General features: G+C 39.7%; 1 protein-coding gene, 1 long non-coding RNA gene and 1 pseudogene across 4 annotated transcripts; 2 read left to right on the forward strand and 1 right to left on the reverse strand.

Annotated features, from left to right (window-relative positions):
* Window positions 1–18423: 18423 nt before the first annotated feature.
* Window positions 18424–50355, reverse strand: LOC128625814 (uncharacterized). The gene is made up of 4 exons (XR_008389640.1): window positions 49723–50355; window positions 47262–47332; window positions 19882–19974; window positions 18424–19523 (listed from the first exon to the last, which is right to left on the reverse strand). It is a non-coding gene; the product is annotated as an uncharacterized LOC128625814 (long non-coding RNA).
* A 167-nt stretch (window positions 50356–50522) lies between these two features.
* On the forward strand, window positions 50523–87233 carry C1GALT1 (core 1 synthase, glycoprotein-N-acetylgalactosamine 3-beta-galactosyltransferase 1). Of its 3 annotated transcripts, none has more exons than XM_037136690.2 (4): window positions 50523–50780; window positions 69397–69633; window positions 72921–73588; window positions 76440–77233. In XM_037136690.2, exons 1-4 carry the CDS (start codon window positions 50774–50776, stop codon window positions 76545–76547), a joined length of 1020 nt encoding a protein of 339 aa, XP_036992585.1. In that variant the 5' UTR covers window positions 50523–50773; the 3' UTR covers window positions 76548–77233. The 3 variants fall into 3 exon arrangements, with proteins under 3 accessions (XP_036992585.1, XP_036992582.1, XP_036992583.1); XM_037136687.2 differs by lacking the exon at window positions 76440–77233 and adding an exon at window positions 82118–87233 and having other exon boundaries at window positions 50533–50780; XM_037136688.2 differs by lacking the exons at window positions 50523–50780; window positions 76440–77233 and adding exons at window positions 66860–67024; window positions 82118–87233.
* Window positions 87234–113386: 26153 nt separating this feature from the next.
* On the forward strand, window positions 113387–121158 carry LOC128625821 (microtubule-associated proteins 1A/1B light chain 3B-like; annotated as a pseudogene).
* The last annotated feature ends 738 nt before the right edge of the window (window positions 121159–121896 follow it).

Consider the following 121896-nt stretch of genomic DNA (forward strand, 5'->3'; position numbering starts at 1 on the left):
TCAGGTCCCCTGAAAGATTCGGTCTTTTCTCTCCCCAACCCCTAGTGCTTACCCCAGCACAACTCTCAATCAATCAGTCACCAGGTTCTGTCTATTCTGTATTTTAACTCTCAGATCTGCCCTCCTTCCCATCTCCACAGTTGCTACCTTATTCTGGGCCTTTGCTCAACAAATATTTATTGAATGCTCATCACCCTTTAGGTACAGGGTATACACTGCATTGGCAAATAAAACTGACATAGTCCCCACCCTGACGGGCTGACAGTCTAACAGGAAGAAAGGCATAAATATGTCAGTGAATGAATAAGTTTAAGAGTATACATATAAGTACTAAGAAGGAAACAGCAGAGTGCAATGCAAGAATAGTAAGGGGAGGCAGAGAGAATCTGATTAGATAGGAAGGAAAGTCTAGGAGGGTCGCATAATTTATTTCAAAACTCTCAGCCTCATTCCCCTCTTCATGACTCAGTTCCCATCCACCAACCCAGGATCCCACACCCTGGGGCTCTGATGACGCCGGGGCTCTGGCACCAGCGGGATATCCACAAGCCTCTAAACCCACTGTATACACAGACGCCCTGCCTAGAGCTCCCTTTCCACGCCCTCCCTCTGGCTTATACCCATTTATCTTTCAGGACACATCTTATGTTGCTTCCTATGATCGGCCTCATTGGACCCTTCCTAGTTGGAGGGAGGCTGCCACTTTTACCAAGTTTCAGGGCATTTCATGTTTACAGGAAGCGCAGTTCTCTGCTCTGTGATACGACTAGTTTTCCTGGTCTGCTCCTCTGATTTGAAGGTTCTTCAGGACAAGGATTGTATCTCGGTCTCTATTTCCCAGGCCCAGCACAGCGCCTGGCACATCAATACACAGCAAGTTTGACCATGTGCCTGGAAGGTCCTCTGAATGCTTTTTGGCCTCTTAGTTGGTCCTGCTAGGAATACAGGGTGACTGACTGTCTCTGTTTGCTCTTAAGTACTGAAGCCAGGAGTTAAAGCCATCTTCTGTCTTCTATGCAAAGCCCATGTGTTTTCTGCATAATGTCAAATCATATCTACACTATTTTTAAAGTCATTGACACTAAGTTGCATAGCTAACAAATACATGATTAGATTTAAAATTTTTTCCAAATATTTATTTATTTTTAGAGAGAGGGGAAGGCAGGACAAAGAGAGGGAGAGAAACATCAATGTGTGGTTGCCTTTCACATGCCCCCTACCGGGGACCTGGCCCACAACCCAGGCATGTGCCCTGACTGGGAATCGAACTGGTGACTCTCCGGTTTGCAGGCCAGCACTCAACCCAGTAAGCTACACCAGCCAAGGCTTGAAATTTTTGAAAAATACAAATAAACAAGAAGGAAAGGTTGTAACCAGGTTTAACCGTATGTGTGTAGGTATCATAGGTATTGGTCTCTCCCCTGCAGGTCCAGTGTTTTGACTGCTGTCTTTCATGCATAAGAAACTAATCCTTGCTCGGACTTCAAAAACTGTGGTTCAAACTGAGTTAGTTTTTTGTTTGTTTGTTTGTTTGTTTGTTTTTAATACTCCACTGGGTTCTTAAAACAGGACGTGTTCATTTTTGGACCATGTATTCTACACCTTTAGTTTACCCTCATGTTTTCTGAGTGCTCTCTGATGGACCAGTCTGCTGGGGTCCCCTGTCCTCCTGCTCCAAGGCCGCCCGGCAATCCTTCTGGGACTTCCCTGCTTCCTGTGCTCCCGCCTTCCTCTTTTTAAGATTACCGTCTCTTACTCAATCCTCAAGTAACTTTGTAAAAAAAAAAGGTGTGTCAAAGAAAAAAATCTAAATCCTTAACTATTCGAAAATGCCTTTTCTTTTTCTTAAATTCAATGAATAGTTTGGCTAAGCCTAGCAGTCTGGATTTAAAATGATCTCACCCAGAACTTTGAAAGCCTTGCTCTGTATTATCTCATGATGTTGACGGGAAGTTTGATGCATTTAATGGTAATCATCCTTTGCAAATCTTGTGCTTTCTCTCTCTCTCTCTCTCTCTCTCTCTCTCTCTCTCTCTCATCTTAGGTTTTAAGGTGTGTGAGCTGTGTTTATGTGTGTAATTGCTGTGCAAAAGGGAATGTATTATCTTACGGAGGTAGGCAAAATAATGCTCCCTCGCCTCCAAAGAAGTCCCTGCCCCAGTACTTATAACCTGTTAGGAATTTGCCCTTTTGCTTAGCAAAAGGGATTTGGCAGGCATGATTAAGGTCACTGACCTAGAGACGGAAGTTATCCTGGATTATCTGGGTGTGCCCAATCTAATCACGTGAGTTTTTAAACGTGGAGAACCTTTTCTGAATGAGCCCAAGTTGGGACAGAAGAAAGAGATGGAGGATGTGCAGGGGACTAGGGCTGTCATTCCCAGCTTTAAGATGGAGGGAAGTGACCAGCAGACAAAGATGGCAGGTGGACTCAAGAAGCTCCATCTACCCTCGGCTGCAAACCAGCAAGCCAGCAAGCCAATGAGGAACTCAGATTTACATCTGTGAGCAACTAAATCTGCCAACACTGGGAATAAACTGGAAACAGATTCTCCCTACAGCCTCCAGAAACGGATGCAGCACGAATGGCACTTGGATTTTAGTTCAGCGAAACCCATACTAGATCATGCCTTACAGAGTTTCAGTTAATACATTTCTCTGTGTATGTGTGTGGTCTAAACATGTGTTGTTTAAAGCCACTAAAGTTTCTAGTGATTTATTACAGCAATAACAGCAAACCAATACATTTATATTTTGACAAATGCTGCCAAAATTTCATTCCAAAAAGCTAAACTTATTTATACTTAGATCAATAGCTGTTGAGAAAACATCTCAAAGCCTTCACTAATGTAGGATATTTTCAATATCTTAATTTTTCCAAGCCGATCCTAAAAAATATTTCATTATTGTTTTCATCTGTAGTCCTCTAATATTTTAATCAAGGTTGAGCATCTTTTATATATTTGTTAAACAGGCTTTATTTTGTTTGGAATTACGCTGTCTTTTTTTATGCTTAGATTTCTAAAGTTTCAGACTGTTAATGTTATGACTATGTGTATAAAATGTATCCTGTTAGGTACTTGTTAGGTACTTTTAATTTAATGATTTGTGTCTCCTTTCTGCTCTGGAAACTCTGTTGCATATTAAACCATGTGGCAGAATTTGCTAGTAGCCTAATTCAGTATCAATATCCTCCTTCTTAGTAACAGCATCTTTTTATCTGATCATATTGCTGCCCAAAATAAAATTTCTTTTCTTTTGCAGCTAGGTTTGTCAAAAGAGATGTAAACATAATTATGAGAAAGCCACTTGAAGATAGTGGCCACAGCTTGGAAAGCCTTTTTTCCTTTTTTGGCCTTATGGCTTGACTTCATTTTTGGCCTGGGTTCAGACATAATGACTGCAGCAGCCCTCCTGGGCTATGAGGTGGCATTGAGAATGGGAACCATCTATCAGAGGATGGAGCAGGAAGGTAACTGCCTGGTTTTCCTGGAGACACACTGAAGTCATCAAACTGCCTCAGAACTACTTCCTTTATGGGAGTGAGAAACTTCAATCTTGTCAGTCTCTTATTCCTTTATGGTTTTCTGTTGTATGATGCAGGCAAATCTGACGCTAATAAAAAATTCTAGCACTGGTCTGCCATGTCTTTTTTTAAAGGTTTTATTTATTTATCTTTAGAGGGGAAGGGAAGGAGAGAGGGAGAGAAATATCAATGTATGGTTGCCTCTCATGTGTCCCCTGCTGGGAACTGGCCTGCAACCCAGGCATGTGCCCTGACTGGGATTCTAGTTCGCAGGCCTGCGCCCAATCCACTGTGGTCTGCTGTGTCTTTTATCTTTTATCTTTCCCATCCCTCTCTCTTTGTTCTATTTTCTAGGTGAGTTTCTTGATTTCATCTTTAAACCTCTCCTGGGTTTTTTTTTCAGTTATAATTTTATTTTCCAAGAGTTCTTTTTTTTTCTCACAACACACAGTTTCTTGTTTTATGTGTGCCATAGTTTTTTACATCTCAGAAGCTACTAATTGGAAAGTCCTGTTTTGAAGTATGCTTCTGTTCTGTGACTTTTTTCTTTCCATTTTTTCCTTCTTCTATTGGTTTATCTTGGGTTTTCCTTTTCATGTTAGAGACTTTCAACTGGTATCTATTGGTCCTTGGTTGCCATTTGCAGTAAGAATGAGACAATACTGAGAAAAATGAACATCATATGCAGCCTGAGAAGATCCACATGTGTTATTCTCCAAAAGCGCATGACATGAATTGAATATTGTAGAAACATTAGACAAATCCAAATGGAGTCACATTTTATAAAATAATTAAAGCATAGCCTTAAATGTCAATATCACAAAACACAAAGACTAAGGAATAGATCCCATTACAAGAGATAAAAGGAGACAAGGACACTAAATGTAACATAGTCTAGAAATTCTTTCTGCTAAAAAGAACATTTATAAAAAAACACTTGGCAAAATATGAATAAGATATACAATTAGATGCTAATGGTATATCAATACTAATTTCCTGATTTTGGTAATTTTTCTGTACTTGTGTAAGAGAATATTAAAGAAACACACTTGATGTGTTTCAGTATAATGGGGCATCATGTCTATAACTGACTCTGAAATGGTTAGAAGAAAATAAAATAATGCATATGAATATCTACCTGTCAAGAAAGAGAGAGAAAAAGAAACAAAGTAAACATGACAGGAGCCTGGGTAGAGTGTATATTGGAATTCTTTGTGCCTTTCCTCCAACATTAACATAAATCTAAAATTGTGCCCAGATAAAAAGGGTTTGTTTTGTTTATTGAAGAATATGGCAACAGAAGGGCTCCTTGGGAGCTGCAGGCACGTGGGCTGATTAATGGCGGGCTTCAGCAGGGTTCCTGCCCATGCAAAACCAGCTGTAACTCTGGGGACCTTACGTGCCAGACTATGGAGGTACCTACCCTGGGAGTATTTTCTCTAGTCGTCTGCTCTACTTCCCAGGTAGTATCTTAAGGCTGTTTAAACCCTCCAGTTTTGGGCCTGGGGCACATGGCTGTCTCCAGACTCTTTCAGTGCAGTTTCTCAGTCCCATCCGCTTCGTAATCTTCTGCTGTGTCAAAATCTAGAACGAGTCTGGGGCTCTGCCTACTACCTCATGGTGTGTTCTCAGCCACAGCTTCCTCCACTCTCATCATTAAGTAATGAGAACACTCATTAATTTGTTCTGCATCTTCCAGAAATTTGTTGAAATATCTTTTCTACCAAAGACCCCTCCCATTATTTTCATTGTGTTATTTTAGTTTTCATTCTTTACACATTTTTATTCCTAAGCATGTGCTTAATCAGCCATCTTAAACCAGACTTCTTTAGACAATATAATGTTAACTTTAATCCGTAACTTATTATTCAAGGAACACATCCGTTTTCTACCCTTCTCTTGCGTATCTGTGAATCCTTCAGCATTTCAACATTCCGGATTGTCATAAGCCTCCTCAGATCATTGTAGATCCCAATGAATTGTCAGCCCTCCGTAATTTTTGTCATACAATTTATTTGGTCGCTTTGTCAGGTCATATTATTTAATTAGTTAATATGCATTGTCTTCTATAACTTCACTTTATAGAACTGGCTTGCTAAGGCCAAACCCAACTTATTATGTTTTTGTTTACTTTTAAAAATCTTCACCTGAAGATATCTTTTTAAAATATATTTTATTAATTATACCATTACAGTTGTCCCATTTCCCCCCTTCATTCCCCTCCACCCTGCACACCCCTCCGCCACCATTCCCCCCTTTAGTTTATGACCACATGTCTCGAATTCATTAGATTCTATATTTCCCATACTATTCTTGCCCTCCCCCCTGTCTATTTTCTACCTACCATCTATGCTACTTATTTTCTGTACCTTCTCCCCCCTTCTCCTCCTCCCACTCCCCTGTTGCTAACCCTCCATGTGATCTTCATTTCTACGGTTCTGCTCCTGATCTAGCTGTCCTCTTAGTTTGCTTTAGTTTTAGGTGTGGTTCTTAATAACTGTGAGTTTGCTGTCCTTTCACTGTTCATATTTTTATCTTCTTTTTCTTAGGTAAGTCCCTTTAACATTTCATATAATAAGGGCTTGGTGATGATGAACTCCTTGAATTTGACCTTATCTGGGAAGCACTTTATCTGCCCTTCCATTCTAAATGAAAGCTTTGCTGGATAGAGCAATCTTGGATGTAGGTTCTTGCCTTTCATGACTTGAAATACTTCTTTCCAGCCCCTTCTTGTCTATAAGGTCTCTTTTGAGAAGTCCACTGACAGTCTGATGGGAACTCCTTTGTAGGTGACTGTCCCCTTATCTCTTGCTGCTTCTAGGGTTCTCTCCTTCATTTTAATCTTGGCTAATGTAATTATGATGTGCCTTGGTGTGTTCCTTCTTGGGTCCAAGTTCTTTGGGACTCTCTGAGCTTCCTGGATTTCCTGGAAGTCTATTTCCTTTGCCAGATTGGGGAAGTTCTTTATTATTTGTTCAAATAATTTTTCCACTTGTTGCTGTTCCTCTTCCCCTTCTGGTACCCCTATAATTCGGATGTTGGAATATTTAAAGATGTCCTAGAGGTTCCTAAGTCTTTCCTCATTTTTTAAAATTCTAGTTTCTTCATCCTTTTCTGTTTGGTCACTTTTTTCCTTCTTCAGTTCCACTCCTTTGATTTGAGTCCCAGTTTCCTTTCCATTACTACTGGTTTCCTGTGCATTACCATTCATTTCACTTAGTTTAGCCTTCATATGTTCCTCTAATTTGTGACTAAAATCAACCAGTTCTGTGAACATCCTGATCACCAGTGTTTTGAACTGTGCATCTGAAAGTTTGGCTATTTCTTCATTGCTTAGATTTATCGGCTCTGGGGCTCTGAGTTGTTCTTGAGCCATGTTTTGATCTGTTTGAGCCTGTTAAGTATGAGAAGCAGAGCCTTAGGTGTTCACCAGGGTGGGGCCACCCAGGTGGCTGGGTTGTGATGCTGTATGTGGGGGCGGGGTCAGAGAGGGACAATGGCGGATCCCTCTGCTGCTTCCTGCCGCTGGGGCCTGCGAGGGTCCGTCTCACTGCTAGCTCCTTCACCGGTTTATCTGTGCGCAAATGTGTGACCAAGATCAGCCCTCAGTGGGTCCGCCCGCTTCTCCACACCTGGGATTCGCCCACGGCTGCTGGCACACCTGGGTCACAAGCCTGGGTCGGTCCAGTGGATCTTTCCTGCTTCACCCCACTCTGCTGCTGGCTCTGCCCCTCTTACCAGTTTGGATGAAGGGTTCGTTGTTGTCAGACGTTCATGTAGTTCAATTTTCTGTGGTTTGCCTGCGTTTTTGTTGCTAAAACTTTGTTGTTTTTAAACTTGGTTGTGTGAGAAGGTGCAGTGCTTCCACCTGCCTCCATCTTGGCAGAAGTTCCCACCTGAAGATATCTTGATGTGAGAGAGAAACATTAACTGGTTGCCTCCCACATATATGCTGACAGGGAGCGAACCCACAAACTATTTTGGTGTCCAGGACAATGCTCCAACCAAGTAACCCATTGGTCAGAGTCAATGTTTTTGTTTTTTAGTTTATCTGAAGTGACAATACACCCAGGAGAACAGCACAGCCAAGTCCATCACATGCTACCTCTCCTTCTCCCAGCCATGGCCAGGTATCTGCCCCAATTTGGCAGGCAATTCACTGGTTGATCAGAGATGTTTAATTGATGTGGCTGGACTAGTATAGTTGATCGGGACCAATCAGGTTTCCATTGTTGTGAGTTCAAACTATAAAACACAAAGACTGTTACTAGTCACGTCAGCTCAGTGGTTGAGGCAGCCATTTGCAAGATGATGAGTAAGCAAATGAAACTGATCTTCAGAGAGATGAAAATGGTACAAATGTGAAAAGAAGCTGAGATTAAGTGAGGAGAGAATTTATCTTGGTTCTGTACAGCTTTCTAGTTTGCATGAGGCCCCAATGCACAGAATTCTGTGAAATATCAATAACACTGAACTACATCTTCCTCTGTAATAACTAAGCTGGTTTCAGTGGGTATCTATTTCTGCAACCAAAAATATAAAAAATCCTTAGCTTTAGTACGTTAATTCCTAAATTTTGTTTTTTTAAACAGAAATAACTCTTTATTAAAGAGTTATGCATAAAAATTAACATCTATATCAATCAGTACACAATTAAAATGTCAGAGAATTAGAAGCTGTCTTTTAAACAATATCCTGTGACAGAATGTAGAGCTCTCCTCACTGTTCCTTGACTGTGGTTAGTCATTTTAATCTAATTCAACCACTAGAGTAAAAATTTCTTCTGGGGAAATTCAGTTTTGTTGTTTCAAGAGCCAAATTCTCCTATAGGAGTTCCTGCCCACAACTGATGAAGGAAACCCAGTGCTTTCTCTGCTTCCTTCCTTCGCCTTTTTTTGTCTTTCTCCAGAAGCACTAGGAGAAAGACCCAATGCTTCCAATCTGTTTCCATGTTTGCTCTCGTGAAGTTGCCTTGGTGCAGGTCTATCCTTTCTGTACATGTTGGCCTGCAAAGCTAGAGTTTCTTCTTGTTTTTATATCAAATATAACATGGGCTTTGGAAAGAGTGTATAGAGTTATAAGAATATCCAAACAATATGAAGTTATTTAAACACGCTTAAATCCTAATTTTGAAAGACTTATAAAAAAAATTTCACAACAGTCCTCCAGAGTGAGTTCCCAAATACAGGGACTATGTCTTTTAATTCCTTTCTAAATTACCTCTAAAAAGGAAAAGAAAAAAGGTTCAGAGCCATGGGACTTTCAACTGCTGAATGAACACAGTTGAATTGAATCATTTCAATTACTAGAAGAAAATTTTATTAAACTTATGTGCCAAGTTTCAAAACAAATATTTTTAAAGCAAAGTTAGAAAGTGACACTAAAATTTTTGAGTTGCAAAAGTCAGCAAATAAGAGTAATTTTTCAAAGTAAACATTGCACATCTCCTGAGAATAAGCAGTTTATTTTGGCAACTGCAGAAGCTTGTCCTGGGTGGATTCATAATGACTCCAGACCATTGCTGCTCTCTTCCAGACCAGTGAGAGATTTAGTTCTGGTTCAGCTTACTAACTTATTGTTAAAGCTAACATAAATGTTTCAGATAACCTTCACACAACCTTTTTTTCCAATTTAAAACAGTTTATGTTCATATAAAAATTCTGAAAGTATGACAAAGTTGGAAAAATAAACTCTGCAGAGTTCCATCATCTAAACATATTTACTCTTAATATATTCATCTAGTTACTTTCTTCTCTAATACCAAAAAAAAAAGTTAATTGCTTTTTGCACTGGATAATAAGCTGATGCGCATGAAATGCTGGGTATGATCTAAACTTTAATGTACCATTTGTCCATGAATTCTCCCACACTGCCTTTTGCATTCTAGGTCAAAGTTGTCTTGCTGAAGAAAACTCTTTGGCCCCAATCACAGAATGTTTATGTATATGTGTGTTCAAAAAGGGGGTGAGGAAGTATTCAAAAACTGCTTCTCAAATGTGACTGTGCAGCAGAACCATCTATAAACTTGTTAAAATATAGAGTCAGCATTTGTAATAATCTCCCAGGTGATGCAGAAGTTGTTAGTTCATGAACATACTTAGTAATGAGAACCTAACATAACCTGGAACATACATCAATAAGAAAATTGATACAAGAAATTTTTGCCTTTACACATCTCTCTACTGTTAAGCCATTGCCACACCCCTGACCCATTTCTGGGAAAACAAGAGACAATTTCTCATACCTGGAAAGATTCCCACAGTCTGAGGGTGGAGTAAGAACTTATTATTGAAATGCAAGTGAAAATATTGAGCAACCCTAGTGAGTCTCTCCTCTGCACAGGAAGCCTTGCAGAGTTCACAAAGCATCGTTCATCTCTTCTCCTTTAGTAGTAATGTATGTCGTATCTGGCAACAAGCTTTCTTAGGATATTTCTCAGTCTCCCCTGCAGCTGAATGTGGCCAAGTTACCAACTTTCAGTCAATGATATCTACGCAGAAGCATGTGTAAGCCATGTTTTAAGGATGGCAATTAAATTAAAATATGTTGTTTGTCCTAGTTAGGATAAGCTACAACCCAAGTGCAGTCAGCTAAAATTTTTATGGAAAGGGCATACTCCAGAGACTAAAGTTCCAATAGAAAAAAACCCATATCCTAGTCGTGACTCAGTATTTTTGTCTCCAATAACTGGATCAACACCAGACTCTTTGCTAATGTTCTCAGTGAACATCAGAAATGGGACTTAAGGGGAAAATTAGATGGTAATTAAAGATTTTAAGAGATGAGTATGGCTAAAATCATTCAGACACTCCCCACCCTTGTACCAACACAGTAAAAGAATCCAGTGAGGCCTGTAGCCTGTACCGTTAGGAATGATGCCTGAGGCTTGATCTCTAAATGATCCTGGGTCAAGCTTTTGATTTTAGGCTGACCGATGTCCTAGATGACAGGTTCCTGCTCCTGAAATGTCATCCCTGCCTGGATTGAAATTTTCACTCCAGGTGAGAATGGAGATTAGAGAAGATTAGAATTGAGATTTCAATGAATTGAAAGAATAGACAACAGAAACTCTTCTTATGCTTACTTATAAATGTTTTGTTACTAAATGTGTGCTTTTGAGGCAGAATTTGTTCTAAGACTTGTTTTTCATTTTACCTGGTAGCAAAGTTGCAGAAGCACCTCAATCCGTTCTTTACCAAGAAGACCCTAAGACCTGTGAAAGAACTCAATTGGTTTGCATTCTTTCATAGCAAAGAGCAAGAGGGACAGGAAGAGCTGGGGTTCCTGAAGCCTATGCAGCCACCACGGAGCACTAGACGTCCCCCTTCCAGACGGGATTTTCTGTCAGAGAGAAATGCATCTCCAAGCCATGGCAGACGCTTTCCTCTTACTCTGCTGTTAGGCACTGCAGAACTTACCCTGCAGTCCTGCTCTGGGCCCTGGGGCACCTTCACAGGAAAACGGAGTCCGTGGACAACGCGATTTACTCCCCCCACCCTCCGCGGGCTTGTTCTCTATTTAGAATTCTCTCCACCACCTTGTCCCTCCACTTTCAGACACTTTGCACTCCCCATTTACTTTCCATAAGAAGGGTCATTTACGGCCTTGCTGCCTTGGTGAAGACTAAGTCAGTCCCCTTCATTTTTTCGAGAACAAGAGTTTTTAATCTTAACTATTTTCCAATGATAACTAGATCACAAGTCAGACATTTTGCCCTTAAGCTCCACATCTTAACACATATAATTTTAAAAGTAAAAAAAAAAAAGATCAATTTTGCAGGATCAACTATAACCCATAACCAAGGGTATCCAACCTATAGGCCCCCAGGCCACACGTGTCCCCGGATGGCTATGAATGTGACCCCACACAAAATCATAAATTAACTTAAAACATTATGAGATTTTTGTGTATGTGATTACATGTCTCAATGTGTTTAATGTGTGGCTCAAGACAACTCTTCTTCCAGGGTGGCCCAGAGGTGCCAAAAAGTTGGACATCTCTGTAATACGGTATGAGATCTCTTTCCATGTTTTCAGTTATTTTCTTTCTCTTACTCTTTGCATTCATTTCACAGATTTTTTTAAAGCAGTTTTTCAGGATTTCAAATGCCTCAAGACCACATAATAAACAAGATTACATGACATGGCTTTGCCGGTCAGAATGCCTTTTGGGTGTAGCGCCATCCTTTGTCCTATCTTCATGTTTTTCTTCCCACTTCAACAAATAGGAAAAACAACTAAATAAAGAGCTTCACACATCTAAGATGACTGTACATCATTCAGATTCTCTGGATATTTCCTCTTCATGCAAAACCCAGTCCATGATGAAAACAGTGGAGAACAATGATTAAGCATATTTTCCAGAGTCAAGCTGAGTTCAAATCCTGGCACTAGCAACATACTCTTACGCAAATAAGTTCACCAATCTGTGCCTCAGTTTCCTCATCTAAAAATGGGAGTAATAATAATGCCTACCTCACAAGGATTAAACAAGGGAATAAATTTTAAGAGCTTAGTATAGTAGTTGGCATGTAGCAAGCACTTAGAGCATCTTTTTATTCAACAAATAATTATTCAATGCTTGCTACAAGCAAAGGACTGCTTAACATTGTAGCAAATTGAAAATTGATAAGACTGGGTTCCTACCCTTAAAAGGAATTTGCGGTCTAGTGGGAGGGATAAATAAAGCCTGCAAAGTGGATGGCTATAATAGAAATGGATATATGTTAAGATATTCAGATAAATTATTTATTACAGTATGTTAAAGAATAACAAATTCTTTGTTATTCCTGCACTTGCGTCTAATTCCCTCCACCCCAAATGTGGGTTGGCCTTACAAACTTGCTTAACTAACAACATGATAGTAGTGATGTTCTAGGACTTCTGCCCAGGTCTCCTAGAATGTTCGCTTGGAGGGAAGCCAGCCATCATGTAGGAAGTCCAACTATCTGGACCATCATGCTGTAAGGAAGCCCAGACATCAGTCTGGTGAATCTGCAGAGACAGAGTACTAGACCTGGTTGTTCTAGCCATCCCAACCCAGGAATTAGACATGAGTACAGAAGCTGCCCTGGCAGCACCTTGACAGCCCTAGGAAATGCAACGTGGGGAAGAACTGAGAACCCAACTAACAGCCAGATTAAGGTAATGTAAGTCATCCCAGCCAACTAACTTGATATAACAAGCCATTTAAACTGTCCTTGATACAGATGACTTATTTCAAATGGGGTTATGATACTTGTCTTTCTTATGTCTCTAAGCATGCTGGAATGAAAAAATATAGCATGTGCAGAAAAGAGCTGGCATCGTAGGCCTGACAGTGCTATCCCTAGAAAGGTCTACTTGCAAGGCTGGCTGTTGGCTGGCATCTGGAAGCTTGGCTGCTAAGAAGTTCCCTACACCAATATAAACCTATCCCTAAGTGACCAGAGTGGCTCACTATGGCTAGACTGTTTGTGCAAACAGACTGGTTTATGCTGAACACTTGCTTTCCTTCTGGGACTCTGGGATTTCGGTGTGTGATAGGCAGAGGGTGTCTATTTAAACAACTCTCAATAAAAACCTTGGGCACCAAGTTGCTGATGAGCTGTCCCAGTGGACAACACTTCGCTGTGATGTCTCAACTGACTGCTGAAGTAATAAAGCCACTCCACTGTGAGAGGACCCTCAGAAGCTGCCAGCTGGTTTCCTCCAACTTTGCTCAAGCACCTTTGCCTTTTTCTGATCTTGTCATGGCAATAAATCTTAGCCATGAGTAAAAAGGGGGAAAAAGCTCAGTCCTGAGACCTTCTAGCAAGTCACTGGGCTTGGGGGAACCCTGATACACAGCATTTTAAAAATTGTAAGAGAACCGTTGGAGAGCTCTTCAACTTTCTTTTCATAAAAGAAGGAATCCCTTTTAACTTTCTCATGCTCTTTCTCTTCTCCCTTTTCCCAGGGTGTGCATGTTGAACTTCCTTCTCACCCAAGTCCAGGGTGGCACATGGACGTGAACACACTATTGGAGATGGCACTTTTAATTCTTCGGCCCTAGAGAAGAAGCTGTGTAACTGCTATCTTGTGTACAAATGCAACAGCACTTTCCTGCATTTCATTTTTGGTCCAGTTCTGTTTCTCTCGGGTGGAAGTAATGTAAAACTTTTTGTCTCACTGGACTGAAGACATCATTGAAATTTCTTTTTGAAGTATTTACCCAAAGACCAAGCTGGTGATAAAAAGTATTTTCTTTGCAATTATACAGTGAGACTTCATGAATTTATGGCTAGTTGCTAAGGAACTGGCACCACGACGCCAGCGGGAATTCATGTCTGGCATGCAGAGTTTCTGCAGGGCGCCCTGCTGTGTGGCTCATCCATCTCACACCGGGTGACGGGCATGGCTCCTTTCAGACAGTCTCCTGATAAACTTGCTGATTATATTTTGACAAGCTGAATATATATATTTTTTAAATTCCAGAGAATGACAAGAGCTTATTCGCCGTGATAAGCAAAGTCCTTGGATTTGGCTCTGGAAATCAACTAAGCACAGTATATTTTAAGAATTCACACAATAAGCCAGTAAATGACTGAATATGTGTGCTAAGCACTTTGAATATTATGTGGTAAGCATTATAAACCATGTTACAGACAGCAGACTGAGGGTTAGGAGACCAAGTTCTAACCTAGTCTATGTTCTAAAGATATGACCTTGAAAAATATTTTTTCTTCACTCGACCTCCATCACAACAGCTGTAAAAAAAGGAGTTGGGGGGGGGGGGGGGGACTTCAAGTGAAGCAGTTTTTCTATCTTGTTCTACAGTTCAGTGATAATATGAAGTAAGGGGTAAGCGCCCAATGAGAGGATACAAATGCATTTTGCAGGGTGAGAGGCTCCTGGGGGCTAACACAGGAGCAGTCAATTGGCCAGAAAAGAATGAGGCACTCCCCTTGGGGGAGGAGCTGGGCTGAAAATATAAAGCCTGATCCAATCTCAGGGATGTTAGGGAAATTCCAGTATGAAATAACAATGATAATGACAGCTAACCAGTTCAGTATTTATGTACTAAGGTAATATGTATTATCTCATTTAATTTCCATAAAAGCTCTAGTTATTATTATTCTTGTTTACAGAGGAGAAAACAGAGGGATAGAAAAATTAAGAAGTTCCATAAGGTCACACAGCCAGTGGTTAGAATCCAGATGTGGGCCGGAGCAATCTGACACCCCTGAGAATAGCTTCTAATTGTTGTTACGTCAGTCACACGTGAAAGTCAGCAATAAAATCCCCCACAGAAGCACTGTAGTTTAGATGCAATTGCCTGGAAAACCAGCATAACCAGAAAATAATAGGCCGCCAGCAAGCAGAAGAATGGCAGTCACCTTTCGCGCAGTACCATCTGTGTGCTTTTCATTTATTATCTCTAACCTTCATGGGCATTTTTGATATACCATTTACCCAGATCTTAACCCAGATTGTTAAGAAATTTGGGTTCAGCAAGTTCAACTTGTAATAGGTAGAGGGCTGTTAGGTGGGAGGGTGGGGGTTCAGTCCTGAGTTTGTCTAACTTCAAAAGTCTTTTTATTCCACTATGCCATACTGGCTTCTTGGCAAGAAAAAACTATTTGCAAATATTAAAACCAGCTGTATCCTACTGTAACTTTCATTTATATGAAATTCTAGAGCAGGGAAAATGAGCCTGCAGAGACAGAGAGGAGACCAGAGCTGCCTGGGGCAGGGGAAAGGAGGGGATTGACTGCAATGGGACACAAGGACATTTTTGGAGCTATGACAAGATTTTATATCCTGATTATGGTGTTGACTATATTTGCCAAAACTCATTGAACTGCACACTTAAAATAAGTGTATTTATTATATGCACATTATATAGTAATATAATAAGTTGATTTTTAAAAAAACTCAGCTGACTCCAGTGTTTGGTATCCTAGACAGAAGCTGGGGCCACTGTCACTGTGATCTCATATGTCTGGGACTGTCACAGTGATATAAAGCACGAGGTCTCAGCATCCATTCCAGCACCTTCTATACTACCTTCTTGTACTGCGCAGGCTAAAAAGCTGCAAGTTACGTTTCCCTGACTCCTTTACAGCTGATGTTCAGACTCTGAGTTAAATACACTGAAGGGACCTGAAAAGCAGGAGTGACACCAGAGGAGTGTTATGAGTCAGTGAGTCCAAGGATGACAGTGGCTTCATGAGCCTGACTGCCACTGTGGCCGTCATACAAGAATTCAGACAGATGATTTTCCAACACTCCTGACTTCCTGCTTTTAGGTCTGTGGCAGGGGCAATAGCTTCTCTGGCAAATCTGTTTGATAGTTATCTCCTGGGACTTATTGCTGGAAGTTCATTTAGGGACTGTTCCTCTAGCTCTCCAATTATTTTGCAGGCATCCAATGAAATCCCTTTCTACCTGTAATTGTTTGATTCATTTGCTTCGCTGGAACTATACACTGACATTGTGAAGTATGGTGTGTGGTTACATTCATAATGGTAACTAAAATAATTACTATCGTCATCAGATTAATAACAACTTTTACTGAGTACTGACTTTCTGCCAAGATAAACACAATGAGGGACATGCAGGGGGTGGCTCTATTTTTTTCTCCATCCTACACAAGCTCTGTGAGTAGATCTGCCCACCACTCCATGAGTGAAATGAGGTAGGTCTTCTAACTTTTGCAGTCACTTTGACATCATAAAAAGTCCTCCAATTCATTCAGTCCCCGAAAGGCTCCCATTTCAGTCATTAAAAGGTCCATTCCATTAGCATATAACCCAATGCTTTCATTCCATTTAAAGCTATTTACAACTCTAGCTTGAGCTTTCTTAGGGACCGAAAGCCTGTCATTCTGAGGAAGAGGAAATGATTGGCTTCTGCTCCATTTCTCTGGAGGATGTTTCTTTGTTTCCCTCCCCCTTTCCATGTCCCATCCGCCACCAGACTGCCTTAGGATCCTCTGGGTGTAGGGAGTAGTAGGGAGAAGGTGATGATAGTCTCTACAAAGAGTCTCTCAACTTGCCTGGCTATCACCTGGCACTGCAGCTCTCTGGGTATGGCAGACCCCAGCACTGATTTTTGCTCTGCTGTCCATGGGGGTGCACCTGGGCTCCTGCAGCCACTAGTCAGGCAACTTCAGCCGTAGCCTTCCACACTTAGTCTCTAAGACACGAGTCAAACATCAATTCCCACTTCCCTTGAGCTCTCAGAAGGGTCCCTGTCAGCTGACTTGAGGTGAGAGGGCAGCACTCCTCTTGCCTCCCACGAGGTGCAGGAGGAAAACTCTCTCTCAGAAAGATGCCTCTCTTTTTGGCTTTATCATGGCCTTGCCTGTGCTATCTCGAAAAGACTCATATTCTGTAGCATGTCTTACACGTGTGGGTTAGCGACTCACTTTAGAATGTGGAGGTCCTCTGCAATTACTCGCTTTGTTTTGGGTCTGTGAAGCCACGAAACGTAGTCTCTGACCCAGATTGAGACAGAATGCCGTTTCAGCATCCCAACAACACTCCAAGGTGGTGACCGGTGCTCCCATTTTAGAGACACATTGAGGTTCATTTCAGGTTCCAAGTGAGGATGAGAAACACATGAAGGGCAGGAAGGGGACTCCAGCACAAATGAGTACAATGGGGAGGCCTTTGCTGTTAACCGTTAGGACTACCCAGGCCTAAGCAGAAGTAGGTTCACAGTCATGAGTGACATGTGTTTTTTGAGTTAATAAAGCCATTGTAATGATCATAACCTGCATGTCTTTTCCATACGAACAACTGCAAAGCTACTTTTCCCCTTCCCTGTATGTGGGACACTACCAACGTTGGTGATGTGAATTACATCACCACCAACCTTGGGGGAACTACATCCCCCAAAGTTTACATATTGAAGCCCTAACCTCCAGAGCCTCAGACTGTGACCTTACTTGCAAACAGAATCTTTGCAGATGTAATCAGTTAAGATGAAATGATACTGAGGGTAGGGTAGGCCTCTACTCCAATATGACGGGTCTCCTAATAAAAAAGGAGAAAATCTGAACACAGACAGGTACACAGAGAGAAAGCTACGTAAATATGGGTGTTAAGCAGCTACAGGCCAAGGAACTACCCAAGTTAGGAGAGAGGCTTAAAATAGATCTTTCTCTAGTGTCTTCAGGGAAAGCATGGTCCTGCAGATGCCTTAATCTTGGGCTGTGAGCCTTCAGGTTATGAGACGACATATTTCTGGTTTGTAAGCCATTCAGTTTGCAGGGCTCGGTGATGGCAGCCCTAGAAAACTAATAAAACAGCTATGCTACAGCCGTGAGAGTGTGACTGAAATTCTGGCTGAAATAAGTACTGTGGGAGGGAGAGCGCCTGAGCTGCTGAGAGAAGACGAGGTGTTGCAGCAGCTGGAGTGGGGCAGGTATTTGTCCACGCTGGATGACAGAGAGCGGAGCTGGCCACTAGGAACCTTCCGGCAGGCTGTTAGGTAGAAAGCTTCCAAATGAATTTCACTTCCCTAATAATAGAGGATTACTAAATTTACTTTGAAAAACTTTAAGAAAACTAAAAACCCCTACATCAGAACTTTGCATAATTGTATTTGGGAAGGCCTAAAGCTATTAGGGTGGGTCGGACAGGAAGTTATACCTGTAACTTAACTCACAGAACTAGGAGTAAATGAAAGGGCAACATAGTATAAGCTCATCTTTAATATTGAATGTTCTTGATGGCTTTGAGAATAGGAATGCTAACATACAGGAATATTTTAATAAAATTCACTTATACATTCATAGGACCTCCAAACAAATCTCTATAAACAAGTATAGAGATTTTCAAATTGTAATTCATGTAGAATGTGGAGGCACATTTGCATATCCTAAATAAGATACACACATACACATTGTTTTAAAGATTTTAGGTTTTAATTTCCAAAACTACTGACACAAGTAGCACAGATATGCAGTGAATATTAATAAAAATATCTCCAAATCTCAGTGGCTTATCACCACATACAAGTACTTTACACCCACATCTGTCCCGTGTGAATCAGATGGCCCCCTGCAGCCTGTAGCTGTGCCATCGGGAAGGCCTGGCTCCCACTGAAGGGAAGGGAGGGACAGAAAAGGCACACTGGCTTTTAACGGGCTCAGTCCAGGAGAGCCTCACGCCACTTGCGTTCATAGATCATTGGGCAGAACAAGTTAAATGGCCCAACTTAATTGCAAGTGAGGCTGCATAATGTAGGAGAATACCTGGAATATGAGGGGAATACTAATTATCTCTACCATGCAACTATACAAGGAATAAGTGTATAAAATGCACTAAGTCCAAAAGTGAGATGTTAGTGAGAGATCCAATGAGAATTTAATCTCATTAATCTTAATGAAAGGACACTCTGGTGCCTTCCCATCTATATGCAAATTATTACAGCATGACTAATTGCTAAAGTTAAGTGGTGCTCAAGAGCCCCCCATTACTTCTGGTAGTTCCCAGCGGAGTGTCCCACATGTGACCTCTCCTACAAACCCAAGTAAAACCAAAAGGACATAGGGGTTCCAGGACTTGGAAGACAAATAAAAAGCATGAGAAGAGGGTCTCGGCGGAGGGAGGGAGGTCTAGTCTGATGGCAGCTGGCAGGAGCCCTGGGGGAAAGGTGGCTAATGATAAATACACCCCCATGTCAGGGCAGCGATAGCTAACATCCAAGTTTGCCTCATCCTCAACTCCTTCCTGAGCTGCAGTGCTGTCTTGCAGCCTAAATAATGCTAGAAGTCTGCTATCCCAGAGAAAGGGCCTGGCCTTCAGAATTAAAGAGGGTTCATCCCATATTTCACAAAAATTCACTTTTCAGACTGTGTCCCAATTTTTTTTCAAAAAATATTGTCACTGTGCAAGTTCCCTGTAGGAAAATAGAAGAGAAAGGATTTTTTTCTGGGCAAGAGGAAAAGGCCCCATAGAGGGTGGGTGACGGCAGATCTGAAAGCACGTCCAGGCAGCGTATTTTTCTCAGCTTTTGCCAGCAATGTTCTGAGAAAAGAAAAAAAAACATTTTCCATGTTTTCAGTGTATTGTATTTGCATAAATAAATCTTAAGGGTTACCGAAGGAGCTAATAAAATAGCTACTTCAGATGGGGAAAGGGGGGAATAGAGCAGAGAAGGGTAGGGGTAGGAATGAGAATGTTCACTATGTACCCTGTTATATTATTTGATTTTCAAACCATGTGAATATATTATCTATTCCAAACTGTTAAAATAATTAGGGAACAAAGTCTCCCAACCACCACAGCTTTGTGTTCAAGCTACTTTGGGAGAACAAAAGAACCTAATCAGAATCTATCAAGAGAAGCCAGGTAGAGAGTGGGCAGTACCCATAAGCAAACAAACCTGCCAGCACAATCAGGCGATGGGAGCAAGAGGCGGTGAAGGGAAGAGGGAGCCCCTGACTCGACTCCTCACTCCTTAAAGCTCCAGAGATACCTGGGGGAGAACCCAAGGAAGAGGACAGTGAGGCTGAGCTTTCTGCACGTGGAACAGGAGGTGGAATCTGAAAATCTCAACAGAAGAAGAAAGGGTGGTCCTGGAAGGATGGGAGAAGTTGGGGATATCCAGGTGACCAACACTGGGCTTAAACCACCATGATACTCAAGGCCCTTGACAATTTGACCTGATCCTTTTTGGATCCTCTTTTACTAGAGCATTTCTTCCATTGAGCAGCAGTCCAAGGGACACCATTAAGAAACTCACAGTCTGGTTGACAAAAACTGGCTTACAGACAACAAGGTGTTACTAATGCTCTGCTAGGAAAGTGCACAGTTTCAGTGGGGGCACCAGTGAAGAGTGGCCAATTAAGCCTGGGGGAGACCGGGTAATTAGGCTTCATAGTCAAGGAAAAGTGTGAACTAAGTCCTGGACAAGGAATGGATATATGGGAAAGTGGGGGAGGTGAGGAGGACATTCCTGGCAAAGCAATCTGTGCATAGGCTTAGATGACACAAAATGGGGTTTCAAATCTGTGCTGTGCAAGTGACTCCATGTGGTAAAACGATAAACAAATAAAGGAGGAGCTGAGCTAGAGAAGCAAGAAGAGAGTCTTTGCAATGGACTTCATCCTACCAGGGGTGTCCAACCTTTTGGTGTCTCTGGCCACGCTAGAAGAAGAACTGTCTTGGTCCACACATTAAATACACAAACACTAACGAAAACTGATGAGCAAAAAAAAGGTTTTAAGTACATTTACAACATTTACAACTTTGTGTTGGGCCATATTCATAGCCATCCTGGCCTGCATGCGGTCCTTGGGCTGCAGGTTGAACACCCCGGCAACAGTGGGGTTATTATAAGGGTGAGTAAAAGATCCTGTAGATATTTGATAACATGGGCTTCAGTTGTGAGAACTGATGGCATCTACTGGAGGGATGGGGGACTGGAAGTCGGTGAGACGAGTTAGAAAACCACTGCCTCAGAGAGAGGAAAGTTGGAAGGAGCCTGAAATAAGGCATTTGCATTACACATTACCATTCTGCTGTGACTCTGCTAGTTGTGAGGCCTTGGGCAAGTTGCCTAACTTCTCTGAAGCTGAGGTTATTCACCTGCCAAATTACCTGCTTTACAGGGCTAAACAAAACATATATAAAGCTCCATGCACACAGAAAATCCTTGATTAATGGAAAAACTATTATTCCTCAAAGCTAAGAATCTCAACACCCTCACTTTTTTGTGGGAAGCCCTGGGTATTTCAGTTACCTATTGCTGCATAGTAATAAATTATCCAAAAATGTAGTGGCTTAAATCAACAACCATGATTCTGTGGGTTTTCTGGGTGGTTTTTCTGCTTATCTTACTGGGGCTCCCTCATAGGGCTGCATTCAGCCAGTGGCTAGGCCGTGCTAGGAGGTCTAGCACACAGGGATGGTTGAAATGCAGGGACTTAACTTTATCCACATGATCTCTCATTATTCCATTGTCTAATCCAAGTTTTTATATATGGTGGCTGACTTCCAAGACAGTGAAAAGGGAAGTTGCAAGGCTTCTTAAGTTTCACAGATTTATTACTATGAAACAAACCATCCCCATATAACTCTACCATTTACTTGATTTACTTGCTTATGATTCTACAATTTGGGCAGGAATTGGCCATTTAACAGGAACTGATCGGGGCAGCTCAACAAAAACTACAGGATTCAGGGTGCCAGGTTTATTCACATGACACCCCAGCTGGGGTGACTAAAGTGTGGGGAGACTACCTGGATTTCTCTCTCTCTGCTCCCTGTCTTATCATTCAGTAACCTAGCCTCCAATTTTTTATGTGAGGGCCATATCCTAAAAAGTCAAAAAAGAAATTTGCAAGGCCTCTTAAAGTCTACAACTGCTTAGTCATGCTCCTAATTTTCACCTCACTCTGTTGGTCAAAGCAAGTCCCAGAGCTAGTCCAAATTCAATGTAAAGGAAATAAACACCACCTCTTGATGGGAGGATTGGAAAAATCATGTTGCAAAAGGGTGAGTGCACTGGGAGGGGTTAGCTGGCTATCTGGAAATGATCTACCCCAATAGAAACGCACTAGTTTGGAAGATCTACATACTTGGCTACAGATTCTCATTCCATCACTCATTATCCATTTGACCCCAAATTCAGTAAACTCAGATTGACCACCAAATCTCTGGACTGTCTAAGTATGTGGTATACCCCCCCCACACACACTGTGAGCACCTTAAGGGAAGGATTCTGTGGGAGTCATCCCTCTATATTCAGAATTTAGCAGGATGCCTGGCACTTACTAACAGAATAAACCACTCAGTAAGTATGTATCTTGAATTACCAAATAAGGAGGCAATAAATAAATAACAATATTAGCTATTTACTGGGCCCTTCCCACATATCAGAAACTAGTCTAAATGCTTTAGACATATTGATGATTCATCCAAGTGTTACAATACTGTGTGGTAGGCCCCATTATTCTCCATATTCAGACTAGGAATCAAGGTACAAAAGGCTAACCAGTTTGCCCCCAAATGAGTATGTTAGTATGTGGTAGCCTCACTTGGCTCCACTTGATCTGGCTCCCGAGCCTTGTCCAGAGCCATCAGGCTTTGCTGCCTTCATGAAAGTATAAATGTCTATAGTGGGAGGGGATTAAAAACTGATGAAGTACTGGACCTGGAAATGGATAATTATCCCAGACATGAATCTTCTAGAAGAATCATAGTATTCTGGTTAAGAGTACAGTGTATAGACTTCTGAGTCAGACATATTGATTTAAAGTTCAGCTCCTCCAAGTACTATTCCTTTGGATGGGACACTCTCCAAGTCTCATTTTTCTCATCTGAAAAATAAATCTAAAAATAGTACCTATTTCACAGGATTGCGGTGAGACTCAAAAGAGATATGGAAAGTACAGACCTTATCTCAGAGTTCTCACATAATGAACATTTACCATTGGTCACACATTAAGGAATATGGAAATGAAATGGAAAGGCAATGCTTAAAAGAAAAAAATTAGGGTCAGATGCAGGCATATGTATATTATACATGATAAAATTTGCCCCCAAAAAGTTTTAAAAACTTTTTCAATACAATGAAATCTAAGAAGTTGGAAAAGAAAAAACAAAATTCATTAGAAATCCAAGAAAAGTTAGAGCATTAAATATGTCATTTAAGTATTAAAAATGCCATTCTTTTATCAAGAATGCTATGTTGATCTTTTGAAAGAGGTGGGTTATATAAAAATTTTTTTAAATACTACTACAAGCAGAAGACAAATACCATATGATCTCACCTATAAGTATAACCCAACCAACAAAACAAACAAGCAAGCAAAATACAACCAGAGACATTGAAATAAACAACAAAGTGACAGCAACCAGTGGGGAGGAGGAGGAGGGATAACAGGGGAAAGAAGGGGAAGGGTCATCAAGGAACATGTATGAAGGACCCATGGACAAAGCCAAAGGGGGGCAGGATGCAGGGTAGGAGGTGGGGGAGGGTTGGGGGAAAATGGAGACAACTATACTTGAACAACAATACATTTTTTAAAAAAAGAAATAAAATGAAGGGGTGTTAGGTAAGATAGTAAAGTATTATAAATCCCAAGAGTCAAAAGGACAACTTGAAGAGCAAAACACAGAAAGTGATTGATCTTTATAAGAAAGGAAAAGAAAAAAAACCCAGCATGCTAAAAAGCTAATGTCAGTTTTCAATTTAAGGTTCAAGAACACTATAAAGAAACTCAGTATGTAAACACCAAGTGATGAAAGGACAGAAACTTATTGACACAGGTTTTATTAAAAGAAGATCATGCAATCTAAGTTCAATAAGCCTGTGATTGATATCTGATGAAAGAAAAGTCACAGACATGGTCACTGGGGTTGTCTAAATAAATTTTTTTGCACATCAATGAAACCTTTATTAGAAAATTAGCAAATAACTGCTGTGGAAATAAAAAATGATGCATCTTATTAAATTTTACTGACAAAGATGACAGTTGAGAAAATCCTCCTGTAATCTTTTCTCAGCCTGCTGTGTCTTGCCCTTCTCCTTTCCTCACCCTTATTGCCCTCCCTCAGGTGAGGGGGGGCAGCAGGAGGGATAAAAATCTGTACGGCAACTGCGGCGGGTGGGAGCTCCTGAAGTTGCTGCTTCCTTATTTCTATCATATATATAATAGCTACTATAAGGGTTTTTCCCATGTAGAAACTATATATATTTTTTACTTCAAATTATAAATACAAATTGAAGTAGAAGATTATAAGACTGCATAGGTCTTTCTTAAAAAAGGACTTTCATAAAAGAATTGGCTCTACAAGGCTCTAGGGGACTGGAGACTCTTGTACAAGGTGCACGGTGTTCCGTTTTCAGATCATATGTTTATTATACAGCTCTGTAGGCTATAAATGATGCAGCATTATAAGCACTTTTGGAAAAAAAGGCAGGAAAGGTCTTATTTATTTTAGGTATGAGAATGCAAGACTACTTCAGAAAGAGAAGATAAAGTAATATACAAGGCTACTTGGCTTTAATCTACTAAAATAATGGGATTCTCTCATTTATTCAGCAAATATTTGTGAAGTACATAATAATATGTGCCAGACACTGGGAAGACAGCAACGAACAAGACAAAATTTCCACTCTCTTGGGCCTTGTCCTCTGATGGGGGGTGAAACACACAATAAAGAGATGGATGAGTATAACACACAATTGAGTTCTATGAAGAAGGGTAAGCCAGGGTAAAGAATGGAGGGGAGAATTATGAACCTCTTTAGGTTTGTCTTCCCCATTTTTAAAGCTCTAACCCCAGACCAGGAACTTGGCATATATTAAGAACTCAATAAATCTTTGTTGAATGACTACCCAAGCCATCAGTGGTCCCTGGTCAGCATGAGTCTCCAGGGTGTTTCCTAGTGAGTGTGCCAGAGTGTTATGGTCCACAGGGACCAGTGGAATCAAAGAACCTACAAAGGAAACATAAAACCTCCGGGGTCCTCCTTTGGTTCCTGCCTGATGAAGACATCCCTCTGCTGCCTGCCATAAGTAGCTCCAGGAACACAGGGCTGGGCAGGCCTCTTCATCTGGCTACCACATGGGGCATAAAGCAATACTCATAGAAATTACTTTTATTGTGCACATATCCTGACACTTCCTGGGCCTCAACTAAATTCTAGGACACCCATCCCCTCTCCAATAGGCCCATAGGCACAAAGGATCTCCTATTTCTCTGAAAACAGAATTATACCACCTTTGAGAAAGAGCCCAGAACCTAGAAAACTGGTTTATCCTCCCTGGGCGGCTAAAATGAAGTTTAGAAACTTTCAAGGACAAAGACCTTTCATCCTTTGTCAACACTGTGTGTACATGTGTGTGTACCTACATTTCCTGGCCTGGAGTCACCTGCTCCTCTCTTCTTCAATGGGCCACCACATTGCTAATCCTGTCATTTGAACATTGGAAGAAATTAAAATGATCCTGGAAGTCAAAATGATATGACTGAATCATTTTTTTAATACAAGCAATACTGAGAGAATGAGAGGTCTCGTGACAGATCAAGTTATAAAACCAGCAAGCAGCAGTTGAGATCTGAACCCAGGCCTGCCTAATTCCAAGCCCTTGTTTATTTCATCTCATGACCCAGCTTCTTTTATGATCCCAGTGTAATAGGCCCTGGTAAGTGAGATTTGGGCAAGTGTTAAGGAAGCCTGGGTGTGAAACAGAATAAGACTGAACTTTGGGCAGGAGCCAAGGATATCAACAACAGCAACAATGATAACAATATACCAGACACTGAATCTGAATGGAGCCAAGAAAGGAAGCCCAAAATCTACCAAGAAGATGCCAACCAGCATTCCGACAAGTACTGGGCTCTTGTTGAAACTCTCCCTTTAAAAAAAACATGAAAAAGAGGGTCTTTAACTCCTGGAAAAGTAGGGTGGTGAAGATTAGACACTGGTGACACCAATTACACAAATAACCACAGGAAGTCAGGGTGGGGAACAACAGGGTCTCATCTTTCAGGTGAGATAATAGTAGTAATAATAAGGATAACAACAGTAGCAGCAAGGGCCCCTAATATTTGTTGAGACCTAACTGCCAAAAGGTGTGTTAAGCCATCTGCATATGTTATGTAATTTGATCACACTATCCCTCCATGACGGGTGCTCGATAGTCTCGTTTTACATATAAGAAAACTGAGGATTGTGGGGCAATTTGGCTGCACAGTCCTTGACCACTGCATTATAATTCTAATTTCCTGAACAAATACCCTATCCTCAGTAAGGAAATTTCTACTTTTAACACTCACTTTACTCTATTTCTCGATAAATAATACCCTAATCTTATCATGCTAAGACTGATTACACCTAAATTTCTTTTTATTCCTCCCCCCAACTATTTAAAAATGCAAGAACCATTCTTAACCCGTGGGCCATAAAAAACAGATGGTGGGCTGGAGTTTATCAACCCCTGGTTTGGAGCAAAGAGCATGCCTATTTTCACAAGTGATTCAAATCACATTTTGTGTGTATGTGACTTCCTCTTTGACATAAAACCACTCCTTTTGCTGCGTCCATATTAAAAACTATTCAGATGTTTTGTGATGGTACTCACTACTTCTGTGGCCCCTAAATGTGATGTGTGTGTTATGGGCCATTGAGTCAAACCCACCTCCTGGTGACACTATGAGTGAGCAAGGTCCTCAACCTCCTGGCAACAGCCCCGCTCAGCTCCTGTACACTCATACCTACGCCTTCCTTTATGGAGTCAGTGCACCTCATATTTGGTCTCTCTTCCTGCTGCCTTCTATTTTTCCCAGCGTTACTGTCTTTTCCAAAGAACCCTGGACTCTCATGATGTGGCCAAAGTAGGACAGCTTCAGTTTTGTCATTTTTGCCTCCAGTGATGTTTCAGGCTTAATTTGCTCTCTGACCCATTGGTCTTCTTTCTGGTGGTACAGGGTATCCGCTGAGCTTTCCTCCAAGACCAGTCTTCTTTCTATCAGCCTTCTTCACTGTCCAACTTTCACATCCATGCATAGGAATTAGAAATATGAGGGTGTACAGGGGCATAGCCTTGGTTTCTAAGGATACATCTTTACTCATGGTGATCTAATCCTTCCATTGCTGCCCTTTTAAGTCTCAGCCTTCTTTTGATTTTCTCAGCTACAGCCTCCTTTTGAGTAGATGCAATACTTACAGTAACATAGCTAACATTTGCAAAGGGATTAACACATGCCAAACTCTATATTAAAGTGATTTTTATGCATTATCTCGTGGTGTCCTTATAACAATTCTATGAGGTAAATAGTATCATTATTCTCATACTTCGGGTAAGAAAACTAAGGCTTAGAGGGAGGTAAACTAATTTTTAAAAAATTACTCAGTGTCTAGTGGCAGAGCTGGGAATAGAATCCAAGCAATTTACCACCCAAATTATTGCTATTAGTAAAATTTTAAGTTAATTCTATAACCTATCTAACACTAATCCCATAACTAGATTTGCAATATGCATTAATATTCAAACTAAATAACTCTGGTTGCTATCTATCACAAAAATGAAGGTTTTTGTTTCTTCCTGATGAGGTTTACTCAGGATTGGGTACATATTTGAAATGAGAAAACCTAAAAATCTGAAGTGTCAGCAGAAGATTTTCTAGCTGTAATGTAGTTTTTGCACCACATACGGTATTGCCATGGTCCAACAGAGTTAGGGGGCCCTGTCCTTAACAACACCTACAAGACATGGAGACAGGAGGCGCTATGTAGTAGTGCGGCGGATCGAAGAGTTCATTGCGGAACCTTCCTATCACTGCATTGGGCATTGTGTGCCCAAGACCACAAGGATTTTAAAAGTCTACAAAATGGCTTGATGCTTGAAAAAGAAAAACCTTGAGCCCACAATACATAAAAGAAGATATTGAAAAAAAAAATAGAAATTGGTTCATGTTAATTAACTATCTATAAAGGTAACATCAAATCAAGTTGGCTAACTGCAGCTAAAGTCTTCATTTGGCTACAGGCAAATATCTGCGGCGGGGAATGGCTGCCTTTTAATACGTTTCACAGGAAACATATAATGAGGTGGAGCCAACACAGGAAACCGGTCTGAAGGGTGCTCCTCTCACCCAGCCTCCAAGATGCCAGCCTTGCGCTGCTCCCTGCAGCTTCCTCAGGTTTCTCCAGCCCCAGCCATGGATAGGAGGCCTCTGCCCTAGAGCCACATTGGATTATGGCATCTCAAATATAAGCAGAGAAAATAAACTAAGGACAGACAAAAGTTACACTACATGTAAGTGACAATGAATGAACTGAAATTATAAAATGCTAAGGAAAACAAAAGGTAATAATTAAAATTTATATTTCCATTAAAATAAAATCCATTTAAACATTTTCTGTGTGATTTAGTTCTACATTTATTGATAATGAAAGATGACCATGATATATTTAGTGAAAAAGACTACAAAAAATATGACATGATTCTATTATGTTTTAAACACCAGTGTACATTTGTTCAGAGAATAAAAAAGTCTAAAGAGGTTAAGCCAAAAATGTTTATAAACATAATAGTTTTGTCTGGGATATGGGATTATAAACAAAGAGTTTTTCTCTAATATTTCTATAATAAACATAAACCGCTATTGTAAATTTGACAAAGTTAATGAAAAAAAAAGTTATGGTCCAGTCTTCAAGAAACATTTTACTATGGGATACAGAAAACAGGATTCATTTATTAAGGAGAAAAGATGAATAATGCTATTTAAGGGTTATACTTTATCAGCAAATGAGTTTTTAAAGAGAACTGCACTAAGCAGCTGAAAATCCTGGATTGACTTCCTGGCTCACCCATTGGCCATCTGTGTATCTTAGGCAAATCACTCACAGACACAGTTTGTTCATCTTTATCTAATAAAATTTCCCAGGACTAACATTCTTAGTCTTCACATCCCTAGCTCTGTGGTAACTAGTAATACAGATGACCCCTCCCTTTTCCTCCAAGGTATATACTGAAATTAAAAAATTCTTTAACTCATGTATCCATCCATATATCCATTTGTTCAACTGACATTTACCGGCATGCTGCCACATGCCTGGAACTGAGCTAAAGCACCTTCTATTTCATGGCTGTCTGAGGCTTGTTTCCTTGGTAGATTTCTCAGGGAGCACTATACCATGAGTTACTGCATGTTCATAGCTACTTGATTTCTCTATAGTTTTTATACTTAAAAACAAGTTTCAGTGTATATAAAAATCATTGTTTCACATTTCCTTTCCTTGAGTATCTTAACTATGTTGCTCTGTTGTTTTATGCTGTGGATTAATCTGATGAATATATGTTTTTATTTTTCTAAGTGACTTGGTCTTTACGCCTGGATGTCCAAAGAGTTTTTCTCTTTATTTTCCAGTTTTACTAGAATAAGTCTTGCTGTCAAAAATTCTGGGTTCACTTCCCAAGGTCAGTGGTGTGCTCTTTCAATATAGATGTTCAATTTATTTTAAGAAAATCTTCTTGCATTATAAATTTTATATTTGTTTTGTTCTATTGGTTTCATTTTCTTCTTCCCACATAAATTACACTTACATTGGATCTTCTTTTCCTGTCTCCTATGTCTCTCATTTTCCCTCAAATCCTACTTATTTATTCATTTTCCTTCTTTGCTAAACTGTATTTCTCAAGTTCTGTTTCCGACAAGTTGGGCTACCTTATTTCAGAACGATGTGATAGGTATTGAGAATTCTCTCCCTATCTGGTGTGGCTCAGTTGGTAGGAGCATTGATCCAAAACTGAATGGTTGTGGGTTTGATTCCTAGTCAGGGCACATACCTGGGTTGTGGGTTCAATCCCCAGTCCAGATACCTATGATCCCTAATCCCAGAATCCAGCATGTACAACAGGCAACCAACCGATGCTTCTCTCTCTCCCTTCCTCTCTTTTTAAAAGCAATGAAAAAATGTCCTCAGGTGAGAATAAAAAATTTTTTTCTTTAAAGAATTCTCACCCAGGCAGTAAGGATTTATGGGGACATTATCCAGAATACAAAGGGCTGAACAGCACTGCTTTCAGACTTAAGGCGTTTGCCTATTAGAGAATAGCAGCTGAAAAGATTAGAACTTTAACGCTTTTGATAGATTCATGGGGTTGGGGGGAAATTGGAGTTCAGGGACATGCAGGGAAGAGGAAATCCATAAATTTCAGTTGAGACCAAAAAGGGACACACTTTATGAGTAAGGGTAAATTGGAAAAGACCAGCCCTCCCAGTGACTGAAGACCAGTCTGAATTATCTCAGTCCCCAAACGAGTTAGTCATCTCATTGCTGAGTTTCCTAGTTCTCATATATGCTGTTCTCTTCTAGTTTCTATTGTTTTCTGAAATCCTTTTAGATAATTCTATTTTGCTATTTAGCTTTTATCTGCTTTTTAATTATGTATTTTCTGGTATGCATTAATTATTCATTGTTGTATTATTTAGTTTGTTTATAATAGTACATTTGGTGTTCGACAATATCCTTTTCTGGTGTTAATGTAGAAAAAAATTGGAATGTTCTGCGCTTTCAGAAAGTGGTTCTCTTGCAGAGATTGTGATGCAGAATAGTAGCTTTCCTAGTTTCAATGCTTGAGAGCTTTCTCCTCTACTGCTATTACGCAATAGAGAGATGATAGGTAGATAGACGGATCAATACATAGATACATATAAATGTAGACATCCTTCCTGTGTAGTCACACCTGCCTTGTGCAATCTGTATTTTCTAGAGTCCCACCTCTTCCCCACATTGCTTGACCCTTTTCTCCCCTGGGTCCTCAGAGTTCCTGTCCTGCTCAATTTTAATACTCTCCATAGTAGTGTTCTCCTTAGAAAAGGAGTTTTATCAGTGACTTCAGTTCTTTGAGGACTTAAGCCACTGCAGTGCCTTTAATCTCTCTCTCCATAGTCCCTTGGTGCGTAGCTGTGCTCTTTATGTTCCATGCATCCGCAGTTCGAGTCTGCAGCCTTTGTTTTTGCACTGTGGTTCTCACAATATTCACTCGCCGAGAATTCCATTCAAGGAAAGACATTCCCTTCTGAATATTTGTTGGTAACTGTTGTATTACTGTGCTTATTGAGCCATCAAAACTCTCTTTCTCTCCCTTCTACTACTTCTGCATAGCTACTAAACCTCAGTATGTCCTACCTATATGGGTCCCGAGTTGTCTGTGGTTTGGGTGGGGCAAACCCCAGTGGCGTTATGAGGGTCATGGGGACGCTGTGTCAGTTGGTTTTCTGGAGGATGTTGTGAGCAGAATTGTTCTATTGCTATCCTAGTTATTTAGTGTGTTTTTAGGAAGAGATTGGAGAAATTCAAAACTATGCATCATGATCTTGCCCTGACTTGGGCTTATTTTTAAATAATGAACATATCCATCAGAGTAATGCAGTCACTATTTCAGCTTTGACTACCTGCTAAGACTATAATTACTCCCAATACAGTTTCTATTCAACTTAGATAAGTTTTTCTTAGCTTCCCTACAGATATACTTTTGAAGTAGAACCAGGCTCTGTACCTGAAAGGTCCCCGCAATTCTAACATTGCTTTCATTTTCCTCACCAACTCTCTTCCCATTATAGCTTCCTTCATTAGCTAGTCTCAGAGTATGTGCATATACATTCTGAAAATTCCTTTAAAAGCAGACTTCATTTGAGAAGCTCCTTATATTAAAATTGCTGTATTTTCCTCATAGGCATGTTCCAAGTTGTTCTTTTTAGTTCAGGAGCCTCAGTCAAAATAGTTCCTTGAATGTTCAGAGGACTCACTAAATCAAAAATGGCTTTCTCAAGTTAATATTACATTAACTTTGCAGTACATTCCTTCCTAATGAAAACGGGCAGATCCATGCCTGCTATCCTCAAAGTACGACAGACCGGACACAGTTCTTTGATGAATAAAGTAAAATTATTTTTCTGCAACTTTGTAGAGTCCCCTCTATAGAAGAAGGGGGTTAGAGTGGTCTCCCTTCCTTTCTCTAAATAAATGAAATTAAGAGGGGTGGTTTTTAGTCTCCAATAATCTACTGTAGGATTCTGTGCTTGACCCTGCTTGGTTTAATTCAATCAACACTCCACCTTACCATGAGTGCCTCCTTTGTGCTAAGCTTTGTGTTGAGTGGAAAAGATAAGAAATCATCCTTTAAGGGGGCAGTACAGTTAGATGTTGACTTGAATCCTAATCCATCATTCACCAGCAGGTGACTTGAACTAGCTATTTGATTTCTCTGAGCCTTAATTTCCATATCTACATGATATATATATATAGCTATTATGAAAATTATATTTATATATACTTTTTATATTATATGTACTTAATATATACACAACTTGTTTACCTACACAAATGTATAATATGTATATGTACATACATATAAATACACATATACATATATAATTTTACAACAGCTATATCATGTAGGAATTGTATATGTAGATACATGAATAGTAGGTGGTGCTCAATGTTTGTTCCTTTAGGATAATATTACAATCTACTTGTAACTTAATAACATTTCTTTCTCTTTGACCTCTCCCACTACACAAATATGAATTTTAAACAGCCTATTGATTTTCTTACTGAATGAATTAAAATTGGTGTTTCAAGATATTTCTCCTTTCTCAAAAATTGTGTGACATTTGTGCAATGTATTGACACAAGCAGCAAGATTCTTTATCTGGGATCATAAACTCCTTAAGGGTTCAGGGAGTTCTTGAACCTGCTGAAGTAGTATGTGAATCGAGTATGTTTATGACTTAGGCCTTTTTGGAAGGAGGAAATTCATTGCCATCAACCAGACTTTTAATGGGATGGAGAAACAAACAAAAAAAGTCAGGAATCATAAAATCATAGCTGGGTTTCACAGGAGAGTGTATACTTTGGAAGTCAGGCACTGACTGTATCATTTTCTTTTTTAAAATGGTTAGCACAGCATCAGAAAGAGTTAAGAACTTAAACTTTAGAAGATAATGGAAGTAATGATAGCATTCTGTTTTCTACTAGGAGGGGCAGGTTTAAAAACAAGAGCTAAAGATGAAAAGGAAGAGATTGAAAGGAAGCAGGCCAAATACTGGGAGCAGTGAAAGAATAGGAAGCAAACAAAAAAAAGAGAAAAAATAACACCCTCTCCCATATATACACACCCCTGCCCCTAACACACACATATACACACACACACACACACACACACACACACACACAGGAAGAGGAGAGGGGAAAGGAAATCAATTGTACAAGAAATATAAATGCAAAGCATTTATATTGAAAGAGATTTAGGGAGGGAGGGAGAGAGAGAGAGAGAGAGAGATTGATTGATTACTGGACTGTGGTGGTTTGCTTCCTTCTTTCCCCTTCCCCATTAATCTTTTCAAGCTAAAGAAGTCTCCTTACAGATCCAATAAAAGAAGAAGTTTTACAGACTGAATGAAGGCACAGGAAATTCCAATTTTATCTTCATTTCATTATAATGTTTTTGGCAAGTCATTGTTTATTACCTGAATTTTCTGTATCTGCAACATTTATATGCTTAATGATAGTAAACTAGAAAAAGTCCCCTGTCTCCACATGAGCTATACTCCAAAAATTCATTTAAAGGTGATCCATTTTGAAGTATGAAGGGATTTTCCTACTGAAACAGTATTTAAAACAGAATCACATCAGTCCATAAAAGCGTATCTAATATGTAGTGGAAGAAAAGGAAACTGGCCTTTGGGTCATCAGCTGGGAGCCTGGTAAACTGGAACGTGGCGTATCTTCTCACTTCCTTTCTCACACCCTACAGAGCTTTGTACTCACCAGTGCTGATAATTTGGAGGGCAGGGTGTGTCTGTACTTTAAAGAATAAAAGGCAGTGATATCATGAATGGCTATTTGTACATGAGATCCCTATTTCTTCAAAGACTTCAATTCTTTCCTGTCCCACATGTGTGCCCTTCTTGACCCAAGTATTTCGCCACATTTTATATTGGATACAAATTCCAGTCTCCTCAGAGCACTAGAGATCTGGTTCTTCTGAACTCTGCAAGTTTCTTTCTATTATGTTGCTGAATATCATTTCACTTTTTGTCTAGATCTTTCAGGCTTCAACTATAAAGGGTTACCTCCCTGCTCATCAGCTTTCAACTTTCTACCCTCAACTCCTATCCCCTGCCATTCCCCACCATCATTTATATCCTTGATAAAAGTCTAATATATAAGGGGATAGGTAATGTTATCTTGACTGACGATGCATATATTAAATGGTTCAAGTAGAGCACAAGGAAAGATAAAATGCTATCCTACTTCTTGTGAGAAAGGAGGTCAGACTCCTCTTCTTAGGCAGGAAGTAGAAACATGGATGTAGAGACAAATATTTAGAAGGGGAGGAAAATAAAGATGGTCCTGTGTGTCTGCTAGTTTGGATCCACTCAGTAAAAAAACAAGGCAAGTGAGGTACAAAGTGGAGGTAAGGCTTGACTTTAAATAGGTTCAAAAGTATAAACAGATACCCACAACTCATTCTAGAGACAAAAGGTGAAATAGAGGGCACATGTCCAAGGGCATATCCAAAGATCTGATGTAGTTGCAGCAACTGTATCAGAAAAACTGGTCTCAGGACCAATGTTAACAGATGGCAGAGAGAAAGCAGAACTGTCTCCACTTACAGACACGGTACTAAACAATAGAATTAATTAGTATTAAGAAAAAAAATAATGAGCCATAATACACAATCAACTTAAACAGAGTTTAAGCAACTAGAAGGCTAGGACAAAGTAATGGACAGCAACTTGCATTTTTACAATAATTTAATCATTATTCACTACTTCTGGACTAACAGGTATTTTGTACAAACAATGGTATATTAGATTGAGGGTCTGAATTATCTGCAAGTAAACTATTAGTCAAGAGGACTTCGAACAAGAATTCTATTGACATGCACCCACCCTAAACAGAGAGAGACTGAAATTCCCCAAAGTTGTTGCTTCTAATTTTGGAGGGCCATCCTAGGCCACAGACTCATGAGGCTTTAACTGCTGGAAAGAAAAAAAAACAACTTGGAAATCACTTAATACAACTTCTTTACTTTAATGATAATTGCCCTTTGGATAAAAATCACTATGCACATTTCAATATAGTAATCTATATTGGGACTATCTTTATCTGCTAATCAATATTTGCTACTAGGAAACTAAAATATGGAAACAAATTAAAATATTTGTTGAAAAGACACTTCCTTTAAAATTTTTTGTCAATTCATTTACTATCATTATACTCGTTTATAAAAATATATAAATATTTTAACTATATATACTACCATTTATTGAGTACTTATAATTATGGTAGGCCTTTGTAAACATCCTCTCATTTAAGTAACATGTCGTATTTTTTGGACCATAAGACACCCCTAGGTTTTAGAGAAGGAAAATAGGAAAAAAAATTTGAAGCAAAAAATGTGAAATATTTAATAACATAAATAACATAATATTTCACTAATGTAAATGTAAACAGAACTCACAGCAGCATTAACAACCATTATTTGTCCCAAATTGGGGGGAGTGCATCTTATAGTCTGAAAAATAAGGTAGGTATCATTATCATCCTCCCATTTACAGCTGAGGACCATGAGGCTCTGAAAGCAGCTAGGATTACAACCAGCATTAGAACACATTTTAGCTAATACTTAGTATTTCATCAGGTTGAATCACCATGGAAACATTTTAAAAGATGTTAGCAAAACATGAACCTTTCCATACTTTCTCTAGTATGTGATCTTTCAAGTATCCTTAAAATATGTGTGTAAGTAGAATCTATTGAGGTTTACCCTGAGGCAAAGGTAGTCATAAAAAGGGCTGACATCGTGAAAGTATTTCAAAATTCTACCTTGGATTAAATGTGAAAAATCCAAAAGCTTCAGTCCAAATCACCATGAATGGCATGGTGAAATTATTATGAGCTCATTTGTGGGCACAGAAGAAGACTGATAGTTTGCACTGCATCTGTTTCTCTTCCTTTCTCATATGGAGCACTGATGTTAATGATGTTTAGGTAGGCAAAAGTCGCTCAAAATTATATCACCTATTGACTGTAGATACCTAAAAAGGAGGTTGAATTTCAAGGGGAATGAGATATAGCCTTCCTCTTGCTTTAGGTTGTGCCATAGGCTGGGTTTCCCAGACAACGATCTCTAAAACAGAGATCAGCATGCACAGCAATATATTAGGGAGTACTTTTGAGATTAATGCCTGAGGAAGGGAAGAGAATGACGCAGGACTTGACAAAGGCAAAGGCTGGGGGATCATCCAGTCCTAACAGAGGACTTATCCAACTAGATCAAGAACTCTGATGATGGACTGGATAATGAAGATCATTTGGCTCTGGGCAGCTGGGTTTTTATACCCTTGGGTTGATCAGTCATTGGACATGGATGCCCTTGAGCTAAAGCAGCTGTCTGCACCTGAGGCAATTCCCTGAGAGGGCTGGCAGCCTAGCATTATCAATGGCAACGTACACAACAGCTGGGGGGAAAAGTCTTACAGCCCTGAAGGGGGATCAGAGCAATGCATCACAGTATCTGCCTCAGGTATGCTGCCTTTGATAATATGTACAGTATTATTTTGTATTATTTAGGATGCATGGGGTAAGTCATCATAAAATGCCCCAGTCTGATAAAGATTAACTTTGCCTGTCAACTTTATTGGGCACTTAGGAATTTCTTTTAGACCTTCCTCAGTAGAAGAACCGAATAGTGTCTGGGAAGTTAGAACTTAAAGGGTCAGAACCCTAACCTCACACCTGTCAGAATGGCTATCATTAATAAATTAACAAAAAACAAGCACTGGTGAGGATGTGGAGGAAAGGGAACCCTAGTGCACTGTTGGTGGGAATGCAGACTGGTGTAGCCACTGTGGAAAACAGTATGGGATTTCCTCAAAAAACTAAAAATGGAACTGCCTTTTGATCCAGCAATTCCACTGTAGGGACTATATCCTAAGAATGCCAAAACACCAATTCAAAAGGACCTATGCACACTAATGTTCAGAGCAGTGTTATTTATAATAGCCAACTGCTAGAAACAGCATGAGTGCCCATCAGTAGATGAGTGGATCAAAACACTGTGGTACATTTACATAATGGAATACCACACAGTTGAAAGAAAGAAGGAACTCCTACCCTTTGTGACAGCATGGATGGAACTGGAGAATATTATGCTTAGTGAAATAAATCAGGCAGTGAAAGAAAAATACCATATGATCTCACCTATAAATGGAACCTAATGAACAAAACAAACAAATGAGCAAAATAGAGCCAAAGGCATGGAAACAAGAAACAGAATGACAATGACCAGAAGGGAGGTTGAAGGGGGTTTAGGGTAGAAAGAAGGGGAAGGTATTAGACAAGGAACATGTATAAATGACCCATGGACATGGACAAGGGTGTGGAGATTGACTGTGGGAGTAGGGGCTGGGCAGGTCAGTGGAGAGCAAAGGGGTAATAATTGGGACAACTGTAATAGAATAATCAATAAAAATAATGAAAAAAAAAGAACTTAATGGGTTGGACTGGTATTTTTCTGTGAGCAGGAAAAGAAATTACAGTAGCCAGTGAGAGAAGATGGCCAGAAAACCAAAAGTCAGAAGCCAGGTAGGAAGGAGCTCAGACCGGGTTGTGCCCACCCACCTGTGTAAGGGAGGGGTGATCCTTGCACAAGCAGATCTGGGACTAAATAAAGCTCTTTCATGGGCTGAACTTAGCCAAAAGGCTGTAGTTTGCTGGTGCCTGATTTAAAAGATTAGCATTAAAAACACTGTACAGGAACCCACTTGGTTTCATTTGCATCCAACATCACAGATTATTGTGTGACCTTGGGCAAGATTCCAAAACTTTCTGTCTCAATATCCTCATCTACTACATAGATGTAATAGTAGTACTTATCTTATAAAGATGTTAGGAGTAAGTAATAGCCCTGGCTGATGTGGCTCTGTGGATTGAGTGCCAGCCTGCAAACTGAAAGGTTGCTGGTTCAATTCCCAGTCAGGGAACATGCCTCGGTTGCCTGCCAGGTCCCAGTTGGGGGCATGCAAGAGGCAAACAATCGATGTATCTTTTGCACACAGAAGTTTGTCTCCTTCTATTTCTTTCTCCCTCACTTCCCCTCTCTCTAAGAATAAATAAATAAATAAATAAGTCTTTTTTAAAAAGAGAAGGCAATATAGTCCAAGTTAAATATTGAGTAGGTTGTCTATCACTTAGGTATTCAGCAAGCAATTTTTGGAATTATTATTGTTGTTATATTTAATATAATCAACACTAAATTAATTAAATATTTTCTGTCAAACCCACAACTATCTTCCATTTTGGAGGCAGAACAATAAGAGAATAGCTCAAGGGAATTGTTAAAATTTTAAAACAATAATCAAGGAAGAGTTTGTATAGACTTTCTTTATACTATTCTTGCAACTTTCCTATAAAACTAAATTTATTTCAAAATAAAAAATGGAAAAGAAAGAAGTAAAACTCTTTGACTTTGCTGGAATTACTCAGGATAGAAACATGCATCTAGGCACCCTGACTATTTTTTTTTCTGCTTGGTTTTATGTAATTGTGAAATCTTTACAAAAACCTTTCAACCCCTTTTTGTTGAAAACATCACTATTTCAGCCATGCTACAGAATGAGAAAAAAGTATGTTGTACATATTTGTACTAGAAAGAAGAGGGGAATACTGTATTCATGGTGCAGGGGGAAGGTGAGATTCAAGCAGGGGAAATTAAAGTGAGAAAGTTTTTAGAAGGAGGTGAAATGCAGGGGAAAAGAATACAGAAAGGCATTATTGCTACATTCTTTCTTGGTTCTCTCCTGGAGATATTTCTTTGTTAGGAATAAATAAATATTTATAAGCACCTACTGTGTGCCAGACACAGTACTAGGTGATTTCACATGATCTCATTTACTAATTACAATACTGTGGGAAATAATATTACTGCCACTTTACAATGAGAGAAATTGAGGCTCAAAGAGAATAATTCCATTTTCTAAGACCACATAGTAAAGTTATGGGGCTGGGGGGAATGTAGCAAAGATCTTGAGTCAGAAACAACTGGGTTAAATATCCATCAGCAGGTAAATGGATATACACATTGTGATAAATCCTTATGGAATTTATCTCAGCAGTAGATAAATGGAATACTGCTCCGCAGTAGAAAGGAAGGTGCCACTGATAAACTCAACAACTCGGTTTAATTTCAAAGGAATTATGCTAAGTAAAAAAGCCAGACAAAAGAGGGAATACATTATATGATTCCATTTATATAATTCTAAAAAATGCAAACTAATATACAGTGCAAAAGCAAGTAAGTCTTTGCTTGGAGATTGGGTGGGATGGGGAGTGGCATGAGAAAACTTTGGGGATTGATAAATACATTTACTGTCTTGATTGTGGTAATGGTTTCATGGGTGTACACATGACAAAATATCGTATTATACACCTTATATGTGTATAGCTAGTTATTGAATGTGAATTCTACCTTGATGAAGCAGTTTTTAAAAACCTGGGTTGAAATCCCCATTATACTACTTACAAGTGCTTAATCTCTGAGACTAGTTTCTCTATCAATTAATATGGTTGATTAACACCTACTTCAGAGGGTTGGTGTGAAGTTTAAAGTAAATCAGTGACATCAGTGTTTAGTATGGTGCCTAAAACATAATATAGTGCCTAACATATAGTAAGAAAGCAGCAGAGGTCATGTAAGGCAGCCTAGACTCTGAGTTCTTCCCTCTTAAGAGCTTTCTCCACTTTAATTAGTAGTGTTAGTCACTGTTATTTTTATTTATCGCTATAATTTACACCCATCAATCTTACTTCAAAGCCCTAGATCTTCACATTAAACTGTGACAAATTTTATGATTTGAGTTAAGGGACACCATCTCCTGATGGAGGACCAGACCTAGAGTCTTTTGCATAAAATCTATTTTGTCTAACAGCCAAGTTTGTCCAAGCTGTGGTTACTATTGTACTCTTCAGCTCCAGAATTTGTGTTTAGCTCCTTTTTATTTATCTTCTTGTCACTTTTCTCTGTACACATCTCTCTTCTCAGTTTCTCACTCCTGTGAACTTGATCCATCAATGTATTCCCCATTCTGAGTTCTGCCTCCTTGATTCAGGGAGTCAGCTACATGCTGCCTGGGAACTCGCTGAAGACATTAAGGTTGATAACAAGCTCTTCGTTTGCTTATGTCTACCTCTTTATTGATATTATCATTTTGCTCATACATTATTTTCCACATTTCCTTTAGCTCATTGCTCATGTTTTCCATTAGTATTTTGAGCATAAGACAGTTGTTTTAAAATCTTTGTCTGGTAGTGCCAATGTATGAACTTCCTCAAAGATGGTTTCTATCAATTTATTTTGTTCCTTTGAATGAGCCACATTTTCTTGTTTCTTTGTAATTTTTTAATAAAAACTGAAAATTGAATTACTATAATGTGGTAACTAAAAGTTAGATTCTTTGTATGCCTTGTAATTTTTCTTTTTTTAATTATTGATTATGTATTACAGTTATCCCATATTTTTTCTCCCCTTTATCCCTCTCTGGCCTGTACCCTACTCCCATCAATATTCCCCCACCTTAGTTCATGTCCATGGGTCATACATATAAGTTCTTTGGCTTCTCCATCTTTCATACTATCCTTAACCTCCCCTTGTCTATTTGTACCTATCCTTTATGTTTCTTATTCCCTGTACCTTTTCCATTATTCTCCCCCATTCCCCTCCCCACTGTTAACCTTCCATGTGATCTCCATTTCTGTGATTCTGCTCCCGTTCTAATTGTTTGCTTTTTTTTTTCAGGTTCAGTTGTTGAAAGTTGTGAATTTGTTGTCATTTTCCTGTTCATATTTATGATTATCTTTTTCTTAGATAAGTCCTTTTAACATTTTATATAGTAAGGGCTTGGTGAGGATGAACTCCTTTAACGTGACCTTCTCTGGGAAGCACTTTATCTGCCCTTCCATCATTTTTTTTAAATGATAGCTTTGCTAGATAGACTAATCTTGGATGTAGGACCTTGCCTTTCATCACTTGGAATATTTCTTTCTAGCTCCTTCTTGACTGCAAGGTTTCTTTTCAGAGATCAGCTACTAGTCTTATGGGAGCTCCTTTGTAGGTAACTGTCTAATCTCTCGCTGCTTCTAGGATTCTACCCTTAATTTTAATCTTGGCTAATGTAATTATGATGTGCCTTGGTGTGTGCTTCCTTTGGTCCAACTTCTTTGGGACTCTCTGAGCTTCCTGGACTTCCTGGAAGTCTATTTCCTTTGCCAGATGAGGGTAGTCCTCCTTCATTATTTTTTCAAAAAATTTTCAACTTCTTGCTCTTCCTTTTTCACCTCTGCAATCCCTATAATTTGGATGTTGGAACATTTAAAATTGTCCTTGAGGTTCCTAAGCCTCTCCACATTTTTTTGAATTCTTGTTTCTTCATTCTGTTCCAGTTGAATGTTTATTTCTTCCTTCTGTTCCAAATCATTGATTTGAGTCCTGGTTTACTTCCTGTCACTGTTGGTTCTCTGTACATTTTCCTTCATTTCACTTTCTATAGCCTTCACTTTTTCCTTTATTTTGTGACCATACTCAACCATTTCTGTGAGCATCCTGATTACCAGTGTTTTGAACTGTGCATCTGATAGGTTGGCTGTCTCTTCATTGCTTAGTTCTATTTTTTGGAGCTTTGATTTGTTCTTTCATTTGGGCCAAATTTTTTTTGTCTTGGTGTGCTTGTTACATAGTAAGGGGCAGAGCCATACGTATTCACTAGGGTGGGGCAACCCACATTGCTGCATTGTGGCACTGTATGTGGGGGAGGGTTCCAAGAGGGAACACGGCCCCTTGCTCAGCTCTCTGGTTTTCATCACTTCCTCCACTACCCACAAGTAAATTGGGCCCTTCTGGTGCTGATTCCTGGGTGGGTGGGTTTGTGTATGTTCTAGGACCCTGTGGGTCTCTCAGTGAAACCTCCTGTGAGGCTGGGAGTCTCTCCTATCACTGCAACACCGACAGGTTTTTATAGTCAGAGGTTTTGAAGCTTTATTTCCCACACTGGACCCCAGGGTTGTGCAGTGTGTCTTGCTCCCCAGTTGTCTCTCCTGGTTTATCTGCACACAAATATGGAACCACCCATTCTTCCCACTGCTGCCTTGCCATGAGTCCTCTCTGCCCCAGCTGCCCATCTCTGCCCCTCCTACCCATCTCTGCCCCTTCTACCAGTCTGAGTGAATGTTTCTTCTTTAACTCATTGGTTGTTGGACTTCCAGTTAAATTTAAATTTAAATACATACAGTTAAATTTTCTGGCAGTTCTGATTATTTTTTGTTTTTAAATTTATTGTTGTCCTTCTTTTGATTGTGTGAGGAGGCAAAGTGTATCTACCTATGCTTCCATCTTGGCCGGATTCCCATTGTGATTTTTTTCTGATAAAAACTGGACATTGGACTAATATAATGATTCTCCCCCTTTGCCAGGGTTTACTATTTTTGGGTTGTTGAAGGCTGTAGTAGTCTGTTTATTTAATTTCCTACCCAAATTATTATTGCAAAGATTGTTGTATTCCTGTCAACGTGGTCACTAAAGTCTGTGCTCCTTAGCTGTATACAGCTTACGATTTGATAGAAATTTCCTAGAATGCTGGGAACCTCCCGGTCTTTGCAAATTGGCTCCAAGCCAGGGCCCTCCTTCAATTTGCCAGGCTTGCACTGTGCCAAGGGATCAGCTCAAGGTAAAAAGCTTAGGGTCTCTTAAGATTTTTTTCTGAGAACATATTTACCCTGGGCATGCATATGGCTTTCTAAATTCCTCTATATCCATGGTTGCTTTTGAATGTCATAACTTTCTAAAGAAACCCTTTCCATCTTTTGCCTTAGACAGCATATTGTAAATTTCACTGTATTCCCTGCCCCAGCTGTCTGAGGGTTATTAATTTGGCTTGCATTGTTTTCCAGCTTTTTCACCTGAGCTCCGAGTTAGGCAAAACACAGCAGGACAATTTGCTTCAATCCTTCAGGTTGTTCCCTGTATTAATTAGTCTAATTGGGTTGCCATAACAAAATGCCACAGCCTGGATGACTCAGACAACAGAAATTTATTTCTCACAGTTCTGGAGACTAGAAAGTCCAATATCAAGCGTCCAGCCAATTCAGTTTCTGATGAGGGTTCTTTTTTCTGGTTTACAGACAGCTGCCTTCCCACTGTGTCCTCACCTGACTGAGAGAGAGACAGCTCTTATAACTCTTCTTCTTATAAGGGCACTAGCCTTATCAGACCAGGCTCTCACCCTTATGACCTCATTAATTTTTATCTCCTTTTCATGGACCCTACAGTCACATTGTAGGTTAGGACTTCAACATTAAATTTTGGAGGATACAATTCAGTTCCTAGCACCCCCAGATAGATTAGAACAGATATCACAACAGTCTGTGAGCAAGGTCAGCTTTGCTCCCTCCAGAATCAAGGGAACAATGCCACCCTGAGAACACAGGATGCTGCCACTTTAAGACTGCTACCAGTTTCAGACTGCTGCTTCTTCACAACTGACTGCAGCAGCATTATGACTGCTGCTGCTTTAAGACTACTGACATTATAAGACAGTTCCCATGCAGGGGAGGAGGTAGGGGGAAGACAAGTAAAATCACCACAAAATTTTCCTGCTGCGTTGAAGTGCCTTTTTCTTGATTCAGTGCTCACTTGGTTGCTGTAAACTTTTAAGTGTTTTATAGAGTTCTCACAAAATTGGTTCTGATAGTTGCTATGTGAGAAAAGAACTTGGGGCTTCCCACTTTGCCATTTTGCTTATTGTATACAAAAGATTATAATTTTTGCCTGCTTTTCATAAGCTTTATATTATTCCTCACACCAAAGGTTTCAAAATGATTTTCAGTTCTTATAAGTGAAAAAAATATTTAGATCTCTCTTAAATGAAGGCAAGAAATGTATTTTAAAGAATGGGAAAATTACCCATTCACATTAACTTAACCAAAAAAACTGTAATTTAATATAAGAATGCAGTGAGGGATTCATAGGACTCCTGAGCAGGCAGGCCATCTGCCGGAAGGGGGTGATGGGAAATCTGCGAGAAGCTAGAAAGTGACTCTCTCCTTGTTTTATCTCTCTCTCGGGGTCCACAGAGCTCTGGGCCCTTATTCTTCTCAGATACTCTGCTTCATTTCTGTCTCTCCCTGCAGACTGGGTTCCCCTCACCTTGGGTTTATGTTTGGGTTACAAGCCCCTGTTACAGTTTCAGTGTTCATTCAACAGAGAGTAACTGAGGCCTCTCTCTCTCCCAATTCCAAATTTCCAGAGAGAATCTGGTTGATTCATATTCCTTAAAGAACCAAAACCCGTTGAATCAGCTGTGGCCAGGAAGTAAGAAGGGATTTCTCATATACAAAGCTATGGGGACCCAACCTGTAGGAGGAATTGAGGGGAAAATGGGCGAGAAAGGGAAAGCTTTTCTATCAAGAATGGACAGAAACCCCAAAAGATACCGGTCACAACCCATTTTTAAATTTAAATACATTTAGATACAACTTAAAAGAAAGAAAAAAAGTGCCACATTATGCAGCTAAAATTTGTCAGTCAGTTCTTTACAATAATGGAATGAACGTGCATATTTATAAATGTTCTACTACTTAGGGACTTTAAACTAAAGCCAGCTTCACCTATTCCATTTACAACAAATGTCCTTTGCTCTTGTTGAGCCACTAGGGAAAATAATTAAAGAACATCCTGATTCTCATTCCAGAGAACTAGAGAAACACCAAGTCACCTCAGGGAGCCCCTCCTCCTAAGTAGAGACCATTTCTCTAGATGACAGGAGTTCCTCAGCACACATGTGGCTGTCTCTGCTTTTAAGCTAGTATGTTGTGAGTCATGCTGAGTCCTCTTCCCTTGAGGTTAGAAGTATTTCCTAGACTTTTTTTTTCTTTATTTCTTCCTCTGCTCCATTCTCCACCTTTATACACTGCATGTGTTGCTGAATTCAGAAAATAACACTAACCTCTGCAACAATCTCAAAGTTTTGGTAGATTTTGTGAAGATGTAGCTGTAAGGAATAAAAACTGTTTGATAAGTGCTCTCTTTAGATTCCATAAGGTAAAAATACCTTATCCCGGCAGGCATTTTGATATGAGATGAGAAGCTCAGTTGAAAAGCATATAATGTCTAGAAAGGGAAGCTCTGCCCTTTTCTTCTTAGGATTCTTCCTACTTAAATAAATAAAAATTATAGGTAGCAGGGGCTGTTTCCAAACACCAATAAACTGTCTAATTAAGCCAGTAGTTTCAGCTGATTTGGAGTCATAGCTGAAGAGCAGAATGCAAGAAAGAACAACAATGTCTAAGACAAAACCAGGGAGTTTGGGTAATACATCCACTACATAATTGGGACTTGAATCTTACACTGAGGCTCCATCTTACTTATCCTCACACATTCATTCACCTGTGGGGTTAGCCATACCCCCCCCAAGTTGGGCATTGTCAATAATTAATCTCTACCTCTGATGTCCTCATTTATAAAGAAGAAATACATGTAGTCTACCATTTATTTTCTTGCTGCGGGGTGAAATTTTGTTCTAGGATAAACTCTTAGGCGCAGAGCAAATTATTGGTTAACTGTATGTTTATTACTAAGTATGTTTAACTGCCACTGTTACCATAAAGAAGGGCACACACCCAACCACAATTACAAATTAATTCATGAAAAGAAAAAAGCCAGTCATGATTATGCATTCTTTTAAAAGTACAATAAATTTTCAACAGGCTAATAAAATGAGATCTGACATTTAATAACCTACCAACATGCCACATTCTTAATCCCTAACCGCTTACTATAAATGATGTTAATACTTTACAAAGGAACACAGTAAAATCAGTCACTACCTCTTGAAAGAAGTCTTGTGGTATACACACCTAGAATATTTGATGCTGAACTGTAATTTGACTTTGGATACAAGAGCACAGCAAAAACTAATGAAAGCACTATGTGAGAATCATTTGGCTATGAAAATTCAACACAAAGAATTTTATATTTTGTTATTTTTTATAAAATTGTGAGCTATACATCCTTACATCAGTAAGATTTATTCTAAATTAATGTACATTGATATGTACACATATAAGTAAATATTTTTTAGAGAACTGGTTGTTAAATATTTGCCAGCAGACCATTGTATAAAACTCTTTCAAGCTTCTCCCCTTCACATACACGCATTCAAGTAAAAGTGAATATGTACTCTTCAAAAAAATATTTAATGTTTAATTGCTTAAAAATAAAATAGGATAGACCTCATGAGCCTAATGTAATTAAAAGCATGTCAATGCTTTACAATTATACTGTCACATTTAAGCTCACTGACTACCTTTTGAGGCAAGTTTGGATTATTTCCCCCAAATTCTGGGTAAGGGAATTGAGATTTAGAGAACTTAAATGACTTGCCCTGGGCCATCAGCTAATCAGTGACAAAATTGAGAGCATTATTCAAGTCTCAAGGGTTCTACTGCTCTATTCACTACATATTTCTTCCAGGACTGTCAATGCTTAGATCTCAGAAAGATTCACAATTGATTTCTCTATGACAGGGATGTCAAACTCATTTTTACTGGGGGCTACATCAGCCTCACAATTGCCTTCAAAGGGCCAAAATAATTTTAGGACTGTATAAATGTAACTATTCTTTAGCTGTTAAGGAGTTAAAATGACATTCAGCCCTTTGAAGGCAACCTCAAGGCTGATGCGGCCCCCAGTGAAAATGAGTTTGACATCCCTGCTCTATGATCATGTCAGAAAATGCTTATGTAATACAGGTGTCAGGGATCAAAGATAACACCAGCATCGTATGTTACTGTTTAAAGTGAAAAAGAAACATTCTACTTCATCCAATTGTTTTTTATTCAAACAGCAAATAATTAAACACTAAAATACAGGGCCCAGCAGAAATAAGGCCTGCTTGAGTTTGGTTGGTAGAGCAATAATATCAGCATAATAATTTACAATTTTAATTCGAATGTTTCACCTAAAATGCATATAGTGTGCTTCAGTATATTGTTATGTTACAGAATTACATGCTTATGGTTTTGTAAGATATTATGTAATAAAAAAGGGGTGTTATTTATGCCAGACCCTGTACGTGCTGAGCATTGTGTTAGGCACTATTATACCTAACTCTATTAGTTATTTCTGCAGCATAAGAAATTATCCCCAATGTAATGGCTTAAAACAACCATTTGTTAACTCACCATTTCTCTTGACCAAGAATTCAGGAGCACCTCAGCTGAGTGGTTCTGGCTCAGGTTCTCTCTTGAGGTCCCTAAGATGATCAGGGATGCAGTCATCTGAAGGCTTGACTAGGGCTAGAAGATCTGCTCCCAAACTCACTCACCTTGCTGTTGTCAGGAGTCCTCAGTTCCATACTAGCTGTTGGCTAAAATCCTTAATCACTCATAGTGTGGGCCTCTATACGTTTTATAATGCTTTCCCCCACCCCCAAAATCATACTATGTCATTTCTCAAATGTTCTATTCATGAGAACAAGTCACTAACTACAGTTCAAATTCACAGTGAGGGGAATTCAGTTCCACCTTTTGAAGGAAGAAGTATCAAAGAACTTGTGGACATATTTTAAACCTGCTATACCAGTGAACATAATTTACTTTACAGAACTTAATCTAATATTACTAAATGATTTATTAATTGTAATATTTGGGTATTGAAAGAAAAACTAAGTCTATCAGAGAGTGGTTTCTTAATGTTGTTATTGCTTGTTTGCATTGTGTCCCCATTTCCATCTCACCCTGTTTATTGAAAATACTACATAGTGCTAAATAAATGATGACTTCATCTATCTTAATATACCAGCTAGGAATTGCATTCAGTGCTTATAATAGAAAAGCTGAATAACAAAACGTTAAATAGGAGGAATTCATCTTCCCTCACCCAACAAGTCCAGAAATGGGCAGTCCAGAACTGGTAAGTTGGCTCTCCAAAGCTATCATGAAACAAGCACCTTGTACTTCGTATGCTATTAATAGTGTGTGGGGCTTTTGTTATTATGGTTGAACTATGGCTGTTCTGCCTCCAGGATCATGCCATTGCTCCTGGTAAGAAAAGGAATGGGTACAGGTTCAATGACTAAGTGACCATTTCTTCCATGAAGCTTTGAGTCCCTCCTAGAAATACCCACTTTAATTTTATTACAGGCCACATGGCCAACCATGGCTTATAAGAGTCTGGGGAAGTAAAGATTTTTAACTGGATACACTGTAAACCTGAAAAAAAAAAAAAGAATTCTACTAGTAAGAAAGAAAGGTTATTGCTTTAAACAACTATAAGTGTCAATCACCCTGCTCCAAGGGGCCTCGGCACACGTTACTCTGCCCCAAAGAGCTCTGAGACATGCTACTGAAACACCACACCAAACTGACAACACTGTCTGAGGTTTATCTGTGTTTCAAATGGGAGAATCTGGTTTTGAGTCCCACGTATAAAGTATATTTTTCATAGCAGCCACACTTTCTTTTTTCTAGTGGATAATGTTGGACAAAAGAATTGGTGGACGAAAATATCACTTCTAGGAAATTGTCCCAAAAGATAATTAACCGCATAGTTGTACAAAAAGGGACATGTATGAGGAAGTTCATCAGAGTTGTTAAAAATAGCAAACATTTGGGAAAAAACATAAATGTCAATCAATAGAATACTGGTTAGATAAATGATGATATATCCACTTAATGGATGTTATGCAACTTTTAAAAGTGGTTATTCATGACATACTGTTCAGTTAGAAAAGAACTGTGTACATAAGATCCAGTTTAGAAAGTAATGTATTTATATGTCTTTATGTCTTTTTTATTCTTGGAGATGTATGGAAGAGTAGAACATAAATTTTAAAATGGTTATCTTTGGATTATGAGATTTGGGAAAACACTATTTGTTTGAGTAGTATGTGTTGTTTTCATCAAAATAGTAGCTATTTTCAAAAATACCTAAGGGGGTGGGACAGACTGACCTTATCTGGTATTCTTCAAATCAACATGCCTTGTTGCCAGTAATTTTTAGATGTGCTGTGGATGAATTTATCCTTAAACATTTCTTATCTTTGCTCATTAGAAAACGTTATTCCTTAATCATTATAAATTTCAATGAAATTGAAATGAGGGTTTTGGTTTTTTTTTTTTTTTTTTGCTTTCCTTTCTAACAGTGACTTCTGAGGGCGTTCCTTTCCCTGTTTTACAGCAGCAATGGAAGGGAAGGCCGGGAATGGAGGTAAGGACGAAACGAAGTCTGGAGGTGTCGGCCAGGGAAAGAGCAGAAAACTGAACATCCGGATCTTTGCACTTCTAGCGTAAGCCTATCAGTTTATCTCTCTGACCTCGGCTTTCTCATCAGAAAAATGAGAGGTTTCGATAAGAATCACTAGATGTTTTAAAATTCTTTTGAAAGTTTCTTTTTTATCTATTTAATGGCATATCCTGGAAAACTACACTAGAGCAGAATTTAAACAGAGAAAAATAACAACACCAATAACTTAAGGATGTTGTTTCTTGTTTCTCCCAGGCATGTTAAGTAACAATTAGACTACACAACTAATAGGCAGAACGTCCAAGATTCCAGCCGATTCTACACTCCTAATAGCTTTGCTAAAAGCCACTATAGAACTGCCTTAGGAGGGCATTTAAAGGAAGTAGATAGCTTTCTCACCTTCAAGTTAGGCCTTGTAGATGATGATTAACCCGGATAAATCCAAGACCTTACCCCAATCTTCTGATTGTTTCCGTTGCCTCTATGGCCCGACAGGCTCCTCCCTCTCACTCAAACATAACTTTCCGATTCAGTGTTTTTTTTTTTTTTTTTTTTTGCCAACTAAAGAGGAGCTAAGTTTTGCAAAGCCCTGAGGAAGCTTCTCCTGCCATTGCCTGACAGCACATAAGTAATGGCAGAACTTAAGACCACGTGTGCCTACAGATGGCTTTGTAGTATTATTACTGAATTTTCAGCCCTTCCTAGTTCACAGAACTGGTTACCCAGCACTCGTTTGCATACCTCATCTTGCTGTATTTCCTTTCATTAAGGCCTGACAGATGCCGAGTAAAGAGAGCACGAGGGTGGAGTAGGGGAAACGGGAAAAACAGAGTAAAAGCAGACTAGAGGTCAAGACTCCTGCAGGGGTACATCCCGTCCCTCAGAAAAAGGTCCATAAGGCGCCCCCAGCTTCTGTCCGGGCTGTCTCATTGCTGTAGTCCCTCTTAAGGTCCGGGCTTGTGCCAGACCCTACAGCTGGAAGGGAACAGTGAAGGCCAGCAATGCAGTGCCGCCACAGGGCTACGACCACCGCTCCCAGATCTGACTTCCCAGACCCCTACGCAAAAGGGCGAGGCGTGAGCTCGGCAGCCAATCCCCGCATCCGCACGTCTCCGTAGCTCCGCCCCCCAGCCCCCCCTTCGCGTTCCCCACCGCTGGGGCTGGTGCGGCGGCGGCGACGTAAGCGATCGGAGACCCCTGAGTGGCGCCTGCGCCGTCTGCGGGCCGCGGCCGGGACGCGCAGCGGGGAGGGGCGGAGCGAGAGGGCGGGAGCGCGCGCTGGGAGCCTCAGGCCGCCGCTGCCGTTGCGGGGGAATAATCCAGGCGGCAGCAGGCGGCCCGGACTAGCGGCCGCAAGCTACTTCAGCGGCTGCCGGGGAGAGCGAAGGTCGCCGGTCTCGTGTGGTCCTCCTCTCCGCCCCCCCGGAGGGGCGAGAGGGAGCTGTAGCTGATGTCAGGTACGGCCGGCGGAGGCGCCCTCAGGCTGCGAGTCCTAGGTCTTGGTTCCCCCTCTCCCTCCTCCATTTCGGAGTGTGTGTCTGGGGCGGGGGAGCCTGGAGGGTGGAACCAAACCCCGGGCAAGCCAAACAGGTGTCTTGGAGTCGGGGAGGTGCGGGCTCCTGAAGACAGTGCGGGGCACTTCCTGCTCCGGGCGCTTCTGCGAACTGCCATTGGGTCCGCCTGCCTAGCCGTCCGCTATTTGGTTAAATTATTGCGTCCTTTTCGCCGTGGGTCCTTCCCGTTTGCTTCCACGCGCCTTCCACCTCCCCGCTCCGTGTCTGCCGTCGGGCGACGACGGTGAGACCCCGGCTGCACCCGGTTTACGGCGGGACCACTTAGCGGTCCTGCCCGGCCGGGTCTTCCGGGCGCCCTCCAGCCGGTGGGTCGAGCGGGACCTGTCGCTCAGGTGTGGGCACCTTCCGCGAGAGCCTCCGGGCTGCCGCGCCACCTGAGCTTCCAGGGAGTGGGCGCCTTCCACGAGTGCCGGGGACTTCCTCTGGGGCTTCTTGGAACGTCAGGTTTGTGAGAAATACGTATTTTTAAATATCTCTGCCTTGGCAGAATGACCAAGTCAGGTTGTGCTTTGACCGCTTGGAGGAGGAAAAGAGTACCTCCCTACTTTACCACCGAATATGATTTGATGAGTAGCTGCTGACAAGTTGGCCGTACGGCTTTTGGATGAATTATATGTTCTTAAAAGGTGAACGTTATTTAGGAGTGGGGATTTATGTTTTACCTTCTACCTCTTACCCTCTCCCTTTATTTTGTAAAATAATACATAGACCAAAAAAAAAAAAATCACACGCTCTGGAAACGTTGACTAGATGTATAAACTAGTTCACTGAATTCATTATAGATGTTTGGTGTATCGTTTTTACGCTTCTCAGATTGGAAACTATTACTACCTGTGAATTGATTTCATTATGAATTTAAAAATTAGTTATAAAGTTAGGTCTTTAAAGCATCAGAGCGAATAATTAACCAATGTGTAAGGGATAGAAATATGTTCATTGACTAAAAGCCGGGCATAAAACAGATAGCTATATGTCTGGGTACCAGGAAAAAGTGTGCGTGATTTCAAGTTGTTTAATTCTGGTGTAAGTTTAGACAGTGGGAATCTTGAGTTTTTAAGAGGTATTTAGCTTTTCACATCCTTATCGGATAGATGTCAAATGAGCTTTGTGCACATGATGTTTTATGTATTCTAAGTATTATAGTAAACTATACTTACTTTATTTTCTGTCAGTCTTAGTACATATTGATATGCAATTAAGTGAATATAAAGTTGTGAGTTACCAGTTAACTCTTTTTACTATATTTTAAGGAAAACAGTGATTTACTAAGGAAAGTGTGACTCATTTAAAGTTCTTAACAGGAAAAGTTTTTCAGTACTAGTAGAGAAGTATTAAATGTCTCTTGTAAATATGCCTGGAATTTATGTTTTAATGAATCTCTTAAATTAGGACTTAGCATTTTAAAAATATTTTGTGATTACTACCCATTTAAAGGTAGGTATCTTTTTTTAATATACTTTTTTGGTGTAGAGTATATATTTCTGAGTGAATACAGTATTCAGAAATTATTAGAATTTTATCACAGACTTATTTAGGTGTACGTATAATGAGTTAACGTTCACCTAAGTCAAAGAAATACAAACGTTTGTTACTAGACATACACCTTTTACTACTTGTATATTGATTAGTGCTCACTAAAATAGCAGCTGCATTATATATAGCTTATGAACTTTACAAACCATGGTAATTTAAAGTAGTCTTTGTGCGGTAAAATCATTGATTGGAATTCTTGTGACAGTGCAGGTATAACATTAAATGGAAGATGGACAACCATGCTGAACTTAAGATTCACTTAAAATATAAGCTTCCCAATATAACTGTGTGACTAAGATTTGTTGAGATACGAGTAGAAAGGCTTGTGGATGGAAGCCAGGATGGAAAGAAAAGTATAACAAAATTCTTTTACCCAAAATACAGTGGGATTAAGGCCATTCTTTTAAAAGGAAAAGAAAAAAAAAGGGAAATTAGCATTTTATCTTAAAATCTAAATGTGTTTCTAATATGTACTTAAATTCTCACTTTGCAGCTAATTCAAATGTCCAAGGGGAAAATGCATGCCAAAATCTGTAATGTGTGAAAATATGAAGTGTCCCTTGGAGAAAAAAAAAGCTCCCATCACAACTTGGGGGAGTGCTGCTGGTATCTAGTGAGCTTAGGCCAAGTATGCTGCTAAACATCTGACAGTTATCAGAGTAGCCCTCACAACAGAGAATTATTCAGTTCAAGATGTCACTTGTGCCAATTTAAGAAATCTTGGCTTAATGGGACTTCTGTAAGTTGGGGCATAGGTGGTAGAGGGAAGAGGGTGTTTGTTGTGTAGACAGAGAAGACAGTAGGAATAGAGGAGCTAACTTCACTGGGATGTTTAGCAAACTAGAGATAGTTAAGGATTGCTGAAGCATAAATTAATAGGGTATGGAGTATCAAATGTTAGTTGGGAAACATGGAGAGAATCTAGATTAAGGATTTATCATGGACGTAATTTTTGTCTTATAGGCAATGGGGTTCCACGGAGGATTCATGGAGTGACATTTAGATAGGTCATTTGGTGACGGAATGGGGATGAATTGAAGAGACAGCATTTGAGTCAGGGAAACTGGTGAAATATTGCAGTACCTTAGGGGAGAGAGGAGGATCTGAAATAGGACAAGTAGTAGAAATAGGAGAGGATGGGTTAGAAAAATATTTAGTAAATAAAATTGGCAAGATTTGGTAACTGGATGTGGGATAAGGGTAAGGAGAGTGTTAAAAATATCTTCCTGTTTTCTACTTTAGATAATTGGATGGCTGCTAGTAAAGTAGGAACCTATTGGTCAGTAATTTAGGTAATTACCAGCAATTTAGGTGAGATGAGCAGACTTAAGGGAGGAAGGCAGTGAGAACAAGTCTGTTTTGGAATGTTGAATCTGAGATGCCTATGGTCCAGGTGCAATGGCTTGTGTACGTATGATTCTGAAACTTGGAGAAGTCTAAAAAGGATCAGGAGGTCTTTTCGTGTGACAAGTGTAGGAAAATTAGTGCAATTTATTTTTTCTTATTTCACTCTCTATATAAAATAGACTCCCTTTATTTTTCTTGTCAGGAAAGTGATAGGTATGTACTTGACTTAAAATTAAAACAAAAAGGTTATAAAATGAAGATAAATTTTTTTTCCTGCCTGTGCTACTGGGTCTTAGTGCTCAGAGATATTGCTTGTTAAATATTTTGTGCATAGTAGTTCCCCCTTATCCATGGAGCATGTGCTCCAAGATCCCCAGTGGATACCTGAAACTGTGGATAATACCAAACCCTGTTATACAGACATACCTTGGACATATTATGAGTTCAGTTCCAGGTCACTGCAATAAAGCCAGTCATAATCATTTTACTGCTGGAGGGTTTTGCCTTCCATTTGTAAAAAAAAAAATCAACATCTGTGAAGCACAGTAAAGCAAAGTGCAATAAAACAGGATATGCCTGTATATACTGTTTTTTTCCCCTACACATACATACTTTTTCACTTAAAGAAGGCACTTTTTACAGCTTCTCTTTGATACCAACACTACTGTTGTGCGTTGGGGCCATTATTTAGTAGAATAAGGACTACTTGAACATACTAATCAATACTGGTGGATCTGATAACCTGACTACTAAAGCGACTAATGGAAGGGGAGCATATACAATCACATCCTGGGTGGTATAGAGCTGGATAGCATGAGATTTCATCATGCTGCTTAGAACAGTGTGCCTTTTAAAACTTAATTGTTGATTCTGGAACTTTCCATTTAATATTTTTTTGACCACAGGCAACTGAAACCACAGAAAGTGAAACTGGATTGGGGGAGGAGTTGTGTACTTATTTTTTAGAATTTTTTTATATATACAGAAGAATTAAACTGCATGCAGTTATGTGATACAGACTGTAGTAGTGCTTTGTCTTAAAAAATAAATCTTTTATCTTACACAGTTGTTAAAAGAGGTTGTGTTATGAGAGAAAATAAGAGAAAGGGGTAAAGCAGAGACTAATGGATCTAGAGTATCATATCTTTGATGTAAATTAAAGGATACACATACATGTATGCTGATATGGCATTACTTTTTTTTCCCCAAGGATATGCAAGAAGTGGTACTAGTTACCTTTGGGGAGAACTAGTGTAGAGTTGGGAAGGAAAACATTTTCTCTTCTGTATATTTTTTTTTTCCTATGGTTTCAACTGGGTTTGTTTTACCTTACTAACAAAAGGTGATAGTTTTTGCCAGAAGTGCGAAGATTTTTATTACTGCATTATTGGTCATTGTTTTTAATAGCTGCAGAATGTTCGATGGTATGGATTGTGTTATTTTTTAAATAGTTCCTTGTCAATAAACAAACATAGCTGTGGCTGCCATGAACATCTTTCAGATCGTGACCATAAGAGAAATTCCTAATTACGAAATGATGGGTCAAGGCATAAAAATTTAAAAGATAATGCCAAATTGCCCTTCTGAAAGATAGTAAATATTGTGAGAAAGAATGTATGAGTGCCAGTTTTCTCTCATATCCCTGTCAATACTGGATGTTACTAAACTTCAATTTGTTTTGCCACTATGTTAGATTAAAAATAGTATCTTTATTTAATTTACGTTTCTTTAATATGAATGAAATTTAAACATCATTGACCACTGTATTTTCCTTTTCTGTAAATGCCTTTTTAAAAAGCTGTTTGTATTTTTTATACTTTATTTTTAGATTTTATTTATTTATTTTTAGAGAGAGGGGAAAGGAAAGAAAAAGGGAGGGAGACAGCTTGTGTGGTTGCCTCTTCAGAGGCTCCTACTGGGGACCTGGCCCGCAATCCAGGCATGTGTCCTAGACTGGGAATCCAACTGGTGAACCTTTAGTTTTCAGGCTGGCACTCAATCTGCTGAGCCACACCAGACAGGGCTAAAATCTGTTTTTATATTAGATTGATTTTTTTTTTTTCTGTATGACAGACACTTTTTTCCTGTACAGACCTTTGAACCAGCAATTTCACCGCCAGAAATTTGTCCGGTGAATAACCTCATACAGTTTTTCTATAGTCGCAGCTTTTGAGTTTTGGGAAGATCTCAATTCATGATGTAAAAAGATGTTGTCTTCTAGTTTTGTTTTAATTTTATTTTTTAAATATTGAAATCTTGGTAATATTTGAAATTTGAAAGAGAAAGGAAGGGATCTAGCTGGTTGCTTTTTACTTTTTCCCCAAAGGTTAATTCAATATCATTTTTTTTAAATATATTTTATTTATTTATCTCTAGAGGGGAAGGGAAGGAGAGAGGGAGAGAAACATCATTGTATGGTTGCCTTTTGTGCCTCCCCTGCTGGGAACTGGCCTGCAGGGAACTGGTCTGCAACCCAGGCATGTGCCCTGACTGGGAATCGAACCGCGATTGTCTGGTTCGCAGGCCCGAGCTCGATCCACTGAGCTACACCAGCCAGGGCTCAATATCATTTTTTAAAAATATATTTTATTGATTATGCCATTACAGTTATTCTATTCCCCCCTTCATTCCCCTCCACCCTGCACACCCCCTCCCCCACCATTCCCCCCTTTAGTTTATGACCACGTGTCTCAAGTTCTTTAGATTCTATATTTCCCATACTATTCTTGCCCTCCCCCCTATTTTTACCTACCATCTATGCTACTCATTTTCTGTACCTTCTCCCCCCTTCTCCTTCTCCCACTCCCCTGTTGCTACCCCTTTATGTGATCTTTATTTCTATAGTTCGCTCCCGATCTTGCTGTCCTCTTAGTTTGCTTTTGTTTTAGGTATGGTTCTTAATAACTGTGAGTTTGCTGTTCTTTAACTGTTCATATTTTTTGTCATCTTTTTCATAGATAAGTCCTTTAACATTTCATATAATAAGGGCTTGGTGATGATGAACTCCTTGAATTTGATCTTATCTGAGAAGCACTTTATCTTTCCTTCCATTCTAAATGAAAGCTTTGCTGCATAGAGCAATCTTGGTTGTAGGTCTTTGGATTTCATGACTTGGAATACTTCTTTCCAGCCCCTTCTTGCCTATAAGGTCTCTTTTGAGAAATCAGCTGACAGTCTGATGGGAACTCCTTTGTAGGTGACTCTCCCCTTATCTCTTGCTGCTTCTAGGATTCTCTCCTCATTTTAATCTTGGCTAATGTAATGATGTGCCTTGGTTTGTTCCTTCTTGGGTCCAAGTTCTTTGGGACTCTCTGAGCTTCCTGGATTTCCTGGAAGTCTATTTCCTTTGCCAGATTGGGGAAGTTCTTTATTATTTGTTCAAATAAGTTTTCCACTGGTTGCTGTTCCTCTTCCCCTTCTGGTACCCCTATAATTCAGATGTTGGAATGTTTAAAGATGTCCTAGAGGTTCCTAAGCCTCTCCTCATTTTTTTGAATTCCTGTTTTTTCATTCTTTTCTGTTTGGTCATTTTTTTCCTCTTTCTGGTCCACTCCTTTGATTTGAGTCCCAGTTTCCTTTCCATTGCTATTGGTTTCCTGTACATTTCCATTCATTTCAATTAGTTTAGCCTTCATATGTTCCTCTAATTTGTGACTATGATCAACCAGTTCTGTGAGCATCCTGATCACCAGTGTTTTGAACTGTGCATCTGAAAGTTTGGCTATTTCTTGGTCACTTAGATTTATCGGTTCTGGGGCTCTGAGTTGTTCTTGAGCCATGATTTGATCTGTTTGTGCCTGTTACGTGTGAGGAGTGGAGCCTTAGGTGTTAACCAGGGCAGGGCCACCCAGGTGGCTGGGTTGTGATGCTGTATGTGGGGGTGGGGTCAGAGAGGGACAATGGCTGTCCCCTCTGCCGCTTCTGGCTGCTGGGGCCTGCGTGGTCCATCTCACTGGTGGCTCTTTCACTGGTTTACGGTTTATCTGCGTGTGAATGTGTGACTGCAGTCAGTCCTCAGTGGGTCTGCCCACTACTCCACACCTGGGATCCGCCCACAGCTGCCAGTGCACCTGGGTGGCGCGCCTGGGTCATGCGCCTGGGTCATGCGCCTGGGTCATGCGCGCCCAGGTCGGTCCAGCAGGTCTTTCCTGCCTGACCCCACTCTGCTGTTGGCTCTGCCCCTCTTACCGGTTTGGCTGAAGGGTTCATTGTTGTCAGACTTCCATATAGTTCGATTTTCTGTGGTTTGGCTGCGTTTATTGTTGCTATACCTTTGTTGTTTTTAGATTTGGTTGTGTGAGAAGGCAAAGTGTTTCCACCTTGGCCTCCATCTTGGCAGAAGTCTCAATATCATTTCTTGAATAAGACATGCTTTTCTTGACTTGAAATGCTATGTGTATTCTGTATTAAATTTCCACATGTACTTTAAAAAATTTTTATTTATTTATTTTTAGAGAAAGGGGAAGGGAGGGAGAAGGAAAGGGAGAGAAACATCCATGTGCGAGAAATACATCAGTGGGTTGCTGCTCACACACCCCCAACTGGTGACCTGACCCACAACCCAGGCATGGGCCCTGGACCTGGGAATCAGACCAAGCGGCCTTTTGGTTTGAAGGCCGGCACTCAATCCCCTAAGTCACATCAGCCAGAGCTGTACTTGCTTTTTTCAATAGATTATTTGATTTTAGGTAAAATTTAAATGAATCAATATTTGGTAAGTTTAAAGCACAGGGAGACTGTGTGTCAGGGGGCTAATTAACATCACACTTGTTTCCGTGGAGACTACAAAGTTAAGATAAATGCAGAATGTTCTGTCTGGAAAACCCTCATCTGACTGATTTAGAAATTGAGGCTGCTTCTTTTTTATTAATGATCCATCATCTGTACAAGAGTAGGATGTTGTAATATCATTGATACACTTTCTTACAGTTTCGTTGTGGAGAAAAAAAAAGTTTCTCAGCATTAAGTCTTTCTGTATTAACACACATTAAAAAAAATTGTTATACATATTCAGATACATTGATATGCCTGTTTCACCTGAATGTAAAATTATTTTTATTGCTTTACCACTGTTTATTTTAGGTGATATATTTCAGTATCTGGTCAACCTAATCTACCCTCTCACTCCCAATACCCGTTCAAAAATTTCCCAGTATACTCACATGTTAATTTTTCCAAACAACATGTAGAATAATTTTTACATTATTAATATTTTTAAATCTTATATTAAGTGGGTCTGGTAGACTTAGTTTAACCCCCACACCCTTCTCCACAACTTTTTATGTTCAGTGTTTTATTTTTCTTTACTTTTTTAATACTTTTTACCAAGTTATTTAAATTTTTTAAATCTTTTATTTTTGTTGGGATGCATTAATATGTCGATTACTTTGGAAGAAATCAACATCTTTATTATTGATTTGTTTTTCCAGCATTTTTTTATTGCCATAAAATACACATAAAATTAACCAACTTAACTATTTTTAAGTGTAAGACTTAGTGGTATTAAGTACATTTATATTGTTATGCAGCTGAAACTCTGTACCCATTAAACAGTAACTCCCTATTGATTCCCTTCCCCAGTCCCTGGCAACCACCATTCTACTTTCTCTCTGTAATTTTAACTAGGTATCTCATAAAGTCAAGTCACATAGTATTTGTCATTTTGTGATTGGCTTATTTCACTTAGCATAATGGCCTCAAGTTTTATCCATGTTACAGCCTATTTCAAAATTTTCTTTCTTTTAAAGGCTGAATAATATTCCATTGTAGATATATACCACATTTTGATTGTTCAGTCATCCATTGATGGAACTTGGGTTGCTTCTACATTTTAGCTGTTTTGAATAATGCTTCAGTAAACATGGATAAAAAAGAGATATAAATATCTCTTTGAGTCCTTGTTTTTAGTTCTTTTGGGCACATACTCAAAAATGGAATTGGTAGATCATATAGTTTTTCTAGTTATAATTTTTTGTGGAACTGTAGTACTACCACCAATGTTTTCCACAAGGACTATACCATTTTAAATTCCCAGCAATAGAGCACAAAAGTTTTTATTCTTTCACATCCTAACACTAGTTTTCTGATTTTTTTTTATTTAGCCATGCTAATGAATGAGAAGTAATAATCTCATTTTCATGATCAGTGATGTTGAGCATCATTTTATCCTCAACATGCACACACCTCCTGGCCATTTGTGGGCCTTTTTTGGAGATGTGTATATTTAACTCCTTTGTTCATTTTTTAATTAGGTGGGGTTTTTTGTTGTTAATTCTCTCTATGCTAGATATTAAACTTTTATCAGATGATTTGAAAGTATTTTATTTTGTGGGTTGCCTTTTTACTCTCTTATTACTATCCTTTGGCATACAAACTTTTAACATTTTCATAAAGTCCATTGTAACTACATTGTTGTCACATGTGCCTTTGATGTTACACCCAAGAAATTATTGCCACTTCCAATGTCAGGAAGCTTTAGTACTGTGTTTTCTTCTAAGAGTTTTATAGTTTTAGACTTATGTTTAGGTCTTTGATCCATTTTGAATTAATTTTTGTATATGGTATTAGGTAGGGGTCCAACTTCATTCTTTTGCATGTGGATGTCTAGTGTTCCCAGCACATTTTGTTAGGAAGACTGTTCTTTGCCTGTTCTGTGGACTTGGCCCCTTGACACAAATCTGGTGACAGTGAATATGAGGGATTATTTCTGGGCTCTCTATTTTATCCCATTGGTCTATATGTGTATCTTTATGCCAGTGCTACACTGTTTGATAACTGTAGCTTTTGTAGTAGGTTTTGAAATCAGGAAATGTCAATCCTCCAGCTTTATTCTTCTTTTTCAAAATCGTTTTGGCTTTTTGTGGTACATTGAAATTCCATGTGAATTTTATGATATTTCTATTTCTACCAAATTGTTGGATTTTGATAGACATTGCAGTGAATCTGTAGATCACTCTGGGTAAGTAACCTTCAAAGATAATTACTCATCTATCCAAAATTGAAGAGGGCACTTCAGGGAGAAAAAATAGAATGGCCAAAGGCATCCATATAAATGGTCATATGGCATCCATGACATACTTGGCAGATGGGTGAATATAGGCTTTATGGACAGGAACTATCAGAAGTAAGAAGGCATGAAGGTAAAATAGAGTCAGATTTTGTGTACCAAATAAACAATATGGACTAGATCCTGTGGCTTTAGAAAGTTTTAACGTTTTTTGTTTTTTTTTAAGAATTTATTTACTTTTAGAGATGGGAAGGGAGGGAGAAAGGAAGAGAAACATCAATGTGTGGTCACATCTTATATGCCCCCAACTGGGGACCTGGCCTGAAACTCAGGCATATGCCCTACACTGGGAATCCAACTGGTGACCCTTTGGTTCACAGGCAAGCGCTCAATCCACTGGCTACTCCAGCCAGGATAGAAAGTTTTATGTTTTTAAATAAGACTGCTATGTGAAAACTCAATGAAGTTGTTAGTGAATAGAAGTAAAGTAACAGCCTAGGTAAGAATGGTGAAGGAATGAAAGTTTCATCTCAGAGTTGAGTCACTGAAATAACCATTTGAAGGCAAAGAAGGGAATATGCTGAAGAAAACCTTAACTTGTCTTTTGAGTTTTTTGTAGTGTCAGGCCACATGTCAAAGTATTAAAAATAATAGTAATTATTTTTTAGTAAAAGGTAGTAATAGTAAAAAAAAATAGGAATTTACACAACCCTTTTTTCCTGTATTATGTTTAAGTGATTAATGATTAAGTGAATTAAAGCAGTTAGAAGAAGAATAATTTTTACATTGGCTAATAACTCACTGTTACCTGTTTTTATTTGCTAGATTGTACTTTAGATTTGACTGTATTTATAATTTTTGAATCCCAATACACAAATGACCAAATGTGAGTGTTTTCCTAGGGCTCCAGACCCACATCTCAAACAGCACGCTGAACTTTATTACTAGAGCTTTTAAGTAGACACAGTGTGGTATACTGAATCAATAACCAAAATCTGTCATGTCTTTAAAATATCTTTATTCATCCCGTTTAGTTGTTGGATAGTCTGGCTGGGTATAAAATTCAAGATTGGAAGTCCTTTTTTCTCAGAATTTTGAAGGCATTTCTACATTTTTTTTTCTGGCTTTCATTATGTATAAAAGTACAAAACCATTTAATTCCTGATCTCTTCTATATAGCCTTTTGCCCCTTTCTCTGAAAGCTTACAGGATGGTTTCCTAAAGTTCTTTGTTGCAGTGTTGCCTTCACATTGCCAGAGCCTACTTTTCCAATGTACAGAATGGTTTCTGAAATTTTGTGATAATACTCTTTTTATTCACTGTGCTGGGTATCATTGGATCTTTTCAGTCCAGAAACTTCCATGAAATGTTTGGTTTTTGATACCCTCATCCTTCATTTATCTGTACCTCTAAGCTGAATTTCAGTTAATCTATTTTCTTTTTTTTATTTTTCATTATCTTCTGTCTTTGCTTTGCTCACTTTTGGGGAAATTTCCCTAACATTGTCCTATAGCTGCTTTACTGAGGTTTTTATTTTCTTAATTTTTAATTTGTAGGAATTCTTTATATTCTCAGCATTTTTTAAAGCTTGTAACTTGTTCTTATGAATAAAATGGCATGCCTTTTTTGTCTCAGGATTTTAATGATAGTTTTTTATTTCTTGTTTTTTTTTGTTTTCATCTCATTGCGTAGTCTCTTCTAAGTTGTTTTAAATTTGACTAACTTGATCCTTTTCTTTCATATTAGAGACTTTCCTTAAAATATCTGGTGATCTTTAACTTGTCATTAATATATTAGAGTAGATAACTAAAATACAAATGGAAGTCTCCCTGCATGTTCTTGGGCTTATCGCCAGTGGTCTTCACTGCAAGATGATCCATCTGGAATGATTTCATTGCTGAACCTTTTGAGGAATCCATAGTGCAAATCTAAACCAAGTAGATTTTAACTTCCGCTCTCCTGAAGTCACTGTGGCAGATTATGCTAATGTGTCCTTAGGCCTGCCTGTGTATATCCTTCCTCTTCACAGGTTCCTGTTATATTCTCATTCCCAGTATCTCTCTCCTAAGGTTCTTTGTTGCAGGGCTGCCCTCACATTGCCAGAGCCTATTTTGCCAGTGTACAGGCTATGGAAATGTCTGGGAAATTTGTTTCCTGAGGATAGCCCTTAACCAGTGGTCTGTTGTGTTGGTACATCTCTGAAGTATAGCCTACATTGCCTCCAGAACTGTACTGCAGTGAGCTAAAATTATCTTCCATGGAGTAAGATGTGGTATCTTCCGTAAGATACCATAGACTTTTCCTGATATTTTACCCTTGCTTGGCTTCCTTCCCTTCTCTTGTCTTAGTTCCTTATAATTTTTTTCAGGGAATAATTTCGAATTAAGTCACTTTAACACAAATGCCTCATCTCAGAGTTTGCTTCCACAGAACCCAATTTAAGATGACCACTAATGATTGGGCTACATTCTCTTTGATAATGTATTATTTTGAAGGATTGAACTGAGGTTTAATATGCTATCGATTTTGAGGGCTCATTTTGTGAAATACTGGTGTCAAGCTTTTATGTAAAAAAGAGTTGTTTAAAGTCTATGACTTAATTTTTTTAGAATGATTTATGTAGCCTAAAAATTAAGTTCTTTGGAAGATTGAAATATCCCAGAAATTTTTGAAGTCTGACTGTTTGACAGGATTAGCATTCTTTATTTCCACTGTGGTTATTTGCCCATTTAGGTGTATATCTTGAGTCAGCTTTGATAATTTGCTTTTTAAGAAAAATTTGTGTTTCATTTGGGCTTTCATTCTTAACAACTGTTTGTCATATAATGTATTCTCTTGGTTTTTCATATTATCTGTAAATGTTGATGTAGTTCAGATCCTGATTTGAATGAACCCAACTGTAAAAAAAAGACATTTGTTAGTTAATTGATGCAATTTGATTGTGGAAGACAGTTGGGGAAATTTTATCAGACTGTGGTTTGGATAAGGTCAAAGAATTATTGTTAATTTTGTTAGGCATTTCATAATGGCATTGTGGCTTGTAAGAACATTTCATATTTTCAGAGAAGTAAATTAAAGTATGTAGAGATGAAATGACTTGGTGTCTTGGATAAGCACTAAAATTCTAATTAATTGACAAAATAATAAATGAAGTAAACATAGCACATTTTATATTATAATTCAATCTGTGTGATGCATATATGAGGGTTCATTATTATACTTTTGTTACCGAACAACAAGAGGTCCGAGGGAGGGGCAGTACAATATTTGGCCCACCTAGGGATGCCCAAAACTGCTATACAACAGGGGCCCCTCCCCAAAACAAAATACTAAAATCTCCTGGGCCCTTCTGTCCGCCGCCAATTGGAAAGACATCTCTTAATGCCAGAGATTTGTGGAAAGGAAACAAAACGTTTATTTAATGCTATTCAGGCCTAATGCCACCACTAAAATATCAAAGTCCTTTAGGTTGTACACCTACATCCACACAGCGCTCCCTTCTCCCACTGTCCCAACTCCAGGTACCGTAAATCAGGAAAAGAGCACACGTCTGTGTTGCAGGACGCTGGCACCGTCAGCTGTGTCACCATGCAGGCAGGATCTCGAGTTAATCCAAAGTACTGTGGTACCCTCTCATGGTCCACTGGCAAGAGTCCTTTGTACCCAGTTCCAGTCAAAGTCTCTCTTGCTTTTTCAGGCCCCGCGGCCAAAGGGGGCACCCCAAAGCCGCGTGGGCCTCTTCTACCAAAGTTGCAGGGGTCCGCACTCCACCAAAAGCATGTGGCTGTCTTCTTCACCTGGCTGCAGGGATCTCCCTTCTGGCAAAGCTGCGTGGTTTTTCCCTTTCACCTGGGAAAGAGGGGGTCCCCACCCTGCCAAAACCACGTGGCTCCCTCTTTCACCTCACCAAGAGGGGGTCCTCACTCTGCTGAAACCGCGTGGCTCTCTCTCCATCTGGCCAAGCGGGGACCCTTCATGTCTCGGAGCCAGTCTTTTCCAAGCTCCCACACAGCGGCGCCCTCCCTCAGGGGCGCAGCCCCTCATTACCTCCTGAGTCCAAGCCCTTCTCACTCAGGAGTCCAGACCTTAGTTGCATCCTCCTGAGTCCCAGTCTTTCTCACTCAGGAGAGCAGCCCTTAGTTACATCCTGAGTCCCTGCCCCAACCTTCTCCCTGGCTCCAAACTTGGCCACAGCTATTTAACATATCTATGAAACCCGTTAAAGGTTATAGATATGTTAAATAATCATTCCAGAGGTTAGCTGCAAAACTGTTGCTATGCAAAACAGCTCTCAATGGCCTGGCTCCATTCATCCCTTCCCCCTGCGGGGGGGGCGGTGAGGACATCTTATATGTCTCTCCAATATTTCTATACACTTTGAATTCTGGACACCATTCCAAATCTGTTTTTTGCCCCCCCCCCCCCCCCCCGCTGCACCCTGTATCATTTTCATATTCATTTGAAGATTTTTGTAATTAAACTAAAAAAGAACTGTTACCCCTGTGATATAATCAGAGTATTTCTTAGCATATTCTCTCCAACCCCCACTTCTTTTTCATTTATGTCTTTGCTGCCTAGGTGTATTGTAGTTAAATATATTTTACTCTCTGTAGCTTTTCTTTTCAGAATAATAACATTTCATAATTACCACACACAGTTACTCCACAGTTTTATATTGGAAAGGCTTACAGCCTTTCATGTTGTATGCTAACCCTTTCATTGAATGATTTATTTATTTGTGAATTTTGTGTTTTTCTTTAAATTCAGTTAAATCTGAATTTGACTCTCAGTTGAATTATATTGTTAGGTAGGTGGTGGTACTTAGAGTATATGTGTACTGAATCATTTCATATTAGAAAGTGTCTTTCTGTTCTCTTGATTTTTGAATGACAAATTACTGATAATTTAAGTCTATTGGCCTGCTTGGGGTTTTTGCAGGGTTTTTTAGTTTTGTTTTTTTAGCCAAAAGAGGAGAAAATTGTCTGTTATTTTTTTCTTTTGCAGTTCTGCCTAATATTTTGCCTTTGACTTGCTTTTTGGGGGGATAATTAAGAGTTTTTATGTTTTGTTTTTTCTTCAAGCATGAAGTTCAGTATCTCAGTACTGATCCATCCATATTAGGTTTTTCTGGGTTATATATAAGACCTTTAAATATTCAGGTCTCACTTTTAGTCAAGTTGTCAGCATATCAAGGTGTGTCAGGTGCTCAACCTGAAATCTGGCTGAATGGAAGGCGTACAACTAGGAATGTAAAGAAGAAGCCACACTGACACTGCTGGTAGGGGTGGAGACACAGAAAGGCTGGTTCCACACCTGCATGTGGCAGATAGATAGTGTGAGGGGTATCTTGACTGTGGAGGGACCCCTTGGACCCCTTTGAGGAATAAGGAGTCCCATCCCCACACAGGGCCCTCCAGCCCAGGACTTCAGTGCCAGGAAGAAAAGTCCCCATAACTATTGGTTAGGAAAACCAGCAGGATTTGAGGCTGAAGAACATGGAAGCTGCTGAAGTCTCATGCAGGTACTTTTGGGCTTGCACATGGACATACTCTGACTCACTCCCTCTGAGCTCCAGCGCTGGGACAGCTACTTAAAAGGCACCAGAGTTATACAGGGAGGAACTGATTTGTTTGGCATCAGGGCAACAACTGAGGCGGCAGCCTTCCCTCAGACAAGAGTGTTAGCACAGGTCATTGTTTCTTTGATGAGCCCTCCCCCCACAGCCAGCAGGAGGTTGCCATATCTGAGATTCCATCAATTTGGCTCACTCTGTTTACCTCTCCCTGGTGATTCCCTGAGGCCCTACCCAACTTCAGGGCCCGCCCAAGCTATTTCCACTGGCTTTTCCATATGAATGACTTATGTGGTTCATACTTGAGATTTTCTTAAATTCTCTCAAAACAGGCAGCATGTAGTTTGTGTGTTTGAGTCCTGTACCTCTCGCTAAGTGGCCCCAAGCCCAGTACTAGCAACAGCTGGCCTTGCTTCACAGCTTAGCTTTACTTGGATACCTTTAAGCTCAGCACAAGTAGCAGCCATCTGCAGATTTTTTTGTAGTTTATGCTGGGTGACCCTGGGAAGAATACACATGGTGGCTGACCTTGGCCTGTATCTCCTGGCAAGCCCCAGAGCCTATGCATCCAGTGGATGACTTCAGACTGCATTGAAGCACCACCACCCAACAACCTCCACAAGAGACATACTAAAGGGGCAGATTCAACAGGTACCAGAGCCTGCTAAAGTAAGTCCTGCTGAGTGGGTTGGGTCTCTGCACAGCTGATCCTCCATGGTGGTAAGCAGTTGGTGGTCACTGGTTACAGCCAGTCCTCATAGGTGATTGGCCTAGGTAAATCCCTTCCACTCACATGCCAGGAGCAATCAGGGCTCAACTATAAGGGGAAAGGTATACAACCCACATGGGGGACACATCTGGAATGCCCAGCTTGGGTGACAGGGGTGACTGTGCTGCTGGACCCTGTAGGACACCTGCTGCATTAGTCTACCAAGTCTGGGAAATGTAGCAGCTCTACCCAATACATAGAAACAATCATAAGGAGGCTGCCAAAATGAGACAAAAAAACATGGCCCAAATGAAAAAACAGAACAGAACTCTAGATAAAAAACTAAACAATGTGAAGATAATCAATCTCCTAGATGCAGAGTTCAAAACAGTGTTTGTAATGATGCTCTATGAATTTAGAACATCAACAGCATTAAAAAAGAACCAGTCAGAAATGAAGGATACACTAATTGAAGAATAATTTACTGGGAATCAACAGTAGAGTGGAAGAAGCCAAGACTAAAATCAGTGATTTTGTAATATAAGGAAGCAAAAAACAAAAAACCTGAAACAAAACACACCTAATCAAAGCAGCAAAAAGGAAACAGAATCCAAAAATATAAAGATAGTATAAGAAGCACCTGGGACAACTTTAGAAGTACCAACATTCTCATCATGGGAGTACCAGAAGAAGAAGAGAGCAAGAAATTGAAAACTTGTTTAAAAAATGGCAGAAAACTGTTCTAACCTAGTGGTAGAAATAGACATACAAATCCAGGAAGCACAAGAGAGCCCTAAACAAGATGAACCCATAGAGGCGTACACCAAGATACATCATAATTGAAATGCCAAAGATGAAAGAGAATCTTAAAATCAGCAGGAGAAAGGTATTTAGTTATGTACAAGGGAGCTTCCATAGACTGTCATCTGATTTCTCAAAAGAACCTTTTTAGGCCAGAAGGGATTGACAAGAAATATTCAAAGTGATGAAAAGCAAGAACCTACAACCAAAATTACTCTACCCAGTAAAGCTATCATTTAGAATTGAAGAACAGATAAAGAGCTTCCCAGACAAGAAAAAGCTAAAGGAGTTTATCTCTACCAAACTGGTATTATTTGGAATGTTACAGGGTCTCCTTTAAGAAGAAGATCAAAAATATGAACAGTAAAATGGCAGTAATATCTATCAATAATTGAATCTAAAAAAGATTAATGAACCAAGCAGAACAGAAACCGAATCATAGATACAGAGAATGTTTTAGGCACTATATGATGTCTTAAACACAGGTAGACTGATTCTTCCCATATTCTTCTCTTTTTAAATTGTTGTAACTACTCTACTTTATTTGCCTTCATATGTAAATTTTAGAATAATCTTGTCTGTATAAGAAATCTTAAAGGGATTTTCATAGAAACTGCATTAAACCCGTGCATCTAGTTGGGGAGAATTGACATGTTTACTATGTTGAGTCTTCTAATGCCTGAACATGCTCTGCCTCCCCATTTATTTAGTTAGGTCTTGTTTGATTTTCTTACCAACATTATTCAGTTTTTAATCATACAAGTTTAGTGCATGCCTTCAGTTGTTTTATGTTTTCCATAATCTTTATCTTCAAAGGGATCATTTAAAGGAGGACTGCTCAAGAGAGGTAAATGTCAGAAATGTGTAGCTGACAATCAGAGTTTGTTTAGATTTGCATCATTTCCCTTTTTAAAAAAAAACATTCAAGTAAATCTACCTTAATATGTTAAGTCTTTAAAATAGCATAACTGGTATAAATCCAAATTCTGTAAAGCTATTCTGTTATTTATAAAGATGTTATTCATATCTGTAATGGTATTCACCAAGAGTTGTTTCTGGTTGATGGGATTTTGGGGAATTTCTTTCTCAATGCTATGCTTTATTGTGTGCTTTGTTTTTTTTAAACAAAGCTTAAAGGTGGATAACACAATGCTTTTCCTTAGTAAAGATAAAAATTTTAGTTGTCCCAGCACTTTTTTCTTATATCTGAAATCTCAATCATTGAGCCTGGAAATCTGTATATTTTTAAATGCCCCTCAAGTGATCCTGATTGAGGATCATATTCCTCATGTTTTCTCATATTCACCCATGTCCCACCGTAGCAATGATTATTCATTATATTGACTTGTTCATAATATGCTGTTTTAGCAGCAAAGGGATAAACTCATAGGTAAAAGTTAAATACTCTTAGATATACTCTCATAGGAAAGGAATTAACTTTTCAGTGTAGCTAAGTTATCAGATTTTTTACTTTTGGTATGTGTAGTGCTCTGTAATTTATAACATCCTGCTATTTTTTTTTTTCTTACAGAAATTCACTTTCGGGAAATGGCCTCTAAATCTTGGCTGAATTTTTTAATCTTCCTCTGTGGATCAGCAATTGGATTTGTTTTATGTTCTCAGCTATTAAGTATTTTGTTGGGAGAACAGGGTGACACCCAGCCTAAGATTCTTCATAATGATCCTCATGCTAGACATTCAGATGATAATGGACAGAATCATCTAAAAGGACAGATGAACTTCAATGCAGATGCTAGCCAACATAAAGGTACAGTTTAAAGAAGTAAACATAAATCATATTTTTCAGTCTGTATAAATATTGGAAAATTTGGGAAAAGTTATGTGAATTAATTATATCACACTATATGTTAATTTACTGCACTGTATTTTTTGATAAAAATGATCTTAATTCCAGATATTAAATGACATTCTTGGTTTGCCTTAGAAAAGGAAATTGCTAAAACCTAGATGTATTATGTAGTAAAATATTAATTTCGAATTTATTTTTCAGGAGGAATGGTTCAGAAGTTGTAATTTTGGGAAAGGCAAAACTATTCAGACTAGATTTGCTTCTGAAAATTTTTGTTTAGTCTAATTTTGTTATCATGGTTTGTGTCTTTGAATTTTGCTTTTGTCTTATTTTGGTATTAGTTTTTGCTTATCAAGTTTCCTTAAAGAAATGTAAGAGTTACATATAAATTTCAGTTTATATTTTTATTAATAGTTAATATCACTAATCTTTTTTCCTTTTGAGAAGAATAAAGAACTAAGGAATTAGAAAGCTAGTATGTGTTATGACTTCATTTTTTCCTGTCCTCATATCTCTAACTAGATTTTCTCAAGTAAGTTCTCTGTGTGCCCATTAAATGTAGTTTTTCTCCAAGTTTCTGTCCTTTGGCTCTTCTTTGCCTGTGTGATGTCATCAGCCCCTATAGTTTTAATTTCCATCTCTTCTTTACTGTCGTTATATCCAACCCTATTCTAGATACTATAAGGCATTAACACAGTTCAGAGATCTCTGCAAATGTTGTGGTTTATGTAACAGAAAAGAATGGAATACAAGCAGCTTGAAAATAATTAGAACTCCAGGATGCAGAGGATCCGTATTAAGAGTTGGTTCTCTTACCTTTCTGGCTGTAAATTACCTATTTCCTACCTCTCAAGCAGAGGTTCTAGGGCAAGATGTCAAATCTTGGTTGAGTTTTGTGAACTAGCAAGCACATGCACACTTTTACAAATTGTATTATGTTGTGTAAATGTTTATATTTTAGCTCCAAGCAGGTGCTCTGTGTTCTTATTGTAAAGCAGTTTGATCACTGTGTACTTGCGCTGTAGCATTGCTTCAGGTGTTGAAATGATCAACTGGATTGAGGCTCCTCTACTGCTAGCAGGCTATGCTAGGTTGTTCTTAACTGCAGGAACATATACAAAATGAAGGGGATGCTAAAAGTTGTCTGTTTTCCTCAAACTTAACATGTGCAAATAAACTCCTTTTTTTTCTTTTCCTTCCTACTCCTAAAACTTCTCTACTTCCTTTCTTATTTTATATAGTTTATTACCACCTGCCTATGCTAGAAAGTGAAGTCATGGTAGATACTTTTCTTTGCTTACCAGTCAGTCTCATTTGTGACTTAAATCTAACACTTCACCTTCTATACCATTTTTCAGATTTCTTCTCTCAATCCATAGTGCATTTCCCCTAGTTCAGATCTTTAGTATAACCCATGTACCTGCACTCAGCCAAACTTGACCATACCTTTTGCCCTTTGCTTTGGTGAACATCTGCTTTTCTGCGTCATCTCTTATTTTTGCTGATACTGCTTTATCTCCCCTTTCTCTCTTTTCTAGCCATGTTCCCACAGCTTTGTTTTCCCACAGCACATCAAACCCTTTGTACTTACCTCCTAAATTGTAGCATATTTTTATCTCCCTGGTATGTGGCAAGTATAGGTTTGCACATGTGTGTTACTCATCTTTTTATCTCCTGTGCTAGCACATGCTTACTACAAAGTAATTAATGAGTGAAGATTTGATATATCTCTATAGCTAGGAGATTGGGCTCCCAAGTATAAGAATCATGAGTGCGCTCTGACTGGAAAGAGGGTGATTTTGTCTGTTTTCGGATTGTGATTCTTGATACTCAGAGGAGCATGAGTGCACTTTCATGCCCTGCTCCAACTTTGCCTTCTAGACTCTCTCAATCAGTTAGCTAGAAGTTTTGTCTTCGTCATTAATTTTTCATAGGACTGAGCTTTCGTAACTCACTGGTTGACCTTAACTTGAAGGATATGCTTTCTGAGGATTTTACCTAGAGCTTTGCTACATGCATTATAGATTTTTTCAGACTTCAATTAGTGTTGAAATCACACTTAAACAGTTAGAAACTTTATGGTAATTTGATAGTAATTTTGTCTAAATCTAAATATAAGAACTTGGGCTTGTATTTTATATATGTTTTTAAATTTTATTTTTCAGTATTTCACTTTTAGCATGTTTATAAAAGTATAGTTCTCTAACTGTTGGAAATAAAAATTGGTCCTCACCAAGTACTGATCTAGAATCTTATAGTTGGACTCTTCTTCTGTACCAAGGTTATTCAAAATGTGGTCCTGGCATGACAGCCTATGTTACCTGTCTGCACCCAGAGAAGGAGCTTATACAGGATGTAAATCATTAGAGTCCACTGTTTTAGGACTTTTTTTTTGAGGGAGGAGGGAAAAAAGCAAGACTTCCTCAATGAGAAAATTAATATGCTGCTTTATATTCCAGCGTAAGCTCCTAATACATTTTCTTTGCAAACCCATACTTTGGAAAACACTACTCTAGATAATATTGGAAATATTACCTCCACCTATTCATCTGTTCTTTTTCTGACTGGTGGATTTGAATTTGTAATGAGGTATTACTATTAGAAGTAATCTCAACTGTGCATTAATGCCTCTTCATCAAACTGGGGTAGTTGGGAAAACCTTTTTGAAGCTACCTCAGAGTACTTGTAAAAATTCATTCCAGGGTACTCTTGTGAGCTTCAGAATGAACTGCTACTTTCAGAGTTTATTCAGAGCAATGAAAAATTCCTGTCAGTTTTCTGTTAAGAACCAGCTGGAACTTTCTTTGTAGAATGAAGTGAAAAGCAGACTCTCTTAAGGTGGTGAAATGCACACAGATCACCAGGAGAACTTGTTAAAAGTCAGATTCTGATTCAGTTGGTCTGGGGTGGGACCTGAGATGCTACATTTCTAACAAACTCCCACATGTTGCTGTTGCTATTTGGCCAATGAATCAAAGAAACAATAAGAATTTAATTCGTAGTGACAGCTCTTGTTAGCTCCAGTGACCTCCTGAAGATTGACAAGAAACCAGTGAATCAGAATGTCAGTTCATATTAGGTTGAGTTTTGCTTTCTTTCAAATTAAATCACTAAATGGTAGCTAGGTAAATAGAAGCAGGGTGGGGGTGGTTCCTTGAAATTGTTTAAGAAAATGTCTTCTTCAGCATAATTTGTTTGGATTTTACTTATGTGTACATATAACTTAAAATTTTTTTGTTTAATAGATGAGAACACAGACATTGCTGAAAACCTCTACCAGAAGGTTAAAATTCTTTGCTGGGTTATGACAGGGCCCCAAAATCTAGAGAAGAAGGCTAAACATGTCAAAGCAACATGGGCCCAACGCTGTAATAAAGTATTGTTTATGAGTTCAGAAGAAAATAAAGACTTCCCTGCTGTGGGACTAAAAACCAGAGAAGGCAGAGACCAGCTATACTGGAAAACAATTAAAGCTTTTCAGTATGTTCATGATCACTATCTAGAAGATGCTGATTGGTTTTTGAAAGCAGATGATGATACATACGTTATACTAGACAATTTGAGATGGCTACTCTCAAAACACAACCCTGAAGAACCCATTTACTTTGGGAGAAGGTTTAAGCCGTACGTAAAGCAGGGCTACATGAGTGGAGGAGCAGGATATGTACTGAGCAAAGAAGCCTTGAAGAGATTTGTTGATGCATTTAAAACAGAGAAATGTACACATAGTTCCTCCATTGAAGATTTAGCACTGGGAAGATGCATGGAAATTATAAACGTAGAAGCAGGAGATTCCAGAGATACCACTGGAAAAGAAACTTTTCATCCCTTTGTACCAGAACACCACTTAATCAAGGGTTATCTACCTAGAACATTTTGGTACTGGAATTATAACTATTATCCTCCTGTAGAGGTAAGTTTAGACATTTTATTACAATATAAACGCTCAACTGACTTTGCTTACTTTAAAAAAATAGCTAATATGTGTATGTTTCTTTAGTACCCCTATTTTATTCAGTCTTTTTACATAGAATGACAGTCTTAACAAAGTAAATGAGAATAAGAGTGTCAGCAGTAGTCATTCAACAAATATTGGTACTTACTATATTACAGGCACTAAGGCTATAGCAGTAAATATGGCCAAGCTTCACTTCTCATGAATCTTATATTCTAGATGAGGAGATACACAACAAACAGAAAAACTATCAAGTTATAATATGATTCTAGGTTGTGGTAACTGTCCTGGGGGGGAAAAAAAAACGGGTAAGGGAATATAGCGTGACTCAGAGTGGAGTGGGATACTCTAGTTTGGGTGATAAAGGAACAACACATCAAAAGACTTTGAGGTTCAGAAAGACCTAGGTTCAAGTCCTGTTTTCCCCCTTAATAGTTGAATGGGCAGAATTTGGCTAACTTCCTAGCATGAGTTTCCTCATCTGTAAAATGGACATGACTTACCTGTCTCATCCAGTCGTCATTTCGGTATAGGACGGTGCCTGTTACACACTAAGCATCTAATAAGCCTTGGCTCTTATTTGACACCTTAACTTACATTCTTGAAAACTTTATCTAAAGTGCATTATTTTATTAAATTTATCAGATGTACAAATATTTGAGAAGAGTAATATCTTCTCAAATAATATCTCGTACCCACAAACCAGCTTTACCAAGTATTAATCTTGTGCTATATTTGCTTCAGATTTTATTAAATAAAAAGGTGTAGATATAATTGAGGCCTCTGTATCCTCCCCAATCCAGTTTTCCTACCTCCTCCTCCAGATAACCACTGTCATGAATTTAATATTTACTATTGCCATGCCTGTTTTTATATTTTATACATGTTTATATATCCACAAAGAATATATAGTGTTGGTTTGCAGATTTTTTAATAAATGGAATTATACCATATGTATCCTTGTACATTTGCCCTTTTCACACAGTAGTAAAACTTATCAATTAATCTATGTATCTGCTTTTTTGTTAATTTTAACTGCTGTGTAATAATCTGATCCAGTGACTTTCAACCAGTGTGCTGCAAGATTTTTTAAAACGTGCAGTACTTGATTATTTTAGTAAGGGGCACTGACCTCTTTTCCTTTAAACTGTCAAATAAAAAAATGACAACGGCCAACATAATAGCCATCCAGTGTGCATGAATCAAAATTACAACTACTTTTTGTCAGATCAGCAAAAAATGTATTTTCTGGTATTCTGCAGAATTTTAGTAATTAGTTTATGTGTGCCATGACATGAAAAAGGTTGAAAAGTATTGATACAATCCATGAATGTACTATAATTTATCCATTTGCCTGGTGATAAAAGGTCATTGCCAGTTCTTTGCTATTATAATCATTGCAGCAGTGAATGAAGGAGACCAGGAATCATGAAACCCAGCTTTTAATCTCAGTTCTGTTATTATTGGGTTGGCCAAAAGTTTGTTTCGTTTTTTTCCGGAAGATGGCTCTAGTAGCACTTAGTTGTTTTTAACTTTTTTCTAAACAGTTATGTTAGATTATATTGTGACAGCTATCATGTCAACATGCATTTAAAAAAATATAAAAATTGGTGAATTTTTGTGTAGCCACTGTAACATTGAAGATGGAAGAAAATACAAAACATTTTGGCATATTCCGTATTATTTCAAGAAAGGTAAAAACAGCTGAAATGCAAAAAAAGATGTGTGCAGTGTATGGTGAGGGTTCTGTGACTGATCAATCATGTCAAAAGTGGTTTGCAAAGGTTCCTGCTGGAGATTTCTCGATGGACAATGCTCTACCAGTTGAAGTTGATAGTGATCAAATCAAGACATTGAGGACAGTCAACATACCACATGGGAGATAGCTGACATACTCAAAATAACCAAATCAATAAAGTTGGTGAAAATGAAAAATGTTTTTTATTTTATGGAAAAAACCTTACAGACTTTTTGGCTAACCCAATAATTAATAATGCCTTTAAGGCAAGTTACTGGGACTTTCTGCCTTCTTTCCTTTTGGCCCTGAGATACAACTAAGTACTTTGTGCTATCATTCCCTTCTTCACAAGTCAACACTTTCAAATCATCATCTGCTAGTTCTCAACCAGGTTTTTTTTTGTTTATTACCCCCAGAGTATGTTTTTCATCCAGAGGACATTTAGCAAATCTGGAGGCATTTTGGTTGTTAACCAGGAGGTTACAGCTGGCATCTAGTGGGTAGAAACCCACTAGAGTGCTAAAGGTTATAACCCACTGAGTGCTAAACATTTCACAACACACAGCACAGCCCCCAACAACAAGGAATTATAATATCTGGCCCAAAATATCAGTATCACTGATGTTAAGAAACCCTGACCTATATCTGACCCAAGCTTTAGAGGAATCAACTTTAAAGGAAACTGAAACAAGCCATTTACTGCTTCTATCACCCACCAGAGTAATGTGTTCTTGGTACTTACACAGACATGATACCTAATCCTTACAGTAATTCTGCATTTAATAGGTGACTAAACTGAGGCTCAGGAAATTGAAATGACTTGCCTCACCTGATAAGTAGTTTAAGCATTATTGCAAACCACCTTGATTCTAAAAGCTCTTATTTTCATCCTGAGCTCTCCTGTATGATTAATGGATATCTACCCCAAAGGGGTGGGGATAGGAGGATATGTTAGAATAAGTATTCTGTTGTTGGGATAAAATTCTACTTTCCTAAATAAACTTTTTAAAATTTAGTTGTATGTAATGAGTCTGTTTGAAACCTTATACTAGCATTTTATTTCTATTATAGATGCAAAATTTTCTGGACTATGAAACAGATGCATTCGCAAGCCTGTGTTTTGATCGTCTGTTTTTGATAGTCTGTTTTAATGAGGTGCTACTTTGGGTGCTTTTTTGATGTAAATTTTTCTTAGTGTATTCTGACCATTCCAAAGTTACCTGGCCCTTTGCCTTCTTGTATCATTTTGCATCCCTTTGCATACAAAAAATATACCCAAACTCAAAAACATTGTAAATGATGTAATAAATGCCCCAAAGGGCATAAAACTTCACGAAAATTATCTGATATGGGGTACATGTACATTAAGAGCAAAGGGGTATCATAATTGTTATCGTTTTGTAACCAGTAAAATATCCTTCTTTTCCTTTAAGAAAACTGCCCACAATTCCCACCAACATGTAGATGGGAATTCCCGCCAACCTAACAATATGCTTCATGTGAACAAAATAAATGTTTCTGTAGTGTGTAGTGTCTTTTATTTAAATTGTAGTCGTTTTTAAAGTGTATGGCAAAATTTGTTTTTCCTGTAAAAATTTATTGTTGTATTAAAGGCTATAAAATAAGACTTGGGAGTACCAAAGCTGACCCAACTTTCTAATGTTGCCTCTTTTCTCTTATCAAACTTCTGTTATTACTCATCCATCATTTAATAAATTTTCTTCTCCCTGAGGTACTGTTTTTAAAGCCATCCTAAATTTCATACATACATTGTCTGTGGTAATCATGAAAAATTAGAGTGTAGAAAAATTTTTGAGTCAGTAAGTGAGATATTCTAGTTCATGGGTCCCCATCCTCTGGCCTGTGGACCTATACGGGGCCACACAGCAGAAGGTGAGCTTGAATGTAATGCGTTTGAATCATCCTGCAACTATCCCCCCTGCCCTGGTCCATGGAAATACTGTATTCCACAAAACTGGTCCCTGGTACCAAAAAAGTTGGGGACCACTGTTCTAGTTGTCAGAGAATTACGTTTTTAAGTTGGTTGTTCAGAACTTTTCATACTGCATGATCACTTCCCTGTAAGTGAATCTATTCCCTGGGAAAAGGCTCTTTGCCAGAGAATTTACAGTCATGATACAGTGGATTTAAAATAGATGTGTATGTGTGTGTGTGTGTGTGTGTGTGTGTGTGTGTATATATATGTATATATATATAAACATATATGCTTCTGCATGTGAAATTGCTTTTTTCATAGGTCAGAAATAAATAGGACTTAATTCTATTAGTTCTTCAGTATTATTTAGACTAATTCATCTGAAATTTACTGGCACATGGTTAGGTAGAGAGTTCCTGAATTTTTTAAATTCTTAACTAATGGTTCCAATACCATTTTTTAATGAGTCTTACTTTCATTACTGATTTAAGATACCTCTTTATCATATACTTTTGCATACTTATAGTAGGATTGATGTCTGGAGTGTATTTCTATTACATTGTTCTGTTTGGTTTGGCTCAGTGCCATAGTGTTTTTAACCTTGTAGCTTTACAGCATATTTAAGTTATTAATCTAAGAGTGGGTATTTCTCTTTTAAATTGTTCTGGCAGCTCTTATGTCATTTACTTGTATAAAAAATTATTAATTTAGGGACAGTGGACGTCTTTGCTCAGGATTTTTTAAGTTTCCTTTTAGGTCCCCTGGTGAAGTTTTACAGTTTTCTTCAGAACTTTATTTCTTCTTAAGTATTTCCCTAGATATAGACTATTTTTGTTACTGTTCCACTTAGGCTGCTTTTTAAAACTTCTTCATTGGTATATATCAAAGCTTTTGGTTTTTTAAAGCATCTTTGAAATCTGGCTGTGTTCTTGGCTTCTTAATTTCAGGTGATTTTCCACTTGACTCTCTTGAGTTTTTTGAGGTAACCATAATTATATGCAAAGGACTATTTTATTTTAATAACTATAGCTGTTTTATTATCTTTTATTGCTTATAATGCTTAATAATAACAGTATTCTGGCCATCCATTAGAAAATAATAATGCAATAGGGTATAACAATACAGTAAGCCTATAAAAATATTATTACAATTTCAGAGTCAAAATTGCTTCCACAGAGGATCAGCAATTTAAAATTAACTGTTATTATTCGGGGTTTTTTTAGTTTACTATGCATTGGCCAGTATAGTAACCACTAAGTGCATTAACTATTGAGCACTTGAAATGTGGCAAGTCCACACTGAGATGTGCTTTTAAGTGTAAAATTCACACCTCATCTTATGGTTTTAACACAACTAACCAGAACGATTTCTTGCTTTTTTAACATATTTTATTAATTATGCCATTACAGTTCTATTTCCCTCCTTCATTCCCCTCCACCCTGCACACCCCCTCCCCCACCATTCCCCCCCTTTAGTTTATGACCACATGTCTCAAGTTCTTTAGATTCTATATTTCCCATACTATTCTTGCCCTCCCCCTATCTATTTTCTACCTACCATATATGCTACTCATTTTCTGTACCTTCTCCCCCCTTCTCCTCCTCCCACTCCCCTGTTGCTAACCCTCCATGTGATCTTCATTTCTATGTTTCCACTCCTGATCTAGCTGTCCTTTTAGTTTGCTTTTGTTTTAGGTATGGTTCTTAATAACTGTGAATTTGCTGTTCTTTCACTGTTCATCTTTTTTATCTTCTTTTTCTTAGGTAAGTCCCTTTAACATTTCATATAATAAGGGCTTGGTGATGATGAACTCCTTGAATTTGATCTTATCTGAGAAGCACTTCATCTTCCTTCCATTCTAAATGAAAGCTTTGCTGGATAGAGCAATCTTGGATGTAGGTCTTTGGATTTCATGACTTGGAATACTTCTTTCCAGCCCCTTCTTGCCTATAAGGTCTCTTATGAGAAATCCGCTGACAGTCTGATGGGAACTCCTTTGTAGGTGACTGTCCCCTTATCACCTGCTGCTTCTAGGATTCTCTCCTTCATTTTAATATTGGCTAATGTAATGATGATGTGCCTTGGTGTGTTCCTTCTTGGGTCCAAGTTCGCTGGGACTCTCTGAGCTTCCTGGATTTCCTGAAAGTCTATTTCTTTTGCCAGATTGGGGAAGTTCTCCTTTATTATTTGTTCAAATAAGTTTTCCACTGGTGGCTGTTCCTCTTCCCCTTCTGGTACCCGTATAATTCGGATGTTGGAATGTTTAAAGATGTCCTGGAGGTTCCTAAGCCTCTCCTCCTTTTTTTGAATTCTTGTTTCTTCATCCTTTTCTGTTTGGTCATTTTTTTTCTCCTTCTGGTCCACTCTTTTGATTTGAGTCCCAGTTTCCTTTCCATTACTATTGGTTTCCTGTGTATTACCATTCATTTCAATTAGTTTAGCCTTCATATATTCCTAAAACCAACCAGTTCTGTGAACATCCTGATCACCGGTGTTTTGAACTGTGCATCTGAAAGTTTGGCTATTTCTTGGTCACTTAGATTTATTGGCTCTGGGGCTCTGAGTTGTTCTTGAGCCATGTTTTGATCTGTTTGTGCCTGTTACGTGTGAGGAGTGGAGCCTTAGGTGTTAACCAGGGCAGGGCCACCCAGGTGGCTGGGTTGTGATGCTGTAGGTGGGGGCGGGGTCAGAGAGGGACAATGGCTGTCCCCTCTGCCGCTTCCTGCTGCTGGGGCCTGCGTGGTCTATGTCACTGCTAGCTCCTTCACCAGTTTATCTGCGCGCAAATGTGTGACCAAGATCAGCCCTCATTGGGTCCACTGCCCTGTGCCCTAGGTGGGTCTGCCCGCTTCGCCACACCTGGGATCTGCCCACAGCTGCTGGTGCATCTGGGTCGCTCACCCGGTTGGTCTGGTGGATTTTTCCTGCCCAACCCCACTCTGCTGCTGGCTCTGCCCCTCTTACCAGTTTGGCTAAAGGGTTCGTTGTTGTCAGACTTCCGTGTAGTTCAATTTTTTGTGGTTTGGCTGTGTTTTTGTTGCTAAAACTTTGTTGTTTTTAAACTTAGTTGTGCAAGAAGGTGCAGTGCTTCCACCTACGCCTCCATCTTGGCGGAACCAGAATGATTTCATTAATAATTTTAAAGTATTAATTACATACTGACAAAATAGCAATACAGATTTATTCAGTTAAATAAAATGTCTTCAAATTAATTTTACTTATTCTTTTTAAATGTGGCTACTAGAAAATGTTAAACTACATTATGTGATTTATTATTAGGTGATTTATTTTTAAAAGATTTTATTTATTTACTTTTATAGAGACGGGACAGGAGGGAGAAAGAGAGAGAGAGAAACATCAGTGTCTGGTTGCCTCTCACAAACCCCCAATGGGGACCTGGCCCTCAACCCAGGAATATGCCCTGACTGGATGCAGCCCACACTCAATCCACTGAGCTACACCAGCCAGGGCTAAAGCATGTTATGTGATTTATATATACCTATTGGACAGAGCTGATTTAGATAATCTCAAGTTGACTAATATCACAAGTATGACATATGTTTATAAGAATATGTGATTCTCATATATTTTTTGTATCATACTCCCTAAAGGCATAAAAGGTAGACACTAGGTAATTTTTTGGTGCCTACATAGTTGTCCAAGATCTCACAAACAATGTTTGTTTCAAAGGAAAAGTTGAGAATCAGGCCAGAGAAAATATAATGAACAATTTCTCAATAATTTTTACTGCATCGTAAGCTACCTACTTTCAAATATGAATTATTAAATGTTCAGTTTAATAGGTCAATATTAGTCTTTTCTGGGAACTTGTCAAACTGTCGTTCTCCCTGGGTCCTTACAAAGACATTATGTAGAATCTGAATTTTGTTGGAGTCACCTGGATGAAACATTCTCCAGATACCAATTCTGATCCCCAAAATGACCTTGTGACTGTTTAATTCTGTGACCAGTTTTTTTCTTTGTTTTCTTTATTTTCATGCTTTTCCATTCTTATTTGTTGTATTTTTTGTCTTGTTTTAAACATGTTCTCATACCAACTGTATTAGGAATGTATGAGAATTCCATAAGTGAACAAATGTTTAACCGTTAACTTACTGAGGGCCACCTGAATGTTATTGTTCTAGCAATAATGGCTCAGATATTGAGCATTTGTGATATATAAAGCTTAGTACCAGGCATTTCACACGTATTATCTTCTTTAACCATCTTTTGTAGATAGGGAAATTGAAGCTTATAGCAATTTAATAACTTGTCCAATGCCATACACTAGTAGGCAAAATCTGAATTCAAACCTAGGTTTGACTCAGAACTCTCTCAAATACTACACTATTTGGGTTAATGTGCAGATAAAGTATTAGGTTGCAGATACGTTATGGTCAAGGCTTTCTAGTCCTTGAGTGCTCCAAAGGTATTTTTCTGAGGCTGAGCCCAGCAAAAATTTACAGTGAGAAAATTATGAAGAGAAAGCAAAATTTGAAGAAATAGAGCTTTTGTATAGCTGTTCCTTTCACCTAAAAAAAAGCCTCAAGATATTTTACTGCTAAAACACTGTAGAGTATGAGAGAATATTATTTCAATTAGAAATACTTATGTCCAGTTTCAAATTATTAGGAACTCTATAAATTCCTTTCTTCCACATGTCTAATAAATTAGGTGCCTCTTTAAATAAACCTTGCCAGCTTTAATTACTTGATTCTGTTAAAATTAGTGTTTCCTTTATTATCACTATATACATATTGTATTTTAACAGTGTGCTGCTTATTAATAATGCCTGTTTCCACCACTTTTTTAGGGGCCTGGTTGCTGTTCTGATCTTGCAGTTTCTTTTCATTATGTTGATCCTACAACTATGTATGAATTAGAATACCTCGTTTATCATCTACGTCCATATGGATATTTATACAGATATCAACCTGCCTTACCTGAGAATATACTAAAGGAAATAAGTCGAGCATACAAAAATGAAGATACGAAGGCAAAAATTGGGAAACCTTGAAAGAAAATATGAATGAACAGAGGTAAAATGTCTAACATTGCACCGAAGAACTTCTGCATTTCTTATATAGAACACTGGACTCCCAGTGAAGAATTCTAAATGAACATTCCTTATTAGAAATCTTTCATATGAATTGACTGTCAGCTGAAGCTTTAATAAGCTGTGAGGTCTGTTAAAATGTGTTTTTGATACAGTAATATATATATGAAAAACTTGTGATTTTATAATGTTGTCCAGGCAGGGGGACTAGAAAAGATTTTATTGCCTATTCCTGACCACATGTATTATTTTCACTGGGAAGCTAAAACAGTAAAATTTGTTAAAACATCACTGCACCGTATTAGTAACACACACATGATGTTAAACAGATCTGCCTTAAAATTTTAGAAGGAAGTGTTGTTTTTGGTGTTGTTTGTAAACTCAAGACATGAGTTCATGTTTGCAATGTAGTATCAATGAACCAAACTCCCTGCTGCCCCTCCCCTCCACGCACACCAGTGTGCAGTTTTGGCTAATCAAAACTTTGCTGTGACTTTAAAATTGGCAGTATTTCTTTCAGAAGTAGGTAGAATAAGAATGCACTTGTCTTAATGTGCATTAATAAAATCACATTTTGAAATGATCATGGTCCTTGACTGTAATATATACATACTTGGTTCTAATTAATAGTAAATCTTATACAGGCATACCTCATTTTATTGTGCTTTGCTTTATTGCACTTCATAGATGTAGTTTTTAAACCGAATTGAAGGCAAGATCCTCCACAAGCAAAAAGATTAGGACTCGCTTTATCGTGAGACTTGCTTTATTGACGTGGTCTGGAACAGAACCCACGGTACCCCTTAGGTATGCCTATCTATCCTGAGTCCCTGCTGTCTCTGCTGAGTACGTTTCACCATTCTTGGATACCATTTTCAGCTAGCATTTGGTAAACATGGATTTTTAAGTATTTTGTTCCCATATTTACCCATTGTTAATTATGGGTAACTAATAGTTACTGTAATGCTTTGGGGGGAAAGCTTTTCTTATGTCAGTGCCACTCTCAGGAATGCTAAGCAGCATTTTTAATTGATTATTTAAAACTCTTTCCAACCATGTAATTATAGTTCCTTTTATTCTTACCCTATTGTGAGAAACTTGTTTGTGCCTTTCATAATTTGTTTAAAGCAGTTTGGAATTCATTTTTAGAATCTGAGGTGGTTATTAGTTACACTGGCAAAATAATTTAAATGTAGGATTTTACCTAGAGTTAATTAAAAACATTAGAAAGTGCAAAGTTCTTAAACAAGCTGAAGTATGTCAGATATTAAAAGACCAAATACTTAATTTGTGAATAGCATCTGAATTTTAATGCTGGCTTACATACACAGGATGGGGCAGAAGTAGGTTTACAGTTGTTCATATGGAAAATAATACAATAATTAATAAATAATAACAAGAATGAACGCTATTTTGCATACTTACAACTGTAAACCTACTTTTGTAACACCTTCTATTTTGGGATGATTGTTTTGCTGATGCATAAATATTTCAGTTGAGTAGAATAGCCATTCAAGACTGCCATCAAAAACACATACAAGAGTTTCTGGAAGGAAAAAATTTTTTCACTTTTGTTATCTTTACCAAAATTACCTGAGTGTATCATAACAATATCTTACAGACTTTCTGTAATACTATGTTACATGTTTCAAATGATTTGCATTTCTCTTATGTTTATCATTATGCTAATTTTACTTGGCTGTCACCCATTGACCCTGCTGCTTAACTAAATAGTTCATTGTGCCAAACATGTCAAAACCATGACCTCTTTGATAGTGTATTTGAGAGGATGTTCCTATTAGCGGCCAGTTATGGATATTCTGCCCACGTTGTAGAAACTTACACCAATATATACCTATTAAATTGTGTTTCATAGTGTTCATGGTGGTTTCACCTGCCAGAATTTCAAGGCACTCTATTCTTTGAACAGCTCTTCAGCTTGCTGTGCATATGAATTTGAATCCATATTTGCTGTTGTACTTTTCTGTGGTACTACAAGTATAAATGTTTTATCATAAACATCCAAAAGCATTAGAATTTACTCACAGGAAATTAGCATGTAAAAAATCCTGGAGTCCCAGAGTCTGACTGCCTGGATTTAAATTCTTGCTTCATCACTTACTAGCTTTGTAACCTTGAGCAATTTACTTAATCTCTTTGTGCCTCAATTTCCTCATCTGTAAATTAGCCACAATAATATTACCTACCTCACAAGTATTTTATGAGGATTAAACAAGTGAATATATTTATGGCTTTTAGAACATTTGGCCCAGAGGATGGAGCAATAAGTTTAAGGTTTTATGGTTAATTTGGAGTGTAAATATTTGTTTCAAATGAATGAAAAATCTACTTTAATTAAATCACATGTTGAAGGAACTATTTTGTACATTTCTTATAAGTAATCACTAGTTTTTATCTGATGTGTACTATATGCCAAGTACTGTGCTTAGGTACTCTGTGTACATTAGTGTTATTAAATCCTCACAGGTTGGGTATTATTTCCATTATGTAGATGAGAAAACAGAGGCTCAGAATTCAAGTAACTTTTCCACTGTCACAAAGCTAATAATGAGATTTTTATTTAAAGCCTGTGTGTTCTTTGTACCATGTCAGCCCAGAAGTTAGTCATTTAGCATTATTTCCATTTTTACTTACAGACATGTGACATCTTTTACTCATTTGCCAGTAATAGTAAAATTAACCAGATTGCCATAATGCTTCTCAAATTGTGGTTTTTATAGTCTTGCCTGGAAGCTTGTCAAAACTCAGATTTCAAACCAAGACCATAAATCCTGAATCTAGCATAGGGCCCAACACTGTTCATTCTTACTAGCTACCCTTGGGCTGTGGTTCTCAAAGAGTAGTGTAAACTGCAGTTTCCGGGTCATTCGGGAACTGGTTGGAGATCTTATCTCTCCTGGGCCCTATCTTATCAGAAAGGGACTAGAGGCTAGCAGTTATGTTTAACCAAGCCCTCCAGGTGAGGCTCATTCACGCTAGTTTGAGAACCTTTTTACACTGAGATCTAAGTGATTCTGATGCAGATGATCCTTCAGACATGCTAATCATCACTGCGTTAAGTAAGGTATTTTTCAAAGATTTAGATAGGGCATGTTTTAAATAGTGTAGTCCAAGATTACACTGAATTAAATGTAGAAGACTTTAAAGATGACTTAAAGGGTGAGTGGATCATTTATTTTGACAAAATTCTTTAGCTTTTTTAGAGTGGCTAATATCAGGGCTTACAGAGTAAAATCTGTAATTCTTCGAGTTTAGCAATTTCACATTGGGGCAGGAAAAGTTCATTAAATAAGTACATCCGAATTCATTAAAAGCACATGTAAATGAATGTCATTAAAAACGTCCACAGTTAAAAATATTTTGTAAAATGCAGAACATTTTTTTACTAATTCATACTATCAAAATTGCATCACCTCCAAGAATCAGTTGACTGTCCTATGTGATCTAATAAGGAAAAAAATTCTAATATTTGATGGAGCACATACAACTAGATTTCATGATGATACTGATTTATCTTTTAAATTAAGATCTCTCTGATTTGCATAAGTGATTTTAATGTGGTCTCAAAACATGGCTTTTACTATTTTATGTCCTCCATAACAGCATACTTGTATTTTCAATTGGAAAGTTCATAGATGATATAAGATTGTTGTTCCTGAGTTAAATTATTTGTTTTCAAATACCTTAAACTTCAAAGGAGTTTTCTTCCTGTGAGATTTGAAAATAAATCACTGAACAGTTTTTAATAATTTTTTGAAGTATGTTCATAGGATTTGGGCATTAAATTTGCTGATTATTTTCATAATTGTTTTTTTAGTATTAATTTTTTACTTCCTTGAGTCTATAAAACTATATCTGATTGAGGCTTGAAAAATCCCCCACTTGATTAATTAGATCGAGTCTATCCTTTTATTCTCCATTTAAGTTTTTTGTTTATTTTATAGTACTATGTCTTTGACAGTTTCTGCTTCTTTATATTTATTGCCCTCTTTAAATTTCCTTTTAATTAATTTCCATTTTCTAATTACTCTTAGTGTTACCTTCACAAGGTTAATTTGGCTGTCATTAGTGATTAGTATTTATATCACTTACTGATAATTTTATATAGCTATTAACTTTGTTTCCCTATGAGTTTAGGAGTAAAAACATATGTCTTAAGAATAATGCCTCTTGGCTTTCAGGATACTTGCCCTACTTAAAAGTCTACAATTTTAAACTAATTCTAGATATGTAATTATTAAATGAAGCAAAGTTATTTGGATTCTTCCACCACCCCCTTACTTTTCTCAAAAACAAACAAAAAAACTCACTTGCCTGATTTCTCTATGTTTTTAGAGTAGGGCTGACAGAAACATACTTAATAAATCTGGGGGACAACCTGTGGTTTAATTTATGCTAAATGTAACTTGATTTAAAAATTACTTGTTTCAGTTGAAATACAAACTTTAATATATTAGAATAAAAAATTTCACAAATTCCCTAAAGAGGAACCAACCTAAAACTAGTATTCTATTTTAACTCCTCTTCCCTCTCTAATTTTCAGCTTATATCACTTAAGTTTAAATACCTTTTCAGAGCCCTGCAAATTAATAAAGTGTATTACAGGGAAACTAATCTTACTGCTAAGCAGTGTGCTATATTACACAGTGAATGTTTGTGTTTTGGAGTCTAAAAATTATGTAAGGTAATAGAATCATGAATGGTTTAAAAATGTCTGGTGACTTGCTTATTATTTTAAGTGATCACCGATAAGTCAGAAAATGTATTTTTAAATATGTTTTTTAAAGTGCCTTTTGAACATTTTTAAACAATGGATTTAAACAATTGCATAAAATAAATCACCATGTTTAAAGCTGCTTTATTTGATTATTTTTAACTTATGTAAAAGTTATGGGAGAAACCTTGTCTTTACATGTATTTTGGGGGTTATTTTATTGCAATATATATTATTTTTTTAAAGCAACAAAATATTCTACCTCAGATCTTTGAATAATGTACCTTAAAAAATTACAAATACCTATTCTGTAGTCTAGATGTGTTTGTGTGGGGGTGTGTGTGTGTAGAAAGAGAGAGAGAAAGATTGCTTTCCTATTTCTTGCTATATTTTCATCTGCCTTATATACTAAGAAAATAATTTGTTCAACTAATTATATATTCAAATAATCGTGCCCAGCATGTACTAGAAATACACTGGTGAGCAAGACATACAGGATTCCTGTTCTTATAGAGCCTTAATTCTACAGCTAGCCAGCAAAACAAGTTAATAGATGAATAAACAAGATAGTTCAGAGAGTGCTGTTAGGAAAGTAGAAGTGAGGTGATAGAGCACATTTCTGGGGGGAGGGGGTGCCATTCAGTCCTCTGAGGAGGTAATATCTGAGCTGAGACCTGAATGACAGATATTTTATACACTTCAAAAGGTATTTATGTCTATGAAGTTCTTTGCTCCCACTACGTTAAAAAAAACAGTGTGTCTACCTTTGCTTAATCATGCTTTGGGCATATGTGAAGGCTCACTGAAATGCCATCAATAGGCCAGAAACTTCTTGGTTTTAGGCGTATTTCATTCAGAGCTCAGATCTATTGATATTAGATTAGTCTGGGACTTGTAAGAGATGAATAAAAATTGGCTACCTCTTCCTAAGCAAATGATTACAAGTGTCGATAAGGTTCTTGAGTCAGCCTATCTGCCTCAGTTTTCAGTCACCTACCTAGCATGTTCCTTCTTAGTTGGTACGTTTGTGTGTGTGTGCGCACACACATACATACACACTCATTTGGATTAACAGCTTTAGAAAAACTAAGTTTTCCTAAGTCATTAGGAAAACCTATTGGTAAGTCATTAGAGAAGAGATTTATTTATCTAAATACATACAGATTTACCACCTCTTTCAGGTTTTCCTAAGGTATAGTCCTGGAAATGATTCAAGATTTGCTGAATTTATCTTCTTGCTAAAAAGGAAGGGCTCTATCTCAAACAAATTTTACATCAGATCTAATAATGCTGACAGCGTAGGTTGTCCAAATAGAAATTCCTTGTGTTTAAGACCGAATGAACATTTAACAACTAAATTTCAGCAACAAGGACATCCTCCAGATAAATCCGTCAGTATTAGTAACACAGGGAAGTAAACTTTGTTTTGCCATGAGTTTGGTATGTTACTTGAAAGGTTCTCTTAGGCTCCACTGAGGACGAAATGCCAATCAGCCACAAAGTTAGGCAGTATAGAGCTTTATTGGGGTTTGCACGCCTGGCGAGGTTCTCCAGTCCACAGAGTGGGGCCACGTAAGTCATGCCCAAGCAGGGAATGTGGCAGGTTTTATTTTGGTTGGCTGTCTTTGTGGGAGCTGGGGATTGGTCCCCTTTGAACATAGTAGTAGCAGTATATCATGGGTGGTTCTCCTTCTCAGGTTTCTATGAGGTTAAAGCCCGCCCTTTCTGCTCTCTGGTTTGACGTCAGCTGTCTTTTCCGGGTTGTAGTTCAGCCGCCATTTTGGGTTGTAGTCCAGCCACCATTTTGTCCCACCCCTCCCATCCTAACATTACTAATAAATGAATTTAGTATTGCTGCATAGAACTTCACTGTAGTTTGTGAAAAGTTGACATAAGTGGAGCCATTTAAAAATAGAGCCTGGGCAGCTATTCTAGAGGAACTGCCTTGCATGTCTCACCACTCAAACCTTTGGAATGTTTGAACATGGACTGGGCCAAACCAACACTGTGGTTCAAACAGCTGTTTACAAAGCTAACAGGAAGCAAACATCCTGATTATGGACTGAAAATGAGAGAGACACTTTAGAATTAGCACCCACCATGTATACTTATAGGATCACTGAGCTTATGTGCACCTGTACAAATTCCTTTATTCTACTCATGTAATTATTTTCCTTTCCTTTCTCATAAAGACAAAACGACAACAAAAACTTGCCTTCACCCCAATTAAAACACTATTTGTTTAGGTTTCAGCTTATGTTAGTGCTTCCCAAGTAGGTATTCTTTTTGATCTCACTTGTTGCCTCTCACTTTGGCATTTTATTTTTAGGTCAACAAGTTCTCAAAATTATTTTTTTGGTGCATCATTTCTCCTAGTGAAAGAAGCACCAGTTGTTTGTGTTAGTGTTTTTTGTATTCTGTTATTAATATTTCTCTTTTAGAGGACTGGAAGTTTGTCCAGGGCACTTACACTCTTATGCTTTGCCTCTGTCTAGTGCAGCTGAATACAGCTGCTTTGCAATAATGAAATACTCTTTTGTCTTTTTTTAAATGAGATTCAGTTCTAGGATATAAGCTATTTGGGATTTTTATTGAATGTCTGATGGAAGATTCACAGTACTTTGGTTTGTAGAAGTGCTTGATGATGTACCATATATAGAACTAATTTGAGTATAGTGTCAGTCTGAACAGCTAATCATGTTCTGACTTTGGTCAGCTTCAAATCTTTTTTCATAGAACTTACCATAAATAAATTACATTGTCTTTCCTCCTTCTACACCTGTAACACTGGAATTATACACTTGGTAGCATTTAGGTTGAATTTCACTTTCTGTTGATGTTGTTAGATTGCAAAGGGTGTGATAAAAATCTGGAAAGCAGTTTAAAAGAGAAGCAATGATTCAACTTTGCCTTTAGATTTTTTAAAAATTATTTATTCTTTTTAAAAGATTTTATTTATTTTCAGAGAGAGGGGAAGGACGGGAGAAGAGGGGGAGAAACACATCAGTGTGTGGTTGCCTCTCACACAGCCCCAACTGGGGACCTGGCCTGCAACCCAGGCAAGGGCTTTGACTGGGAATTGAACTGGTGATCCTTTGGCTTTCAGGCCAGCACTCAGTCCATTGAGTCATACCAGCCAGGGTTCCTTGAGATCTGTACAAGGCTGTCTTTTCTGTATGTGTACTGTTCAGTGTTTGTGTGTGTGTGTGTGAGAGAGAGAGAGAAGAAATGGGAGTAGAAACCTATGGTTATTTTAATAGTTGGATTTTTCTCAAAATATTGAAAGTATTGCTTTTTCATATAATTAGATTTATATAATAAGTATTTATATTTGATGAGGTGACAGTGTGTGCTTAGAATAATGGGGTATAGAATGATTAATTGTTCATAAAAATAGTTTTTACAAACTTACTTGCCTGGTTGAATTTCCCCTCACTTTTTGCCTCGGAATTTCTGGCTCTTTGAATTCCCCTGTTCTTTTATGCTCTCGTCCCATGTATTTTCTTTTTTCTTTTCTCTTCATTGGCAGCAATTCTTTAATTCAAGATGTTTTATTGCCCCCATTTTCTATCAGTAGATGTCTTGAAGACTTTTTAAAGAATTACATATCTTTTGAGCATTTTAATTTCTTCTCACCAGCTGAAGAAACTTTCTTAGAATTAACTAAAAGGGGAAGGAATAGACATGACTCAGAAAATACATGCCCACATAATCCTAGAATTTCCTTTTCCCTTTGGAAATGTGGCCTTCTAGAACCTACCCAGTGAAAATATGGGCACATTTTTTAAAACTTGAAAACTGCCAAGAATTTGCCTTATTATTTTAACCCCCAAGGTGACGTCATCTCGTCTAGCAAAAGTGCTACGTGACGTTTTGAATGGCACTCCATGTGGCAGAGGATAGCTCTTGGGAACAAAATCACAAGTATTTTTCTACTTTCTGAAAAGTGAGGCTGAGGATTCCCCTGTGCTTTGCAGTTGCCTCCTGGGATATAGTTGTCCACTGGGCACTGTTATCTTCTGCTCTGACTTGGATGTAGCCTTGTGGGAGGGACTTGTCTTCTCTTGCTGTCACAGCGCAAAAGAGACCAGGCTTCATGGGTGTTCAGAATAACAGAATGAGAATTCCTCAGAATAACTTAGGAGAGCCACCTAGACCCATCGGGATTCTCTTGCTTCTCACCAAGCTGTCCTTTCTGTGCCACCTGTTTCCAAGGCATCAGAAGTAGCAGAACCCCCCTGCCCCTAACTAGAAGCATTCTGGGTACCATCACATCTTTAGAGTCTGAGCCAGATTGATATCTGTCTACTCTAAGAAAAATGAGGAAGATTGCCTTTCATTCCAGCCTGAAGCTCTCACTCCTCACTTCCACCAGAGAACCGATTCATCAGGTGGAAGCAGAAAAGAGTTGGGAAATAAATTAAATACCTCTGTTCCCTTAGTGATCCTAAATTACACGTGTGACCAGCTATTTCTGAGCTCCTTAAGTAATCATGGTATTTGGTGAGTTTTTGTTTGTTTGTTTGTTTAATCTGAAATTCTCATAAATCTTTACCAGGTTAGACCTTCACTCTATGTTTTATTGTTCTTAGACTCTCTTAGGCTATGAAATCCTCAAATTTACCAAATGGAAAACGGGTGTTCAGAGGTCAAGTGGCTCAGTGAGAAAAAGTGAAGCAGAACTGAGGGGTGAAATTCAGCCTGAGTCTGAAGTTCAAAATATATTAATGTCCAGTGTTCCTTATAATAAACTTAGTGGAAAGAGGTGAAAAACAGCTTTGTGTTCATAAGTTTTAATTTAAGATCACAAATGACCTTATTTAGGGCAATTGAATGATTACCTGGCAGTAATGTAAGTTAATGTCTTCATATAAAATTTTTGCTACATATTCGCCAGTAGAAATTTATATGGCCTCTTACTAACTCAGTAGTCTTTACCAATCCTAACCTTACTGAATATTTTCTAAATTTGCTCTCCGATAACTCTAGATCACTGAATAGAGTTATTTGAAACTCCCTTGTAAGGGTGCCTTTTACAGAATTTTTTCTCCTTTATAAATCTATAATTAGATGTATAATTACTCAGACTTTCTGTTGTTATGAAACCGAAAAAAGTGGAGCAAGGGAAGTAGATGCTGTGAGAAGGTGAAGCAGTGACTTTACCCAAAAGCACAGTTCCTGGTAGCGGTGAGATTAATGATTCTTTTAAATGACAGTCAAGCACAGGGTCCCACAGAAGCAGTGCCTGCTTGAGTGTGGTTGGTAGGGTATGTACATGTCATGAGATGGACAGCCATTTGAACATTTCATCTAAAATGTTACATGGTGTGCTCAAGTGTGATATTATGTTACAGAATTACATGCTTACGATTTTGCGATAAAAGATTTTGTAGTAAAAAGGGGCGTTATTTGTGCCGTACCCTTCAGGTGGATTTCCTTTGAACTGGTACCATTATTCTCCAAAGTCCACCTTATGTGACAGGATGATAGTGGTTCCTCTCTGAGATTATTGTGCTTCTCACACCTAATGATTAAAAATCTCACTCCTGGCATATAATGTTAAAATCAGGAGCTGTTATGGTTATTTCCTTTCACCTGTCCCACAGTTAATTCCTCCCAAGATTCAATCCAGGTTAATCTGTACACCCAAAGTCAGAAAATCATTTATTTTGTTAGCTTTTATGTAAGTCAGATTCACACCCAGGAGACTGAGGTGTGGTAACGCAGCAGTCAAATCTCCTAACACCCTAATTCTAAACCAGTCAATCCACACAGAAGCAGTCTGCCAAGTGACAGTTTGGCTTCTAGAGCCAAGGATGATGTGGTTAAATTAAATCTTGACTGTTCTGGTGTTTCTGAACTTCTTTCTTTTAGGAATAGTAGCCCTTGTTAACAAAGCAGGAAACAAAATTCATTCCTCAAGGACCTCACCCTTTATTTAGTTCAAGGGTTTGGATGAAGAAGGGAGATACATCTTGAGGCAGCACAAGTGCGGTGTGACCTTGCTTTTCCCCTCCGTACTGCACACATCAGTTAACTTGGTTCACTGCTTTTTTCTGCTTTAGCATTTTCGGTTCTTGTCTTGAGTTGATGTAATTAAAGAGTTGCTATTTCAGCATTGTAGTAGTGATGCCCACAATTTCCTTCCCATTGGATACAAATTAGCTGGACCTTAGAGCCCTCTGCTAAACGTGTAAGATGGGAGGAGAAGTGGAAACAGAGTAGGCCCCTGCTCCATCTCCAGCCGCCAGGAGTTGGGTGCAGTCCCCCATTTTATTACACTCCCCCAGACCACAAACATATCTTTCAGTAACAAGAAGAGGATCACACTTCTGTCAATCATTGTGAAGGGCCGGCTGGCCAGGTTGAGGGTGGGAATGAAAAGGGAGGGAAAGAAACTGCCTAGAGATGAGAAGCAACTTCCAAGTGTTGTGTAGTTCAGGCTTTTGCCTGGGGTTTGAATTTTTCAAAGGCTTTCTCATTACCCCTTCACTTTCCTTCTGCCTTAAAAGTCCAGTTCTTGTATTCATGTGAATGACTTATTTTTGCCCCAGGTACTTCATTGGTCCTGGGGTTGCAGAGACGAAACAATGCAGTCCTGCCCCAGGAACTCAGTGTCTGGAGAGGCTCTGGTGACGTAACTGTAGCAGAGCTGTTGAGCCTTCAAATGTGCTGCAGCAGCAAACGAGCGGGCGAAGGCTAAGGACTTAGGAGTAAAGAGCAGAACTCCAAGACGACAGATGCCTAGTTGCCTGAGATAAAGCCCTGCCGGGCGAACTGTTAGGGCAAATGAGGTTGCCTTTCGGAGGCTAAGCTTTTTGTGAGATTACAGTTTGAGGGAGGTTAAACAATAACTTCTGTAATGAAAAGTTTTGTTGGTAGTGTTTTGAAAGTTTCAAAAGAAAAATCGAAGCTCATGATTGAATTTTAAAATCCAGTAAATTTATTTTTTCTGTCATATTTTAGACTGCTAGGTCATTTGCCCGTCCTTATTTTTGCAAATGAAACACAAGAACACACATTTGTACACGGGCACACATACACCTGCACTTTGGGGGCCCCCGGTGAACAGTCTGTCCTCAGGGTTGATGGGACTTGTTGGCATCTGTTGCTGGCTGGAGGTGGACGTGGGGAAGGTGTTCGGAAGGTGCCCTTGGGATTCACAGCTACAGGGAAGTGGGAGAAACAGGTTTGTGCACAAGGAGGTGTTGGACCTGTAAGGCCTAAGCCAGTCCCTCAGGGAAACTCTGGAAGTGGGGCGACCTTTCAGTCCTGTCCCACGTAGGGCAGGCTGCCTGGCCTTTGTACAGCAATATTTACCCGTCACTGGACAAGGACTGCTGAGGGAGTGGTCATGACCTTGAACAAGGCAGCTGTCTTCAGCTGAGAGCCATCAGCTGCCAATACTCCCAGCAGCTGGGGAATGGGGGCCTCAGGCTTGAAGGGGGGACCGGACCACACCCCATGGTGTCCACTATAGACTCACTGTAAAGCGTGGCCTTGGAAGCTCACCCGTGTCTTCTTCTGTCTTTAGGCCTTTAATGTTTTTTGTTTTGACTTCTCACGATCATCTACACTTTCCCCACTCTGTACTCTCTGTGCTTTGATTTTCAATACTTTGATATTTTCCTAAAGTTGAAAATCAAGCTAAACCATACTTGTCTGAAAACTAAAATATACACCAGACAAGGTGTGCTTTGCTCCAACAGAGTAATTTCCTGAACCAGTTTGGTGTGCGTGTGTCACATTGGCTCTACCCGTGCATTTGTCAGTGGACGTTTAGTCTGTTTCTGTGTCCAGGCTGTTGTGAGTAATGCTGCAGCGGGCACAGCTGTGCAGGTACCTCCTCCGGAAACTGGTTTCAGTTCCTTCGGACGGATACTCGGGTGTGGGCTTGCTAGGTCAGTTTTCAAGTTTTTCCACTGGCTGTACCGTTTTACATTCCCAGTAACAGTGTATAATGCTTCCTTTTCTCCACATTCTTGCCAATTATTTGTTACTTATTTTTGAGAACAACCTACCTAACAAGTACGAGGTGGTATCTTGTGGTTTTGATTTGCATCCCCCTGACAATTAGTGATGTTGAGTGCTTTTTCAAGTAACTGTTGCCCGTTTGTCTTCTTTAGAAAAGTATCTGTTTAGGCCCTTTGTCCATTTTTTAATTGGATTCTGTGCTTTATTTGCTATAGAGTTGTAAAGCCAATTTCATAGAATAGAATGATGGTTTCTCAGATCTGGGGGGAGAGGGAAAGGGTGAATGGTCAGAAGGGTACGGATTTTCAAATACCAGACAACTAAGCCCTGAGGGTCTAAAGTAGAGCGTGGTGACTATAGTTAGTAACACGGAACTGTGGAGTTGGAAGTTAACTGAGGGAGGGTTTAAGCATCCTCACCACACAGAAGAAGAGAACTATTAAATACATGAGGTGGTAGATATGCTAATGATCTACAGTCCGTATGTGTATCCAGTCATCACATCGTACAGTTTAAATCTATACAATTATATTTGTCAATTATTCCTGAATAAAGTTAAAAATAAATATTATTTTTTAAAAAACTAAAATCTGCCTCTAAAGCCAATCCAGTCAGAGAGGAGAATGGACAGAGATCCAAAGCTCTGGGTGCACCTGTTATGTGCTGGCTTGAGCTGCAACTTTGTGTATACCAAATCCAATACCTATCCTGTGTGGCAAATGCCATTATAATCTTAGTATCTCCATGGGCTCCTAACCGGCATTTGGAGAAATGGATTGGTTCAGTAAATGCTTAGTTCTAGTTGCACATCAGAATCACCTACTGAGCTTTAAAAAATCCTGATGCTCAGGCCTCACCCCTGATCCACCGAACCAGTGAGGTCCAGGGCTCTGGTGCTTTTTAAGGTTTCTTGGATAGTTCTGATGTCACGTAGGTGAGGTTTGACAGCCGCTGGTTTGAAGTGTGGTCCTGCCTCAGAATCGCCTGGGGGCCTGGGCCAACATCAGTGGTGGTCTCCCTGACAGCCAGCCCTCGCTTCTTCATTCACGACAGAACCCCAGTTGTGTCCCGGTGGCAGTGTGCAGCAGGTAAACACGGTCACCTTGATTTTATACTCTAGTCCTGTTATCCCATTGTACTCTCCCGGATACCTTGCCATCTCCTGCAGCTGGAGGCCACCAGCAACAGTTCTGGCCCAAAACATGTAAGGAGACTCTGCCAGAGATGGGCAGTCTCTAGGAAAGATTTTGCTTCTGAAAAAAGGTGAAGGTACACAAGGGGAGCTGTCTGGTGCCACCCCTGAGCATGGTCGTGAGATGACATCTAAGATGAAAAGCTAACGTGCTGAGGAGGTAGGACAGAAAGAGCCCGGAACCTTGCTAACACGGAGCTGCGTTGAGGAGACGTATGTGAGGTAATTCGATTATTATTGGGTATTGGGTCAGCATGCAGTGGAAAGCATTTCTAACTGCACAGGGCTAATTTAGAATGCACATCAGAATTTCTGGTAATGGGGCTTGGGTTACTCGCATTTTTAACAACCACCCAGTTCTTTGTGCGCTGGACGTCTTGAGTACACTGATCTCACCTCTCCAGGAAATGATGAAGCTCCTTCTAATGGGTCCTTGCTCTTTCCAGTTTACGTCACTGCAAAGAAATGGAACAAGGGCAGTATTCCTCACTTGTTACCACCTTCCCATGCTATTAGACATATCAGAAAATAATAAGTAAAGGAAATAACTTGGAGAAAACATGTCTACAAGTTGTTTTGTTAGGAAAAAAAAACAACCCAAACTCCCAGCTGTAAAATCGTATCTGATACACATTGGGAAGTAATGGGTATATGAGGAGTGGGTAGCCAAGATGGCACCACTTTTCACATTCATGACAAGGGACCTGCTGAAGGAGAGCAGTGCCCAGAGTCTCTGAAAATGCTCCTGATGATCAGTGTGCACAGCTCTTCATAAATATGTTAACTCCGCATATCAGAATACACCCTAATAATATACATAGGGACACAAGTTTTCTAAAAGAAGGCTTCCCGACTTCTCATTTTAGTGTTCTGTATCTTCATCATTACTCCTAGAGTTGACTCTAATATCTCCTTCCCATTTGGAAGTGATTCCATGCATAGGAAGTTGTACATGAGTTCCCTGAAGAGTGTAGCCCTCCCCCTTTAGTTCCTTGCCCTATCCATCGCCTAAGACACAGTACTTTGAACTTAGTAAGAAGTGATCATCCATTGTCAATTGCAAGGTCCCAAAAGATCCAGAAGGCAGGCACCTTCCTGGGAACTGGTGTTTGAGAGGCATCTGGAATATATCATCAGCTCCTTCTTTCGGACAGGGCCCAAAACACAGAAAATCAAAGTACAGCAAAGCACACCAAAGGTCGCAGAGCTGAGGAGTTGCAGAGCCTGCTCTCTGTATTTGCGTGCTTTCTCCCAGGTTCATTCCTCACAGATCAGCCTTCAATATCAGCATCAAATTTATCTTCCCTGTGAAGATGACATGCTGCCATTTAACATTTTTTTTTAAAAAGTAGGTTCCTCTTGTGTAATTAGAATTTAATGTCTTTGAGGTAAGAGACACAACTCTGCTACTGTGCATTATCATGAAGCATAATGACTAGTGCATGGAAATTTAATCTGCATTCACCACATTAATGCATCAAAGCACAAATGTTTAGGCCCTTTAATCTTTCACCTAGCCTTCTTCCTATGCCAGTTCAGTGCTTTATAGCAAAATATCAGCATCTTTCTAACTGCACAAAGAAATGTCTGGCCACTTCCTGTCCAATCCTGGGTGCAGTAGGGATTCTGGTCCACAATAGCTAACAAGAGAAAGACTTGCAGCCCTAAGCAGTGTGGTTTGGTTGGAGCAAAGTCCCACAAAGCAAAACGTTGTCGGCTGGATTCCCAGTGGGACACATGCCTGGGTTGCGCTTACAAGAGGCAACTGATTGATGTTGTACTTTCTCTCTTCCTCTCTCCCTTCTGCTTTCTCTAAAAATACACAAAATCTTAAAATTTAAAAAAAGACATTTCCTTAAAATGTGAGTGAAAGAAAATGTGGTCAAAAGTTTCCCCAACTCAGACATGCAAGATATCAGAAAACATGCTCCGATCCCACACATCACAAGATACTCAAACCAGTGAGCACTGCTCATTTGAGGATAGAAACCAACAAGCAAACCTTACATAGCAAATAAAAATGGTTTGAAATTGCTTCTTCTAACTTCAATGGCTCCAAAGAATAAAATGGTCTTAGTGAAACAGAACACAACTAAACAAACTCATAAACAACAGTGTGGGGATTACCAGAGGGGACGAGGCTGGTGGGGGGGATGAGGAGGGTAAAGGGGTCAAATGTATGTTTGGCTGGTGGGCACACAAGGCAACATACAGAGAGCGTATTATAGAATTGTACACCTGAAACAATGTTATTAACCCAATTAATTTAATTTTTAAAGGAATTAAATATTTTTTTAAGAAATCTGTTTTTAAGATTCACCGTCAGATATTTCTTAACCTCAGGCAAACTTTTTGTAAGTTGAAAAACAAACAAAGGACTCCATTTTCAGTTTTCTCTAACCGCTCCAACGTCAAAAGAGCTACCTGACTGCCTAGGGAGACAAGAAATTCCTTGTAATGAATTGAAGATGTTTTCTCGAATCTGAGGTGGAACCCTGCACAATAGTAAAACTGACGTATCTTCCCTGTTAAATCATCGTTGACAATTCACTTTCAGAGAAGGCTGTGGGGAGCTAATGACACTATATCCTCACCCCCAGTGTTGTTCATTCCTGGGAGACACTGAGTCACAGGGAGCTGGGGTCCCTTTGCCCTCTGGTGGAGAGGTGTGCTTCATGATGACGGAGCCAGTAGCCTCCCCACTGCACATTGACCCCCGTGATGTTTCCCTTTTACTCTCTCCCTCTGTCTCTGTACCCCCACATGTCCCCTGTCTCCACCTGCCACGGTCTTCCTACTCTCTCCAGGCTCCATTCAAATTTTTACCATTCCTCTCTGTACCTCTCACCATGCTTGTTAGAACCATCTAGATAAACCTCATATCTTTTAATAAATAGATTGCCACATCTAAGAAGGCAGAGACTCAGCCTGTATCTTTGTACTTCTTCCAATGGCCAGGACAAGGCCTTGGACCCAAGCTATAGTCCTAAACGTCAGTTGTCTGAATGGTTATCTGACCCAAATTGGTCAGAACAGCCTTGCCCCTGCAGGAAGGGGCTCCTAACCCTGTGGCCCTTGCCTCTCTTAGTCCCAAACAATTTTGACACCCCAGCTGCTCCCAACCACCCAGGCCCTTGTTAGCTTCCTTTTCTGAAAGATGGGGAGTGGCTGAAGTTGGATTTCATCCACTGTTTGAGCTTTAAAATTTATGTGCCCTAGATACCGCAAACAGATTAAGTCATTCATTGAACGAATGTGTTTACCAAGTACTGGTTATGGGCCAGCATTGCATATGACTGAGCCATCAGGAAACTTAGAATAAAGGGCATACAAGCAGAAGAGTAACAGCTGCTGCATCTGTATCAGGTTAAAATTATGACTTTTTTTTGTGGTTGTATGTTATTTAAATCCTAACGTTCAAGAGGCCTGGTTCTGTACTCTTGGGCACAACCCAGAAAAAGAGCTTGAGCAGGACGAGATAGAACGGGCTAGCGGCCTTCAGAGCCAAAGCCTGAGAAGTTCCGAGAACCTAGAAAGAGGCACTGGTAGTTTTCCTAGTAAGAGTTCCTGGAGTGATGGTGTTACTTTCTGATGGGAAAGTAAAAATGTTTTGTTTAAACTTTCCCATAGAAATCAACTATGCCTTGATTTAGGAAAGAAGTTTATCTCTGTGCCAAATAGCACGTCTTCTCAAATCTGTCCACTGTTGGGGAATCTGTGTGCATGCATGTGTTTGTTAGTATTTCCAGATATATATGTGTTGATGATACTCTATAGCGTAGATGCTTTCTGAATGAAGATATATCCCCTTAAATGCTAGGCTAGGTGTGTTCAAACAAGCCTAACTCCTAAGGAACTTATCAACCCTAAAATACCTGTATTTCATTTCACGGGTGGATCTCAGAAATATGACATGAGAATCACATCATTGATGAGATGCAGTAGGCATGAGTGTTTTCAACATGTCTTTACCTGAGTTTTTTAATGTTTTTATTTTTGAAGAGTTAATACGTATGCATGGTGTAAAATTCTAAAAGAAAAGAGAATGCAGAAAAAAATACGCAACTCCCCTTCTCTCTATCTGATTTTAAAAAACATGTGAGAGGGATTGGTATAGGGCAGTGGACAGTACACAATCTAGTAGCTTAAAAGAGAATAAAACAGTGGGAGAGAATATTCAATGAGTTTTACTCCATAGTTTGGAGGAGGTGTGAAATGGACAATAACCGTAACTCAGTCTGAAGGGAAGACACTCAAGGAAAGCAAGTTAAAAATAGATTCTCTGTGTAGCTCAATATCTTGTGCCAGATGCCAGGAACCTCCCAGCTATTTATTTATTTAATAATGGTTTTGCAAGTAGCTTTAATTATCCCAATTTACTAATGACACCAAGATTAGGAAATGTTTTGGGGTGTGAATACTAGCTCTACCTCTTACCAGCTAAGGAAACTTAAGCTGAAATTTCGAGCCTCACTTTTCCCCTCTAAACTAGAAATGAGCAATGTCATGAGTGTGCCTGTAAGTTCCTTAGCAAAGTCTCTGAAACATGTAAGGACTTCATAATTCTCTTACTGTTGTTAAGTAGTATACTTGAACCAGTTAGATCAGATCTGTGCTGAAAAACAACAAATTAGAAGGACCTCTGCTCCAGTTTCTTACATTCTTGTTGTCAAGGTTTAACTCTACCTTCACCCTGCATAACTGGAGTTTTATTTCTTAGGAAGGAAAATGGGGCCCAAGAATCTCATTTGTTAATGTAAGTTATTTAAATGTCATTAACATTTTGTTCAGTCTCCATGAATCACAAGTTACAAAGGCATCTACTTTATATTACCAAAAAAGGAGAGGAGAGCAGGGAAGGAAAGAGAAAAAGGCAGCTCTGTATTTCCATTTCTTATGTATGATTCCCTGATTCTATGATTGTATGAGCCTCATATCCCCCCACACTCTCCATAGTTTCATGGATTATCAGTTAAAAGGGTTTCTAGCTTTCCGTGCAATGGCTCTCCACATTTTTTTTTCAATAAACCCTATTAACATGGCCCCCCAGGTCAAGGAGAAATGTGCCTACCTAGGGTCTAGGTGTTTTCAGAGCCAGATTCAAGAGAAGGTCCACTGGGCATCTGGCAGAGGCACCCGCATATAAGGGGCACCAAAACGTTGTTGGAGACAATAAGGTTAAGAAAACTGCTAGGCAGAGCTCACCTTAGGGAGAGTGCTCTAGTGAATACTTTGAATGACTGCTGAAGATGAGAGCTAAGGCCTCCAGCCGCATTCTGAAGTCACACCACATATTCCCTGAATACTGAGTGTTGGTTCACTGGATGCGTGCTGTTTTGCTCTTGGGGTATGAAGGACTGAGACCCGGACTGGTACTGCTGCCAGCATCCCTCATTCTTCACCCTTTCTCCATGCAAAGTATGGCCTTGACGATAACGAACTGTTGAATAATTGTTGGGAGATAAAATTTAATAAGGTAGCCAGGTACTTATTCATGGGTCTTGGTTTATGACATTTCCACATACCACCTGGGGTGATGCACTTGAAATTTACGCTGTGTCTTGGCATTGCCTGTTCCATTTTAATCCTGTACACTGGAGGTTATTTATCAGCAGTCCCTTTCTGGAAGAGGGAGACATACCAGATTTCACCATCAAGAACATGGATTTGCCAGTCACACATCTTGCAAGCGCCCAATTCACCACTGTCCCCGAGTCAAGCACACCTCTCTGCTATTAATTAAAACATAGAAAAGCAATTGCCAGTAATCGTGTGCTGGTGAGTTAACTCACTTACACAGAGCTGCTCTGTTGTGGCTTCACCTGTCTTGCCACATCGTGGGGTGTTTCTCGATGCAGGTGTAAATAATGGCGTGTCGGCAGAAGAGGTAAGTTGGCTTGAGCAGTTAGCCATCAACTGCTAATTTGTTGATTGTAGTTTATCCCATAACAAAATTCTGTATCTTCTTAAATTTGTATTCTGTGTTATGTAGACACTGGTAGAACCAGAACCAGATGTTTTATTCAACTTTACTTGTGTATTGGAGAGGGTAGAACTCAACAACTGCAGTGTCTTCTGTACCCTGTGATTCCAAACACTCAAACTGTCTGAAACATAATTTTTTTAAATGTGAGAATATACACCCTGTTATCATGTATGTATAGTAGAGTGGTTTTATCATAGCAAACCCTGAGGACATGTGAGTTTGACTTGAGAAGCTTTGGATACAAACATCCTATTAAGTGGCAAGTTCCCATGCCAAGGGAAAGAAGCTCCTGCCTTGGGTAAATTTCTGTCCATTGACATGTTTTTCAGAAAATTGTATTGAAAGGAGATGTACCAAAGAAGGTTCAGAATGTTTCTTTGTCTAATGATGAGATTTTCTAGAGACTGCAAAACCTATTCCTCTTTTTTAAAAAGATTTTATATATTTTACTTTTAGAGAGAAGGGAAGGGAGGGAGAAAGAGATGGAGAAACATCAATCAGTTGACTCTTGCACACCCCCCACCAGGGACCTGACCTGCACCCCAGTCTTGTGCTCTGACCAGGTTGAACAATCAAACAGGTGACCCTTTGGTCTGCGTGTGGGATGACACCAAACCCACTGAGCCACACCAGTCTGGGAAAAACCGATTCCTCTTGGAGTAGCTACTAGTTTGACAAGCCACATGATAGCTGTGCTGCGGTCAGCTGTCGTAGTTACCCAGGAAGGGAATTGGATGAATCCTGTTTTTGTGAACTGCTTCACTTAACTGTGAAAGGAGTTGATGTGTTCAGTCTGACCCCAGAGTTCATTCTGAACCACAAACTAACACTTGGTGTACGTGAGTCAATTCGTACTGCTGGTACCCCCTGCTGTGCTCGGTCAAACTTCAAGCTAGCTGCCTACGCGCAGGAAGGAGTAGCTCTTCGTATAACGCACTGTCATCCACTTGGTAAAGAGGTTTGTCTGCAAAAACAAAGAATGCTCTGTCTTTTTTTATATAGTGACAAAAATTCCCCCAGGAGATAAAAACCAGATCTTTGCATGTTTCATGATTTATATACATCATTTATTTCCACATACACTAGAATTGCCCATAGCAGCATGTTTATTTTGTAATGGGGTAAAATTATAAAAATTAGTAAAGTGCTTCTTTCTTTTGTCTCTCTTGAGAGGGTAGTATCTGCCCAGTTATCCTGAGTATCTAGCTAATTGAATGGGTGGGGGGTGTACAGTGGTAGAAATTGGGATTTATAGTAAGAGGGATGCAAAACATTTGTATTATTTACGTTATGGAATAAGAAATAAGATTATGAAAGAAAAATTAAAAAGGCTTCCAAGTCAGACCATTGCCTTGAGAGAGGATTTTCCAAACACTCCTATCTCTTCTTTAACGTATCCCAGCCCCACCCAGCCAGCAGGATCCAGTGTACGGAGAGCCTCTGTGGGCTGGAGAAGAAACTTCTGCTCTCTGTGATGCCAAGGCTCCAAGACCTGCTGCTGCTACAGGTCTTGGAAAAAGATACAACCTCACAAAGTAAAAGATAACCCACCCATTTTTCTTGTAGAGAATATTGGGAAGAGGGAAGCAAGATGAAGAAGGAAGACAAAAAAAGGCAAAGTGCGGGGATGAAATGTCCCCCCAACCCTCGCCACCCCCACAGCTTAGACGAGTGAGGAAAACTCAGAAGTAGAGAGGGAAAGGGGTTCTTGCCCAACTCTCCACTTGAGGCTCTGGGAAGGATTACGCACAGACTGTTTGCCCAACCTGGAGGGAACCCACATCGCTGGTGCAGAAGGTCCGGAGGACATCGTGCTTCCCATGTGACATTGGATCCTGCAGTTATGGAGTCTGGGGTGGAGAACGTCCCAGTGGGGCCTGCTGTGGCAGGGATGCATGCTTTGTAGAGAGGGTTACAGAACAAGCTACCTGGCCAAGGACTCAGAAATGTCTGTAGCCCCTGAAGAACGAGGATAGGGCTAAGTCCGTCAAGAAGAGGCCAGATGAAAGAAGCCACAAGTCCCATGGATAAGCCCATACTCTAACCACATGACGACTGAAGAGCAGCTCTCGGGGACTGTGCTAATGGTCCCTAACCATCAGCAATGAAGAGGTCCAGAAGCAAATGAAGTCAAAATTTGTGTGGAGAAGGGAAGGGAGGGTGCAGGTGGCAAACCAGCACACACAGGGACTTTTGCGGCCTTTTTATATGGTAGCCACAGAATTAAGCCACAAGTATCAGCTGGGCAAGAACTAACCAAGTGAACTAGGTCCATCATCCGTCTACTGTGCCCAAGACTCTTCTCCTCAAGCCAGGAACCGTGAAAACCACACCTGTTCCCCTGTATCCATAGAAGCCGTCTTGGACGTGAGTCAGGGGGACACGCCTTATAAGAGATCCGGGAGGCTCTTTGTTTGTCTTTGTCTTTTTCCCCAAAGCTCAGCATTATCTGAAGGCATGGTTTTCTTTATTCATTAGAACTAAGATTTCACCCAGTTTTCCCCAGCACTGGAGGTGAAGGGGAACAAATTTTGGTTGTAGTATAATTTAAATTTGTAACCCTGTTACATTTATTTTTGAAAGCCATGAGAAATAAAAGTCTGTTTATTTACAGCCAAAGTAATATTTCAGTTGACAATGAAAAAAATAGAAAGTTTGTCCTTCACCTAGCATATTCAGGAGCTGTACCCAAACATAAAAGTGAACACAGTTCAACTTAATATTGATCTAATAAGAACACGGTGTGGTCAGAGACAAATTATTTGCTTCTATAAATAAATTTCTACTTGGGATAAAGCATGCGGAAAAAACTTTCCTTTTCTCAGAGAGGGTTTTAGAGAATGAAGAAGTGGCCATCACAACTGATGTGACAACATATTTGCAACAGTTGTGGGACTCTTTTCATGGGGATTTTCCACTGAAGATTTCATGTAGAAATAAACAAAAAACTAGGGACACGGGAACTGTTTTTTGAAAAATCTCAATTCCATCCACGATAGTCCTCCGTATAGAAGATAATCTGATTACATTATGACCCGATGAGTATATTTTGGCAAAAAAGTCCTGGGAATTTCTAGTGAATTCAAATAGCATATCCTACAAATGGTGAAGACAGCAAAGGAGATTTTGTGGTTTTAGATCTTCTCACTTGTACGTTGAAATAAAAAGGCCTAGAAACTGAGGACATAAATATAGTTATTGCCAAGTAAAATGTCCTTATTTCTTGAACATCTTTAAATAACATCTATACTTTTACTGTGTTCTTATTAATTCAGTATTATAGTAAGTACTAATTACATTTGATTTTATAGTTAAAATTATCTTAAAAGTCTTATTCTCTTTCAGGGGTTTGTAATACATGATATAAGAACATAACCTGAGAATAAAAGGATGCTAGTGGCCATCGGGTTAAGGACCAGGGTTCAGTTCCCAAACATCAGCACAGCCTTCCAGAGATCCGGTGCTTATGTCCCAAGGGCAGCACCTCAGCACAAAGCCCACTGCCCTCCTCTGAATGTGACCAAAACCCAACGAGGGCATCTGTTTGCCTTTCATTTTAAACTTTGTTTTACAGGCTTGGACAGAACGTCATGCTTATTAAGGAACAACACAAATAAGCCCTTGTTGCTATCAAACAAACGTAGTAACTCTAAGCTGCAGGAGTACATGGTGAGTGTAAAATTGTAAGTAGACTTTCTTATTGTAAGCTAATGGATCTTGAAGGCTCAGCATGTCCATGTCCAGTGTGTTAGCTCCGTGTTACTTCACCTTCGCTCCAGTGCTTTCCCACTGGGCGGTCCCCGCATGTGTACCTGCCAAGGGCAGCTTCTTTCCCCTCGTCAGTGGTCATCTGTCCTGTGTGAGAACGATGGAGCCCGCCCCCAGCATCTCGGCCTCTCTCTTTCCTTGCTATTTCTCCTGTCCAATTATTACATCTGTTTATGTTCCAACAGGGCACCAGAGATTCATGTTCAAGGTCTCTACCCAGAGAAGTTGTAGGTAGTGTGGAAAACCCTTACACGTATAGCACTTTATTAAACTGTGCATCTGTTAGAGTTGTGCAGAAAGAAAGATTGTCTGAATTAAAAATCAGTCTTGCTGCCAGAAAACAGTCTGAGTCTCCCAAGAAGGGAGTCCGTCTCACACAGTCACATCCTCAGGTCCCTAGCTGTCCAGGGGGGGTGCGCGCACCTGCTCTTGGGAGTGAGTTCTTGGGAATTCTCCCAGCCTGCCCCCGCTGCTGTGGGTGGCAGAGAGGTTCTGTGCTGACTGCACATTTTTATTTCTGTACGTACCTGGCTGGGTCTGGCTGTCCACTTCAACATCTCAGCCACCCACCCCTTTCTGCCCCCAGCAAGTACTTGATGTGTATACTCTCTTGTCACAATTTCATCAGAAAATCAGCAAAGTATTGCAGCGTGCTTACAAATGCTGCAAAGGCAGATATTTTCCAATCTCCACCCTCCTTTGCCCCTGCCAGAGTCAGATTCTCCACTTAGACCTTCCTGGTTTGGACTAGGTAGGACTCTCCCACTTTGGCACAGTGATCCCTCTTTGAGTCCCTTCAATCAATAACCCAAGGCGTACCTGAGCACTGCCCCTCTTGACAGCAAGCTCTTATCAGTATTATAGGTATAGAATTTTACAGATTAAAATATCAGATTCATGTCTGATATTTAATGAGAGACTTAGGATAAACATGAAATTATTTCTGAGTATGTTTTGGCTAACAGAAGAATTTTGAATCAGGAGCAGCTTTTGTTAGGGGTACTCAGAAAATGGGAAGAGGGAGGAAACAAAGTAATTGGCGTAGACAAAAGAAGGCAGAGAGTTGGCAGGAAAGGAAGAGATTTTTGTAGCAAAATACTGGAAACATAAGAGATCATTGAAAGTAGCTTCAGCCTAAGAAGAAGCCTAAGGGATTGCGTGAATGAAGATACCAAAGAGAAGAGCAATGGCAAGTAGGAGGTAGAAGTCAACCGCTTCACAGTTACACATTCAGAACAATATTTGTAGCAAAATGTCAGTAGCTATGCACTGGCTTTCACTTACTCCTTGCAAACTAGCAAAATGCTCATTTGCTTAGAGCAGAAATATCATCAATGAAATATTCTTGCCTTCCTAGGTTCCTTTTCAGTTGAGGGTGTGATGATGCGACACCAGTGGGATGTAGAACATCCCTCCAGACCTTCCCTCCCTATAAACGGCTGCCAGAAGAAAAGAACATCGCCTTTTCGTGTTGCTCTTCCTCCTTCCAGCCTCGTGCGTGGTCTCGATGCTGCAGACACAGCAGCCATCTTGCAACCATGAGGAAGAAAATCCCAGGACTAAGGACAGAAGGAGGTAACTGGTGGAAGGTCCATGGTTCCTGATGAAAGCCTGCATTTTTTTTTTTTTTGAAGCAGAGTGCATTTCAAATACAGTATAGGGTGCATTAAAGAACAGACTCACCCAGATTAAAAAAAAGATTCTCCTTTTGAACAGATCGTCTATAACAAAGTAAAACTAATCAGACACCTCTAATGCTGAAATGGTGAGCTAGGAGAGGGATAGCCAGTCCAAGTTCCAGTGAACAAAGGTCGATAAATGGAAATTAACTGTACATTTCTCATACTATTCAGGTAAAATGAGTAAAGCAATATGAATATTTCTATTTCAAGGTCTGTATTTCTTGGTATATTTTAGTAAACCTAAGAATATAGGTACTTTCCTAAGTGTATGTACAACCCGGGTCTGCCAAAGTTTCCTATTGTTTTCTGTATAAGGTTTCAGGTTCTTCCACAAATAGTGCTGCGTGAGTGTTTTGAGGAACCTCACCCTGCATGGGAAAGAATTGCTGTGTTGTGATCCTTTAGGCCTTTGAGCCCAGGGATATACACTTCCCAGCAGTCATTGTAACCCTGGGCCATAGGCGCTGGTTCCGTTTTCCTTGTGGCTGTTGCAGCTTGGGTGTAACAAAGAAACAAAGTTATTACCTGGGTAAGAATCAAACACCTCCAGTGTTGCTATTCACCCTGAAGGTTCCTTAAACTCTTTGTTGTCCAGACAAACCCTAATGGTATACACCCAAGATGAGCTTTGGAGAATTAATTACAGACTTCTGGGAACCTGAGAATGGGATGGCAGCCCAGTAGTTCTGATCCCTGAGTCATACTATTTCACAGCATCAACCCGCCTTGGGTAAACTTAGTGTGTACTTTTGATAATGTAACAAGAGTGAACATAGGACACGTCTCCAAGGGACTTCCTGTAGGAAATTTGAGTATAAATCTGTTCACACTAATATGTAGTCAAAAGAGAATGCCTCTAAAATTTAGACAACAAATTGAAAACATGATGTTTCTATTCTTTAGGGGGAAGGAGAGCGAATGCATTTAAAGTATATACATAATGCACAAGTGGGCAAAATAAATTAATCAGTTCATTATTTAAATGACCTATTTTATGATTATCTCAGTTGCTTATTAGATCAACTTAAATACTGTTTGTTACCTGAGATATACCAACACCTCTGTTACCCAGCTTGGAAGAAAGAACACGGATCAGAGGTCAGCTACACCTTAAATAAAATGTCATTTCCTTCCATGGTAATAGTTGAAATTTAAGAAAGAAAATGATGCAGATGGGGATATGGCATGCTGCAAATGGCAGTGTAGTTGCCAAGGAGACCTTCAGGGGTTCCCCCCAAGGGTTGGCTCAGCACTTCATTATGCAGAAAGTGTGTTTTGTCTGCCAGGTGAGAACTTCAAATGGAGCTCCTCTGTGGGCAGGGGAGTGCTAACGGCTGTCTGAAGCCTGCCGCACACACTGGGCTTTTCCCAGCACCCCTGGCCAGTTTTCCTTCTATCTGGCGAGTGATGTGGTGCTCACCGCCAGCAGGCACTGTACCCAGTATCTTGGAGGGTCTATTTCCACCAAGCCTTCTGTCATTGTCATCTCTATAGTGCATCTCTGCTCCAGGCCCTTCTAGAATCCATAGCCCTAGGATGTTTTATTTGCATTTCTTTGTTACATTGCTTTACACGATGCCTTTTCCTACTTCACGAAGCTATGTCTGATCTCCCCAGGACATCAAAGTGCCGGGAAGGTCTGATTCTCTTGGCACAGAGGAACTCACCAGAGCCCCACACTCTCCTGCAGAACTAGCAAATGACCTCAGTTATTGAGTGGGGAAGAGAAGGAGGAAGTGGGAAGAAGTGAGACCCAAGACAAGCCACAATACCTGTCCCCTGGAGAGGGAGAGGGTGCTAGACAGCAAACCTTTTCCTCTTAGGAGTTGCCATCTGTTAGGGATGCTACACAGAGCTGCTCATCAACTAACACCAACCACTCACTTTTACCTTGGGGTAAAGTGATCTTGCATACAGATATTAAAGATGCTTGTAATGATGTGTGCCTAAACCACATCCTCAGATGGTAATAACAAATTAGAAGAGTGACAGAGAAGTGCTTCACAAATGTCCTAGCTCAAGTTCCAGTAGGTTCATGGCCAAGTGCAGATGCTGGGGACTTTCACTCTCATTCCTCCACACTCCTTAGGGTGTCTAGGCCCAGTCCCAGAGAGCTGGTTTTCCTGGTCTTTAAAAGGGCAGTTGTCCATGAGAATAGCTCCAGTAGGGCTGAGGGATGTCTCGGGGCATGGTGAGCAGCTGTCAACCCTGCTGGGGCCTGTAGGTGTATCACCGCCTGCTGTGCGCGGGAAGGAGGACAGGTACTGTTGTTTCTCAGCACAGAGTGGGGTGTGTGTTGGGAGTCATCTATTGGTCCAGAGTGAGTACATACACAAGTGAACACTGGGAGGGGCATGTACAAAAGCTGGGGCCTTGTAGCAAACCAAGGGCTGAGCAGGTGGTATGACTGTGCCAGGAAGTCCACCAAAATGGAAAGTAGGGAGTGGAATCTCAGGCCTTGGGTCTTGGTTAAATCCTAAAAACTACTCAGTGTGTGCCTCTGCTGTAGACAATGCATAGGAGTGAATGGGGCAGAGAGACATGAGGATGATGAATAAGGTGAGTGAGGACAGTGTGGAGTCAGGAATGAGTGGCTCGTCGTGCCACTGGTCCTATGCAGGCGGAGCAAGGACATGCAGACGTGTGAAATGGTGAACACTTGGGTCAAGGGCACTGGGGTGATCAGTGCTACAGGCATGCTAACTTTTTACTCTTTAGAATGCTTATCCTCCCACCCCCACCCCACCCCAGAGTCTGAGCTCCTTGAGTTGTCCAGTCCTGGCTCTCCAGCTCCTGGAACAAACAAGCACGTAGCAGGTGCACAATAAATATGTGTTGAATGTGTGATAAAACTGGCTGGTGTTCCTCACTTATATGGACAGATGAAGAGCCAGCCACCCGACAAAACCCATTCTTGATTTAGAAGCGATAAGAAGCCACGCATTTCAGTAATAGCAGAGAACCACTCTTAGGTTGCTTCCTTTCTCTACCTTTCCCTGTCCCCAACACTATGCCCCCCCAACCCCCGACCTGCAAAAGGTCTGTTTGTTCACGTTGATTCCCAGCACCAGCCTCAGCATGATTTCCCTTCCCACCCCACCCAACTCTGCTGTATCATGTGGTGGGTCATCACGCTGCTCCTTCAGCTGCTCCTTCACGCAGGGAGCTGATCGGACTAAGCACCACTTAGCACCAATCAGCACCACTAAGCTTGCTGCTCACTGAGAGTAATTCTTCCCAACACAGATGAAGCCTAGAGGAAAGGTGGAGACATGGGCCAGAGGTGGATGGGGCCTTCCTGGAGGACACATATATCTTACTGAATTTCATTCATAATTAAACCACAAACCAGCCCTCCTGACTGAATGCCTTGGCGTGGTGTACAACTATATGCAGCAAAGCTTCAGAATGACACAGAATGACTTTGTGCAGTACTACTCAGGTTTTTCCCCCCTGGGCAAATGTAGTCTTGGCACAGCATCTGGTTATGTAGGATTCATTACTCTGCTTGCACAGGTCTCCTTTATCCAACTCAAAGCTTGGACCCTTAGCCGCCAGCTCACACCCTCTTTGAAATTAGGCAGCGATAAGTAAGTTAATTCACCACAGATACCTTCATCCAAAAAAAGAATCAGCAAATGTGGAGAATCCACAGTGCCTATGTCTGTGGTGTCCTGAGGCCCTTAGTTAGTATGGAATTCTCGGAAAATGGGGAAAGATTTTGATAACTTCACCATCAAGATTCTATTAGATCACTGGTATGCACCAGACTAAATATTTCGAGCTCTTCCTCTCCCAGCACCCCCCTGCCCCTGCCCAAGCTCCACGCCTCATCCACAGTGACATGCTTACAGTCCTCACCGGAGAGACACTGGCTGGATGAATGAAAGCATTCATTAATCAGTGTGACCGGAAGAATTTGAATAAATGATTCCTGTCTCCTTCAGTCTAGTAAGAGGGAAACGGCTTGATAAATACCTGCATAGATTTGATAGAATTTGTGAATTCTCTGGAGAGTTTGCAAATCTGTGATTTTATTTCTCGGATACATAGAGTATATTATGGTTTAGCATTAAATTTTTTGCACTCCTGTGCATTTTCTTTAATAGCCAATTTGGAGTCCTCTCTCTGCTTTCACTATAGTATTCGTGAATCCTATTAATAATAAAAAATATTTAAAATGAAGGAAATAAATACCTCCCATCTGGAGGCTGGGGATGGTGCTAAAAATAGAGGGAAGGGTAGACTACTAAATCTGATTCCGTATGTTCTGATTTGCAAGGGGGCTCTCCTCCACTCCACCTTGTGTTGGCAGAGAGCACTCAGAGCAGCGAGCAAACGGAGAATTCAGAGATGAACGCCCAGAGGAAGAAAAGCTACATCCGGATGCTGGTTTTAAACTTCTTCAATGAGGGTCTGATCCTTTTGCTTTCCATGGCCCCATCCCACTTGTTCTGGAGCTCGGCTGAGGACTTGCCCTAATTATAAGATTCTAGACGTAGAAGCTGCTCTTTAAGTCTAAACAACCACTCAGAATATCGCTGTAATTGTATGTCTCCCTCTCCGAGGTCTTCAAAAATAGCAGCGTGACTTACATGCTTGAGAAATGTTTAAAAAGTGCTTGGCGATAAAAAATAAAAATAAAAGCAGCTAAAAACTTGCCAGTATTTCATTATAATTCTGTTTTAAGATTATATTTATTGGAGTAGTAATACCTTGAATTTACAAAATTCTACAATGTTTTAAGCCTTGTCTTGCATTCTTTCTCCCCTGGAAATATGATGTATGCTTGATGATGATTACTATACTTAATTTGAAGTATAGTAATAAGAAAATAAATAACAGGGAAGTGACTTGTCTCACTCCCCATCTTCTCTTCGTGTCCCCAGTCTCCATGGGCCTCTCTCTCTCTGGGGATTGATTCCACTCCCTGTAACGTGTGGGCGGAAGATCAACTTCTCTTTAGCGCTCTTGCCCCACATATATTCCTGGATGTTGTCCACAGATGTCCTACAAGTACCTTGCAATGAGTATTTGAACACCGAATCATCCTCTTACCCCTGACCTTGTCCTTTGCTTGCCCTGGCAAATGGCTCTCCCCCCGAGCCCGTCACCCCAGCCAGAGTCCTGGCTCTCAGCCCCCACCTCCACGCTTTCTCTTCCACGTCTTCTCTGTGTGTGTCCTCCTTCTCTTCCTGCCACTGCTTAGTTTAGCTCTTCGCAGTCTCTCCCATGGACTACCGACGTGATGTTCTGATGGTTCGTCCTGCTCCCAGCCTAGACTGATCCAGCACACAGCGGCCAGAGTGAGCTCACACACCTGAAATCGTCAGTTTCTAATTAAAATCCTGAAACAGCTTTCCACGGTCTATGGAATAGTGTCCAAATTATTACATATGGCATGTGTGATCTGGCCCTTGCCCACTTCTTAAACTTCATAACCTTCCAGCTTCTAACAGGCCCTCCACTCATATTATAGCTCTGACTATAATCTACTACAGGCTGAGGCAACAAGAAACCCATGCGATTCCATTTATATAATATTCCTGAAATGACACAATCATAGAAATGGAGAATGGGTTAGTGGTTGCCAGGGGTCAAGGTGGGAGAGAAGGAGGGAAGCGGGTGCAGCTGTAAAGTGGCAACAGGAAGGATCATGCTGTTGATGGAAATGGTTTGCTGCGTCGGCATGGCTGTCCTGGTTGTGATGCTGGCCGCAGTTCTGTGAGGCGCCACCACTGGGGAAAAACGGATACAGGGTACACAAGACCTCTCTCTTGCTCTCCATATTGTTTCTTATAGCTGCATATGAATCTACAATTGCCTCAAAGTAAAACGTTTAATGAAAAGATAATGCACAAATATTATAATAAGCATATGTTGGTTTGAGTAAATATTTCCAGGACTATTGAAAACTAAACCTCAGCACCATTCCTTATTCACAATAGCACCAATGTTTATAAGGTACTTAAGACTTATGCAGCCTTAACTTTTCCAGGCGTCAACTTCCTCCTGTGTATTGGGTGGGACTATTATTGTGTAGTAAAACTTCCAACTGATGTTCCAGGGAATGCTGGTAGTATGCCAAATGTAGGGGAGAGGAAATAATTTTTCCTTTACGCTTCTAGGTTTGTGGCTGAGGCTCTTTCGTAATAAAAACAGATTGGCAGAAGAAAATGAAACAATTTAAATTGTATTTAATTAAGTTAATGAAATTAATTAAAATTTAAATCAATCGAATTTATTAATTATGGGAGCCCCACAAAGATATGAGACTCAAAAGGCAGCCAGACAATTGAGGCTTACATAGCATCCCAAGCTAAAGTCTGGGACTTCAAAGGGAGAAGTCAATTCATAGGAAGGTAAGAAGAGGAACTATTTGGTAAATAAAGATTGTGTTATAGATAAGTCTCTCAGGTGAGAAATTATCTCTGGTAATTTCTCTCCTATTACAGACTCACATTCTAACGTAAATTTCCCTTATAAATGGGTAACTTCTACTCAGTTTTCAGAGCATCAAAACTCTTTTACATGGATCATGAAAAAGTCATGCGGGAAAAGCCAGCACAGGGTCTGGACTGCAGCCCGCATGAAAAGGCACCGCAGGTACTTCCTGTTTTGTAAGTTATCTGTCCTGTGTGTTTGGCATTTGCCATGCATCAGGCGCTTCAGGTGTTATATCTTATCTCATCTAAACCTCACCATGATTTTATGAGCTAAATAGTATCAGCCACAAAGAAACAAAGTTCAGAGAAGTTTATTAACTTGCCCAGTATCTCATGGTGCATGGTTGGTTAGCCCAGGGGTTTTCACGCCAAAGATCAAGTTTTTCACATGGAGTGATCTTGTTTTACTGGAAGTCTCCACATTCAGCAAAATTTAGTTGTAGGGGTGAATGAGAAGCCGGTCTCTAGACAGGAAGGGGAGTCCAGAGGGTGTGGCTCAGGGTAGGTCAGACCCACGGGGCTTCCTTTCTGTTGGGAAATAAGCACAGAGCAAATACCTATGTGAAATAACGCTGTAGATAGTATCAGAAAATAGTCTTTGGTATGGAGTAATATTTTATATTCTTTGTGGAAGAAACTCAAGTACCCTCAGCCCCGGGACGTCTCTGTAAGGAAGGCAGGTTGGTGTTTTTCACTGCCTCACAGCAGCAGGAATGAGCAGAGGGGAGAGAGACAGACCCCCAGGGAGGAAGTCTAGTGCTCTGGTGCTACTCCGCTGCTCCCGGCAGAATTCTTTTTTTGGATCAAACGGGACTGGGGAGATGTGAGCGGGCACTTCATAAATATTTAGTCAAAGCAGTTACCTTCTTTCCACTTCCTTTCAATAATCCTCAGTGCCTGATGTGAACTAACTGGGAGTTTTCTAAGACATGACAAAGAATATTCTAGCTAAGGTAATAGACAACATACCAAATGGGACGGGGAGCCCTGAACAGCCTTAAAGTGATTGTGGCTAATTTAAATAGAGTGATCAACAGAATGGTGAGGACTTTCTTGAACTGCCATGGAATGTGAGCAATTTCCATATAATTAATGGTTGCTTGCATGTGGAGTGACTCAGTCAGCAGGCGTCTGGTTTCCCTGTAGGTAGGAAACATATTGCCAGGCAGGTGTTTCACTAGCTATCAGTGGCTTCATTTTAAACAGACAAGATCCTTGCCTTTATAGTGAATCCAGAGCAGTCTACTTCAACACAACAAATCTCTTCTGAGTACCTAGTATATGCAGGGCAATCTGGTAGGCCTGAGAAGTGAAATAAAAAATAAGTCTCAAGAAGACAATAAAGATAAAGACAACAGGCATGTATACACTGCAATCGTCTCTGACAAAGTAAGATAAGTGAACGAGCACAGCTGGTCCGGGTGGAAAAGCTTTGTCGTCTTTCGAGATGATAAGACATGGCTTATCATTCCTTTGTCTATCTGACAAAGGATTTCCAAGAAAAGGGAACAGTTGTAGTCAACCTAAGAGGCCAACAACCTCAGAGTATTTTCAGGAAGAACAGGTGTTGTGGGCAACAGGAATTTAAGAGCTCAAGGTCTTGTAGAACTGGTCTGTCTTCTCCAATACAGTGGCCTCTAGCCACAGGTGACTACTGGGCGTTTCAAATGTGTCCAATCTAAACAGAAGTTTGCTGTAAATGTCAAATTGTTGTAAATGTAAAATACACACCAGATTTGAACACTTAATTTAAAAATGTAATATATTATGAATTTTTACAGTGCTTACACATTGAAATCATATTTGGATTGTAGGGAAGGTAGAAAAATTTCATTTTTTTCTATTGATCTTAGGTTCATTAGTGGAGACCCTAAAAATTAGATTGACAAAAGGCAGATTCACAAGAGAAACACAGCCCTGGCTGGTGTAGCTCAGTGGATTGAGTGAGGGCTTCAAACCAAAGGGTTGCTGGTTTGATTCCCAGTCAGGGCACATGCCTGGGTTGCAGGCCAGGCCCCAGTGGGAAGCCACATGAGAGGCAACCACACACTGATGTTTCTCTCCCTCTCTCTTTCCCTTCCCCTCTCTCTAAAACTAAGTAAATTAAATCTTTAAAAACAATTTAAAGAGAGAAAAACAAACAGAATTTTGTGAATGCATGTATTGCTCATAAACAGGATTACTCAGTGCTGAGTAACTCAAACTTGGACTTACAGAGCATCTTAACAAAGAACAATAAATTTGTAGAGAAGTAACAAGACAAAGGAAAAGGACTTTAAGCTTCTGGGGACAACAAATTGTGGGAAGACGAATACATGGATGGAAAAAATAACAGAAGAGAAGGGTTATTTTAGCAAGAAAGAGTCTAGAGTTGTATCCAGTGATTAAAATCCTTCTGCCCTCCCTAAGCCGATGGGAGAAGGCTGAGAGTTTTCCCTGCGTCTGCTTCTTTTCAACTGCCTTCAGCCAAAATAATCCTTATGCCATTCTCGGGTGTTTTGGGGTGGCAGACTCTGAACCCCTTCAGGATATATTAGATTGAATAAAATATATTACTAAACTTAAGTCCACCTATTTCTTTTTTACAATTGTAATATGACTGCTAGACATTTTAAGTTACACGTGCAGCCAATATTATTTTTCTACAGGATAGTGCTTGGCCAAATTATGGCACACCTTGAACCCCAACTGAAGTGTCTGAAAAACGTTTCTCCCTCAGCACTGGATTTTAGCAACATGAGGCGGGCACAGCACCATCCGGAGGGCTGGGCCCACGCTGCTGCTGTGATATCATCACCGGGAACCAGGACCAAGGGTTGGGAAAGGGCTGGGCAACAGCTTCTCTGTGGAAGTGGGTGGCTGGATGGAGACAACTGTACTTGAACAGCAATAAGAAAAGAAAGAAAGAAAGAAATGACAGAGGCACCGCTGACAGTAGGCGCTGGTAGGTCCAAGGAGAGGTGGTCCCTAGCAAGGAAAACCAGGGGTGATCCTGTTCCGGGTTTGCTCTGTCCAGATTTTAAAGCAACATGCTATTCAAGAAAATAATAGGTGTTACTAGCAGTCTGAATCTCTCCTCTCTGTAACTTTATTTTCCCCTTGAAATGATCATTTTTAATAGAATTGTTAAAAACCAAAGGCTGCCGAGGGGCCCACTTATTGAGTTTTGCATATTGAATGAAATTCACTTTTGAGCACTTCAGCAGAAGTAGTGTGATGTGCAGATGTCTGTTTAAATTAGTTTTTGTCCCTCTCCAAGGAGATGTTTGTCAACTCCTGAAGCATTCTAATCATAAATCCACACTTGAAAGGTAGGTGATACATAGAAGTGCCACACTCTGGATGACATTTCTGCAAGAGCTTCAAAAACTGCTCTCTGAACCCAAACGCAGTGGGATTCTTAAGAGATAGTATAAGGCCTTTTCAATGGGGAAAAGACTGATGAGCGATCTGGGGAGCCTGGCAACCTTGGGAAAGACTCCTAGATTTCTATTTCTGCCCTGCATTTCTTCATGTAAGAGGATTCTCTTGCCTAACGCAATTAGAAACTTAGCCGATCTTTGGTCAGAGCGCTCTCTCACTTTGGGTGGAAAATAGTCTTCCGGTAAAATGTTTGTTGGAGTTCCTAGATGAGCAGGGAGCTAGAATTTCACTCAGCTTGCAGAGCAAGACGCATGAGTGAGTGTTTGGGCGTCAGTTTGTCATAGGTATTTGCAAACATGTCTTGGTCTGAGATTCATCTCCATGAGAGGTGATGGGAAGACAGATAACTCAGCGACAGTGCATCTTGGTTTGTCCAGGAACGTCCCAGTTTTACTGTCCAGACTCGATTATTAATAACACCACTTTTAAAGTGCCTGAGTTTGAATGATAAATTATATGGTTATGTTTTTATGGCAGTTTTAAAATATGTCCACAATTTTTTTGTTGTTGCTATTCCCCTGTTCAGGAAAAACTTAGTGTCCTGCCCCTGGCCCATGGCCTGGATCAGTGACTGGCTTCTGAAGAGTAGAGTAAGGTGGGAGTGATGATGTGCAGCCCTGCGGGGGGTCATTAAATTAAGACACTCGAGCTCTTGTGGATCAGTCATTCTGGGGGAGGCTAGATGCCACACTGGGAACATGTGGGAACATTCTGGGTCCTAGCAAACCGGCTTGCCTAAATTTCCAACTGCCAGAGGGTGGGGGGGCAGCTCCCAACCGGAGTCCATCTGACACCAAACCCACACTTTCAAAAGAAGACAAGTGCACTCACTGCCTGGAAGAAAAGAGTCCAGAAAAACGACATAACAGAAAATTTGACAAAAGGCCGCCAGCAAATGCAGAAAGATGCTGTCTGAAACAGGTAGCAAACTCAAGGTTTTATGCCTGTTTTTAAGCCATATTTTTTCCAGAATGTATAATATATTCACATCATTCAAAAGACACGAGCTATATTTCGGTGCAATGTCTCTCACCTCTGCTTCCAGCCACCTAGCACTCCTTCCTGAAGACAATCAATGTTACTAGTTTCTCGTACATCTTTCCAGAAATGCTCTTGCGTGTACAATATACGCTCTTACCACAACCTTTTTTTCTCACAAATAATAGCATAGAATAGACACTGTTCGGCTAACAATGCCAATTTTTAAAAATCTAACACTGAACTGTGAATGTCATGTATTATTATAGTTGTGTTATGTTCCAGGGAATTGTGTGACATAATTTATGTAATGACTTCCCTTGCAATACTCATTTTCAGTTATTTGCAATTACTTCTTATTTTTAAAAAGTCCTGTGGTGAATAATCTTGTTCACACATCATTTCTACACCCAGGGTTTTAGACCAGAGGTCATTCACTGCCCCAACGTGCTGAGGGGTCAGTCAGAGGACACAGTGGACTAAACTGACTCACAGTCAAAACTGGGACGGACGCTGAAATGATTGGTTTCCTTTTCCATTATTCTAGGGAGAGGGCAAAAGAGCAGATTTTTAAATATTCTTTTAAATAAATTGGTAGGTATTTATTTTCTAATCCATTTTGTCAGAGAATAGCTGATGCAATTATTTGAGCTTGGCAGGTATTCAATGCATTGTCATTTGTGCCCCAAGGAAATAGTGGAAGCTTTTTCACATCAATACTTTCAAGTCTTTTCCACGAACTTCCCCCTTCTCCTACCTGCTCCCTACCTCCTCCTCCTTTAGATGTCCAATTGTCCTGGCCTGAAAGGTGTGTTTTGTCCCTGCTTCCTCCTCTTGTCTCACCCCTGGGTCACGGTGCAGGGATCAGAAGAGCTGGCAGTGAGCTAGCTCGCCTGCTCATTCTGCCAGGACAGTGAGCCAGTGGGGACGGGAGGCTCCTTCTTAGCAGAAGAGGCTGTGCTCACACCAGCTGCTCGAGGGGGGCAGTCCCTCCTCCCACTCCTTCCTCCCAACTCCAGTAGCTTTTCAAGGGCCCCAGGTCTCCGCGTGGTGAACAGTGGGCATTCCCAGGCAAGTTCTATGAACACCAGCCTCCCAGTGTGTCCTGCCTCCCTTTGCAGCTGGGGCTTTCTCACACCTCCCCTATACAAAGAAGGATATGGATGGGGTTCAGGACATGCCAAAATATGGCACCTTGGCATAGTGAGTCTTTTTTTAAGCTGGAGGAGTTTGAGAGAATAGCAGAGGCAGGAAGTCACTCTGACCTTCCCCACCCTCTTCTCCCCCTGGAGAAGTGCCCTCCCTATTCCTAGAAGAAGGGAACACTCTCATCTCCCAAGACCCAGTGACATCAAGGAGAATCCTGACCAACAGGCCTTGCTTAGCTTCCCCCAGGTCACTGTGCTTACCTCATACTCCTTAACCTGTCATATTTCTACATAGCTGCCCACTTGTCACCACATCCAGAACAGAAATACTCAGGTTTGTTTCTTTGGGTCCTCATTTTCTCGTGAAGGCTTCAATGCTACATCCAATTTATATTAAACAAATGTATATGTTCATAATCTGTTTTTGATTGTTTGATTTTCAGACCAAACCAGGGACCCTAAGAGGGGCCAGGAAAACTTTTTCTTCCCGTGCGTATCAAGGGGCAGTTCCTTCCAGCGGAAGGTGGACCATGCTGCATACCCTGCAGATGGCCTGCCCAGGACTCCTCTCTCTGGGGAGGAAGGAACGCCCCTCTCTGCTCTCTCTGGGGAGCAGACACCTCCTGCCCTCTCTCCCCTTAGTGACTCAGCCCAGTAATTTTCCCTTCTCCCAGTAAAGCCTCTCCCTGGACCCATGCTGTGTGCTGCCGTGGCATTTGTCCTGAACCCTGACATGAGATAAATGGTGACCATGAAGAGACCCATCTTGTTTGCCAGATGACCACTCAGTCCCCAGATCCTCCTGGTCCTATAGTGGCCAGTTTACTGAAGGAGATGTGCTTGATAGGTGCAAGCAGGGTGCAATGGTTTTCCTTCTCCCTTCCAACCTGTCCCTGGACCCATTCCAGGCCAGCCCTGGAGGACATCTCAGGCAAGTCTGTTACCATGTGGGTCACTGTCACATAATAAAAAGTCCATTCGAGTAGACCCAGCTGTGGAGTTAGGGCTGGGGACAAAGGACATCACTGTTGCCTGAGTCACAGCCGCCACCTCCACCAATCTTGCACCAGCTCACTCTACCTCTCCCTGTCGTGGGAAAAGATTTTCAAACAGTTTCATACGTTCTACAAACAGTAGAAGGTGACAGACTGACCCAAGAAAAGCATTCTACTAAAATCCCAGGGATCATAGAAAGATACAAGGGTGAGAAGCAGCTCCCTGTACTGGATAAAACTGAGCTGCTTGGACCAGGAGTAATCATGTCCACAGGAGTAATCAATCAGAATAATTCAAAAGACATACAATTGAATGCTAATCAAGCCTTTTTCCTGCTGGTGAAGGGACACTGAACAGGTGTGCGTTTCCATGGCGATTTCTGGTGTAGAAAAGTGAGAATGATGAAGATGGATTCCTGCATGTGGGGATATGCCTCTCAGGAGACTTTCAGAATGGAAATGCCCGCATAAGACTCACAAATCCGTCTCATCTAGAATGTTTTAAACCCTCACCAAGGATAATAGGAGTGTTACTGTGACTGATCAGTCGGCCCAGTCACAGGTCATCAAAGCAGTAGTGTTCCAGCAGAAAAACTGAGCTTCGAATGAGCACATTCAGTTTTGGAAGAATTGCATTATTTAACCTAGGCTCTTGGTTTCAAATGTTCGAAGTTTAAAAATAAAATACTTTGTGTCTTAAGTTGCCAATAACACAGACCTTGGAGTTACTCGAAAGTTTTTTTCACCCAATAGGAACTTGTGATTCAAGCAGAAACTTAAGGCACTCAAAGAGAATGTCTTTGGGTTCAAGAACCCGCTGGCTTTTAGTAGAAGGGTTTCTATTCAACTAGAGAAATCTTCATGAGACGATCTCTAAACATAACTTACCAGGTATAACCCCCCAAAACTCATTTGCCATAATAGTTGGCACAAGGCAGGATACATAGGAATGTGTTTTTGTTAAAAATCCTGACTCTGGCTGTTCAAGGTTCCTGATTCCTTATAACACCTATGAGGAGGGACCCCCCCAAAAAAACCCTTCAATTAACTTCTGGAGGGTGGGCCCCTTTTGGTACAGGTTTTCCTCACTAGGGGAGTGTTCTAGGAACCCATCTGTATCAGTGTACCATCTGGTGCTATTGTGAGAGACTGTCTTCAGGTCCAGTGAATTTTTTTTGAAGACTCAACGCATTTGCCCATTTCATGATG

Source organism: Artibeus jamaicensis, unplaced genomic scaffold (assembly GCF_021234435.1).
Source record: "Artibeus jamaicensis isolate MK-2021 breed Jamaican fruit bat unplaced genomic scaffold, CSHL_Jam_final contig_923, whole genome shotgun sequence".
Classification (NCBI taxonomy): Eukaryota; Metazoa; Chordata; class Mammalia; order Chiroptera; family Phyllostomidae; genus Artibeus; species Artibeus jamaicensis.

Excerpts from the sequence above, each read along its gene's own strand:
- C1GALT1 (XM_037136687.2), top strand. Across the intron at positions 69,634-72,920 it reads AGATGCTAGCCAACATAAAG|ATGAGAACACAGACATTGCT; the intron begins GTACAGTTTAAA and ends TTTGTTTAATAG. Across the intron at positions 73,589-82,117 it reads ACTATTATCCTCCTGTAGAG|GGGCCTGGTTGCTGTTCTGA; the intron begins GTAAGTTTAGAC and ends CCACTTTTTTAG.